Source organism: Malaclemys terrapin, chromosome 13 (assembly GCF_027887155.1).
Source record: "Malaclemys terrapin pileata isolate rMalTer1 chromosome 13, rMalTer1.hap1, whole genome shotgun sequence".
NCBI classification, from domain to species: Eukaryota; Metazoa; Chordata; order Testudines; family Emydidae; genus Malaclemys; species Malaclemys terrapin.
This window is the reverse complement of record NC_071517.1, coordinates 31,636,231-31,764,834: the sequence shown is the minus strand read 5'-3', so window position 1 is coordinate 31,764,834 and position 128,604 is coordinate 31,636,231. Positions and strand designations below refer to the sequence as shown.

The 128,604-nt window shown below is 48.7% G+C and overlaps 1 protein-coding gene across 1 annotated transcript; it reads left to right on the top strand.

Moving 5' to 3' along the window:
• The first annotated feature begins 42,689 nt into the window (after nucleotides 1-42,689).
• Nucleotides 42,690-124,751, top strand: LOC128848361 (butyrophilin subfamily 1 member A1-like). Its single transcript, XM_054048341.1, has 11 exons — nucleotides 42,690-42,801; nucleotides 66,828-67,175; nucleotides 85,447-85,728; nucleotides 91,875-91,991; nucleotides 98,068-98,100; nucleotides 98,406-98,438; nucleotides 98,527-98,559; nucleotides 105,498-105,518; nucleotides 107,752-107,757; nucleotides 107,862-107,888; nucleotides 122,499-124,751. The coding sequence occupies exons 1-11, from the start codon at nucleotides 42,696-42,698 to the stop codon at nucleotides 123,050-123,052; spliced, it is 1,560 nt and encodes a 519-aa protein (XP_053904316.1). The 5' UTR covers nucleotides 42,690-42,695; the 3' UTR covers nucleotides 123,053-124,751.
• Nucleotides 124,752-128,604: the final 3,853 nt, after the last annotated feature.

Here is a 128,604-nt window from a genome sequence, read left to right as displayed (position 1 = left end):
GGTTAATGGTTATTCCAGAATAAATCCATACTTGGACATTCTAATTTCGGAGCAAGAATGCCTTGTTTGTGTGTTAGCCCACTTCTGCAGTGCATTGGGTAAACAGGAACAGCGCAATTGTCTTCTGGAATAAGAGTGTTGGATAAATGTAGCTGTAATATAGGGTGTGTCTACACTTTCTGTTGACCCAGACTCTGAGACTTACTCCTGCGAGTCTTTTATTGCTGTGTGGACGTACCCATAGAGTCCCAAAGAGTCAAAGGTGTTAACATGACCCAGTCACTGTTCAATATTAAACAGTTAAAATGGGCTTGGATTTGGTATACAGAGACCTCAGCCTGCTTAGCACCATGGCAAATGCACCATAACAAATGTTTTCAATCTTTTATTAAAGATATAGAAAAAGAAGGAAAAATAGTTAAAGCATTTGAATATAAAATATTAAATTAGTCTTTCATTTAACAACATCCCTGGTTTCCTTTCCCTTTAGCTGGAGAGAGTTTTTAAAAGGAAAAAGCCTCTTAGGGCTGGTCTACACTACAAGTTTAGGTTGAAGTATTCAGCATTAGGTCAAATTTATAATGAGTGTGTTTACACTGCCGAGTCCCTCCCGTCGATCTAAAGGATTTTAAAATCGACTCCTGTAATCCACCTGAATGAGTGGAGTAAAGCCAGAGGCAACATTCATGCCTCTAATTAAGGGGAGTTTAACCATTGTGTATTGTATTTCGGAGTTACTGGTCTCCAGGTGATGATCCAGAGTGCTCCAGTGAGCACTTTGAACTCCAATGCTCTTCAGCCAGGTGAGCAGGAAAAGCCCTGGGGAACTTTTGAATGTTCATTCCCTGTTGGAGCAGCATGGACTGCGTCCACACAACTAACCCCATTCCGTCGACCTAAAGGGCTCTTAAAATCGACTTCTGTATTCCTCCCCGGCGAGGGGAGTAGCACTAAAATCGACCTTGATGGGTCGAATTTGGGGTAGTGCGGATGCAAATCAATGGTATTGGCCTCCGGGAGCTATCCCATTGTCTACACTACGAAATTAAGTCGATTTTATAGAAGTCGATTTTTAGAAACCGATTTTATACAGTCGATTGCGTATGTCCACACTAAGCACATTAAGTTGGTGGAGTGCGTCCTCCCTACCGTGGCTAGCAACTACTTACAGAGCAGTGCACTGTGGGTAGCTATCCCACAGTTCCTGCAGTCTCCGCTGCCCATTGGAATTCTGGGTTAAGCTCCCAATGCCTGATGGGGCAAAAACATTGTCGCGGGTGGTTTTGGGTACATGTCATCAGGCCCCCCTCCCTCCCTCCATGCAAGCAACGGCAGACAATCATTTCGCACCTTTTTTCCTGGGTTACCCGTGCAGACGCCATGCCACGGCAAGCATGGAGCCCGCTCAGCTCACCATCACCGTGTGTCTCCTGGGTGCTGCTGGCAGATGTGGTATGCATTGCTACACTGCAGCAGCTCCTTGCCTTCGCGGCAGATGGTGCAGTAGGACTGATAGCTGTTGTACATCTCCTGGGTGCTCCTGGCAGATCTCGGTGAGGTCGATCAGGGGCGCCTGGACAGACATGGCTATCCTCCTCTTAGAACACTGAATGGGAGCCGGAGACTCCAGGTCATTCTCTTCTTTAAGTTTTGTCTAATGGAGATTCAGTCCTGCCTGGAATATCATGCAAGCTGGAGGCTTCTGCCTCAGGCTGCTCTCCCAGCCTGCAGCACCACGCGGTCGCACCTACCCCAGCCTACCTCTTGCTCCATGGCTCATGAAGCCTGGACAGTAGTAAGGAGCAGTTCAACTATAGGCTGAGCAAGTGCATAATGGTGGTAGAATGTGCCTTTGGATGTTTAAAAGCTCGCTGGCACTGTTTGCTGACTAGGTCAGACCTCAGTGCAACCCACATTCCCATTGTTATTGCTGCTTGCTGTGTGCTCCATAATATCTGTGAGAGTAAGGGGGAGACATTTATGGCAGGGTGGGAGGTTGAGGCAAATAGCCTGGCATCCGATTTTGAGCAGACAGATACCAGGGCGATTAGAAGAGCACAGCAAGGCGCACTGCGCATCTGAGAAGCTTTGAATACCAGTTTCATGACTGGCCAGGCTTTGGTGTGACAGTTGTTTGTGTTTCTCCTTGATGCAAACCAGCCCCCTTTGTTGATTTTAATTCCCTGTAAGCCAACCACCCTCCCCCCTTCGAAATAAAGTAACTATTGTTTTGAAACCATGCATTCTTTCTTTATTAATTAAAAAAAAAAAAAAAAGAGAGATAACGGATAAGGTAGCCCGGGTGGGGTTGGGGAGGAGGGAAGGACAAGACCACATTGCTTATTGTAACCACACTAAAAATCAAACTGTTTGAATGACAGCCTTCTGTTGCTTGGACCATCCTCTGTAGTGGAGTGGCTGGGTGCCCGGAGCCTCCCCTCCTGGGGAGGAGGGTAGACGGTTGTACAGTGGATGCAGCGGGGGTCTGTGCTCTTGTTGGCTTTCCTGCAGCTCCAACAGACACTTTATCATGTCTGTTTGCTCCCCCAACAGACACTTCATCATGTCTGTTTGCTCCCCCATTAGCCTCAGCATTATGTCCTGCCTCCACTCTTCACGCTCACTTAATTCTTTCCTGGCCTCTGCCACTGAATGTCTCCATGCATTAAGCTGTGCTCTATCAGTGCGGGAGGACTGCATGAGCTCGGAAAACATGTCATCGTGAGGGTGTTTTTTTCACCTTCTAATCTGCGATAACCTCAAGGACAGAGATGATGGGGGAGTGTAGAAACATTCTATGCTCTACGATTCTGGGGGGACTGCATGGTCACCTGTGTTGCTGAGTGCTGCTGAGTTTGCCATGCTGACCAAACAGGAAATGAAATTCAAAAATTCCCGGGACTTTTCCTGTGTACCTGGCTACTGCATCAGAGTTCAAAGTGCTGTCCAGAGTGGTCAAAATGGAACACTCTGGGCCCTGGTCTACACTACGGGGTTAAGTTGAATTTAGCCACGTTAGGTCAATTTAAAAATGACTGCATCCACACAACCAACCCCGTTCCGTCGACCTAAAGGGCTCTTAAAATTGACTTCTGTACTCCTCCCCGACAAGGGGAGTAGCGCTAAAATCGACCTTGCTGGGTCGAATTTGTGGTAGTGTGGACGCAAATCGATGGTATTGGCCTCTGGGAGCTATCCCAGAGTACTCCATTGTTCTCAGGAGATGTGCAGTGACGGTCAGCTGAGCAGGCTCCATGCTTGCTGTGGTATGGCATCTGCATGGGTAACCCAGGAAAAAAGGTGCAAAACGATTGTCTGCTGTTGCTTGCACGGAGGGAGGGAGGGGGCCTGACGACATGTACCCCAAACCACCCACAACACGTTGGCCCACCCGCTTGCCCGCACCACAGGCAGAGCTCCTCGGCTGCTGGCCAGAGCTGGTCCCCTGCAACCTGTGTGGAGAGAGAGCGAGGCCAGGTGAGTGGAGTGAACCCGCTGTGATCATGACTATGCTCCCCTCTCTCTTGGCTCAGCCCAGCTCCTCCACCCACCGCCACCTACCTGCTACCAGCTGATTTGTGCAGGGCCAGCACTACTGACATCCAGCTCAGGCCAGCAGGGAGGAGACAGATGGCTGGCAGCACACACACGGACAGGCCTTCTCCCCCTCCTGCACCCCTAATCCCTGCACCCCTTTACTGCTAACCCCTGCATCTCCCTCCTGTACCTATGTGGGGAAAATGACCTGGATGCACAAAGCAGCTAGCATTGCTGCTCACTCCCCCCGGGACTGCTGCTCCTCTGCCCCGTGCACCCCTAGGGGGCTGTGATGGGAGAAGCGAGGAGCAACATCAGGGCTCCCTGCATCCAGGTCACATTCCTTGCCTGGGCTGCATAAGTGGAGAGCAGAGAGCAGCAGCTCCTGATGCCTCCTAGCATAGCCCAGGTGGGGAAAGTGACCTGGATGCAGGGAGCCCTGGCGTGTGTGTGTGTGTGTGTGTGTGTGTGTGTGTGTGTGTGTGTGAAACCAACTAACAAAGCTGGCCAACACACCAGCCATGTGCTGCCCTCACTAGGAGGGAACCAATCCATTATCTCATCCTCACATTTCTCATCTCATAGGAACTACCAGGGCTTGAAATACATTTTTACATGAAACTGGGGCAAATTTAAAAACTGTTTAAAACATTTTAAAAAATATAAAAAAACCTCCATTACATTGTATTTACAGTATCGTCATTCATATTAGTCTTGCTAGTCCTCCTCTCTTCTGCCCAGGCAGAGAGGCACAGAGATTAGGATCAGGACCAGCGACCAGCTGACCCCCCAAAAGACCAGACCAACCCTCCAAACTGGTCCCAACCCACATCCGTCCCCAGACCAAACTGGACCTGACCCTCCCTAAATCAGGGGTGCTGGTGGAGGGGATGTGGCAGGGTGAACTAGAGGAGGTCCAGTCTCCCCCATGAGTGCTGGTGGGGGGAGGATGGGGCAGGGGGAACTGGGTCTCCCCCAGGGGTGCTGGTGGTGGTGATGGGGCAGGGGGACTGGGGGATGGTGCAGGGGGAACTGGGTCTCCCCCAGGGGTACTGGTGGGGGTGATTCTTGCCAGCAAGTTAAAGAAGTATGAGCTGGATGAATGGACTATAAGGTGGATAGAAAGCTGGCTAGATCGTCGGGCTCAATGGGTAGTGATCAATGGCGTCATGTCTAGTTGGCAGCCGGTATCAAGTGGAGTGCCCCAAGGGTTAGTCCTGGGGCTGGTTTTGTTCAATATCTTCATTAATGATCTGGAGGATGGTGTGGACTGCACCCTCAGAAAGTTTGCAGATGACACTAACTGGGAGGAGTGGTAGATACGTTGGAGGGTAGGGATAGGATACAGAGGGACTTAGACAAATTAGAGGATTGGGCCAAAAGAAATCTGATGAGGTTCAACAAGGACAAGTGCAGAGTCCTGCACTTAGGACGGAAGAATCCCATGCACTGCTACAGACTAGGGACCGAATAGCTAGGCAGCAGTTCTGCAGAAAAGGACCTAGGGGTCACAGTGGACAAGAAGCTGGATATGAGTCAACAGTGTTCCCTTGTTGCCTAGGAGGCTAACAGCATTTTGGGCTGTATAAGTAGGGGCATTGCCAGCAGATCGAAGGACGTGATCATTCCCCTCTATTTGACATTGGTGAGCCCTTATCTGGAGTACTGTGTCCAGTTTTGAGCCCCACACTACAAGAAGGATGTGGAAAAATTGGAAAGAGATCAGTGGAGGGCAACAAAAATGATTAGTGGTCTGGAGCACATGACTTATGAGGAGAGGCTGAGGGAACTGGGATTGTTTACTCTGCAGAAGAGAAGAATGAGGGGGGATTTGATAGCTGCTTTCAACTACCTGAAAGAGGATGGATCTAGACTGTTCTCAGTGGTAGCAGATGACAGAACAAGGAGTAATGGTCTCAAGTTGCTGTGGGGGAGGTTTAGGTTGGATATTAAGGAAAACTTTTTCACTAGGAGGGTGGTGAAACACTGGAATGGGTTACCTAGGGAGGTGGTGGAATCTCCTTCCTTAGAGGTTTTTAAGGACAGGCTTGACAAAGCCCTGGCTGGGATGATCTAGTAGGGGATTGGTCCTACTTTGAGCAGGGGGTTGGACTAGATGACCTCCTGAGGTCCCTTTCAACCCTGATATTCTATGATTCTATGATTCTATGATGGGGGAGGGGGAACTGGGTCTCCCCCGGGGCGCTGGTGGGGGTGATGGGGGAGTGGGAACTGGGTCTCCCCCAGGGACGTTCATGGGCGGGATGGGGGAGGGGGAACAGAGTCTCCTTCAGGGGTGCTGATGGAGGGGATGGGTCAGGGGGAACTGGGTCTCCCCCAGAACTGCTGGTGGGGCTGATGGAGCAGGGGGAACTGTGTCTCTCCCAGGGGCGCTGGCAGAGGCGTAGCGAGCGCCCTCCGTACCCTCTGACTGGAGGGGGCCCCTCAAGGAACGGGGCCCCTAAAAGTGGCAAAATAAATACCGCATTCCAGTTTCTGCATTGTAAGGGGCCCCGCCTGGACATATGTTCAGAGGGGGCCACGTTCTTTGTTGCTATGGCCCTGGGTGCTGGTGGGTGTAGTTGGTAGTTGGGGGCGCTGGTTCCTCTGGGTGGAAGCCAGGCTTTCACCGGGCCCATCCTCGCCTGCCCTGTCTTCTTTGTCTCCCCATTCCAGCAGCGCTCTGTGTCTGCATACCCTGCTCTTCCTAACCTAACCCTGACACCTCTCCTCTTTGCTCTCTAGACACAGCCATGTTGTGCTCCCATGTTCAGCTGCCCCTGCAGCTCAGCGTTAATACTTAGTTACTGTGGGTTCCATTGTCTCTGTAGGGTCGACCATTCCAGTGTGTTGATTCCAGCCCAGAAAGTCCAAGCAGCTCTATGTCTGAGATACCTACCCTCATCTCCCATGTCCCAGGGACAAAATCAATTGTTTCCCTCAATGGATAGCACTGCCAAGGTGATAGGTACAGAGCCGTACAGATAGTTCATAAAAATATTACATACAATTCCCACTTTGTCACATCTCTTTCCCTTTTGACATCAAACTGAGCGAGATCTCTTCAACCAGTGACTTGGGAATGTTCAAATCTCCTGCTACCTTGGGACTCAGATGCCTTCCAAGTTCAGGTAAAATCACGGATGTTTTCCTTACATGCCAAAACCAATTTCCCATCCACTTGGTAGCTTTTCTACCAGGCAATTTCAAGATTCTTACAGCACAGACTTTCATTACTCAAACAGATCGTTTTCATAACACAGTTCAGAGCAGTTTCACACCCTCCCTTGGGTCTTACCTTTTGGATGACACTAGCAGGGTGCACATGGGGAGTTTTCATGGGCCTCCTGCCACCCCAATGCCTTGAGGGTTGAAACCGAGACGGGAACCTGCCACTACCCCCTCCCACTCATCTTCCAGGGAGTGAGGAGGGCCGTGAACTCACCTTCCTTCATATGTCAGCCGACTTGGCTGCAGCCTTGAGGTGTCTTTACCCCTTGGTTGGGGTAGGGAGTGACCCTTCGAGCATTTGGGAGGATTGGAGTAGGGAAAATGCTCAGAGGCAGAAAAATAAGCACCTGTAAACTGTTACTGCAAAAATTTAGGCACTAAGTGATTGTAGGCACTGCAGGGTTTGGCCGCAGGTGAGCAGGGTTTTGTGAATCCCAGTGTGTCCTGGTTCTGGGATTTTTTTGTAGGTACCTAAAGTGACAGGCACCTAAGTCCTCTTATGAATCCATCCAGTGGTAAGGAAGGGGAGCCACACACGGCCAATACCATCACTTAAGGAAGCAATTCACTAACTACAGCTCATATCAGGCAGCAAAACAGCAGGAGCAAATGAGCTCTACTGCAGGGCCCCAGGCTCTGCTAAAGCACAATGAACCAGCAAAGGGAAAAACCTTCTCTCAATCTTCAGGCTAGAAGTTCTGTGGGGTAGAGACTCTGCCTCATTGTGTGACTGGAATGGACTACGCACACGGTGGTGTTACGAAAAGCAAACACTTACTGATCATCATGTCTGTGCGTTTCTGCAGCCAAATTTACACTCGAAGTATGGGAGCAGCAGTTTACCCCTGACAAACCTGGGAGAGGGGCCCTGTGACACTGACAGATCATCTGAGTGTGTGTGTGGACGAGGAAATATCAAACGAGTCTGTAGTTCCAGCGCTGGAAGATCCCTTACCTGCTGAGTCCTGCAGGGACACTTCCTCCAAGCAGCTTCAGGGTCCTTCAAAGCTCTCAGTTTTTCTAGCATCCATGAGTTTGAGCTTCCTGTGAAACATCCCTTTGCTGAGGCAGTTTCATCCATTCAGCACAGGAGACAGAGAGCCAGGGAGTTTCACTCTGTCCTGTTCATTCGTGTCTGTTGTTAATTTACTGCATTTGTAACTGAATGGAATCGCTGCCCGTTTCTGCTGCTCCCACCAGCTACAGAAATGAAAGTAACAAGATAGCTGGGAAGTTATCGTAACTGGAATCCTTGTCACATGCTGAGTAAAGTACAAGGATCAAAGTTCTCTTAAAGAAACATCCCCAGCAGTGCCAGTGAGTGACAAATTTGGAGCCAACCCACTCACTTTGGCAGGTGACACTCAGCTCTGCCCTGTTTTTTCCTGCTCTCTGAGAATCAGTAACATAAAAAGGAAATTGCATGTAAAACTACCGTCCTCCAAGGTTTCCATCTCCTGGGGGTGAGGGAAAGAAAGCCTCACATTTTCCTGATTGTGAGGGGTGTGGCAGAGCCAGGCGCTGCACAGACTCTCAGCTAGATACCTGGAGTAATTGATGAGTTTTCTTGTGCAACCAAAATACAACAGATTGTCCGAGCCCTGGGCTATTGTCCCTTCATGCAGCTGCACAGTCTGGGACATTGCTGGCCTGGCAAGGCCTCTGGGGGTGAGAGTTTTCTCACACTCCATGTCCAGCGGATACCTGGACTGTCTGCTGAGACTTCCAGAAAGCACCTGTACTAGCACTAGTCATGATGGTGGACTTTGTGCTGTGGACACCAGTTCCCTAGGTAGACTAAGCTCCATTGATTAACTGTGCTGAGTCACTGGCCATTTCTAATGAAGGGCTGTGTTATCGCAAGCCAGGGCAACTGAACCCATTCAAACTATCCCAAAGCAAAGGAAAGACAGGAAGAATAGTAAGAAGGTACTTGGCACTCCTCTGCCAAAGGTTTCTTGGGAGGGCTGCTCTGTTTCTTTCCCCATGACAGGAAACTTTGCCATGCCAATTTGCAAATACTTCTGCAGGCACCATAGCAGCACATAGGCAAGCAGCATATGAACCCGGCCTGCAGCCACACGCACAGAGGGGCTTCACCCTTGCATCCTCAGTTACTCTCATGAGTGAAATAAGCTACTGGAAAACAGTGCCAGTATTCAGAACAGTGTCTTGTAGTGATACCTCTCTGAAACTCCCCCCCCCCTTTGTCTTATCTCGCCCTTCCCCCTGGGGCCAAACTCATCATGCCTGGGGCTCCCACTGTGCCGTGTGCCAGCCAAGGGAAAGTGATAAAATTGTGGTTTTAGCTCATTTGGATCTAGGGTGAGAATGCACTCACAATAATGCCTCTGTGTCTTGTTTCTTTAGCATCTGCAGATGTGTCCTTGAGTTCTCCTCCTGCACGCCACCTGAGCGGCTCCATCTGATAAGAATACAAAAGAAGAGGAGTAAGGAAAAGATGTTCTGGGAGGTGCTGCAATCCTCAGGTGCTTCAGATTGTAAGTAGAGAGCATGGGGAGAAGCTATCAGTGAAAAACTGTGAGTGGATAGTCAGGATAGGAAACAGGCAGAAGCACAGAAGGAAAATTCTCCCTCTTAGCATCACAAATGTTATGCAGAGCACACGGGTGCTATGACAATGGGAATATTTTTCTCATGAAGTCTAACCTGCCAAAAAGGCAGCACCAGTGCCTCTTTAAGCGATCAAAGACACATTCAACAGTCATTCTGTGCCTGTTGTTGAAGCACTCATTGCTGCAGACTTTAAAGTTGCCAGTGTAAGGCTTCATGAGCCACAGGAGCAAGGAGTAGGCTGGGTCTCCCAGGTTCACTATTGGCATTTCCATATCACCAATGGGAATCTTCTGGTCTGGAAAGAAAGTCCCTGTTTGCAGCTTTCTGTACTGGCCAGTGTCCCTGAAGATGCATGTTTCATGCACCTTCCCAGACCAGCCTGCATTGATGTTGGTGAAACTGTCACACCCCAAAGGCCCCCTCCCTCAGGAAGTCCCTTGGGGGAGGCAGATCAGCATTGTATATGCATTATATATTGTATATTGCTAACTCTGTTGCAAGCATCGCAGGGCATTTTGGGAAGGGTCGAAGGTGTACGTGTGAAGTGGAAGGTTTCTTTGCAGGCTGCAAGAGGCCAAAGGGGGAAGGAGGAAGAGAGCAGAAAATGGGTTAACTCAACACTGCAGCTAGCAAGCTCAGCCCGAAGATAAGGAGCTGACTCCAGCCCAAGGCCATTGCATACACTCTGCTACCTGCCAAGTCCACCCCCCGACCAGCCGTGAGAAAGGAGAATTGTTGAACAAAATGTAGGGGACGCAAAAGAAAGCAAAACAGCGAAGGCCAGCAAGGGAAAAACACTACTGTCTCGCGGCCCTGAAACTGGTGTGTTTTGGGGAAAGCTGAAAAACCCACAAAAGACTGGTTTAAACTGGTACTCAGAGCAAGGGGAACAAAGGTCTCTAAAGAAGACGCCCCCAAGAGACCCCAGAACTTAAAACCCTCCTGAGAGCTGGAGTAATTCGGAGATCACAGCGAACCCTGAACGACCTGTGCGCACAGAACAAAACTCCTGTCCACCCTTCCCCCTCTTTTTCTTACATTACACCCGGGCCTGGCCAGCCTCGGGTAGTGAGTGTGTGAGTATGAAAGTGGCACTAACGCTCGGGGCACTAACACTCGGGGCACTAACGCTTTCTTTTGTCCTCTGAGTGACGTAAAAAGCACCCATCACTCTCCACTGTTACTTTATTATTTTATCAATAAAGCTTTAAAATTTAAACACTTGGTGTGTTTCATCATCTCCTCCCCAAACAATCCTGTGGCTTCAGTCTGAGCACCTAACGCCTCAGGCAAATTGGTAACAAAAATCTGTCACAGTTTTGATGGAGAATTGCGGAGCGGGGGAGCCCTGTGGAGCGCACCAACTGCTTTGCCCTTGGTATTTCATGTTTGCTCTGTCTGGCACTTTTGGTATTGCATGTTAAGGATTTTATGATTAAAGGTGTGCCCATTCTCAGCCGTCGTTGGTCTGAGAACTGGAGAGAGGTTCAGCATTCCTCTCTTCACCCCAGTTGGTGGGGATAGGGTGCAGGTGGGTATACTCCCAGTTGTAGAAGTCTGGGATAGTAGTAGGAGGACTCAGGGAGTCTCACTCCATGCATATAATCCTCAGTGCATATGCCCTCAGTCGTAGTATGGCTGAGTAGAAGAGAAGAACATAGGGCATCTCGCTCTGCCCAGGAAGGGTTTTGGTGTATGGATCCTGGCTGGTATTGGACCAAGTAATACAGAGGGAGGCTTAGCGTTTCTCCCTCCAGCCCAGGGAAGTGAACATTGTAAGCCTCGGTGCCGATGTGGGCTATGTAAAAACTCAAGTAATTAAAAAATCTTAAGAGTTGTACTAAGGGATTATAACAACATGTTCAAAAAACAGAAGGGTTCAGCTGCGAACAAGGGAGTCCCGCAGTCATGGGCGATGGCATCAACGAGGGATTCAAGGCCGGACGTACGGGCATTAGGGAATGTGGACACGATGGTCCGGCTGCGCAGTCAGCTGGCATCACAGGAGGTAGGTGGACCTGATGCCCGAGGCATGGGAGAGGCAGCAAAGAGGGATGGGACCCTGCTGCCTCTTTCAAAGGGGGATGAGAACTTCTCCAGGCTGGAGAGGGCTCTCACCAAAGTGGGATACAATATCTGGGGTTCTGTGGCAGAGCTTCAGAAAAAAGTGCAGACTTGGTAGCATTGTTAGACCTGTATGTCGAGTATGAAAGGCAAAAGGGCAAAAACCTAGGCGCAGCTGTGGGATTAGTTTGAACTGTAGTGGCCATGTGGTATTAAATGTTGTCAGAACAAAAAGAGAAGTTGGGGAGAAGGGACGAGGTGTGTACCCGATAGTTAGTGGAACTTGAGCAACTAAAAGCACAAATTACTAACCAGGCAGCAACCCAAGCCTATGCCCAGGACAAGTTGCAGGCCTTAAGACAGGACTTTCAGGCGCAAAAAGCGAAACACATCTGCCTGAAAGCACTGGCTAAGCAAGTACCGGTCCTTCAGGAACTTGTTAAAAACTTGACCATCCATGCTCAGCATACACCACAACGGCAGTGTGCTCGCCATAAAAAGAAAATTAAGCGGTTAAAACGTCAGTTGACCGTGCGTTCAGTCCAGGTGCCGAGCCTTACGGGGGGATGATTCGGGTAACCCGTGTGAGGGCTTTAATTTCTCCCTTTGCAAGAATCCTCAATTTTGGGTAGAACCCTGTTGCAACCCTATAGCAGCCCTCATTAAGACCGAGGAGAGGTCCAGCGGGTGAGGGGGGAGAAGGTTGTATGTATGGCACCCCCAACTACAAGAAGAGCACCCCGTGGGATGATTATGAAGAGGAAAGGGACCAGGAGGGGTGGGGGCTAATTAAGGAGCCCACCCTCCTTGCTAAATTGGTAATGGAACAAAGCCTGTGGTGCCCATGGAAAGGGACGGTGCAGCAATAAATAAATAAATAAATAAATAAATAAATGAAAATAAAAATCGGCCCAGACAAGCAGGCAGGCAGCAGATAAAAAATTGAAAAACGGTTTGAAAGTCTTAAGGGCATAGTGGCAAAAGTAAAGAAAGCAGTAAGTACAGGCATAGGATATTCAGATCTCTGAAATAGTACTTGAAAGGTAAAATCTAAGTTAATAAAGGTGTCATTTTAAAAAATAAGCAAGTAATTTTTTTTAAAAAAATAAAAAGTTAACTCTGCAGAGGCTGGAGGGAATTAAGCAGTTAAACGTGGTAACAGTGTTAAAAAGGAAAAGTGTTATAAAAAAAATTCTTGGTTTCTTTGCAGCCATTCTAAAAAAAAAAAGGGCCCTTTTCCAAAAAAAGTCTGTAAATAATCCAAGCAAAGAGACTATCTAATTAAAATCATTTAACTATAAACAATTTAGTCAAATTTGCTAAAAAAAGTATAAGGGGGTTCTATTAAAACATAACTGCCCCAAACGTATATAAAAAATGTAAGCAAAAGTTAAAAGTAAACAGTAATCAAAATTTTGGTGAAAGTTGATTGTGTCCCTTGTAAGACAGAGTCTCTAAACTGCTAATGGCTTTAAATCCAAAAGCAAGCCAAAAAGCGTCTGAGTTAATGCAAATTACCTAACTAATAAAGTTAAAAGCCATTAAAACCTGGCCTGCCTATAAAACAAACACACACACAAAAATGGGGGTAGTTCCTCTGTTTTGCCTGCAATCAGCAAGGGTATATATATATACATATATATATAAAGCAACAATCTGCCACCCCCAAAGGGGTAAAAATATGTTTTTCTTGTCTTTCAAAACAACAAAAAAGCTAATACCAGCTAAAAAGCAACCCCAAAAACCATAAATTTACTGTCACAATAAAAATTGTGTTTTGTTTTCTATGTTTTGTCTTGTATTGTTTGTCTTGTTGCTAGCACTGTTGTGTATCAAATGCTGTAAAAAAACCTCCCCAGGTACCAAACACCATATTAAAAAAAATTGGTTTTAAATCAAAAATCATAAATATTGTAAACCTAAAGGCAATTAAAAATAAATCAAGCTCTCTGTCCCAGCTACAAAACAGCCTAATACAAAAACAAATAAAAATAAAAAACCACACTGCTATAGCTATGGAACATACTAAAATGCAAATACTTGCTTTGTTCACCTTAAAACACAAAATGTTTTGGGTAATATCAGGAAACACTAAAGTTTTAATACACTTGCTAAAGCAAACAAAAAAAATCACTGTTTAATATCTATCAATACAAATGAATGCAGTATGTTTCTAGCGTAGTAAGGCCAGACCTTTTAGTTAAAAAAATTGTTAAAAGCACACACCAACAAGCAAGGATATGGAAAGTTAGCCCACTCCTCATATGGCACATAAAATCTTTCTGGCTACCCCAGACCTCAAGCCAGTGGGCTAAAAAAAAAAAAACTATTAAACACCAAAGGTTGTACCAAGTAAACTCCTCAAAACTGGGTGTGCTTGTCCTTAACTGTTGCTTCAAAGCCCTGTAGTAAAAACATTTACTAAAATCCTACATGTAAAATAAATTAAATAATAAAACCAAAGTATGGTATAATGGGCAATGTGTATGTGTTAATTCCTAAAAAAAAAAAGTGTTTTAAAAAAATAAAAGTGTTAGCAACCTGCTAGTAAATAAATGTAAATGTGATGTAAGTACCGTGTTTACCAATAATCATATTTACTGTTTGCCACAACCAAAAAGTCTCAGCTTTGCCCAGTGGAGGGAGGAGCTATGTAAAAACCCACAAAGCCGTAAAGGCCACTTTAAATAAAAAAAAAGGCCAAGTGTAAAAAAATCGTCGTTAAAAACATCCAAAAATGGTTAATTAAAAACAAGGTAATGTTGCAAAAGCTGGGGAAGGCGACCCACACGCTAAACGCCAAGTGGGTGGGTCCATACTCCATCGTAAACTGCATCTCCCTGGTAGTGTACCAGCTTCAGCTACCCGGTAAACTCAAATGGGCGCAGGCCAATTGGCTCAAAACATATGCTTTCCCTAGGTTTCTGGTCATGGCGTCGTGGGCCTCGGTTGTAAACCAGCCATCTGCCTGGACCATCCGAGTTTCCAGCTGTCCATAAAATTATCTAAATAATCATAATTTAAAAAAGATACCTCCAAAGGCTCTTCCTAGCTCGAGCGGCCAAAGGGGCCCAAGCCACAGTGTGGTGGAAGGCTAAAGGGGGGGTGCCTTAAAAACAGTGCATAGTCCAAATAAGCACAGCAGGGTCACAGCAAAATACCTGGTGGATAGCCCCAAACCTCCCCTAAATCCCATAAAAACAAACCCTGTTCCTCCTGTGGTGGCCTGGAGCGGAAGTAAAATAAAAAGCCCTTTGGCAAGCAACAACAATTACGAATCTCAAAATGTAATATTGTTGTTATATCCTCCTAAACCAGACAAACAACATTCATAACACAAGCCAAAAAGGGCTGTAACAAAACAACTAATAATTTTTAAAGTTTTTCATCCGTGCCTCAGTTTCCCCAATAGGTGCATTTGTGTTGTTCTCTTTTTTACCCTCTTGCGTTGTTAACAAAACAAGGGAGTAATAGCAAAAGCCCAAAAACACCCTAAACAAAAGTGGTAAAACCACTCTTGCTGCTTCAGGCCTGCAAAATGTGTTGGTGTAATACAATGTATGTATGGTGGCACATATCTATAAAAATCCTTGGGTGTCCAACACTTTTGTCCTCCTTTGTTAATTTTACCACTGTTCAAAATTGGCCATGGTAAAAAAAATAACCAATTATCCATTGGCGGGGGGGAGAGTAATTGTAGTTTAGCATCCTAAAATGTGGCATCACATATTGTCTAAAAGTGGGTGGTCCATCGCAATGTGTAAAAGGTGGCTCCCCCCAATAACATGGCTAAGCAGTATGTGCTAACTACATCTTCTATCAGCACATATAAATTTCAAAGGGCAACACTAGGCAGCAAACCCTAAACAACCTAAACAACTCCATCCACCCTTCCCCCTGGCCAGCCTCGGGTAGTAAATGTATAAGTATAACAGTGGGTTAGGGCTCGGGGCACTAACGCTTTCTTCCTTCCTCTAAGTAATGTAAAAAGCACCCATCACTCTCTGCTATTACTTTATTATTTTATCAATAAAGCTTTAAAATGTAAACACTTAATGTGTTTCACCATCTCCTCCCCAAACAATCCTGCGGCTTCAGCCTAATCACCTAATGCCTCAGACAAACTGGTAACAAACATCTGTCACAAAACAACCCTGGTAATCCACCAGTGCTTGCAATACCATAGAAAAGTACCCCTTTGTGTTGATCTAATCCATCGCAAGGTGGTCTGGGGCCAAAATGGGGATATGTGTTCAATCTATCGCCCACTACAATCAAGGAATCCCATTGCTGTAAAACCATCTACTATTTCACATAAATTACCCAGAGTCACAGTCCTTTGTAGCAGGAGGTGATTAATGTTTGGGGGAGGTGATGAACAAGCAGACAAGCAGGAGGTGATTAACTTGCATCATTGCAACCCCACAGTGGACTTCCCAATTCCAAACTGATTTGCGACTGATCGGTAGCAATCTGGAGTTGCCAGCTTCCACACAGTGATCGTCATTCCCTTCTCCACTATTAGGGCATCACCGATTTTGGTGTCCTTTCTCTGGAGGGCAGAGGCAAGCAGAGGTGCTGGAACAATTTGTATACTGGGGATGCTGAGTCATTGAACCAAACTGTAAACCCTGTATATGATGGAAGCCACTTCAAGCCAGGGATTCCTGCCACACCCTCAGCATCCCTGGTACCAGCACCTTTCCAGACGTCAGCTCCAGTCATTGGAATTCATTGAGATTCATCAGACTCCTGCTCTCGGAAATCTCCTTCCATGTAGGTCCCAACAGCCCACAACTTTGAAAACTGCCACAGAGCATTCCCTGGCCATCTACCCTTTGTCTTATCCTCAACAATGGAAAATTGACATTACTAAAACATCAGATTTCAGAGTAGCAGCCGTGTTAGTCTGTATCCGCAAAAAGAAGAATAGGAGTACTTGTGGCACCTTAGAGACTAACAAATTTATTAGAGCATAAGATTTCGTGGACTACAGCCCACTTCTTCGGATGCATATAGAATGGAACATATATTGAGGAGATATATATACACACATACAGAGAGCATAAACAGGTGGGAGTTGTCTTACCAACTCTGAGAGGCCAATTAATTAAGAGAAAAAAAACTTTTGAAGTGATAATCAAGCTAGCCCAGTACAGACAGTTTGATAAGAAGTGTGAGAATACTTACAAGGGGAGATAGATTCAATGTTTGTAATGGCTCAGCCATTCCCAGTCCTTATTCAAACCGGAGTTGATTGTGTCTAGTTTGCATATCAATTCTAGCTCAGCAGTCTCTCTTTGGAGTCTGTTTTTGAAGTTTTTCTGTTGTAATATAGCCACCCGCAGGTCTGTCACTGAATGACCAGACAGGTTAAAGTGTTCTCCCACTGGTTTTTGAGTATTTTGATTCCTGATGTCAGATTTGTGTCCATTAATTCTTTTGCGTAGAGACTGTCCAGTTTGGCCAATGTACATGGCAGAGGGGCATTGTTGGCACATGATGGCATATATCACATTGGTAGATGTGCAGGTGAACGAGCCCCTGATGGTATGGCTGATGTGATTAGGTCCTATGATGATGTCACTTGAATAGATATGTGGACAGAGTTGGCATCGGGGTTTGTTACAAGGATAGGTTCCTGGGTTAGTGGTTTTGTTCAGTGATGTGTGGTTGCTGGTGAGTACACACCACACGATCCATTGTCTACAGCCAAGCTCTAAGATATAACCGCATTTGCTCCAATCCCTCGGATAGAGACAAGCACCTACAAGATCTCTATCAAGCATTCTTAAAACTACAATACCCACCTGCTGAAGTGAAAAAACAGATTGACAGAGCCAGACGAGTACCCAGAAGTCACCTCCTACAAGACAGGCCCAACAAAGAAAATAACAGAACACCACTAGCTGTCACCTTCAGCCCCCAACTAAAACCTCTCCAGCGCATCATCAGAGATCTACAACCTATCCTGAAAGATGATCCTTTATTCTCACAGATCTTGGGAGACAGACCTGTCCTCGCTTACAGACAACCCCCCAACCTAAAGCAAATACTCACCAGCAACCACACATCACTGAACAAAACCACTAACCCAGGAACCTATCCTTGTAACAAACCCCGATGCCAACTCTGTCCACATATCTATTCAAGTGACATCATCATAGGACCTAATCACATCAGCCATACCATCAGGGGCTCGTTCACCTGCACATCTACCAATGTGATATATGCCAACATGTGCCAGCAATGCCCCTCTGCCATGTACATTGGCCAAACCGGACAGTCTCTACGCAAAAGACTTAATGGACACAAATCTGACATCAGGAATCAAAATACTCAAAAACCAGTGGGAGAACACTTTAACCTGTCTGGTCATTCAGTGACAGACCTGCGGGTGGCTATATTACAACAGAAAAACTTCAAAAACAGACTCCAAAGAGAGACTGCTGAGCTAGAATTGATATGCAAACTAGACAAAATCAACTCCGGTTTGAATAAGGACTGGGAATGGCTGAGCCATTACAAACATTGAATCTATCTCCCCTTGTAAGTATTCTCACACTTCTTAACTGTATGTACTGGGCTAGCTTGATTATCACTTCAAAAGTTTTTTTTCTCTTAATTAATTGGCCTCTCAGAGTTGGTAAGACAACTCCCACCTGTTTATGCTCTCTGTATGTGTGTATATATATCTCCTCAATATATGTTCCATTCTATATGCATCTGAAGAAGTGGGCTGTAGTTCACGAAACCTTATGCTCTAATAAATTTGTTAGTCTCTAAGGTGCCACAAGTACGCCTGTTCTTCTTAAAACATCAGAGTCACCTAAGTGAACAAGTAGCAGGCACGTGGGCTTGCACGTTCCAGGCTCTGTGCATGAAGCACATTTGGGTTGTACAGCTAGAGTAACATGCATGCCCTCACACCCGTCATGCAGGTCCTGAATACGCGGGAGCGCCAGGCACGCGGGGCAGGGCAATGGAGCTGACGGGCCAGATGCAGCCTGTAGGCCGTAGTTTGCCCACTCCTGGTCTACACTGACAATTGCGTGCTACACCTCTTGTCAAGGTGGTTTTATTATGTTGGGGTTGCAGGAGAACATAAGAATGGCCATACTGGGTCAGACCAAAGGCCCATCTAGCCCAGTATCCTGTCTGCCAACAGTGTCCAATGCCAGGTGCCCCAGAGGGAATGAACGGAACAGGTGATCATCAAGTGATCCATCTCCTGTCGCTGAATCCCAGCTTCTGGCAACAGAGGCTAAGGACACCATCCCTGCCCATCCTGGCTAATAGCCATTGATGGACCTATCCTCCATGAATTTATCCAGTTCTTTTTTGAATCCTATTATGGTCTTGGCCTTCACCACATCCTCTGGCAAGGAGTTCCACAGGTTGACTGTGCATTGTGTGAAGAAATACTTCCTTTTATTTGCTTTAAACCTGCTGCTTATTAATTTCATTTGGTGACCCTAGTTCTTCTGTTATGAAAAGTAGTAAACAACACTTCCTTATCTACTTTCTCTACACCAGTCATAATTTTATAGACCTCAATCATATCTCCCCTTAGCCGACTCTTTTCCAAGTTGAAAAGTCCCAGTCTTATTAATCTCTCCTCATAAGGAAACTGTTCAATACCCCTAATCATTTTTGTTGCCCTTTTCTGAACCTTTCCCAATTCCAATATATCTTTTTTGAGATGGGGCAACCACATCTGTATTCAAGATGTGGGCGTACCATGGATTTATATAGAGGCAAGATGATAGTTTCTGTCCTATTATCTATCCCTTTCTTAATTATTCCCGGCATTCTGTTTGCTTTTCTTACTGCCACTGCACATTGAGTGGATGTTTTCAGAGAACTATCCACAATGACTCCAAGATCTCTTTCTTGAGTGGTGACAACTAATTTAGACCCCATCATTTTATATGTATAGTTGGGATTATGCTTTCCAATGTGCATTACTTTGTATTTTTCAACATTAAATTTCATCTGCCATTTTGTTGCCCAGTCACCCAGTTTTGTGAGATCCTTTTGTAGCTCTTCACAGTCTGCCTGGGTCTTAACTATGTTTAGTAATTTTGTATAATCTGCAAATTTTGCCACCTCACTGTTTACCCCCTTTTCCAGATCATTCATGAGTATGTTGAATAGGACTGGTCCCAGAACAGACCCCTGGTGGACACCACTATTTACCTCTCTCAATTCTGAAAACTGACCCTTTATACCTAACCTTTGTTTCCTATCTTTTAACCAGTTACCAATCCATGAGAGAACCTTTCCTTTTATCCTGTGGCAGCTTACCTTGCTTAAGAGCCTTTGGTGAGGGACCTTGTCAAAGGCTTTCTGAAAATCTAAGTACACTATATTGACAGGATCCCCTTTGTCCACATGCTTGTTGACCCCCTCAAGAATTCTAGCAAATTGGTGAGGCATAATTTTCCTTTACTAAAACCATGTTGGCTTTTCCTCAATAAATTATGTTCCTCTATACGTCTGACAATATTGTTCTTTATTATAGTTTCAACCAGTTTGCCTAGTACTGAAGTCAGGCTTACAGGCCTGTAATTACCAGGATCACCTCTGGAGCTCTTTTTAAAAATTGGCATCACTTTAGCTAGCCTCCAGTAATCTGGTACATAAGCTGATTTAAATGGTAGGTTACAGAGTACAATCGGTAGTTCTGCAATTTCACATTTGAGTTTTGTCAGAACTCTTGGGTAAATACCATCTGGTCCTGGTGACTTATTACTGTTTAATGTATCTATTTGTCCCAAAATCTCCTTCCATATCTTGGAACTTTTACCACTTCAAATGCTGATAGGACATTAAATCATAGAATGTCAGGGTTGGAAGGGACCTCAGGAGATCATCTAGTCCAACTCGCTGCTCAAAGCAGGACCAATCCCCAGACAGTTTTTCACCCCCAAATCACCCCCTCAAGGATTGAACTCACAACCCGGGGTTTAGCAGGCTAATGCTCAAACCACTGAGCTATCTCCTCTAATGATACCACACTCTGGGACGGGGTCCTCAGATCTGTCACCTAAAAAGAATGGCTCAGTTTTGGGAATCTCCCTCACATCTTCAGCCACGAAGACCAATGCAAAGAATTAATTTAGTTTCTCTGCAATGGCCTTAAATGAGAGTTAAATAAGTGGGAGTAGCATTGCAGTGTGTACACCTTCATAGTTAGGTCAACATAAGCTGCCTTATTTTGACTGAACTTTGTAGTATAGACAAGGCCTTAGACCTGCCTCAAAACAGAGGACTGGACTAGATGACCGATCAAGGATAAGTGGCCTGTTAACACTTTGCCAGTCAAACAGGCATTAGTAGGTTACAGACTGTTGCCTCTTATAACTCCAGGTAAAGGGAGTGGGAAAGAGGACTCAGAGCCTCTCGCTATCCGATTCCACTGAGGTAGTGCAAAAGCCAGGAAAGTTCCCCACAATAGTGGGACCATTCCCCCATTTACATAATTGGCATTGCAAACAGGATCCTATCTGTAGGATTTCCCCATTTGTTTACTGGTTGAATTCTGGTAGTACTGTCCAGGTCTGGGTCAGAAATCTATAAAGGCTGGAATTGAAGAACTACACACACAGTTTTCTGAAATTCAGCACACATTACTGGACAGGCTGAGGCATTAGGACAAGGTAGATCTGAGCAGCGAGAAGTTTTATCATCGGCTAAGGTGGTGACAGACCAGCATACTGATCCAGCTAAGAAGCCTCCTACGATTTATGTTCCATGAGACTGGAAGATATATGAGTTCAATAGCTTGCCAACAAAGCCAGGGGACATCATGATAGAAGACAGGATTAAGTCAGTGAAAGCAGATCTAGGTGTTGAGAATTGAAGATCACATGGATTTTGTGGAAGAGCATGGCAAAAGCCAGACCAGATCCATAGTGAAGTTCAGGGCAACAGCTGACAAGACAGATGTAGAGAAGACATTTCAGCTTCTCTTAGAAGAGTATGGAAACTGTGAATGGTCGGGTCACAGAGATCCCCTTGGGACTTTCACCTGATGTGCTGAAATCACCTCTTAGCCAGTTTTCCCTGCCAGCCTGGGCCCCCCAGAACCCCGTCTTGATGGGCCAGACACACTAGCCTGCCCAACACAGACCCAGGGTCTGGGCTAAGCCCCAAAGCTGCAGACTTTAACTGAAAACAGCTCAGCAAGTTACTCAGCAATCACCCAGACACCCAGCTCCCAATGAGATCCAAACCCCAAATAAATCCCTTTTATTCTTTATAAAGCTTATACAGGGCAAATTTATAAATTGTCCGCTCTCTATAACACAGATAGAAAGATAAGCACAGCTGTTTGCTCCCCCGGATATTAATCACTTACTCTGGGTTTATTAATAAACAAAAGTGATTTTATTAAGTATAAAAAGTAGGATTTAAGTGGTTTCAAGTAGTAACAGACAGTTCAAAGTAAGTTAGGGTATGTCTACACTACGGGATTAATCCGAATTTACAGAATTCGATTTTTGGCAACAGATTGTATAAAGTCAAATGTATGTGGCCACACTAAGCACATTAATTCAGTGGTGTGCGTCCATGTACCGGGGCTAGTGTTGATTTCCAGAGTGTTGCACTGTGGGTAGATATCCCATAGCTATCCCATAGCTCCTGCAGTCTCCTCCGCCCATTGGAATTCTGGGTGGAGATCCCAATGCCTGATGGGGACAAAAACATTGTCGCTGGTGGTTCTGGGTACATCCTCCCCCTCCCTCCGGGAAAGCAACGGCAGACAACTGTTTCGCGCCTTTTTCCTGGGTGAACAGTGCAGACGCCATACCATGGCAAGCATGGAGCCCGCTCAGCTCAAGACAGCAGTCATGAACATTGTTAACACCTCGTGCGTTATCGTACAGTTTATGCTGAACCAGAACCTGTAAAACCAGGCGATGAGGAGTAGGCTACGGAAGCGCGGTCACGAGAGTGATGGGGTCATGGACATGGAATTCTATCAAACCATGGGCCCCGGTGCTTTGGAGATCATGCTGTAAATGGGGCAGGTTATAGCCGTGGAACGCCGATTCTGGGCCCGGGAAACAAGTACAGACTGGTGGGACCGCATAATATTGGAGGTGTGGGATGATTCCCAGTGGCTGCAAAACTTTCGCATGCATAAGGGCACTTTCATGGAACTTTGTGACTTGCTTTCCCCTGCCCTGAAGCACAAGAATACCAAGATGAGAACAGCCCTCACAGTTCACAAGTGAGTGGCGATAGCCCTGTGGAAGCTTGCAACGCCAGACAGCTACCAGTCAGTCGGGAATCAATTTGGAGTGGGCAAATCTACTGTGGGGGCTGCTGTGATGCAAGTAGCCAAAGCAATCACTGAGCTGCCGCTACCTAAGGTAGTGACTCTGGGAAATGTGCAGGTCATAGTGGATGGCTTTGCTGAAATGGGATTCCCTAACTGTGGTGGGGCGATAAATGGAACCCATATCCCTATCTTGGCACCAGAGCACCAGGGCAGCCAGTACATAAACTGCAAGGGGTACTTTTCAATGGCGCTGCAAGCACTGGTGGATCACAAGGGACGTTTCACCAATATCAACGTGGGCTGGCCGGGAAGGATTCATGACGCTCGCGTCTTCAGGAACACTACTCTGTTTAAATGGCTGCAGCAAGGGACTTACTTCCCGGACCAGAAAATAACCGTTGGGGATGTTGAAATGCCTATAGTTATCCTTGGAGACCCAGCCTACCCCTTAATGCCATGGCTCATGAAGCCATACACAGGCAGCCTGGACAGTAGTCAGGAGCTGTTCAACTACAGGCTGAGCAAGTGCAGAATGGTGGTAGAATGTGCATTTGGATGTTTAAAAGATCGCTGGCGCATATTACTGACTCAGTCAGACCTCAGCCAAATCAATATCCCCATTGTTATTGCTGCTTGCTGTGTGCTCCACAATCTCTGTGAGAGTAAGGGGGAGACCTTTATGGTGGGGTGGGAGGCTGAGGCAAATTGCCTGGCTGCTGATTATGCACAGCCAGACACCAGGGTGATTAGAAGATCACACCAGGAAGCGCTGCGCATCAGAGAAGCTTTGAAAACCAGTTTCATGACTGGCCAGGCTACGGTGTGAAAGTTCAGTTTGTTGAAATCCCACCCCCTTGACTGTCTCATTCCCTGTAAGCAAACCACCCGCCCTCTTCGAGCACAGCTTGCTTTCAAAGGAAATAAAGTCACTATCGTTTAAAAATCATGTATTCTTTATTAATTGATTATAAACATAGGGAGAGAACTGACAAGGAAGGTAGCCCGGGTGGGGTTTGGGAGGAGGATAGGAGGGAAGGAAAAGGCCACTAAAAAAAATCAATATAATGACAGCCTTTTGGTTGGGCTGTCCACTGGGGTGGACTGGGAGGGTGCACGGAGCCTCCCTCCCTGAGTTCTTACATGTCTGGGTGAGGAGGCTATGGAACATGGTGAGGAGGGAGGGAGGTTATGCAGTGGCTGCAGCGGCACTCTGTGATCCTGCTGCCGTTCCTGAAGCTCCACCAGACGCCGGAGCATGTCCATTTGATCACGCAGCAGCCCCAGCATTGCAGCCTGCCACCTCTCATCTCAAGTGTCCCTCCTCTCATCTCGAGCGTCCCTCATGGCCTCACATTCACTGGCATCTTTCCTGTACTGTGATACCGTGTCCTTCCACTCATTCAAATGAGCTCTTTCATTGTGGGTGGATTTCATGATTTCCGAGAACATCTCGTCTCGCGTCCTCTTTTTCTGCCACCTTATCTGAGATAGCCTTCGGACGGAGGAGGGAGGCTTGAAAAATTTGCAGCTGCTGGAGGGAGGGAAAAAAGGAGAGAAGTTTTTAAAAAGATACATTTTACAGAACAATGCTCATACTCTTTCACGGTGAACAACACTATTCACATTACATAGCACATGTGATTTCAGTGCAAGGTCACATTTTGCATCTTAATATTGAGTGCCTGTGGCTTTGGTGTTAGAGATCACAGATGCAGGTCCAGGCAAAAGAATTCAGCTTGCATGCGGCCATGGTAAGCCATTATCTTTCGGCTTCTGCGCCCTCCTTTCCCACATACCAAGCAAAGCCCATTGACTGCTGCGGTTTTCCTGTTTTGCAGCAGCAGAAAACAAACTAACCTCCCTCCATCCAATTCTCTGGGCTGATCGCTTTATCCCTCCCCCCACCACGTGGCTGGTATCAGGGAAGATCCCTGCTAGCCAAACGCAAAAAGCTCAGCACCAATTCTCCTCTCCCCCCCCCCCGCTTGGCTAACTACAGGGAAGGATTTCTTTTCAGCCACAGGCAAACAGCCCAGTAGGAATGGCCACCTCTGTCCCCTTAATTAAATTCCCGTATTTCAACCAGGTTACCATGAGCGATATCACTCTGCTGAGGATTATACAGCGAGATAAAGAACGGATGTTGCTTGAATGTCAGCAAACACCGGGACCATACACTGCCAGGCTTTGTCATGCAATGATACCAGATTACTTGCTACTAGCATGGCGTGGTCAAGTGTCCTACCATGGAGGACGGAATAAGGCTGCACTGCCCAGAAACCTTCTGCAAAGGCTTTTGGAGTACCTCCAGGAGAGCTTCATGGAGATGTCCCTGGAGGATTTCCGCTCCATCCCCAGACACGTTAACAGACTTTTCCAGTAGCTGTACTGGCCGCAAATGCATCCCAAGTCCTCAGGACAAAGTAATCATTAAAAAACGCTTGCTTTTAAACCATGTTTTATATTTTAAAAGGTAAACTCACCTGAGGTCCCTTCCATGGGGTCATGGTCTGGGATACTGCCTTGGGAGGGTTGGGAGGGTACTTCACTCAGGCTGAGAAAAAGTTCCTGGCTGTTGGGGAGAACGGAGTGCTGTGTACTCTCCACAAGCTCGTCCTCCTCCTCCTCCTCTTCCCCGTCCGCAGAATCCTCAGGTGTGGCTGGTTTAAAGAAGAGACCATTAAGAAGTTCCATGAACTCATGCCAGCTGCTGTTACATGGTCCAAAGATGAGGAAGTTCCTGTGGAAGAGATGGACAAGCCCAATACCTGTACACAAAGAGCAGGCCTTGTGAATGCAGCTACCAGGGAAAAGGCCCTGCCCCAAACACAGTTAACACTGGAGAGTTTAAATGAAGCTGGCCAGAACCTGGCTGAAGGTGGCTGAAGGTGATGACCGAGGTGATGAAAGCTAAAATTTCCCCAGTACACCGAAGTATCCGAGGGCACTGATATGCTGAAAATCTCCACTGAAGGATGAGCAGGGAAGGTACATTTGCTACGCTTGTGAAGGGCCAGGGCATAGTAGCCGAGAATGTCCACTGAGAAGGAGACCAGAGTGCCAGGCACTCAAAACCAAAACTCATTCCTGGTGCCCCATCTACAGTATAAGGCCAAGCAGTGGCAGAAGGATTCCTAGGCCTGTCCTTGGTGGAAAATCACTCTGCAGACAGTGCTGGAAGAAACATGAACAGCACCAGGATATCTAGTGACTTCTGTGAGCGAGCATTTGGAGACTGTTTAACTGATGAAGTACTTACAGCGGGGGTGAAGACTAGATGTTTGTTAGATACTGGCTCAGAAGTCACCACCATTACTGAGTCGCATTTTAAAAAATATTTGAAGGACAAGGAGCTGACCATGCACAGCACACGGTTTGTACATCTAACAGCAGCTAATGGAATGGCAATCCCAGTGGTAGGGTGCCTTGAAACAGACATAGAGTACATGGATCAGACACTGCCAGGAAAATGCATCTTCATCCGGAAAGACAAGGTCTCTGAAGGAAATCATGTGGGAGATGGAGTCCCAGGGATTCTAGAGATGCACATCATTAGTGAGCTGAAGGAGCTACTGTTGTCAGGAGAAGGAACGAGGAGGATGAACGGTCAGAGGCACTCTAAGAAGAATGCTGCGCAGAGTAGGGTACTGGCTTGAGCAGAGAGACAGCCATTCCCTGGACCCTTGGGGCAAATTGGAAATGTGAAAGTGTCTGGAAGACAGAAGGTGGCTATTCCTCCCTGGAGAGGGAAGATCCTTGATGAATGCTGCTGGGTACCAGGAAATACTGGTGGATATCAAGTGCTTGTAGATCCTGCATCTTGGGCAAGCCTACCTAATGGGTTCCGGCCAGCCAATGTACTGACAAATGCCATGAAAGGAAGAATACCAGTGAGTCTTCTAAACTCAAGTGCAAAGGCTGAGGGGTTGTATCCTCGAATTAGAGTTGCTGAGGTACACCAGCCTGAGGAAGTGGTTCCTCAGGTGGAGATGACCTTTGAAGAGAATGAAGATGAGCTGCGAGTGACAAGAAGAGAGAATGAAGAACAAATAGCCAGTTGCAGTTCAAGCAGAGCTCCAAGAGTTGATTCCTGTCACAGATGGTTAACTTAGGGCTTGTCTACACTACCACTTACTTTGGTATAATTTATGTCGCTCAGGGGAGTAAATAAGCCTTCCCCCTGACTGATGTAAGTTACTTCGATCTAAGCACCAGTGTGGACAGCACTATATTGGTGGGAGAATTTTTCTCACCGACACAGCTACAGCCTCTCATAGAGGTGGAGTGTTATGCCTATGTGAGAACTCTGTCCCATCGGCATAGTGTCTTTACTAGACGTAGAGCTTCTAGTGTAGACTAGCCCTTAAACATGTTGCTAGAGAAGCATCAAAAAATCTTTTCTAAGGATGAGCTGACCAATTTGGAGCACTGGGTCAAAGGTCACCATGACAGGCTGAAGACAACCTGCGAAGTTGCTCCCAGCACAACTCAAGACACAGCCCAAAGTAGGAAGAGGACTTCTGATCACAAGACCAGTGGGGCTCTCATCAGACCTGCTGACCATGTCCTAGTTCATAACCATAGACACTGGGGATGTAATAAAATACAGGACAAGTGGGAGTCAAATCTCCACATTGTACTTTCTCACAATTCCGAGTTGCCAGTTTACATCATCCGGCCTGGATGAGGAGGTCCTGAGAGAGTAGTGCCTAGGGACCAGCTAAAACATTGCACCCTTAGTGTGATTAGGGACTATAGGTGGCACAGATCAGCATGCCCCAAGGAGACTGATAAAAGTGTGAGTGTAGTTTTAATCACATAAACTGAGTCCTAAGGGGAGCAGAGTAGAGCAAACCCAAACCCTGATGAAAATGGCCAGGTTCCTCAAATTGACTTGGTGTTACTCAGGGATGGGGAATAGAAAATATGGGTAATAAACCACTAGTGTTAAGATGGTTCCAGGGAACTAAGAAAGGTGAACCACCCATTAAATTTACAGATGATTATGTTATTGGTTTTGTGCATTGTATTAGCGAATGTTATAATGTATAAGATAAAGAAGTGGACATAGAATGTTAAATATGTTAAATGTTTATATATATAAAATGCTTGTAAATGTTGTTAATGTGGGACCTGGATGCGCTGGTATGGACATTCTGCATTTGGCAGAATTTTAGAAAGGGGGAATGTAGGGGCTGTTGGCCCTGTACTGAAACTTAGTGGAGGTTTGGCACTCTCCCAAAAGAAAGGGGAAAGGCTGAAGAGAAATTAAGATCCTAAGACTGGCGGTCCCCAGGACCAATGGGGAGAGGCCAAGGCTCCAGGTCAACCTGATTGACAAGGCAGGCAGGCCAATGAAGGAGTCAGGAGCCCAGAGGACCATCCTCCATGTGAACTGGAGCTGCCTGACCTAATCTGTCACAATTAGCTACCACTGGACCAGAGGATGGCAGAGATGAGAGGTAGCAAATTTGTGACAGATGGTTGCTGCCCTGTCATAATTTGCTACTATGGGTCCAGAGGATGGGAACGCAAAAAATTGTGAGAGGTGTACCCCCATTTGTTATAATTTACTATCCTTAGAGCAATTAGAAAGGAGGGAGATGTAGCAAATTGTGACAGGACATCATGGAAGTCAGTAACTGCTACTGGTAGCAAAATCTGCTTGACTTTGCCAATATGGAATTTAGTATCAGTTGTGCAAGTCCGTCTGTATTGCTGGTCTTCAGAGTCCCTTCACTGCACGCAAGGACAGTTCAGGGACTAAATGTTCTCCACTTTACACTGTCTAAAGGCCAGAAGAACGTGGCCAATGCTTGCCCTAGAAAGCAAAGGGAGGTTTGAAATGGGAGGGGCTTTGAATCTTTAGTGTTCTGTAGCATTTATATTTGCAGAAATTTCCAAAACTTCCATAACCCTGACTGCCTACATCAGCTTTATGATATTCCCGCCTCTCCTGAAAACTTCTCAGTGCACTTTTAACTCACTGGTGAATGTGAGCTATGCATCCACCTCTGTTCCGGAGCCACAGAGTATATTCAGCTTTTACACCTCTTTACTCATTGTCCGCCCTCCTTCCTTCGCCACCTGCTCTGCTCTCCTGCTGTTAAACAGGATCACAGATTGTAATCGGGTCACAAATGACACAGGCTGAGGAGAAAGTTCAGTTACAGTGTTTCTTTGCACTGGGTGGGGAGACTGGGTGGGGTCAGATCAGTCAGGCAAATTATTTACCAGGCACTGGGAGAAATAGCAGCCGGTGAAGATCTCGTGTCCTCCTGCTTGGCAATCAGGGTATTTCCACACCTGGGAGTAACCTGCATGTCACTGAGCTGCTGACATGGTGTAAACACGGTGTGGAGTGGACATCGTCATGTAATCACCAGGTTTAAAAGCCTGGTTCTGCCCTTATAGAGGGAGGAGAGCAGGCTAAGGTGACTGGATTTGGGGGGCAAACAGGTTAAGGTGACTGGATTTGGGGGGCAAACAGGTTAAGGTGACTGGATTTGGGGGGCAAACAGGCTGAAGTGACTGGATTTTGCCCCGACATCTCTCTGGTGCCATGTGTGATACTGAGCCACTGGCAATCGCCCAGTTGCAGCCCCTATTGACATCAGTGGGGATTTTAACCATTCACCCAATGGGAGTGGGATGGGGGCTCACAGGTTTGAAGCATTGAGCTGAGGAGTGTTTATTCCCCCTCCCAGCCTCAGGAACAGACAGACCATGTGGGGGGATCCTGAGGCTGGATCTGCCAAGGACAGAAGGGAACAGGCTAAGATAAGAGAAGGGTGGGACACTGGGGAGGGGGCACAAGGGACAGGTGGATGGCAGCAGGAGAGGGGGTGATTAGGACAGAGTGAGAGCTTGCCCCATGAGGGATTCTGTACCCTTATCCCTGTCCCCCCTGTGAGCCAGTATCTGCTGCTATTGTTACATTGCTCAATGTTAGATGAAATTTTCTAACTTTTCTTTCTTCTCTTCTTAAGAATGAAACTTCCCAAGAGCCAGACAGTTAATATCTCCCTGGCCCTCAAGCAACCGTTAACCTGATAAGGAAACATTTTATGGTGCTATCTGTATTATTTATTGCTGTAAAGTCTGAAGGTTACAACAATTCCTGCCTCCAGAGACAAGGAGCCTTTCAACACAAACTGGTGTGAAGAAAAGTTACCAAATACGGAGGTGACTCATGTCCCCCTGCCCAGATCTGCTCTCACAGGAAACCTCTGCACCAGGGTCCCCTATTCCCATGTGAATGGGGCTCAGAGGTCTCTGTGACACTGACCCCCCACGCAGAGTGTGCTCCATGGATCCTACAGCAGATGGTGAGGGGAATGGATGGGCCAGAGCTGGGGATACCCATCATCCCTCCCTCAGCCTAGTGGAGATTCACTGGAAAAGGCAATATCACCTGGGGCTGTATCAGAGCTGGCCTTACCATGAGGCGAACTGAGGTGGCCACCTCAGGTGCCAGACTGGGGGGGGGGGGGGCACCACTAGGACCCAGAGCTTCAAAGTTTTGGCCCAAGCAAGGGGGCATAGGGGTGTCATTTGAGCTCCCCGGTTCAGGTGCCAAAATGTTGTGAGCCGGCCCTGGGCTGTATGATATTTTCTGCACCTTCCCATTCATGGTGGGGACTTCCTGCTAGTGCTGCTCCCTACACGCTGTGTTTCCCAAGGATGGCCATGAGCACTGCCTGGGGCTTAGAGCCTCCTGACTTCCTGCTGGTCCCTTAGCACCAGCAAGTTTTGGGACAAGTCTCTGGCTCAGTCTGTAGGAGAGCAGCCCCCCCCCCCACCGACAGAGCTATGTGAAGGGTATTCCTGTATAGGAGCCCCATGGAGACATCCTGCAGCTGCAACCCCTCCGGCAGGTGTTATCACAGCAGGGGTATGATCCCTCCTGCTCTAGTCAGGTTCTTATACTGCACCCATCCCTGTGTGCTCTGTGACCTTATAATTTATATATTTAGTCTTTCATTAATTTTGGAAGAATTTAATAAAGAAAAAGAAATCAACCTTATAGAAAAGCAGAATACAAATGTTCCCAGCAATAATTCGTACAAAAGATTCTAGGGAAATGCAGGGGAGATATTGAGGTATCAAACCCATAAATCAAAGCAGCTAGAAGGACAAATATAATCCAATGATCCTTTGAAAAGGTTTCTGTTACAGAGAAGTGGCTGGGCATTGACCCACACCTGGCTTTCACTGCTGGGGCACTGGTACAATTGGTCAGTAATAGCACAGGACAATACGTGGATGATGTCTGGTGACCTGTGCAAAGTGAGCTGCTGGGTCTTAGTCTATTTCATAGGGAACTGGCCCCACATCGCCTGATCCACCCTCACAATCGGCACCAACACAGATGCTGTTCAGAGTCTCAGCAGAGAGGTGAAACAACCACTGGACAGGGAGAGACCTACGAAATTAGGTCGAATTTATAGAAGTCGGTTTTTCAGAAATCATTTTTATACAGTCGATTGTGTGTGTCCCCACAAAAAATACTCTAAGTGCATTAAGGCGGCGGACTGCGTCCACAGTACCGAGGCTAGCGTTGACTTCCGGAGCATTGCACTGTGGGTAGCTATCCAACAGTTCCTGCAGTCTCCGCCGCCCGTTGGAATTCTGAGCTGAGATCCCAATGCCTGATGGGGCAAAAACAGTGTCACAGGTGATTCTCGATACATGTCGTCAGCCCCCCCTTCCCCCATGAAATCAACAGCAGACAATCGTTTCGCGCCTTTTTTCCTGGGTTACCTGTGCAGATGCCATACCACGGCAAGCATGGAGCCCGCACAGCTCACCATCACCGTAAGTCTCCTGGGTGCTGGCAGACGTGGTACTGCATTGCTACACAGCAGCAGCTCATTGCCTTTTGGCAGCAGACGGTGCATTATGACTGGTAGCCATTGTCGTATTCCTGGGTGCTCTTTTAACTGACCTCGGTGAGGTCAGTCAGGGGCGCGTGGGCAGACATGGGAGTGACTCAGCCAGGTCATTCCCATCTTCTGCTGAGCACCCAGGAGATGACGATGGCTAGCAGTCCTACTGCACCGTCTGCTGCCAGCCTAAGATGTAAAAGGTAGATGCAGTGGATCAAAACAAGAAATAGACCTGATTTGTTTTGTATTCATTTGCTTCCTCTCTCCCTCCGTGAAATCAATGGCCTGCTAAACCCAGGTGTTAATGGGGCAGGTTCATGCTGTGGAACGCCGATTCTGGGCCCAGGAAACAAGCACAGACTGGTGGAAACCGCATAGTGTTGCAGGTGTGGAACGATTCCCAGTGGCTGCAAAACTTTCGCATGCATAAGGGCACTGTCATGGAACTTTGTTACTTGCTTTCCTCTACCCTGAAGCATGAGAATAACAAGATGATAGCAGCCCTCACAGTTCACAAGCGAGTGGCGATAGCCCTGTGGAAGCTTGCAACGCCAGACAGCTACCAGTCAGTCGGGAATCAATTTGGAGTGAGCAAATCTACTGTGGGGGCTGCTGTGATGCAAGTAGCCAAAGCAATCACTGCTTTGCTGCTACCAAAGGTAGTGACTCTGGGAAATGTGCAGGTCATAGTGGATGGCTTTGTTGAAATGGGATTCCCTAACTGTGGTGGGGCGATAGATGGAACCCATATCCCTATCTTGGCACCGGAGCACCAAGGCAGCGAGTACATAAACCAAAAGGGGTACTTTTCAATGCTGCTGCAAGCACTGGTGGATCACAAGGGATGGCCGGGAAAGGTACATGACGCTCGCTTCTTCAGGAACTCTGGTCTGTTTCAAAAGCTGCAGGAAGGGACTTTCTTCCCAGACCAGAAAATAACCATTGGGGATGTTGAAATGCCTATGTTATCCTTGGGGACCCAGCCTACCCCTTAAAGCCATACAAAGGCAGCCTGGACAGTAGTCAGGAGCTGTTCAACTATAGGCTGAGCAAGTGCAGAATGGTGGTAGAATGTGCATTTGGACGTTTAAAAGTGTGCTGGCGCAGTTTACTGACTCGGATAGACCTCAGCGAAACCAATATTCCCATTGTTATTACTGCTTGCTGTGCGCTCCACAATATCTGTGAGAGTAAGGGGGAGACATTTATGGGGGGGTGGGAGGTTGAGGCAAATTGCCTGGCCGCTGATTACGCGCAGCCAGACACAAGGGCGGTTAGAAGAGTACAGGAGGGCACGGTGCACATAAGAAAAGCTTTGAAAACCAGTTTCATGACTGGCCAGGCAACGGTGTGACAGTTCTCTTTGTTTCTCCTTGATGAACACCTCCCCCCCTTGGTTCACTCTACTTCCCTGTAAGCTAGCCACCCTCCCCTCCCGCCTTCGATCACCACTTGCAGAGGCAATAAAGTCATTGTTGCTTCACATTCATGCATTCTTTATTAATTCATCATACAAATAGGGGGATAACTGCCAAGGTAGCACAGGAGGGGTGGGGGAAGAGGGAAGGACAAGGCCACACTGCACTTTAAAACTTTAAAACTTAAAAACTTATTGAAGGCCAACCTTCTGTTGCTTGGGCAATCCTCTGGGGTGGAGTGGCTGGGTGGCTGGAGGCCCTCCCACCACGTTCTTGGGCGTCTGGGTGAGGAGGCTATGGAACTTGGGGAGGAGGGCTATTGGTTACACAGGGGCTGTAGCGGCGGTCTGTGCTCCTGCTGCCTTTCCTGCAGTTCAACCATATGCTGGAGCATATGAGTTTGATCTTCCAGCAGCCTGAGCATCGATTCTTGCCTTCTGTCAGCAAGCTGACGTCACCTATCATCTTCAGCCCACCACTTACTCTCTTCAGCCCACCACCTCTCCTTGCATTCATATTGTGCTTTCCTGCACTCTGACATTGTCTGCCTCCATGCATTCTCCTGTGCTCTGTCAGTGTGGGAGGACAGCAGGAGCTCAGAGAACATTTCATCCCAAGTGCGTTTTTTTCGCCTTCTAATCTTCGCTAGCCTCTGCGAAGGAGAAACATTTGCAGCTGGTGGAGGAAAAGGGAGAGTAATAGTTAAAAAAGACACATTTTAGAGAACAATGGGTACACTCTTTCATGTTAAACCTTGCTGTTCACATTACACAGCACATGTGCTTTCATTACAAGGTCTCATTTTGCCTCTTGTATTGAGGGCCTGCTGGTTTGGTGTGAGAGATCACTCACACTTCACCCCTCCCCCCACCGTGTGGCTAACAACGGGGAACATTTCTGTTCAGCCACAGCCAAACAGCCGAGCAGGAACGGGCACCTCTGAATGTCCCCTTAATAAAAGCACCCTATTTCAACCAGGTGACCATGAATTATATCACTCTCCTGAGGATAACACAGTGAGATAAAGAATGGATGTTGTTTGAATGCCAGAAAACACCAGGACCATACGCTGCCATGCTTTGTTATGCAATGATTCCCAACTACGTGCTACTGGCCTGACATGGTAAAGTGTCCTACCATGGCGGACGGAATAAGGCCGCCCTCCCCAGAAACCTTTTGCAAAGGCTTTGGGAGTACATCCAGGAGAGCTTTATGGAGATGTCCCTGGAGGATTTCCGCTCCATCCCCATACGCGTTAACAGACTTTTCCAGTAGGTGTACTGGCCACGAATGCCAGGGCAAACAAATCATTAAACACGCTTGCTTTTAAACCATGTGTAATATTTAGAAAGGTACACTCACCAGAGGTCCCTTCTCTGCCTTCAGGGTCCGGGAGCACGCCTTGGGTGGGTTCAGGGGTTACTGGCTCCAGGTCCAGGGTGAGAAAGATATCTTGGCTTCCTTGCTGTGAGCTATCTTCAATCTCTTCATCATCATCTTCCTCGTCCCCAAAACCCGCTTCCGTGTTGCGTGATTCTCCATTGATAGAGTCAAAGCACAGGGTTGGGGTAGTGGTGGATGCACGCCCTAGCATGGCATGCAGCTCATCATAGAAGCGGCATGTTCGGGGCTCTGATCCGGAGCAGTCGTTTGCCTCTCTGTTTTTTTGGTAGGCTTGCCTGAGCTCCTTAATTTTCACGCGGCACTGCTTTGCGTCCCTGTTATGGCCTCTGTCCTTCATGCCCTTTGAGACTTTTTATAATGTTTTGGCATTTCGTTTACTGGAACTGAGTTCAGCTAGCATGGATTCATCTCCCCATATGGCGAGCAGATCCCATACCTCCCGTCCAGTCCATGTTGGAGCTCTTTTGCGATCCTGGGACTCCATCATGGTCACCTCTGCTGATGAGATCTGCACTCACCTGCACCTTGCCACGCTGGCCAAACAGGAAATCAGATTCAAAAGTTCGCAGGCCTTTTCCTGTCTACCTGGCCAGTGCATCTGAGTTGAGAGCGCTGTTCAGAGCAGTCACAATGGAGCACTCTGGGATAGCTCCCAGAGGCCAGTACCATTGAATTGTGTCCATACTACCCCAAATTCAACACGGCAAGCCCGATTTCAATGCTAATCCCCTCGTCGGAGGTGGAGTAAAGAAATCAATTTAAAGAGCCCTTTAAATAAAAAAAAAAGGCTTCGTCATGTGGACGGGTCCAGGCTTAAATTGAGGTAACGCTGCTAAATTCGACCTAAAATCGTAGTGTAGACCAGGCCTGACTCAGATCCCTAGAGGTGGCCCTGCCCATGTGGTCTGAGCCTGTGCAGCTCCATGAAGGGAACATGGACACAGACTCTGCTAAATTGTTTTATTTAATTGCACCAGGAAAACTAGGAATTAAACTGACACTGTGGAGAGGGTTTTGTCTGATTATCTTGGGCGGCTGCTGAGCTCTTGCCAGGCCTTCTCATACTCCTCACAACCAGACCTGTGTCGGGGTTTCTCTCTAGTGCAGCAGGAAGCCTGTGCAGGTGGGTGTTACATAAACATTATTTCCTTAATTACACCTGGGCGCAGTGAATTCCTCATTTCTCAGGGTGCAGAATTCACCTCTTGCTGCAGAACTGGGCTCCAGAGTCTCCATCTGCATCTCTAATAATCACGGGTGGGATTTTCAAAGCCCCACAGAAGATTTGGAGGCCCAGCTCCCATTTGAAATTAATGGGGATTGGGGACCCAGTTCATTTACTCATCGACTTCAAGGGCAGACGGGAGCATTGTGATCATCTAGTCTGATCTTCTGAATACCACAGGCTACAGAACCTCTCCCACCCCCTCCTATAGACCCATAGCTCCTGGCTGAGTTACTGAAGTTCTCAAGTCATGATTTAAAGACTTTTAAGCAATAACCTTGAAAATGTGAACAGGCAAAGACTGCCTTAGTCTGCAGACAGCCTGAAACAGTAGCTCTGAGAGGAGTGAACTGCCTCAGACATCCAAGTCAAGATCCCATGGAGAGGAGTGAAAAGTACAGCAGAGAGAAAAAATGCAGCTTCTGTCTGGGGGTTTGACTTGCAGCCTTGCTGCTGGAGAATCACAGCACATGGTTTGATCAGCCACTCCAAGGACAGAGCAAATTTGTACCAGCATCCAGCTGTTTAAGTCATTGCTTTTAGTGCCTCCACTGCAAAATATACAGAAGGCAAAAGGAGAGGGACTGGACAGAATAAAAATAAGGTAGGGAAGGTGTCAGGGTTCCCTCCCCACTCTGAACTCTGGGGTACAGATGTGGGGACCCGCATGAAAGACCCCCTAAGCTTATTTCTACCAGCTTAAGTTAAAAACTTCTCCAAGGTACAAATCCTTTCCTTGTCCTTGGACGGTATTGCTGCCACCACCAAATGATTTAGACAAAGATTCAAGAAAAGGACCACTTGGAATTCCTATTTCCCCAAAATATCCCCTCAAGCCCCTTCCCCCCCTTTCCTGGTGAGGCTTGAGAATAATATACTAACCAATTGCCTTTAATAAAAGTACAGACCAGACCCTTACTTTTAGGACACTAAAATAATCAAGTTCTTAAAAGAAGAACTTTATTATAAAGAAAAAAGTAAAAGAAGCACCTCTGTAAAATCAGGATGGAGGGTAATTTGACAGGGTGATATAAAGATTTAAAACACAGAAGATTCCCCTCTAGGCTCAAAACACGAATAAACTTCCCTCTTAGCATAGGGAAAATTCACAAGCTAAAACAAAAGATAATCTAACGCATTTCCTTGCTTTACTTACATTTTTTGTAATCTTAGATGCTTATTTCAGATAGGGGTTTAGGAGATGATTTTTTCCTGCCTGGTCTCTCTCTCTGTCCCCAGAGAGAACAACAAAGAGAGCACAAACAAAACCTCCTCCCCCCCAAGATTTGAAAGTATCTTCTTTCCCCATTGGTCCTTTTGTATTTGAGCTTCTCAACCCCTTACAGGTAAAGGAGAGATTTTATGCTACCCTTAGCTGTATGCTTATGATAGAAGGAAAAGGACACACAGAGGTTTTGTGTGTGTGTATGTGTGTGTAAGTCTCTTATCCCAAGTCGGTGGAGATGGTGATGTTACCTGGGACCTTCCCTGGCTCAGTCTGGTCAGCACATTCCACTGGATCAGGGCTATGAAGGCCCAACTGCGTAATGGTGGATTCTGAGGTCCAAACACACGGTGAGGGTGGCAGCCATGATGGTGAAGCTCACTCTTTCCGGCCCACCCGGCTCCCAGTCAGCCAGTGTCAGCTTATTTCCCCCCCCAGGTTCTCTACTAGAGGTCCCCAAGGGGATTGGTGGGTGGAATAGCCCATCCCCCCATTATTTTGTTCACCAGGTAGGCCTAATTTCAGACACACCCATTGTGCTCCATTGATTTCTCCTTTGGGGAAATCAATGGAGCACAATGGGTATGTCTGAAATGTGGCCTTTACCCACCCTCCTCATGTTTATCAGACACGATCTAAACACAGTCCTGAAGTTAAACCAGGAGTCTGTCTGTGGGGATTGATTCAGTCGGCCTCTCTCCCACTAGAGCCGGCACACTCGGCATAAGCTGACTAAGCAGTTGCTTAGGGGCCCGGGCAGCTCGGGGGGCCCTGATTTTTGGAAATAATGCAGTTAGTATTCTCAGGGGTGGGTAAAGGCCACCTCCCCCCCCCCCACACACACACTGTTCTCTCTTAGGACCCTCAACGGGGTAGCATCGGCTCTGTTTGCAGCTTTTCCTATCAGCATTTATTGCTAGCGGCTATTATGATATTTTATCAACTTTCTCTCACTTTTCACAGCTCAGCTCACAATTCGGGTAGATGTGTGGCCCAATTATCACAACATTCCACAGTGAGGGAATTCAGCATTTTCCAAGATCCCACAGAATTCAGGAGGTTTCTTGCACTCAGCCAGGCACCATTTTACATTATGTCTCCCTGTCCTGCTGGGACTTGTTTCTAAGGGAAGAGCAGAGCAGCCAGGGCCCAGGAAAGAGGATCTGGGCCAGGCTGTCTGAATAACACTGCAGGAGTGGAGGCCCAGGGAGTAGGGCTGGCCCACTGGAGAGCATAGAGCAAAACCCTGTCCCCCAAATCATCACTGGTTAATGTTACATCAGGGAACTGGAATGAATTAACATGGCCACTGAGTCTAGGGGCTGCTGCAGCAGGATTTGGTTCCATTCTTTACACAGGGCTGAAGTAATTATAGAGATTCGTAGAGCAGGGGACAAACAGCCTGCAGAACTGGCCGTCACTAGGCAACCTGCAGAGCTGAGGCTGCTGGCACCGAAGCTGCCCTCTCACTGCCCTGTGGGTGTGTCAGAGGAATTTGATCTTTGTGCCATAACCATCCTGTGAGGCGGATCCAGTCACAGTCACGTTCCAGCCTCGATCCTTCTTTCACTTTTGAAGCTGGTGGATGTGCCAAGAGAGAACGAGGCTTCCATCCAATATAAAATGCATTAACTGAATGAAAAGCTCAGGGACAGGCTGGAGTTAAACCCTGTGGCTCCCTGACCCCTCCGGCGGGATGGATGTTACAGCCTGGGAAAGGGAACCAGTCACTGGGAGCAGGAGCTCTGCCTAGAGGGAATGGCTCTGGGTGCTAGCGAAGCTGGGAGCCCTGTAGAGAGACTGGAACAGCTCAGAAACGACTCCACAGGACACCACAGGTAGGGGGTCACTCACTGCAACCCCATCTGAACTGCTCCCCTGGATAGTTTCAGGCTGATTAGTCAGACGAGCTGCTGCTATCAACGGGCCTCATTCCTGGGATTTGGGGGATAAACTGTCACTTTCCTACTGGGAACGCAGCTGTGGCTGTAGAAATGTCCACACAGATTCAGAGACCTGCCCAGTCCCTTCTTCACTGCCAGGTTTGCATTTTTTTGCTGTTCTGCTCCATTTACTGACAGCCAGAGGTAGGAACCCATCGCCAGTGTAATGTTCCCATGGGGCGCTGTTGGGAGTGTGCAGGTGTTTTCATCTTCAGCTCACTAACAGGACGCTCCAGAGTGAGAGGGTGAAAGATGGAAGGGAAACACTTGGGGCCAGACTGGGTGCAACTGATGCAGGGAGGGGGAGATTTTATAAGCTCCTAAGGGATTTAGGAGCACAAGGCCCATTGATCCTAACTCTCCTGTGTTTGTAAATATCTCCCCCTCCGAGTGTAAATTGCAGCTGTCTGTGCCCACCAGGCCCTTTGTATCCCGAGGGGCCCTCAGCCCAGGGGAGACAGGGGAGGCTGCTGCTGCCCTCAGGGGGTTTCTGGCAGGGCAGGGGCAGCTTTACCTCCCACTGGCTCTCTATCAGCAGCTGCCACCGAATACAGGTGTTCAGTGAGTGACTCCCACACCAGCCCTGCTCTCACCTACTTCCTCCCTCGTGTGGCTGCTCATTGGGCCGTGCCAGACCCTGCAGCCATCCTGGCCCAAGGCAGGTTACAGCCATTTTCCCTTGTCACAGTCCAGACCCAGCCAGAGCTTCCATCAGCGCTATGTGGTGTGAGCCCCGAGTGAAGTCAGCCCGTGTCGGAAGCCCACTGCCCTTTACAGCAACTCAGCCTCTTGCAGGTGCTGGGGGCCAGAGAGGCCTAGGGCCACATTTCCAAAACAGCTCAGCTCTGAACTGCTCCCTGTGTGACAGGGCAGGTTTCCGGGGCTCTGAGCAGTCGCAGTTGGGAGGGCAGGGCAGGCAGTGACACAACCCCTTACTGGTCTGGATTGCACCCAAAATATCACAGACACTGCAGAAACAGGTTACAAAAAATTATTTATGGTAGGAGACTGGAGGAGATCAATCTGTTCACTTTAGCAAAGAGAAGATTGAGAGGTGACTTTCTGTCATGGATTCACAAGGTCTGATCTATGCTCTGGCCTTCAGCCAGTCCCTTGGGAGTGACCTTCTATTGTGGTGGACCCCATGATCCACACAATTCCACATTACTATGCGGAGGACCAATGCTAACGAGGTCAATTTGATCAGGGTGGATGTGGTCCACTCCCAACAGTTGATGAGAAGATGAGAATACTAAAAGAGGGAAAATGACTTCTTGTAGTGAGCCAGCCACTCCCAGTCTCTATTCAGACCCAGTCTGATAGTGCATATGAATTCCAGCTTAGCAGTTTCACGCTGAAGTCTGGTTTTGAACGTTTTTTGCTGAAGTATGGCAACTTTCAAGTCTGTTACTGAGTGTCCAGGGAGATTGAAGTGCTCTCCAACAGGTTTTTGAATGTTACCATTCTTGATGTCTGATTTGTGTCCATTTATTCTTTTGCATACAGACTGTCTGGTTTGGCCAATGTACATGGCAGAGGGGCATTGCTGGCACATGATGGCATCTATCACATTAGTAGATATGCAGGTGAATGAGCTCCTGATGGTGTGGCTGATGTGATTATGTCCTATGATGGTGTCACTTGAGTATATATGCGGACAGAGTTGGCAATGGGATTTGTTGCAGGGATTGGTTCCTGAGTTAGTGTTTCTGTTGTGTGGTGTGTAGTTGCTGGTGAGTATTTGTTTCAGGTTGGGGGGCTGTCTGTAAGCGAGAACTGGCCTGCCTCCCAAGGTCTGTGAAAGTGAGGGATTATCTTCCAAGATAGGTTGTAGATTGTTGATGATGTGCTGGAGAGGCTTTAGCTGGGGGCTGTAGGTGATGGCCAGTGACGCTCTGTTACTTTCCTTGTTGGGCCTGTCCTGTAGTAGGTGACTTCTGGATACCCATCTGGCTCTGTCAATCTGTTTCTTCACTTCCTCTGGTGGTATTGTAGTTTTAAGAACGCTTGATAGGGATACTGTAGGTGTTTGTCTCTGTCTGAGGCATTGGAGCAAATGCGGTTGTATCTTAGGGTTTGGCTGTGGACAATGGATCGTGTGATGTGTTCTGGATGAAAGCTGGAGGCATGTAGGTAAGTACAGCAGTCACTAGTTTTCCGGTATAGGGTGGTGTTTATGTGACCATTTGCACTGTAGTGTCCAGGAAGTGGATATCTGGTGTGGACTGGTTCAGGCTGAGGTTGATGGTGGGGTGGAAACTGTTGAAGTCCCGATCGAATTCTTCAAGGGCCTCCTTCCCGTGGGTCCAGATGATGAAGATGTCATCAGTGTAGCACAAGTAGAGGAGGGGCACTTGGGGATGAGAGCTGAGGAAGCGTTGTTCTAAGTCAGCCATAAAAATGTTGGCATACTGTGGGGTCATGCGGATACCCATAGCAGTGACGCTGACTTGAAGGTATAAATCATCCCCAAATCTGAAATGGTAGTGGGTGAGGACACAGTCACAAAGCTCGGCCACCGGGTGTGCCATGACATCATCGGGGATACTTTTCTTGATGGCTTGTAGTCCATCTTTGTGTGGAATGTTGGTGTAGAGAGCTTCTACATCTATAGTGACCAGGATGGTGTTTTCTGGAAGACCACCAATGGACTGTAGTTTCCTCAGGACGTCAGTGGTGTCTCGAAGATAGCTAGGAGTGCTGGTAGCATAGGGCCTGAGGAGAGAGTTAGGGAGTGATATGTGTTGATTCCAGCCCAGACTCTCTGAGTGGCTCTACATCTCAGATATCTAGCCTGTTCAGCCTAGTCCCAGCGAGAGAAGCAATTCTTTCCCCCAAAGCAGTAGCGATGCCAAAGGGATTGGTAGAGAGTCCTACTGATAGTTCATTAAAATATTTCAGTAAAGTTCCCCATCTGTCACACCTTCTGTGATGGAACAGGGAGTGGGGAGTATTGACCTGGGAATGTTGTGTGGGAGTTTTACTGGTACTGTCTGCATTGATGCTGGATGGTGGTGGGATATCAGGATGTGACTTCACTTGGGGGATGATATGTGAGCAAGTAACCTGAGCCCTGGAGGGGGTTGGGGCCAGGTGACACCTTCTGCCCAGGAAACTGGACAAAGGCTGGAGAAGGATCCGGGGAGGGGGGGTGGTTGGATGAGATGGCTGGAAGGGGTCTCAGTTTGGAGCTGGCTGGGGAAATGGAGGGAGGCCCAGGACCAGGGTCTGGGCTCCCAGGCCCCCAAGATGGACCTGACTGAGGGGGTCCTGTTGTCTGTACCTACAAGCCCTCTTTTGGACTCTGTTCCTGTCGTCTAATAAACCTTCTGTTTTACTGGCTGGCTGAGAGTCACGGTGAATCACAGGAAGTGGGGAGTGTAGGGCCCGGACTCCCCCACACTCCGTGAGACCTTCATAGAGAAAATACAGGGTACTAAAGTTCTCTTTAATATAGGGTAGAAAGGCATAACAAGACCCAATGGCTGGAAGTTAAAACTGGACAAATTCAAATTAGAAATAAGGCACAGAATTGTAACACTGAGGGTGATTAATCATTGGAACAAACTACCCAGGGAAGTGGTGAATTGCCCAACTCTTGCTGTCTTCAGATCAAGGATTAGTGACTTTCTGGAAGATGCTTTAGTCAAACGCAAGTTTGGGCTGAGTACAGGGGTAAATGGGTGAGAGTGTTTGGCCCATGGCACAGATCAGACTAGATGATCTAATGGCCCCTCTGACCTTAGTCTATGAATACTGGGAAGTGCGTTAATGTAAACGTAACTGATCCATGGACCATGGCTCTGAAAGTCTGACAACCGTGGCACTGTCATTGTATCCCACTCACTCACCGTCTGGTTTGTTATTTCTCCTGTTCCCCAGACCAAGCTACGATGACGGGGAAGGTTCCCTCGTTCTCCTCCGGCTCCACAGTGAGCTCCGCTCTGCCTGGCTACGTCGCTCTCTGCCTCACTCTACAGGTTCACAGGCTGGTGTCAGGTAGGAGCTCCGGCCTCCTCGCTGGGGTTTGCTGATGTTGGTATTGCTGGTCATCAGCGCCCATCTCACATCACTGATGTCTCTTACAAACCACATCTGCTCAGCCTGCCAACAACCAGTAACATGGAGAAAGCACAGGGCACTGCTGGGTCCCCAGTAATCATGGTTACGATCTATACACCATCATGTCTGGCCTTGTGGTTTTCAAACATTTGTACTGGTGACACCTTTCACATAGCAAACCACTAAGTGCGACTAAGTGCGACTCCCCTTATAAATTAAAAACACTTTTTTATATATTTAACACCATTATAAATGCTGGAGGCAAAGCGGGGTTTGGGATGGAGGCTGACAGCTCGCTAACCCCCATATAATAACCTCACGACCCCCCGAGGGGTCACGACCCCCAGTTTGAGAACCCCTGTGCTACATCCATCCTACTGTTCTGGCTGATTTCTGGCAGCTTCAAAACCACAGCACACAGTGAGCACTACTACAGGGCTTGCAAACTATTTAAAAGACACTACCAGTTACTAGACACTGCACTGCCAGACTGTATACGTCACAAATCAGACTCTTCAGCCATGAAGGAGCCCTGAATCCTAGACTCTCCAGTTTAGAAGTAACAACCCACATGTCATTCATGCTGCACTAGACACATCTGACTAGGACTCAGAGCTAGAGCTTCTCTCACAGTGTGGATGTTTGTTGGCTTTTTCATTCTGTGCCTTCCGTGAAGCCAATATAGTGACCCACTTCACCCCCGGGGATGCCTCCACAGTTTCATAGATTCATAGATTCATAGATTATAGGACTGGAAGGGACCTCGAGAGGTCATCGAGTCCAGTCCCCTGCCCGCATGGCAGGACCAAATACTGCCTAGACCATCCCTAATAGACATTTATCTAACCTACTCTTAAATATCTCCAGAGACGGAGATTCCACAACCTCCCTAGGCAATTTGTTCCAGTGTTTAACCACCCTGACAGTTAGGAACTTTTTCCTAATGTCCAACCTAGACCTCCCTTGCTGCAGTTTAAACCCATTGTTTCTGGTTCTATCCTTAGAGGCTAAGGTGAACAAGTTCTCTCCCTCCTCCTTATGACACCCTTTTAGATACCTGAAAACTGCTATCATGTCCCCTCTCAGTCTTCTCTTTTCCAAACTAAACAAACCCAGTTCTTTCAGCCTTCCTTCATAGGTCATGTTCTCAAGACCTTTAATCATTCTTGTTGCTCTTCTTTGGACCCTTTCCAATTTCTCCACATCTTTTTTAAAATGCGGCGCCCAGAACTGGACACAATACTCCAGCTGAGGCCTAACCAGAGCAGAGTACAGCGGAAGAATGACTTCTCGTGTCTTGCTCACAACACACCTGTTAATGCATCCCAGAATCATGTTTGCTTTTTTTGCAACAGCATCACACTGTTGACTCATATTTAGCTTGTGGTCCACTATAACCCCTAGATCTCTTTCTGCCGTACTCCTTCCTAGACAGTCTTTTCCCATTCTGTATGTGTGAAATTGATTTTTCCTTCCTAAGTGGAGCACTTTGCATTTGTCTTTGTTAAACTTCATCCTGTTTAACTCAGACCATTTCTCCAATTTGTCCAGATTGTTTTGAATTATGACCCTGTCCTCCAAAGTAGTTGCAATCCCTCCCAGTTTGGTATCATCCGCAAACTTAATAAGCGTACTTTCTATGCCAATATCTAAGTCGTTGATGAAGATATTGAACAGAGCCGGTCCCAAAACAGACCCCTGCGGAACCCCACTCGTTACGCCTTTCCAGCAGGATTGGGAACCATTAATAACAACTCTCTGAGTACGGTTATCCAGCCAGTTATGCACCCACTTTATAGTAGCCCCATCTAATTTGTATTTGCCTAGTTTATCGATAAGAATATCATGCGAGACCGTATCAAATGCCTTACTAAAGTCTAGGTATACCACATCCACCGCTTCACCCTTATCCACAAGGCTCGTTATCCTATCAAAGAAAGCTATCAGATTGGTTTGACATGATTTGTTCTTCACAAATCCATGCTGGCTATTCCCTATCACCTTACCACCTTCCAAGTGTTGGCAGATGATTTCCTTAATTACTTGCTCCATTATCTTCCCTGGCACAGAAGTTAAACTAACTGGTCTGTAGTTACCTGGGTTGTTTTTATTTCCCTTTTTATAGATGGGCACTATATTTGCCCTTTTCCAGTCTTCTGGAATCTCTCCCGTCTCCCATGACTTTCCAAAGATAATAGCTAGAGGCTCAGATACCTCCTCTATTAGCTCCTTGAGTATTCTAGGATGCATTTCATCAGGCCCGGGTGACTTGCAGGCATCTAACTTTTCTAAGTGATTTTTAACTTGTTCTTTTTTTATTTTATCCGCTAAACCTACCCCCTTCCCATTAGTATTCACTATGTTAGGCATTCCTTCAGACTTCTCGGTGAAGACCGAAACAAAGAAGTCATTAAGCATCTCTGCCATTTCCAAGTTTCCTGTTACTGTTTCTCCCTCTTCACTAAGCAGTGGGCCTACCCTGTCTTTGGTCTTCCTCTTGCTTCTAATGTATTGATAAAAAGTCTTCTTGTTTCCTTTTATTCCCGTAGCTAGTTTGAGCTCATTTTGTGCCTTTGCCTTTCTAATCTTGCCCCTGCATTCCTGTGTTGTTTGCCTATATTCATCCTTTGTAATCTGTCCTAGTTTCCATTTTTTATATGACTCCTTTTTATTTTTTAGATCGTGCAAGATCTCGTGGTTAAGCCAAGGTGGTCTTTTGCCACATTTTCTATCTTTCCTAACCAGCGGAATAGCTTGCTTTTGGGCCCTTAATAGTGTCCCTTTGAAAAACTGCCAACTCTCCTCAGTTGTTTTTCCCCTCAGTCTTGATTCCCATGGGACCTTACCTATCAGCTCTCTGAGCTTCCCAAAATCTGCCTTCCTGAAATCCATTGTCTCTATTTTGCTGTTCTCCCTTCTACCCTTCCTTAGAATTGCAAACTCTATGATTTCATGATCACTTTCACCCAGGCTGCCTTCTACTTTCACATTCTCAACGAGTTCCTCCCTATTTGTTAAAATCAAGTCTAAAACAGCTTCCCCCCTAGTAGCTTTTTCAACCTTCTGAAATAAAAAGTTGTCTCCAATGCAGTCCAAGAATTTGTTGGATAGTCTGTTCCCCGCTGTGTTATTTTCCCAACATATATCCGGATAGTTGAAGTCCCCCATCACCACCAAATCTTGGGCTTTGGATGATTTTGTTAGTTGCTTGAAAAAAGCCTCATCCACCTCTTCCACCTGGTTAGGTGGCCTGTAGTAGACGCCTAGCATGACATCTCCCTTGTTTTTTGCCCCTTTAAGCCTAACCCAGAGACTCTCAACACTTCCATCTCCTATGTCCATCTCTACCTCAGTCCAAGTGTGTACATTTTTAATATATAAGGCAACACCTCCTCCCTTTTTCCCCTGTCTATCCTTCCTGAGCAAGCTGTACCCATCCACACCAACATTCCAATCATGTGTATTATCCCACCAAGTTTCAGTGATGCCAACAATGTCATAGTTGTATTTATTTATTAGCACTTCCAGTTCTTCCTGCTTATTCCCCATACTTCTCGCATTTGTATATAGGCATCTAAGATACTGGTTTGATCTTTCCTCCCAGTTTTGTCCTGACTCTCCTTTCTCTCTGCCAATATAGCCCACACTCCCTCTTGTTTCCGACTCATTTCCCCGGTCTCCATGTTCCCCACTTACCTGTGGGCTTTGCTCACCTGTCCCCGTCGAACCTAGTTTAAAGCCCTCCTCACTAGGTTAGCCAGTCTGTGTCCGAATAGAGTCTTTCCTCTCCTCAAAAGGTGAACGCCATCTCTGCCTAGCAGTCCTTCCTCGAATAGCATCCCGTGGTCTAGGAAGCCAAAGCCCTCCTGGCGACACCATCTTCGCAGCCAGGCATTCACCTCCATGATGCATCTGTCTCTGCCCGGGCCCCTACCTTTGACAGGAAGAATTGAAGAGAATACCACCTGCGCTCCAAACTCCTTCACCCGTACTCCCAGAGTCCTGTAGTCACTCTTGATCCGCTCAGTGTCACACCGCGCAGTATCATTTGTGCCCACATGGATGAGTAGCATGGGGTAGTAGTCAGAGGGCCAGATAATCCTCGACAATGCCTCCGTAACGTCTCGGATACGGGCCCCCGGCAGGCAGCATACCTCCCGAGATGAAATGGCAGGGCGACAGATGGGCACCTCCGTCCCCCTCAGCAGAGAGTCTCCGACCACCACTACCCTACGTTTCCTATTCGCAGTGGTGGCAGCAGACTTTCCAGCCTTAGGGGTACGAGGCTTCTCCTCCTTTACTGTAGGGAGTGATTCCTTCTTTCCTGTATCAAGAAGAGCATAATGGTTACCTATAACCACGGCAGGAGGGTTCGGAGCAAGGGTGGAGCACTGCCTGCTGCCAGAAGTTACTCGGTCATTTTGGTTCCCTCCTCCTGTGGTTTCCATCCTGCTAATTTAACCGACTCTCTCTGAATGCTGAGTCTCTGCACTGAGACACCCCCTCCCGCCCACATACTGTGCAGTTCCACAGTGACTAGTTCTCTGTTTCCTTCACTTTTTTATCTGCCTCCTTCTCCCCTCCATTATCTGACTTCTGACTTTACCTTTAAAGCCATTGCCAGTGTAGTGATGATCTGTTTTCATCTCTTTACACCTTGCTGTAGGGTGACCAGATAGCAAATGTGAAAAATCAGGACGGGAGGTGGGGGGTAATAGGCACCCATATAAGAAAAAGCCCTGAATATCGGGACTGTCCCTATAAAATCAGGACATCTGGTCACTCTACCTTGCTGGCTTTTACAGCACCCCTCCTGCAGATGAAGAGGCCCCAGTGCTGGAGCAGCATGATTGGGGCACCATTTCAGATTTTGGGTGGGGTGGCTTTAACCATGATTTCCAGAGCTATTTTTTACTGTGTCAATAGTCCACAGTCACTTCAAAAGTAGCCCAATATATTTATTTAAACATTATTTTTATTAACACTACGGTCTATATCTTTAAAAAGAATCACTATCTAGAATATAATTAAATGATGGATGTTAGCAGCATATAGATCTATAACAAATTTTGGGAGCCAAATCATACAAATTGTTCAAATTAGCTTAGGTTTATGTTCACTGAAGGGTTTATACAAATAGTTATAATAAATACAAAGGGTTACATTAGAAGGAAGTTTCTGGTGTGTTGCTGTAAGGATTTGAGAGAGTAAATATCACCTCTACGAAATTCACCGATTGCACTCAAGTTTGTGAGACTCTGTCACCCTCACAGATGTTAAACAGTAAATACATCAGGAGATATGAATATTTACCAGCTGGAAGAGAAGATACAGCAGAAAGCTGCAAAATGGCTACTTGAGGGTAGCAGCTCCTCAAAAGATATCTGGGGAAAAGGTCCTAGAATAGAAAAGTGCAACCCCACTTTGGGGAGATTTGGTAAAATCCAGACATTCCCAGGGGAATCGGTGTTTCTGTGTCACAGCCGATGGACCTGACCCAAAGCCCATTGTTCGCAAATGAAAGACTCCCACAGCCAAGTGGGACCAAATGGTAGAATAATGGCAGTGCCCAGTGTGGACATTTCACTACAAAATGAGAGAGGTGGAAAAAATGGGAAAGTTTTAGTGTAATTAAGGAACATCTGTGGTGTGACACCTCATGTTTGTTTCTTGCCAGCAGGGGAAGATCTCAGGTGCTCATTCTTTAGCTCTGCTGCTCTAGCAGTGAAGCACTGACATCCAAAGTTGGGCTTCTGACCTCATTGTGCAGCAGCCACCCGCACCACCTCCCGCCTGGGCAGCCCTGTCTACTGGTGTCACAAGGAGGGGGTTTGCTCTTCTGACATAAGCACACTCACTCCCTGAGCTGGCTTGCTTTGAATTTGAAAAAAAGTGCTGAAGAAGCTCCCAGCCCTGAGTAGGATCAGTGAATGTCATGGAGGTGATGTTTCATCCTTACAGGGGTTTGCATGGGCTCAGCCTTTAATTGTTCTGCCTGATGAGCCGGACATCCCTCACTCCAGGCTGGGGAGGGGAGTAAAGCAAAGATACAAGCTGCCTGCATTCCTCTCACCCTTGGCTAGTGAGGGGAGAGGCAGGAGACAGTGTCCTGGTACGAAACTTGGGGGGGCTCCAGCCCCCCCTTGCCCCTCCCAAATGGTGCCCTTGAGCACAAAAAGGCCTGGATGCAGGGCCGGCTTTAGGCCAATTCAACCAATTCCCCTGAATCGGGCCCCGCCCCTAAGAAGGCCCCGCGCCCAAGCCCTGGTACTGGGGTAGCCCGGCTTCCCCAGGGGGCAATTTAAAGGGCCTGGGGCTCCCAGCAGGGGCTGGAGCCCCAGGCCCTTTAAATTGCCACCAGAGCCCCACTGCTGGAGCCCTGGGGTAGGGCTGCGGGGCTCTGGGGGCTATTTCAAAAGTCCAGGGCTCCGGCTGCTTCTACCGCCCCGGCCCTTTAAATAGCCGCCGGAGCCCCGCCGCTTCCCCAGGGCTCCCTCGGCTATTTACAGGGCCGGGGCAGTGGAAGCAGGGGAGCCCCGGGCCCTTTAAATAGCCCCCGAACCCCAGGCTGCTGCTGCTGCTGCTACCCTGGTGGGGGAGGGAGAAGGGGGCACTTACCATACAGGGTGGGCTGTACCCGCACCCCCTGCCCTGTCCGCAGCCAGCCCCTGTCTCCAGCCAGCCCCATACCCCCTGCCCCGCCTGCAGCCAGCCCCACACTCCCTGCCCGCAGCCAGCCCATCTCCAGCCAGCCCCGCACCCCTGCTTTGCCCGCAGCCAGCCCATCTCCAGCCAGCCCCTGCCGCACCCCCTGCCCACAACCAGCCCCTGCCACACCCCCTGCCCTGCCCGCACCAGCCCTACCCCCCCACCCTGCCGCTGCCTACAGCCTGCCCCGCACCCCCTGCCCACAGCTAGCCCCTGCCACACCCCCTGCCCTGTCTCCAGCCAACCCCTGCCGCACCCCCCTGCAGCCCTGCCCAAAGCCAGCCAGCCCCACACACCCCTGCCCACACGAGCCCTGCACCCCCTGCCCTGCCTGTAGCCAGCCCCGCACCCCCCGCCCTGCCTGTAGCCAGCCCCTGCCGCACCTCCCTGCCTGTAGCCAGCCAGTCCCGCACTCCTCTGTCTCCAGCCCTGCCAACCCATGCCGCACCCCCCTGCGGCCCTGCCTGAAGCCAGCCAGCCCACCCCACACACCCCTGTCTCCAGCCAGCCCCACACCCCTTGCCCTGCCTGCAGCCAGACCCTACCTCCAGTCAGCCCCTGCCCTGCCTCCAGCCAGCCCCATGTCCAGTGGTGCCCTGCAGTTCCCAGGGCAGTAACCCTGCACACCTGCTTCAATGAGGAGGGCAGGGAGCAGCTGGGACCCACACATGTGCACACACCCCCAGGGAGTGGCGGGGACCCACACATGTGAAACAGAGCTCATTTCTAGTTCAGGCCCATCTTTTTAAAAAGGAACTTTAGGTAGGGTTAGCAAACATCCGTATTTTCCCGGACATGTCAGGCTTTTGGGCTTTTAAATCGCCTTCCGGGAGGAATTTTTAAAATTTAAAATTTTAATTTTAATATAGGGAAAATATGGACGTATGTTAACCCTATTGGTACAAAAATACATACTGTGGCACATCCCTTAAATCAGAACTTTTTATAGGGAACTGGTTGCTAAGAAATGAAAGGCTTTTTTTTTTACGTTTTTTTTTTTTAAGTCATCCCTGCCAGGGCCATGCCGAAAATGTTCGAATTGGGCCCTGCACTTCCTAAAGCCGGCCCTGCCTGGATGTATGAGAGAGCCAGGCTCCCAGCACCATTATCTCCAGGGTGCCCATGAGACATGTTGAGCCCCATTCAGAGATAATAGGGACAGTGTCTAACACTCACATGTGAACTCTGCGTGGCAGATGTTGCAACCACATGTGACATTTTGGGGACTGTCAAATTCACTTTATGAATGTTCTGTGTATTTTTGTGTCCCTTTTATCTATGGCCTCTATACATATTGTATGTACCTTTGTGGGCTCGGGATTGTAATCTACGCCATGGGGGAGGGTTACCCCACCTCCTTCAGGAGCTACAAACCATGGGGGGGGGGAGTAATTACTTGTGGACAGGTAGCAGCTCCAGAGAAGTACCACTCCTAGGGAGAGTTACATAAACTGGGTTAGACGAGGCAGGGCTGGCCTTAGGGGTGGGCGAGCTGGGTGACCATCCAAGGCATCTTGCTGAGGGGGCGTCTCTGGAGCAGGGGTGTCCTATCTCTCCTCCCACCGCTGCTCTGCATCCATCTGCAGCTGCTGCTGCTCCTTGTTGGAGGTGTCCCTGGCCAAGTTGTCCCTGAGAGCCTCTTGTCTGCTGTGCAGGGGTGGGGGGCTGATGTGTTGGGGCATCCCCATCCCCCTGGCCTTGTAACCAGTCTTCACTGAGCTGGGGTAGGCGGACAAGAGTCCGTGCTGGTCACAAGTGGGAGCTGCTGGCTGCTGCTGCTGTCTGAACAAGGTCTTCAGATTAAATAGTGCTGTGCTTAAAGAGACAGCGCGCTTTCTCACACTCCCCCAACATACACTCTATCTCTCACATCACATTCCCCCAACACATACTTGTACTACTGGTGTTATTAAGTCTTGGTACTTCCTGTCGAAATGCACAATGCATATATATTGCCTGTAATTTTATACTTTCAAAGTTTGTTAAGGATTAGAGGGCAGTATTTTGATTTTATTTTTTTGACTGGTCTGTGCATTTCATAATCTCATTTCTCTCTTATGCTTAAATTTAATTCTTTGAGTAGTGAGTTCTAAAATGCCCAACCTGTCCTGGCTGGAGTAATTCTCATTAGTACTTTTATTACCATATTGTGCTTTGCCATTCATTATTTAAAGTGGTACAATCAAATAATAGTATCCTTCTAAAACGTAAATTTAGCTTGTAGTCACCTTAGCAGTGCCAGTTTAACAACAACAAATGCTAAACATGTAACTTTAGCCATCGTGCAGATGAAGGTCACTTATTTTCAAATGGCATTTTTAGTTATATTGGTAAAATAACTTAAAATTCATATGAAAATAAATGCGGTTCCAAGGCTGATACTAATAGTAATGATGGGGTCAAATGTTAATGATTGTGGTGGGTAAACACAACTGCCAAAGTAATTAGAAAAATAAAATCCCGTTCATAATAAAAGAGAAAAAAAAACTTTTTAAAATTAAGTAAATACATTTTTAATGGAGTGAAAAACAATTGACTAGAATAGAGTAGACAATGGCAGTAAAAGAGAGTGTGTCTGTTAGTGAAAGTAAGCAGATTTTATTTATCTCTACTAAAGATGGAGTACAAAGTATCACACTTGTGTTTCTTATCCCTGTGTTAAAGCTCCAGAACTGATAGCTCAAGGCTTGGGATTGAGAATATCTTGCTCTATTATATCCTGATTGTTCTAAATTTACATATAAACTTAAAATGCAGCTTTAATTGGAGTTTGTATATATTTGTTCTTTCTTTTTATATGTAACCTTTCTGCCAGGTGGAGTCAGCAGCAACCAGGGCCGGGTTCAATATCTAGGGTGTAACAAGGTGCAGACTTCCTGGCACAGCGCCTCCTGCTGGTCACTTTGGAAATTAGCTCTCCAGCCTCAGAGTGCCCCCCACTGGCCTGTGTCCCTCCTGCCTCAGGCCCCCATTTCCCTCCCAGACCCTGGTGTCCCTTGCCTTGGAGTTCTGCCCCACAGCAGTGCCCCCACACTCTGGGTCTCCCCTCCCAGGGGAACCCCACCCCCCTATACCCACCTTGCCTCAGTAGCTACTGCCAGTTGTCATCTAACACCCCCTCACTGGGGCAAACTGCAGTCTGTAATGGCCACTCATCATTGTCAAGGGGGTTGGACCTGCTGCCTTTCTAGTCCCCAGCTGCCTCCCTGCAGCCCCAGTACCTCCTTGGCCTTTTAGCAATGCCTCAGCCTGGGGTTTTGCCTGGCCAGAGCTCCCCATCTCTGCCTGCCCTTCCCCAGCACTGCTCTGTTTAAGGTCCCCTGTGCTCCCGGGCAGCTAAGCCCTTCTCACTCCAGGTTCTGCCTGCCTAGCTCTCAGCCCTTATATCAGGGCCAGCTATGGCTGCCTCCTCAATAAGCCTACCTCAGCTGCTTTTCACCTTCTAATCCCAGGAGTGGGGTAACTGCCCTGATACATAGGGGTTCCTCTTCAACAAACCAGAATTGGCTCCAGTCCCCACTCAGTAACCTGGGCAAATTACACACCACCCCTGGGCACCTCTGAGAGACAACATTTCCCCACTCACAAGCACAGAATCTGAGTGTAGAAAAGAAACTTAGTGAACGGAGGGGGGAAGTCAACTGACATTAATTAGGAAAAATGCCACAAGCAGGATTCCTAATCATAAAACTGTGAGCAGGACACTCACCCCAGAGTGTGTAGGGCAGTGTCTTCTGCCTCATGCTCTTGAGTTCTACAACCAAAAGATGCTTTTCTGGCCCCTCTCTGCTCCCTCACCACACCTCACTCACAGTGGTTGTCCTTGGTCAGTGAGGACCCAGGGATCAGAGGTGCATCTGTGTGAGTTCACCTTCCTCCCGGGGAAGAAGGCACCTAGCTTGATCTACCCTCTGTGCACTTGCACTGGCTCGTTACCACACCAGCCCCTGTTCCTCCTGCCGATCACCTTCTGCCACTTGTGTCTGCCGTGACCTCAGCAGGTCAGTCTCTTGAGGGTCTATCCGGCTCTTAGGGCATGGCTACACTTGCAGATGTAGAGCGCTGTGAGTTAAACCCACCTTTGTATAGCGCAGTAGGGAAAGCGCTGCAGTCTGTCCACACTGACAGCTGCAAGCACAATGGCGTGTCCACATTTGCGGTACTTGCAGAGGCATTGGGAGCGGTGCATTGTAGGCAGCTATCCCACAGAGCACCTCTTCCCATTCTGGCACTGTGGCTTGTGGGGAAGGGGGTGGGGCATTCTGGATCCTGTCCCAACACCCCATGATGCATCAGTTTGCATCCCAGCAATCCCTCTGCTTCCGTTCACAATTGGCAGCATCTTTCAACGTTTTTTGTACTGCACGCTCTGTCTTCCCTTTCGGTCTGTGGGAATGGAGCCCAAACTGCTGAGGAATATGCTGACGAGTTTTGCCAGCACGTCACGTTTGGCAGTCGAGTTACTCCAAAGTGACAGTGAGGACTCCGACAATGATATCCAGTCGAGTAATGCAAATGACATGACTTTGCTTGTGGCATTCACGGACATATTCACCACTGTGGAACGCTGCTTTTGGGCTTGGGAAACAAGCACTGAGTGGTGGGATCACATCATCATGCAAGTCTGAGATGACGAGTAGCAGCTGCAGAACTTTTGGATGAGAAAAGCCACTTTCATGGGACTGTGTGAGGAGCTCGTCCTCACCCTGCGGCACAAGGACACGAGATTGAGAGCTACCCTGATGGTGGATTGCACTCTGGAAGCTGGCAACTCCAGACAGCTACCGACCGGTTGCTAACCAGTTTGGAGTGGGGAAGTCGACCGTTGGAATTGTGTTGATGCAAGTTTGCAGGGCCATTAATCGCATCCTGCGCAGAAGAACGGTGACTCTGGGTAACGTGCATGACATTGTGGCTGGCTTTGCACAAATGGGTTTCCCTAACTGCGGAGGGACGATAGATGGGGCATATATTCCAATTCTTGCACCAGCCCACCTAGCCTCTGAGTACGTTAATTGGAAGGGCTATTTCTCTATGGTTCTCCAGGCGCTTGTGGATCACCGTGGGCGTTTCATTGACATTAATGCAGGCTGGTCTGGAAAGGTGCATGACACACGCATCTTTCGGAACACCGGCCTGTTCAGGAAGCTGCAAGCCGGGACTTTTTTCCCAGACCACAAGATCACCGTAGGAGAAGTCAAAATGCCCATTGTGATCCTTGGAGACCCCACTTACCCTTTAATGCCGTGGCTCATGAAACCCTACACAGGGAGCCTTGACAGCAGCAAGGAGCGGTTCAACAACAGACTGAGCCAGTGCAGAATGACTGTGGAGTGTGCTTTTGGCCATTTAAAGGGCCGCTGGCTCTCACTCTATCGGAAGCTGGACCTGGCCCATAACAGCATCCCCGCGGTTATATCCACGTGCTGTGCCCTCCATAACATTTGTGAAGGGAAGGGTGAAAGATTCATTCAGGCATGGAACTCGGAGGTTCAACACCTGGAGGCTGAATTTGAACAGCCAGAGAGCAGGGCTATTACAGGGGCTCAGCATGGGGCTGCAAAGATTAGGGATGCCTTGAGGGAGCAATTTGAGGCTGAAAACCACCAGTAATTGTGCAGTGGTTCCAATGTTAGTAGGAATCTGTGTTTGCTACATATGATACAGGTCTGTCGCATCTTATGCTGGGGTTACGTTCCGCACTCAGCACGTAAAGTGAAAATCGCATATAGTCAAAATTACATTGAGTGTAATGGCGGGCAGAATCGCCCACACTACAGGTACAGTATTAAAATTGTTATTTTTCTCTTTTTTTTTTGCTGACTGCATAAAACTGAAATCGCACATGTTAACTGCGCGTAAGATGCGACAGACCTGTACACTGACTTGCAGTGCCTGTTGCTTTCCTGGGCTAAGGTTTCTTTTACGTTATGCAATAATAAAGAATGTTTTCAAAGCAAAAAAATCCATTTATTGAAAAGAAACACAACACAACTGCTTGGGAAACACAAAGGGCCAGGGGGTGGGGTGGGGAATGGTACAATCACAGATTTGCGTATGTCCTGTTATCATACTCAGCCTTCCTGTCTGGAGTGCTGTGCAATGAGTGCTGCACTTCAGGCTGGCTATACTGCATGGTGATGGGGGTTGAGTGCAGTGGGTAAAAGGGACGTAGTTTTGAGGCCTGGATGGTGAAGCTATAGGTGTTGGAGGCATCTGGTGGCGATAAGAACCCGAATGGGGGAAAGTGGGTTGGAGGTGACATGGGGGCACAAGGGAAAAAGTTTTGGGACAAGAGCTGCAGGAGGGAGCGGGCATGGTAGTGCTCCGCCTGCATGGCTAGGGGCGCCTGGATAGAGTCCACTTGGCGCTCCATTATGCTTATCAGTCGATCCGTGCTTTGCTAGCGGAGCTCCGCACTTATGTGCCGGTGCTCCCCATTTTGCTGGCGGATCCTCCTTTCACTTTCCCGCCACTCCTGCACTTTTTTATTTTCATTACTTGAATGCTGCATGACTTCATATAGCATGTCCTCTTTGCTTCTACGTGGTCTCTTCCTGATTCTTTGCAGCCTCTCAACCAGTGATAACATGGATGGCTGAGATCTCAAGGTTGCATCTGTAAAGGCAAAATGCAACACTTAACAGAGGCAGCATTGTTCACACCAGACAGAGCAATGATTCCCCCGTACTTAAGGGCAAGCACAGTCTACACAATAGCATAATTTGCCCATCCCAAAGCGAGCACACAACCCACGGGAACCCCCAAATGATGAGTAAGCACAGGGGCAAGGGGGACTGATTGTTTCACTGCTGTACTGCCCTCTGGATTTCTATGCTTTGGGGAGAGCCAACAGCGGCAGGGGGCCCCTATATTGAACACTGTCCCCACATTTCCCACAGGAGTTCGTCCTGGAAAACATCTTGCTGCTGAGGGTGACCTGGGAAGCAAGGGAGGGTCTTCTACTGCAATGCGGCTTCAGCCCTGGCCCATATGCAGCTTGCCTGTGTGCAGCAATGATCCCCCCGCCTGTCATGGCACAGTGGCGTGGACATCTTAGTCTGACTGGGACAAGGATCACAGTGGCTCTCCCGAGAAACCTGCGCAAGTGCATTGCCCAAGTTCTGTATGAGACCTTTGAAGAGATCACTGAGGCTGATTACTGCAATGTGAGAGAGCACATCAACGCCCTATTCCGCATCTAGGCATGCATGCAGCCCTAATCCTCCTCACCCCAAGAGCCCTCACCAAATAACTTCCTTCCCAAAATAAAAGCCGCTTACCAGGCACCTCCTCTGGTGTTTGTCCTTCCCCAAGTACCAGCCGCCGCGACTGGCTACCTTCCTCCTGGCTTGAGAACAGCTCCTGGCTGCATGCATCTAGGGATTCTGGGGTGTCTTCCTCCGCATCAGTACCTTCGCTCCCGCTTTGCTGCTCCTCCTCCTCCCGCCTCGTTGCACTGGGCTCTGAGGTGTCCATGGTGGTACTCGGAACGGAGATGGGGTTGTCCCCATGTATTGCGTTCAGCTCTTTGTAAAAACGGCAGGTCGCGGGGGCAGCACCAGAGTGGCTGTTTGCTTCACGGGCTTTGCTGTAGGCATTCCGCAGCTCCTTCACTTTAACCCTGCACTGCAGTGCAGCCTGGTCATGGCCCCTTTCCATCATGTCCCTTGATATCTGCCCAAAGGTATCGTAATTCCTACGGCTGGAGCGCAGCTAGGACTGGACAGCTTCCTCCCCCCTAACACTGATGAGGTCCAGCACCTCGCCATTGCTCCATGCTGGGGATCGCCTGGCGCGTGGAGGCATGGTCACCTGGAAAGATTCGCTGACAGTGCTCCACGCCTGGCTGAGCAAACAGGAAGGGGATTTTCAAAATTCCCAGAGAATGTAAAGGGCAGGTCTGACGGTTGGTCACCTGAGGGCAGAGCAGTAGAGTTCAAAGTGATGACCAGAGTGACTAGAACAGGTATTGTGGGATACTTCTGGAGGCCAATCACAGCGCACTAACAGACCAGGACGTCCACATTGGCGCCATGGCGATCCAGCGGGGGCACAGCAAATGTTATTCCACTCGCTGAGGTGGAGTACCAGCAGTGCTGTAGCCGCGGAGACAGAGAGCTCTACGTGCCTTGCCAGTGTGGATGGGGAGTGAGCTAGGGCACCCAGGGCTCCTTTATTGCACAGTAACTCGCAAGTGTAGCCAAGCTGTCCCACCAGAAGTGATTGTCAGCACTTTTAAGCACTTAAAATAACAAAAGGCTCCTAATGGAGCCGAGGGCCAGATTAACCTTTTGTGGGCCCTGGTGCCAAACATATTTGTGGGCCCCCATGTAGTCATTGTGGGCTCCTAGTGTGGGCCTGGTGTGGCAGAGCCATTGGTGCCATAGTATTCCCGGTACTGCATCTCAGAGACATTTTTCATTTTGATCACACACCTCTACATGACTATATGAATTGCCATATACAGCTCCCTCATTAAGTTTTTCTCATTAAGCCGTATATCCATGTGGGTTTACCAGTATACACAGTGAGTAGAACTTTCATAGTGATCAGGGAAACTCCCCACAGATTTATCTCCTTCCTCATTCAGACCTTCTATAGCTATGTCTCCAGTATCACCCTATGTCACCAGTCACGGTATGTGGTTCTGGTCTCAACTGAATAAAGTTTCACAGCCAGCAGATACCTGATCAATTCTGACAAATCCCTCTCTCAGCACCATCCTGCCATTTGAGCAAGCCTCTTGCAAACACCATTTCCCCAAAGTGAGGACTTAGCCCCTGGGAACCCGAAGTCACCAGCCTTTCTCCCTCTGCTCCCATCTACATGCAGTCTACTACCTGGTCTCCACTACCTCTCCCCATGCTTCTTTCTCTTCTACCTTGGACATGCTCCCTAGCTAGCTGGGGCTATTCTCCCCTGCAAGCCTGATCTGCTTCCTCTTTCCCTGTTCCCCTTGACATTCCTTTCCTACAGGTGACCTCTGTTCCTTGAGGTTAACTCCAGTTTCTTTATCTGCTCTTAGCTTAATGGCCCCCAGTAGTCACAGAGCCACCTGCAGCTTCTCTGGCTACAGCCAATTGTCAGAGGCCAGCCTTAGATTGCTGCAGCTGCTAGCAAGGGAGGGGTGGCAATTCCAAGGCTGAGTATGCTTGAACCTTGCAACAGCAGCACTATGCACTCTAAATCCTCAGCGCTGGCCCTAGGCAGCTGCATACTCTGGAGTTAGGTGCTTCCCTCCTCTAGGCCATGGCTTTAAGTACCTGAGATGCCCAACACCTGCAGCAGAAGCCACCAACTCCCACGTACCCCTCAGCTAGCACATAGTCGTGCAGAAAGTGCAGCCTGAATGATTTTGGAGGCTGGGGTGCCAGGGGGTTCCCATCCCTAAGCAGCAGCTCTGCAACAAGCTCACATGGCCCCCCTCCACTGTGGGATCAGGACCCTGTGAAGACAGTGGAGTTACCCTGTGTATAACCAGTTCTGTCCAAAGCCCATTGAAGTGAGTGGGAGTCTTTTCATTTTCTTTAATGGGCTGTGTATAGAAGCAAAGGACCCCATTCTAGACTCTAGGAGCAAAGTGCATTCTATGCTGCACTGGTTTACTATTGTAACAGGAAGGTCTCACATTACCTAGTGAATAAGCAACACCTCCTACAGCACCTAACTTTTTCTGAGAGGCCTCCTGCCCAATTACTAAATGTAAACCTACATTGCTTACAAGGGCTGAAAATAGCAGGTAGTACGGTTACAAAAGCAAGGCACTTCTGAATTCAGCAGGAATTTTGGATGTGCACAGAACACAGACAGGATTGGTTCCCGCATGGTTACAGAACTGCAGTCAAGTGGAACAATTTTCAGCTTGTGTGATTAGAGGATATATGATCCATATTGTAAGACTGTCCTACATAAATGAGGAAAAGTTGAGATGCCTTTATTATTCTTTTGTTCCATTCTTTGTTTCTATGGGGAATTTGCCAACGCAATATCACAGTCTTCCTTATAAACAAATAAAACTAAAAAAAAAAAAATGGCAATGGCTGTTGAAAATAGCAATTCCAGTCCTAGTTAGCACTAGGAAGACCCAAGCATTTGTTGCTCAATTTTATCCTACTTTTTCTACAGCAAGTTACAGTGGATCAGTATATTTGATTTGGGAGAAATGAAGTAACAGCTGCCCAAATTGAGCTTGAGCACTCCTCAATTTTGAGGGTGTTCAAATCTGGAAGGCAGGTGCTGGATTCCCTTTCTGAATATTAGCTAAATCTGGAAAGGAAAAGCCCATTTCTGCTTCCATGGCTCAGAAGTGGAAATACTTCTACGTGCCTGGTACTGTATCTAAAGCTGCCCAGGTCCTCTAGTAGAGCCTCCCCTTCCTTACTTTTCATTTTAACTTCTAGTGGGATCCACATACCTCCCTTACTAGGCTTCAGATAGAGGGGTGCACTGTCCATTTAGTCCACCCTGTTCCTTCTTTGGGGGCTGCCAGGCGAGGTCACACCAGCATCCCTAATCCAGTCTGGGGAAGTCTTCTGAGGGTGATATCTGGGCCAAAGCCTTCTACTCCTTGAGCATACTTGTTCCCCATTCACAGTACCACCCCCTTCTAGCAGCCAGCTCTCCATTCATAGCAAGCTGCAGCGCATGGGGTCTCTGCTTCCTTACTCCTCCCCCTCCCTTTCCTGTTGATAGCTGCTAAGAGAATGCTGAGAAATGTAGTTCCTTCCCTGCTCCAGGGCCAGCTCTGTAGGCAGAGAGCTGGCCAAGGAACTACAGCTTCCAGGGCCCCATGGGTTCTCAGCTCCCATGCTGGATCCCTGCTGCTCCGAGGCTCCGCTTCTGCACCGCTGTGAGAGGGAAGGAAGTGACTGTTATAGGGCCCATTCTGAGCTTAGGCCCGGCGCTATGGTGGAGCCATGGTAAATCTGATACTGATGGAGCCTATTTAGCTCTACCTTTGAACCATGGGGAGGAACAAGTTAAACCAGCCCAGGGCCCCTTGGGAGCATCCACACCTCCTCACTAAAACACTTGTCCCCACCCCCTCTTTGCTTTCTCAGGGGGGGTCTGGCCTTCGAGCCCCTGACTTAGCAAGGTGACCTCTCATTTGGGACAGGTTAAGCACAGTTCTGCTCCCTTCTACTCAGACAATAAAGACAACAACACTGATAACAGCATTTCACTACCCCTGCATTCAGTGATTTGTAACCCAGCACCAGCCAAAGTAGATCACTTGGAGCTACACAGCTCCTGTCTGCTAGATATTTATGCAGAGTAGGTGTGTTCATGTAAATACAGTTTGCTCCTGAAGTCTCTCCCCCTCTCAGGTAGCTGTCAGGGAGAGCTCATTCAGACCCTGCTTACATCTAGGAAATAGATACAGTGCTCCTGTCGGCTAATTACAAAGTTATATATAAAAAAACACCCTAGAGTTTTCAGGTACCTAAGTATCATAGAATCATAGAATATCAGGGTTGGAAGGGACCTCAAGAGGTCATCTAGTCCAACCCCCTGCTCAAAGCAGGACCAATTTCCAACTAAATCATCCCAGCCAGGGCTTTGTCAAGCCGGGCCTTAAAAACCTCCAAGGAAGGAGACTCCACCACCTCCCTAGGTAACGCATTCCAGTGCTTCACCACCCTCCTAGTGAAATAGTGTTTCCTAATATCCAACCTAGACCTCGCCCACTGCAACTTGAGACCATTGCTCCTTGTTCTGTCATCTGCCACCACTGAGAACAGCCGAGCTCCATCCTCTTTGGAACCCCCCTTCAGGTAGTTGAAGGCTGCTATCAAATCCCCCCTCATTCTTCTCTTCTGGAGACTAAACAATCCCAGTTCCCTCAGCCTCTCCTCATAAGTCATGTGCTCCAGACCCCTAATCATTTTTGTTGCCCTCCGCTGGACTCTTTCCAATTTTTCCACATCCTTCTTTTAGTGAGGGGCCCAAAACTGGACACAGTATTCTAGATGAGGCCTCACCAATGTCGAATAAAGGGGAACGATCACATTCCTCGATCTGCTGGCAATGCCCCTACTTATACAGCCCAAAATGCCATTAGCCTTCTTGGCAACAAGAGCACACTGTTGACTCTCATCCAGCTTCTCGTCCACTGTGACCCCTAGGTCCTTTTCTGCAGAACTGCTACCTAGCCATTCGGTCCCTAGTCTGTAGCAGTGCATGGGATTCTTCCGTCCTAAGTGCAGGACTCTGCACTTGTCCTTGTTGAACCTCATCAGGTTTTTTTGGCCCAATCCTCTAATTTGTCTAGGTCCCTCTGTATCCGATCCCTACCCTCTAGTGTATCTACCACGCCTCCTAGTTTAGTGTCATCTGCAAACTTGCTGAGAGTGCAGTCCACACCATCCTCCAGATCATTAATAAAGATATTAAACAAAACCAGCCCCAGGACTGACCCTTGGGGCACTCCGCTTGAAACCGGCTGCCAACTAGACATGGAGCCATTGATCACTACCCGTTGAGCCCGATGATCCAGCCAGCTTTCTATCCACCTTACAGTCCATTCATCCAGCCCATACTTCTTTAACTTGGCGGCAAGAATACTTTGGGAGACCGTATCAAAAGCTTTGCTAAAGTCAAGGAATAACACATCCACTGCTTTCCCCTCATCCACAGAGCCAGTTATCTCATCATAAAAGGCAATTAGGTTAGTCAGGCATGATTTCCCCTTGGTGAATCCATGCTGACTGTTCCTGATCACTTTCCTCTCCTCTAAGTGTTTCATAATTGATTCCTTGAGGACCCGCTCCATTATTTTTCCAGGGACTGAGGTGAGGCTGACTGGCCTGTAGCTCCCCGGATCCTCCTTCTTCCCTTTTTTAAAGAAGGGCACTACATTAGCCTTTTTCCAGTCATCCGGGACCTCCCCCTATCGCCACGAGTTTTCAAAAATAATGGCTAATGGCTCTGCAATCTGATCCGCCAATTCCTTTAGCACCCTCGGATGCAGCGCATCCGGCCCCATGGACTTGTGCACGTCCAGTTTTTTTAAATAGTCCCGAACCACTTCTTTCTCCACAGAGGGCTGGTCACCTTCTCCCCATATTGTGCTGCCCAGTGCAGCAGTCTGGGAGCTGACCTTGTTCGTAAAGACAGAGGCAAAAAAAGCATTGAGTACATTAGCTTTTTCCACATCTCGGTCACTAGGTTGCCTCCCTCATTCAGTAAGGGGCCCACACGTTCTTTGACTTTCTTCTTGTTGCTAACATACCTGAAGAAACCCTTCTTGTTACTCTTAACATCTCTTGCTAGCTGCAACTTCAAGTGTGATTTGGCCTTCCTGATTTCACTCTTGCATGCCTGAGCAATATTTTTATACTCCTCCCTGGTCATTTGTCCAATCTTCCACTTCTTGTAAGCTTCTTTTTTGCATTTAAGATCAGCAAGGATTTCACTGTTTAGCCAAGCTGGTCGCCTGCCATATTTACTATTCTTTCTACACATCGGGATGGTTTGTTCCTGCAACCGCAATAAGGATTCTTTAAAATACAGCCAGCTCTCCTGGACCCCTTTGCCCTTCATGTTATTCTCCCAGGGGATCCTGCCCATCTGTTCCCTGAGGGAGTCAAAGTCTGCTTTTCTGAAGTCCAGGGTCCGTATTCGGCTGCTCTCCTTTCTTCCTTGTGTCAGGATCCTGAACTCGATCATCTCATGGTCACTGCCTCCCAGGTTCCCATCCACTTTTGCTTCCCCTACTAATTCTTCCCTGTTTGTGAGCAGCAGGTCAAGAAAAGCTCTGTCCCTAGTTGGTTCCTCCAGCACTTGCACCAGAAAATTGTCCCCTACACTTTCCAAAAACTTCCTGGATTGTCTGTGCACTGCTGTATTGCTCTCCCAGCAGATATCAGGGTGATTAAAGTCTCCCATGAGAACCAGGGCCTGCGATCTAGCAACTTCTGCTAGTTGCCAGAAGAAAGCCTCGTCCACCTCATCCCCCTGGTCTGGTGGTCTATAGCAGACTCCAACCATGACATCACCCTTGTTGCTCACACTTCTCAACTTTATCCAGAGACTCTCAGGTTTTTCTGCAGTTTCATACCGGAGCTCTGAGCAGTCATACTCCTCTCTTACATACAATGCAACTCCCCCACCTTTTCTGCACTGCCTGTCCTTCCTGAACAGTTTATATCCATCCATGACAGTACTCCAGTCATGTGAGTTATCCCACCAAGTCTCTGTTATTCCAATCACATCATAGTTCCCTGACTGTGCCAGGACTTCCAGTTCTCCCTGCTTGTTTCCCAGGCTTCTTGCATTTGTGTATAGGCACTTAAGAGAACTCATTGATCATCCCTCTCTCTCAGTATGAGACAGGAGTCCTCCCCTCTTGTGCTCTCCTGCTTGTGCTTCCTCCCAGGATCCCATTTCCCCAATTACCTCAGGGCTTTGGTCTCCTTCCCCCGGTGAACCTAGTTTAAAGCCCTCCTCACTAGGTTAGCCAGCCTGCTGGCGAAGATGCTCTCCCCTCTCTTCGTTAGGTGGAGCCCGTCTCTGCCTAGCACTCTTCCTTCTTGGAACAACACCCCATGGTCGAAGAATCCAAAGCCTTCTCTCCGACACCACCTGCGTAGCCATTCGTTGACTTCCATGATTCGACAGTCTCTACCCAGGCCTTTTCCTTGCACAGGAAGGATGGACGAGAACACCACTTGTGCCTCAAACTCCTTTATCCTTCTTCCCAGAGCCACGTAGTCTGCAGTGATCCGCTCAAGGTCATTCTTGGCAGTATCGATGGTGCCCACGTGGAGAAGCAGGAAGGGGTAGCGATCCGAGGGCTTGATGAGTCTAGACAGTCTCTGCGTCACATCATGTATCCTAGCTCCTGGCAAACAGCAGACCTCTCGGTTTTCCCGGTCGGGGCGGCAGATAGATGACTTAGTCCCCCTGAGGAGGGAGTCCCCGACCACCACCACCCTCCTCCTTCTCTTGGGAATGGTGGTCGTGGAACCCCCATCCCTAGGACAGTGCATCTTTTGCCTTCCAATCGGTGGAGTCTCCTTCTGCTCCCTTCCCTCAGATGAGTCATCTAGTCCACTCTCCACATTAGTACCTGTAGAGAGAACATGGAAACGATTGCTCACCTGTATCTCCATTGCTGGTACATGGACGCTCCTCTTTCTTCTGCTGCCAAACCTCTTCACAATCCTTCTGTCCCTGGTGCGCCTGCTCTGAATCTTCAGAACATTGTGGCCGTAGAAGCATCTCCTGACGTCTGTCCAGGAAATCTTCATTTTCCCTTATGCAACGCAGAGTCAATACTCGTTTCTCCAGCCCTCGAACCTTCTCTTCCAATATGGAGACCAGCTTGCACTTTGTACAGTAGGCCCTGGAATCACAGTTAAAGTTGCCTCCACTCCCCAAAATCAGGAATGGCACCCAGTGAGCCAGGAGTGGCCCAAGGGGCTGCGGGCTCTGTCAAGATGCAGCCCCTGTGTGATAGTGTAAAGCCTGCCTTGAGCTGCAGGCTGAGTGCCAGGCACCACGAGTCATAGCAGCAGTCAGGGTAGCATTATACCATATATTACGCCACCCTTACTTCTGCACTGCTGCTGGCGGCGATGTTGCCTTCAGAACTGGGTGCCCAACCAGCAGCCACCACTATCAGACCACCCAGCCAGTGCTTAATTTGTGCCGGGACTGAGCTCTAGCACCTCTTTCAATATAAATTAAGCAGTGCGGGGAGGCAGTGAGGCAAGGAGGTGATGGGGAAGTGGGAATACTGTGGGTGCCAAGGGTGATGGGGAGGCACCAAAATACGAGTTTGCCCAGGGCACCATTTTTCCTAAGGCTAGCCCTGAGACCAGGTCCAGAAGTCTAAGAGAACAACAATTTTTGGTTTAAAAGCTGGATTTTAACTTACCAGAAGCCCAAGATCTTGGGCTACAAAGTGACATGACCTGTTAACCAAGGATGCAACCTTTAGAGAAAGGTTTGAAAGAGTTTGAACCCTACGAGGGAGTCCCATGTGCCAGATGAGAATCCTTTGGGACAAGTGTAACATGTGTTCAGACCTTTGATGGGTTTATGGTAACTTTTCTCTGTCAGGCTTTTGTGGTTAAATGTTCTCTGCTTTGGAAGAGCTCATAGAATCATAGAAGATTAGGGTTGGAAGAGACCTCAGGAGGTCATCTAGTCCAAGCCCCTGCTCAAAGCAGGACCAATACCAACTAAATCATCCCAGCCAGGGCTTTGTCAAGCCAGGCCTTAAAAACCTCTAAGGATGGAGATTCCACCACCTACCTAGGTAACCCATTCCAGTGATCCACCACCCTCTTAGTGAAATAGTGTTTCCTAATATCCAACCTAGACCTTCCCCACTGCAACTTGAGACCATTGCTCCTTGTTCTGTCATCTGCCATCACTGAGAGCAGTCTAGCTCCATCCTCTTTGGAACCCCCCTTCACGTAGTTGAAGGCTGCTATCAAATCCCCCCTCACTCTTCTCTTCTGCAGACTAAATAAACTCAGTTCCCTCAGTCTCTCCTCGTAAGTCATGTGCCCCAGCCTCCTAATCATTTTCTTTGCCCTCCGCTGGACTCTCTCCAATTTGTCCACATCCCTTCTGTAGTGAGGGGGACCAAAACTGGATTCAATACTCCAGGTGTGCCCTCACCAGTGCCAAATAGAGGGGAATAATCACTTCCCTCGATCTGCTGGCAATGCTCCTACTAATGCAGCCCAATATGCCATTGGTCTTCTTGGCAACAAGGACACACTGCTGACTCATATCCAGCTTCTTGTCTACTGTAATCCCCAGATCCTTTTCTGCAGAACTGCTGCTTAGCCGGTCGGTCCCCAGCCTGTAGTGGTGCATGGGATTCTTCCGTCCTAAGTGCAAGAGCTGTTTGGTTACTGCCATTCACTGTTCATAGCTCTGACACAGAAAGCAAAGCACAGGTGCTGGTCTTTGGTCAGGCCTGCTGGGAAAACCACAGTGAATTGCAGGGCCTGAAACCCCAGTGTGAGGGAGAGGGATGTGGGTCCCTGCCCAGAGAGAGATGACAGCTGGAAGGCTGAGACCTAAGGGGCCATTCCTTGAGCAGATCACAGAGGGGTGAGAGGTGCAGTTATCCCAAGCCTATGACTCTCTGCACTCATAGACTTGTCTAGGGCACTGCATGGGGACATGATGTTCACTTCTAACTCAGGGTGCACTCTCACTGTGGGTCTTCCTGCTGAATTAATGCCGCCTCTCGCCAATTTAATTTCCATTTTTCATTGTACATTTCACAGCACAGTTCACAGTGACTGGACCTGACCATCCAGTCACTGCCTCCCTAGGGGGTGAAGCCATCTTGCCCTGCCACCTCTCCCCCAGGATGAGCGCTGAGAACATGGAGGTGAGATGGTTCCGATCCATGTACTCTGAAGTCGTGCATCTGTACCATGATGGGCAGGACCAGTATGGAGAGGAGATGCTGGAATATCGAAGAAGAACTGTGCTCTTGAAAGACGATATCACCAATGGGAGAGTTTTCCTGAGAATACGCAATGTCCGACCCTCCGATGATGGGCAGTACACGTGTTTTTTTCAGTCCGGTGTCGCTTATGAAGAAGCTTTATTGGAACTGCAGGTGGCAGGTCAGTGACTTGTGGTACTTTGATGTCTTCAACACAGTAATAAGTGGAGTCAGAGGGGTCATTGTGAGATGCCAGCTGATTTTTCTCATTATAGTGGGTCAGTAGCTCTGCTCTGGTTAAGGTTTGTTCTAGTTTACTGTTTAACAACAATTTTCCCCCCTAAGGGCTCTAAAATTCACACTCATACTCAGATTGTCTTGAAAATTGTTGTGACTCATTGGTGTTTGGGATAGGGTTAGTAGGTTAAATTTGAGGTCATTAGAGCAATGGTTCTCAACTGGGGTACATGTATCCCTGGGGTATACAGAGAGCTCCCGGGGGTACATCAACTCATCTAGATATTTGCCTAGTTTTACAACAAACTACATAAAAAGCACCAGTGAAGTCAGTACAAACTAAAATTTCATACAGACAATGACTTGTTTATATTGCTCTATATGCTATACACTGAAATGCAAGTTCAATATTTATATTCCAATTGATTTATTTTATAATTATGTGGTAAAAATGAGAAGTCAGCAATTCTTCAGGAATAGTGTGGCTGTGACACTTTTGTATTTTTATGTCTGATTTTGTAAGCAAGTAGATTTTAAGGGAGGTAAAACTTTGGGGGTATGCAAGACAAATCAGACTCCTGAAAGGGGTACAGTAATCTAGAAAGGTTAAGAGACACTGCATTAAGCAAGGGGTTAAGAAGATACACAAACACAAATAAAAAGTCATGTGATATTAGCATGTTGTGGTTATTACACACCTGGGGCAAACAATGGCACTCCTGGGGCAAACAATGGCTGATCCTCTCCAGACGGATGTCACCAGTTGGGATCGATTCTCGGCTTGTGTCTGGTGCCCCCAAGGTAACAGTGGTTGATAGACCAGACTCTGGGTAATGGGACCCTGTATAAGCATGGGAGAACTGAGGAATTCCCCCCACCCCACAGGACAGGTGAAGGCCGGAGGCCTGACCGCTGAAGGTGCTGCCAGACAGACCAGCCAGGGCACAGATGTAGCTAGTTCTGTAACCATGACATGAGGCTTAGGGCAGGTGTAGCAAACACCAGACTGCTGACAAGCCCCATGGCTGAAAGACTCAGACTCAGACTTTAAGTTCAGAAGGGGCCATTATGATCTTCTAGTCTGACCTCCTGCACAACGCAGGCCACATAATCTCACCCACCCACTCCTGTAACAACCCCCTGACCTGTGTGTGAGCTATTGAAGTCCTCAACTTGTGGTTTAAAGACTTCAAGGTGCAGAGAATCCTCCAGCAAGTGACCCATGCCCCATGCTGCAGAGGAAGGCAAAAAAACCCCAGGGCCTCTGCCAATCTGCCCTGGAGAAAAATTCCTTCCTGACCCCAAATATGGCGATCAGCTAAACCCTGAGCATGTGGGCAAGATTCACCAGCCAGACACCCAGGAAAGAATTCTCTGTAGTAACTCAGATCCCAACCTCTCTAGTGTCCCATCACTGGCCATTGGGCATATTTACCGCTAATAGTCAAAGATCAATTAATTGCCAAAATTAGGCTATCCCATCATACCATCCCTTCCATAAACTTATCAAGCTTAGTCTTGAAGGCACGTATGTCTTTTGCCTCTACTGCTTCCCTTGGAAGGCTATTCCAGAACTTCACTCCTCGGATGGTTAGAAACCTTTGTCTAATTTCAAGTCTAAACTTCCTGATGGCCAGTTTATATCCATTTGTTCTTGTGTCCACATTGATACTGAGCTTAAATAATTCCTCTCCCTCCCTGGTATTTATCCCTCTGATATATTTATAGAGAGCAGTCATATCTCCCCTCAGCCTTCTTTTGGTTAGGCTAAACAAGCCAAGCTCTTTGAGTCTCCTTTCATACGACAGGTTTTCCATTCCTCGGATCATCCTAGTAGCCCTTCTCTGTACCTGTTCCAGTTTGAATTCATCCTTCTTAAACATGGGAGACCGGAACTGCACACAGTATTCCAGATGAGGTCTCACCAGTACCTTGTATAACGGTACTAACACCTCCTTATCTCTACTGGAAATACCTCGCCTGATGCATCCCAAGACCGCATTAGCTTTTTTCACGGCCATATCACATTGGCGGCTCATAGTCATCCTGTGATCAACCAATATTCCAAGGTCCTTCTCCTCCTCTGTTACTTCCACATGATGCATCCCCAGTTTATAACAAAAATTCTTGTTATTAATCCCTAAATACATGACCTTGCACTTTTCACTATTAAATTTCATCCTATTGCTATTACTCCAGTTTACAAGGTCATCCAGATCTTCCTGTAGGATATCCCGGTCCCTCTCTGTATTGGCAATACCTCCCAGCTTCGTGTCATCTGCAAACTTTATTAATATATTCCCACTTTTTGTGCCAAGTTCAGTAATAAAAAAATTAAATAAGATTGGTCCCAAAACCGATCCCTGAGGAACTCCACTAGTAACCTCCTTCCAGCCTGACAGTTCACCTTTCAGTATGACCCGCTGTAGTCTCCCCTTTAACCAGTTCCTTATCCACCTTTCAATTTTCATATTCATCCCCATCTTTTCCAATTTAGCTAATAATTCCTCATGTGGAACCATATCAAATGCCTTACTGAAATCGAGGTAAATTAGATTCACTGTGTTTCCTTTGTCTAAAAAAATCTGTTACCTTCTCAAAGAAGGAGATCAGGTTGGTTTGGCATGATCTACCTTTTGTAAAACCATGTTGTATTTTGTCCCAATTACCATTCACCTCAATGTCCTTTACTTTCTCCTTCAAAAATTTTCCCAAGTCCTTGCATACTACAGATGTCAAACTAACAGGGCTGTAGTTATCCAGATCACGTTTTTTCCCTTTCTTAAAAATAGGAACTATGTTAGCAATTCTCCTGTCTTTCGGTACAACCTCTGAGTTTACAGATTCATTAAAAGTTCTTGCTAATGGGCTTGCAATTTCATGTGTCAGTTCCTTTAATATTCTTGGATGAAGATTATCTGGGCCCCCCAATTTAGTCCCATTAAGCTGTTTGAGTTTGGCTTCTACCTCGGATGCGGTAATATCTACCTCCATATTCTCATTCCCATTTGTCATCCTACCATTATCCCTAAGCTCCTCTTTAGCCTCATTAAAGACTGGGGCAAAGTATTTGTTTAGATATTAGGCCATGCCTAAATTATACTTAACCTCCACTCCATCCTCAGTGTTTAGCAGTCCTACTTCTTTCTTTGTTTTCTTCTTATTTATATGGCTATAGAACCTTTTATTATTGGTTTTAATTCCCTTTGCAAGATCCAACTCTACATGGCTTTTGGCCTTTCTCACTTTATCCCTACATGTTCTGACCTCAATAAGGTAGCTTTCCTTGCTGATCCCTCCCATCTTCCACTCCTTGTAGGCTTTCTGCTTTTTCTTAATCACCTCTCGGAGATGCTTGCTTATCCATCTTGGTCTACAACTCCTGCCTATGAGTTTTTTTCCCCTTTCTTGGGATGAAGGCTTCTGATAGTTTCTGTAACCTTGACTTGAACTAAATCCAGGCCTCCTCCACCTTTAGATCCACAAGTTCTTCAGTCCAATCCACTTCCCTAACTAATTTCCTTAATTTTTTAAAGTTAGCCCTTTTGAAATCAAAAACCCTAGTCACAGATCTATTTTTGTTTATCCTTCCATTTACTTTGAACTGAATTAGCTCATGATCGCTCGTACCAAGGTTGTCCCCTACAATCATTTCTTCTATGAGGTCCTCACTACTCACCAAAACCAAATCTAAAATGGCATCCCCTCTGGTTTGTTCAGCAACTACTTGGTGAAGGAATCCATCAGCTATCGCATCCAGGAAAATCTGAGCCCTATTATTATTACTTGCACTTGTCCTCCAGTCTATATCTGGGAAGTTAAAGTCTCCCATGATCACACAATTCCCATTAGTATTTATGTCATTAAAAACATTAAAGAGGTCTCTATCCATATCCAAATCGGGTCCCGGCGGTCTGTAGCACACCCCAAGCACTATCCCAGCCACTTCCCCAATCAGCCCAGCTTCTTGCCCCAGCCACAGCCTTCTTCAGGGCTGTTTTAAACCCCTCAGGGCAGGACCGGTGTCACCACCCCACTACACCATGTCTGTATCCTTTCTTACTTCGTTTTCTTCCCTCTCAATGTTAAAATCCGGCATGGAGATTACCTGGACATCTACCAACCATCTCCCCCAAATTCCTAGTTTAAAACTCTCTTAATGAGTTGTGCCAGCCTCCCTCCTAGAAGTCGATTTCCCCCCCTACTCAGGTGAAGTCCATCCGAGAGAACAGTCTTCTATCCATGAATGCTTCCCAGTGGCCATACATCCCAAAGCCCTCCTTATAGTACCACTGACTGAGCCATCTTGTCACACCTTTGTTGCCCTTCTCTAGGAACAGGCAGAATCCCACTGAAGATCACCTGAGCCTCGATTTCCTTAAATGTCTTCCCCAGCCTGGCATAGTCTCCCTTGATACGTTCCAGCGAGAATCTAGCCATATCATTTGTTCCCACATGAAGGACAATCAGTGGATTCTTTCCCGCTCCCGTTAGGATCCTCTTCAGCCTCAGGTCCACATCCAGTATCTTAGCACCCAGCAGACAGCACACTCTTCTGTTCTCTGGATCAGCTCTGGTTACAGGCCTGTCTATTCTTCTCAGTAAGGAGTTCCCAATCACGTAGGCCTGCCTTTTCCTGGTGATGGTGCGATTCTCCGGTCTATCCCCTGTTCCCTCTGGCTGCAAGTCCTCTCGATTACTATTGTCCCTTGCAATCCTCTGCAACCCCTCCTGTATCCTCCTGGGGCTCATATTTGGTGTTGTTATGTCCATTGACTCTTCCTATAGGACTAGCTGCTCTTCTCTTCTTCCTTGCCCTCTCACCTTCAGCGACCACCTGCTATGCCCCTTCTTCATTTTCCAACTCCGCAAACCTGTTCCTGAGCTCTATTTCTCCTTCACTAGCCTGTCTTTTCCTCTGCCTGGTTCTCTTAGTCACATGCTTCCACTGTCCACTTTCCCCACCCAGCAGTCTCCCCTCAGAGTTCTTTGGTCCTGCTTCCATCTGCAAGTCTGAGCTTTTCCCTTCAGCCTCCTCACGTCTTTGCTCCATCATCCGCTCCAACCCCCTTCTAAACTCAACCAGAGTTTCCACCTGCATCTCCAATCCTCGGATCTTTTCTTCCATTAGCTCTATCAGGCAGAACGTCATGCAGACAAATCTCTTTTCAGGTACCCCCTCCAGGATCATGTACATGCCACAGCTTCCACATCCAGTCATCTTCATTGTGTCTTCCACTGCTTGGGTCACTACCACTCCTGCCTCTGTATTTGTCATAGCCTTCTCACCTAAGTCCTGTTAGTCTGGGAACCACAAAGCAAACAAAAACACCACCACCCACAGCCACACAAACCCCCAACGAGCACCAAAACACTGCCAGACCACCACACATTCCCTTCACTAGCCTGGCTCTCTTAGTCTTCCCCTCAAACTCCCCTGTTTACAGCTCTGTTTGCTGGCTCCTGTGCCACTGCAGCTGTCTATGCTGCTGACTAACAGGCTGGCTACATTTATAGGACCCCTACTCAGAGAAGCTCCGCCCCTAATCAGGGCTCAGCTTCTCTCCCAGCACACTGCCCCTAACAGCCTCTACAAATACAAATACAAACACAAATATATGTAACCCTTCTGCCCATCAGAGTTGGCAGCAACAAGGGCTGGGCTCAGTATCTAGGTGTTCCGTTTAAATAACACAATGCAAAACCGGCTCGAGCCCCCACCCAGTGACCTGGGACAACTACATACAACCCCCGGGCAATACTTCCCCTCTCGCAAGCACAGAGTCTGAGTGTAGCAAAATCCTTTTAATAAAGGAGGGAAACAATGTGCCATTATATTGGGGAAACAGCACAAACAGGATTCATGACACAAACCATGAGCAAATGACACCCCCCCAAATAAGTTTGGCAGTGTCCTTTTCCCCTCAAGGTCTTAAGTCCAGCAACCCAACAGACACCCCACCCACAGTTTCTGACGTTGGTCAGTGCAGCCCCCAGAGTTCAGAAGTTCATCTGCAGAGTTTACCTCCCAGACTGGGTGGAAGTGGAGGGAGGTATGGGGGGGGGGGCATCTTACATGCTCCACTGCTCAGGTCAATGGCCAAATGCCATGCCTCCCCATGGGGTTCTGCTGCAATCTTCACCGCCTGCTGTGCCTCTTCACCAGCTGTCCACTCCTCTCTGTCAGCCACCCTGCAATCCACTCCACTCTCCACCCAGCTATCCGTTCCACTCCATGCCTCTCACCAACTTGCCTTCAGGCCCCCCCTCTACTTAACACAACTCTCAATAACTTCAGCACTCAGACTCACAGACTCACAGACTTTAAGGTCAGAAGGGACCATTATGATCATCTAGTCTGACCTCCCGCATGATGCAGGCCACAAAGCCGTCCCAACCCTTTCCCTTGACTCTGCTGTTGAAGTCCCCAAATCCTGTGATTTAGAGACTTCAAGTAGCAGAGAATCCTCCAGCTAGCGATCCCTGCCCCATGCTGCGGAGGAAGGCGAAAAACCTCCAGGGCCTCTGCCAACCTACCCTGGAGGAAAATTCCTTCCCGACCCCAAATATGGCAATCAGTAGAACCCCGAGCATGTAGGCAAGATTCTCCAGCCAGACCCTCATTGGTCATTATACTATTTACCAGCGATGGCACACTGTTCCTTTGACTAAAATCATGTTATCCCATTAAACCATTCCCTCCATAAACTTATCTAGCTTAATCTTAAAACCAGACAGGTCCTTCGCCCCCACCGTTTCCCTCGGAAGGCTGTTCCAATATTTCACCCCTCTGACGGTCAGAAACCTTCGTCTAATTTCAAGCCTAAACTTCCCCACGGCCAGTTTATATCCATTCGTTCTTGTGTCCACATTAGTACTGAGCTGGAATAATTCCTCTCCCTCCCTGGTATTTATTCCTCTGATATATTTAAAGAGAGCAATCATATCCCAGTGAGCTTAGCTGGTAGTAGGGGAGCCTTACTGCTGGTGAACTACTAGCCCAAAGTAGATCTAATACTTAAACATAGATATCAGAGATTTCAGCTCTTCAGCATGTAACACAACTCCTAATAGAGTCAAAATTAGCTCAGTTACTACACAGTGGGTAGAGGTAGGGTCAAAGTAGTGTTCAGGCCCCTCAGAGAAGAACCACACTATCAAGTACACATACCTCTCTCAATTCACTGTGTTTTGGAACCCATGTCCCTTTCCTAGCAAGTGCCACTTAGTTGAGGGAGATTCCCTCCATCATAAAATGCCAAGTACAGTTCTGCTGTCCTTGATTCACATAACCAGGATAACAAAGAGACTGGGGATCCCACAGCAGCCAAAGTGATCATTTGGGCAAGCAGTCCCTCATATTAGGCAGGGTGGGTGTGCCCATGCAAACAAGATCCGCACCTGAAGTCCTTTTCCCACAGCTCGCCACCAGATGTCAGGGTAGAGCTCATCCTGACTCTTCTTACATAGCAATACCTCGGTGCACTTCTATTGACACAGCCTACAGACCTAGGGTGATCAGATGTCCCGATTTTAGAGCTCTCCTAGCCAAAATGGAGTCTGCTCTGCAGAGCGGCTCTGTCCAAGAACAGGTGCACACTGGAGCGGGGTAACTCCCTTCCACCCCAGAGGCACCCGTTCCAAACCCCACTGGTGTAAATACACATACACCAGAATAGATCAGTGAATGTAGGAAAGGGAAATATTTATTTACTGAGGGATGAAGATAGAAAAACAACCGGGGTGAAATATGGGAGCGCCAGTAAAAGAGGTTACAGTCAACCCAAGGTACCACAGGCCCAGTGATACCACAATTAAAAATGGGAGACGCCAAGCACTGCGTCTACACTCACAGTTCAGGAGTACTGGGTGAAGTTCTCAGGCAGCAGTGAGTCTTGGGTGCTCCTGGTTGTCTTTGACACCAATGAATTTTCCACAGCAAACCCCTCCGGTGCCCTCTTCTGCCGCTCTCTGCAAACCCACACAAAGTGAGAACCTCCCCACTTACCTGGCTAACAGCCTCCCTCCTTATTCCCAATGCAGTCACCAACCCAAGTACTCACAGCCCCATGCAGCTCTGGGTGACAGAGAAACTGGGTCTGGCTCTGGTTTGTCCTTCTCAGGTGATTCCTCCCTGGCACAGTGCTCTTCCTGGCTCCCGTCCTGGGATGTCCCCAGGCAGCCGCTTTGTCACTCCTGGGCTTTGGGCAGGTTCTTGGCTCCTGTCACTGTGTGAGGGTTTTCGCTGTAGCCCTCTTGTTGGGAGCTACAGACACATTCACCCTGTCTCTCTCCCTGTCTCCACCTTCCTCCCCCTGGAACACCCAGCACTTCCTTTGTCCCAGGACAGGTTTGAAGGGGCCGTGCTCTCTAAGCCCCCAGGGGGTCACAAATGTTTGTAAAATTATCTTTGTAACTAAGTGAAAGTAGTGGAAGACTTTAGCCCCCCTGTCCATCAATTAAGCAGTGCACAGCTCCTTCCAGTGGTTCTTCTGATTCAACCCTTTGTCCCTGCTGAGAGGCATTGTCTGTGTTCATAAAAGGGAGAGCCAGTCTCTTGTTCCTGCTCAAGAAACTGCAGGATTATGTAGCAGTGCCAGCTCCCCACTATTGGTAGAGAATATGAAGCATGTGCACATAAGCTAGAACAGCACAGTAGACTGAGTGTCAAAGGACAGGGCTTTTAGTCCTGCCTTTACCACTGAGCTGTGCATGAACTTGAGCAAGTCTCCATGCCTCTGTTTCCTCTCTCACCCTTTGTCCATCTTGCCTGTTTAGACTGTAAACTCTTCAGGGCACAGGCTGTCTCCTGCCCTGCCCCTGTGCCCGCACTCCACCCAAGCCCTGTCCCCGAGCGACGCAGCCCAGGGGATTAGCAGGGGGCCTGAAGCTGGCAGCAGCAGGGGTTGGGCCCACCCCCCCACTCACCAGTGCGGCAACACTGCCGGACCCTACCAGCAGGCCCACCAACAAGGGGGAGCAAAAAGCCTGCTGTGTGCAGGCCGGAGTGGCAGCCAGCTCTTGCCAGAGTGCTGCTCTGGCACGCACCAGCCCACTTTCACCTCTGATCATAGCCACAATTGAGTTCACTTTATAACCACAACAAGGTAATTCCCTTCTGTAATGTACATGTAACCCACCAAACCTTGGTTACACAAGTACCCACTATAATTCCATGTTACTGCAGGGAGAGTGAGCGCGTTCAATCTGGTTGGACAGCAGAACTCCCACCCATGGATAACAACACGGGATAAATATGCGCATTTGGACAGTCGTGGATGCTCAAAGCCTGAATTTATTCCAAACTGGAGCAAGGGCTTGTCTACATTACTGCACAGGATCGATCTAAGTTTCGCAACTTCAGCTACGTGAATAGCGTAGCTGAAGTCGATGCACTTAGATCTCCTTACCATAGTGTCTTCACAGCAGTTATTCGACAGCTGACGCTCTCCTGTCAACTCCACCTGCGCTTCTCATTCTGGTTGAGTACCAGAGTCGATGGGAGAGCGCTCAGCAGTCAATTTATCGCGTCTACACTAGACGTGATAAATCGACCTCTGGGGGATCGATCGCCATGCATCGATTCGGCCCCTAGCGTAGAACATTATCTTTGAAAACTCATGGCGATCAGGGGAGGTCCCAGATGACTGGAAAAAGGCTAATGTAGTGCCCATCTTTAAAAAAGGGAAGAAGGAGGATTCAGGGAACTACAGGCCAGTCAGCCTCACCTCAGTCCCTGGAAAAATCATGGAGCAGGTCCTCAAGGAATCAATTCTGAAGCACTTAGAGGAGAGGAAAGTGATCAGGAACAGTCAGCATGGATTCACCAAGGGCAAGTCATGCCTGACTAACCTAATTGCCTTCTATGAGGAGATAACTGGGTCTGTGGATGAGGGGAAAGCAGTGGATGTGTTATTCCTTGACTTTAGCAAAGCTTTTGATACAGTCTCCCACAGTATTCTTGCCAGCAAGTTAAAGAAGTATGGATGGACTATAAGGTGGATAGAAAGCTGGCTAGATCGTCGGGTAGTTATCAACAGCTACATGTCTAGTTGGCAGCCGGTTTCAAGTGGAGTGCCCCAGGTCGGTCCTGGGGCCGGTTTTGTTCAATATCTTCATTAATGATCTGGAGGATGGCGTGGACTGCACTCTCAGCAAGTTTGCAGATGACACTAAACTGGGAGGAGTGGTAGATACGCTGGAGGGTAGGGACAGGATACAGAGGGACCTAGACAAATTAGAGGATTGGGCCAAAAGAAACCTGATGAGGTTCAGCAAGGACAAGTGCAGAGTCCTGCACTTAGGACGGAAGAATCCCATGCACTGTTACAGACTAGGGACCAAATGGCTAGGAAGCAGTTCTGCAGAAAAGGGCCTAGGGGTTACAGTGGATGAGAAGCTGGATATGAGTCAACTGTGTGCCCTTGTTGCCAAGAAGGCTAACGGCATTCTGGGCTGTATAAGTAGGGGCATTGCCAGCAGATCGAGGGACGTGATCGTTCCCCTCTATTTGACATTGGTGAGGCCTCATCTGGAGTACTGTGTCCAGTTTTGGGCCCCACACTACAAGAAGGATGTGGAAAAATTGGAAAGAGTCCAGCAGAGGGCAACAAAAATGATTAGGGGGCTGGAGCACATGACTTATGAGGAGAGGCTGAGGGAACTGGGATTGTTTAGTCTGCATCCTGGCTGGGATGATTTAGTTGGGAATTGGTCCTGCTTTGAGCAGGGGGTTGGACTAGATGACCTCTTGAGGTCCCTTCCAACCCTGATATTCTATGATTCTATGATTCTATGAACATGCCCCAAGACACCACAATGGAATAAAGCTGCTCAAACTAAAACAGTCATAAGGCTCATAAGAGGACAAGCTGAGAGTTAACTGAGACTCCTCATAAATCTAGACACAATCTTATCTTGACATCCATACAGCAAATAGTTTGCAAACAACAACAATAAAATTAGCATCAAACATACAGATTTCTTCAGTACCAAATGGTTCACAGGCCACAAATCCTGTGCATTTAAAACATACATTACTGATGTGGCATTAATGTCACCACACTGCCATGAGCTGAACAAGCAACAAGTATCCAGTTCTTCGAATAGTCTGGTAACCTTCTCCTTGTGGCTATCTTCTTGCTGCAATGAGTAAAACAGGCCTGTGACTATCATTGATGTGCTCAGGGTGGAGAGCTGATGTGGCTGTCTCCCTCTGGGTCTGGCTGAAATAACTTAAGATTTTGGCAATTTTTTTCTTTATACAGTGTAAGTTGTTTTATCCAGCACTTCTTCAACCAGAAAGCTTTATAAACCGGCATTTCTAATCAGTATTGAAATTCCGGTTTATGGTCCACTTGGCGCGGGGCTGGCAGGGGGTTGGAGCACAGGAGGGGTTGTGGAGTGCATGTTCTGGAAGGGAGTTTGGGTATGGGAGGGGGTATGGGGGTTGGGGTGCAGGGCTGGGGCGCAGGCTCTGGGAGGGAGTTTGGGTGCAGGAGGGGGCTTGGGGCAGGAGGTTGCAGGTCAGGAGGGGATGCGGAGTGCCAGATTTGGGGGGCACTACCCTTGGGTGGCTTCCCTTAAGCAGTGACATGTCCCTGCTGCTCCTAGGCAGAGCAGTGGCCAGGAGGATCTGCATACTACCTCCGCCCACAGGTGCTGCTCCCGCAGCTCCCATTGGCTGCAGTTCCCTCAGGGTGGGGTGGGGGCAGCACGCAGAGCCACCTGCCATGCCTCTATCTAGGAGCAGCCAGGACAGGTCGCTGCTTGCAGGGAGCGGCCTGAGGTGAGCACCCAAGGATCTGGCACCCCGCCCCCCTTTCTGCTCCCCAACCACCTGCCCCAAGCCCCCTCCAGCACCCAAACTCCCTTCCAGAGCCTGCGCTCCACACCCCCTCCTGTGCCCCAAACCCCAACTCTGCACCCAAACTCCCTCCCTCTCAGTTTACCAGCATTTTTCACTCACTGGTACCCCCCCATTGCCCCAACATGCCAGATAAAACAGCTTTTACTGTATTTGGGAGTGGAATTGGCCCCCACCCTTGGAGATGCCCTACTGAGCACGCTGCAGGGGTTCATGAACTTTTTCCTTTGTTTACCTGCTAGTCCCCAGCTAGCTGCAGTCAGTGGGCTGTTTAAAAGGAACAGCAACAGGAGCACGGGGGGGGGGGGGTTACATAGAATTTTCACCTTAGGCACTTTAACCTCAGTCCTTGTCTGTGGCTCTTGGGCATTTCCTATAAGCCTGTCAGACCAAAGCCTTGTGAGTCACACCCCTGCTGGGCGACCACTCCGCAGCTGTGCAAGAATCCCATATGGGGAAGGCTCCAGACACCCGTAGCTTCTTTGTCTCTCTTTGTAGGTCATTTCCCTCTCTAGGATGGTCTGTGTGAAATTTGCAAACAACCTAAGGGCCTCTCTGCACATACACACTGACCCCAATATAATGAAATCAGTTTGAATTCACACCTTTGATTAAGGTACAAAACTCTTGTTTCAGATTAAGATAATTTTATTTCAGTTTAGCTCATCAATAATAAAAAAACCTCCAAGTTTTGATCAGGTGTGGGAGATGTTACCTTAAATCCTACATTTCCTTGTTGAGTGTTTGTCTTTCTGGTTTGCTGAGGCTATGTCTGCACTAAGGTATGTCTACATTTATAAATTCAAAGTGCTGCCTCAGCAGCGCTTTGATGTGCGAGTGTGGATGTACTGTGAGAGAGCTCTCCCAGAGCTCCTGGTAATCCACTCCACAAGGGGATTAGCGCCGAGCGCTAGGAGTGCAGCTCCCAGTGCTTGGAGCGGGTCTATACTAGTACTTTAAAGCGCTCAAACTTGTTGCACTCGACGGGGTGATTTTTCACCTCCCTGAGCCAGCAAATTGGAGCGCTTTAATTTGCCAGTGCAGACATGGGCTAGAAACCTCAAAGCGCTGCTGTGGCAGCACTGTCACGGCAGCACTTTGTTCTGACAGTGTGGTCATCCGTGAGCGCTTGGGAGAGAGCTCTCCCAGCACTCTGTGTAATCCACCTCCACGAGGGGAATAGCTCCGGGTGCCTCTCAATGCTTGGAGTCTGTCTTCACTGGTGCTTTACAGCACCCAAAACTTGCTGTGCTTGGCGGGGTTTGATTTTTCACACCCCTGAGCGAGCAAGTTACTGCGCTGTAACTTGCAGTATAGACATGGCCTGAGTGTATTTCCTGGCTTTCAGTTTTACCAGTTTTATGCTATTCACATCTTTATTCTGGAAGGGTACATGGCACTGCCAAGAAACCTGAAATCCCCTATAACAAGTTTTTTTATTTGTGAATTAATGTAATGCTTGTCTACACATACATGTGCACTGGTTTTGATGAACTAGTGCAAAGCTCTGTGTGGACAATCCTAAATAAGAACAGAAGAACGGCCATACTGGGTCAGACCAAAGGTTCATCAAGCCCAGTATCCTGTCCTCTGACAGTGGCCAATGGCAGGTGCCCCAAAGGGAATGAACAGACAGGTTATTATCAAGTGATCCATGCCCTGTCACACAATCCCAGCTTCTGGCAAACAGAGGCTAGGAACACCATTCCTGCCCATCCTGGCTAATAGCCATTAATGGACGTATCTTCCATGAATATATCTAGCTCCCTTTTGAACCTCGTTATAGCATTGGCCTTCACAACACCCACTGGCAAGGAGTTCCAGAGGTTGACAGTGCGTTGCGTGAAAAAAATACTTTGTTTTGTTTGTTTTAAACCTGCTACCTATTAATTTCATTTGGTAGCCTCTTGTTCTTGTATTATGAGAAGGAGTAAATAACACTTCCTTATTTACTTTCTCTACACCACTCATGATTTTATAGACCTCTATCATATCCCCCCTTAGTCGCCTCTTTTCCAAGTTGAAAAGTCACAGTCTTATTAATTTCTCCTCATAAGGAAGTCATTCTATGCCCCTAATCATTTTTGTTGCCCTTTTCTGAACCTTTTCCAATATATCTTTTTTGAGACGGGGCAACCACATCTGCATGCAGTATTCAAGGTGTGGGCGTACCATGGATTTATATAGAAGCAATATGGTATTTTCTGTCTTATTATCTATCCCTTTCTTGATGATTCCCAACATTCTGTTCACTTTTTTGACTGCCGCTGCACGTTGAGTAGATGTATTCAGAGAACTATCCACAATGACTCCAAGACCTCTTTCTTGAGTGATAACAGCTAATTTAGAACCCATCATTGAATATGTATAGTTAGGATTATGTTTTCCAATGTGCATTACTTTGCATTTATCAAGATTAAATTTCATCTGCCACTTTGTTGCCCAGTCACCCAGTTTTGTGAGATCCTTTTGTAGCTCTTCGCAGTCTGCCTGGGACTTAACTATTTTGAATAGTTTTGTATCATCTGCAAATTTTGCTACCTCACTGTTTACTCCCTTTTCCAGATCGTTTATGAATATGTTAAATAGGACTGGGCCCAGTACAGATCCCTGGGGGATACCACTCTTTACCTCTCTCCATTCCGAACACTGATCATTTATTCCTACCCTTTGTTTCCTATCTTTTAACCAGTTACCAATCCATGAAAGAACCTTCCCTCTTATCCCATGACTGCTTATTTTGCTTAAGAGCCTTTGGTGAGGGACCTTATCAAAGGCTTTCTGGAAATCTAAATACACTATATCCACTGGATCTCCTTTGTCCGCATGCTTGTTGACCCCCTCAAAGAATTCTAGTAGATTGGTGAGGCATGATTTCCCTTTACAAAAACCATGTTGACTATTTCCCAACAATTTATGTTCATCTATGTGTCTGACAATTTTGTTCTTTAAGATAGTTTCAACCAATTTGCCCGGTACAGAAGTGAGGCCTACTGGCCTGTAGTTGCCAGGGTCACCTCTGGAGCCCTTTTAAAAAATTGGCGTCACATTAGCTATCCTCTTGTCATTTGGTACAGAAGCTGATTTAAATGATAGGTTACAGATGACAGTTAGTAGTCCTGCAATTTCACATTTCAGTTCCTTCAGAACTCTTGGGTGAATACCATCAGGTCCTGGAGACTTCTTGCTGTTTAGTTTATCAATTTGTTCCAAAACCTCCTCTAATGACACTTCAATTTGGGACAGTTCCTCAGATCTGTCACCCAAAAAGAATGGCTCAGGTTTGGGAATCTCAACAGTGAAGACCGATGCAAAGAATTCATTTCGTTTCTCCGCAATGACTTTATTGTCTTTGAGTGCTCCTTTAGCATCTCGATCGTCCAGTGGCCCCCATTGGTTGTTTAGCAGGCTTTCTGCTTCTGATGTATTTGAAAAAATGTTTGCTATTACTTTTGGAGTCTTTGGCTAGCTGTTCTTCAAATTCTTTTAGGTCTTTCTAATTATATTTTTACACTTCATTTTCCAGAGTTTATGCTCTTTTCTATTTTCCTCATTAGGATTTATCTTCTACTTTTTAAAGAATGCCTTTTTGCCTCTCACTGCTTGTTTTACTTTGTTGTTTAACCATGGTGGCTCTTTTTTGGTTTTCTTATGTTTTTTTAATTTGGGGTATACATTTAAGTTGAGCCTCTATTATGGTGTCTTTAAAAAGTTTCCACACAGCTTGCAGGGATTTTACTTTTGGTACTGTCCCTTTTAATTTCTGTTTCACTAACATCCTCATTTTTGTGTAATTCCCCTTTCTGAAATTAAATGCTACAGTGTTGGGCCACTGTGGGCTTTTCCCCAGCACAGGGATGTTAAATTTAATTATATTATGGTCACTGTTACCAAGCAGTCCAGCTATATTCACCTCCTGGACCTGATCCTGTGCTCCACTTAGGACTAAATCAAGGATTGCCCCTCCTCTTGTGGGTTCCAGGACTAGCTGCTCCAAGAAGCAGTCATTTAAGGTGTCAAGAAACTTTATCTCAGCATCCCTTCCTGAGGTGATGTGTATCCAGTCAAAATCGGGATAGTTGAAATCCCCCATCATTATTATTGAGTTTTTTATTTTAATAGCCTCTCTAATCTCCCTGAGCATTTCAGAGTCACTAACACCATCCTGGTCAGGTGGTCTGTAATATAGTCCTACTGCTATATTCTTATTTTTTCAAGCATGGAATTACTATCCATAGAGATTCTATATTACAATTTAGTTCATTTAAGATTTTTACTTCATTGAATTCTACACTTTCTTTCACATATAGTGCCACTCCCCTACCAGCACAACCTGTTCTGTCCTTCCGATATTTTTGTACCCTGGTATTACTGTGTCCCATTGATTATCCTCATTCCACCAGGTTTCTGTGATGCCTATTATATCAGCATCCTCATTTAATATGAGGCACTCTAGTTCACCCATCTTATTATTTAGACTTCTAGCATTGGTATATAAGCATTTTAAAAGCTTGTCACTTTTTGGCTGTCCCCTATTGCATGACATAATTTAATGGGACTTTTTTTCATTTGACTGTTTCTCATCAGATCCTACCTGTATTTTATCATTTTCCATTCTCTCCTCCTTATTAGAACATAGGGAATCTCCATTTATAGATCATCCCCTAAGGGATGTCCAAACCACATGCTCCTCTGCACCTGTCAGCTTTCCCCCAGCCCTTAGTTTAAGAACTATACTACGACCTTTTTAATTTTAAGCACCAGCAATCTGGTTCTGTTTTGGTTTAGGTGGAGCCCATCCTTCCTGTATAGGCTCCCCCTCTCCCAAAAGATTCCCCAGTTCTTAATAAATCTAAACCCCTCCTCCCTACACCATCATCTCATCCACACATTGAGACCCTGCAGTTCTGCCTGTCTAACTGGCCCTGCCCGTGGAACTGGAAACATTTCAGAGAATGCTATCATGGAGGTCCTGGACTTCAATCTCTTACCTAGCAGCCTAAATTTGACCTCCAGGACCTCTCTCCTAACCTTCCCCATGTCATTGGTACCTACAGGTACCATGACCCGTGGCTCCTCCCCAGCCCTACACATAAGCCTATCTAGATGTCTTGAGAGAGCTGCAACAGTCGCACCAGGCAGGCAAGTCACCATGCAGTTCTCCTGATCATTGCAAACCCAGATATTTATGTTTCTAATGATCAAATCGCCCATTACTAATACCTGTCTCTTCCTAATAACTGGAGTTCCCTCCCCCGGAGAAGTATCCTCAGTGTGAGAGGATACCATAACATCATCTGGGAGGAGGGTCCCAACTATGGGATCATTTCCCTCTGCTCCAGTTGGATGTTCTCCTTCCCTGAGGCTTTCATCCTCCTCAACAGCACAGAGACTGTCAGACGGGGGGTGGGACCGTTCTGCTGTGTCCTGGAAAGTCTCATCTGTGTACCTCTCTGTCTCTCATAGCTCCTCCAGCTCAGCCACCCTGGTCTCCAAAGTCCGTACACGGTCTCTGAGGGCCAGGAGCTCCTTGCACCAAATGCACATATATGCCACCTGCTCATAGGGCAGGTAATCATACATGCTGCATTGGGTGTAATAAACTGGGTAGCTCCCACTCTGTTGCTGGACTTCTGCCTGCATTATCTTTTTACTTCCGAAGCTTGTTCCCTTCTGGTGCTTTGTTTATATCAAGCGATATTTTGACCTTTAAGTGCAAAGAATGTTAGGCGTATCTAGCCCCTGCTCACAGTCCAACTGTAAACTCCCTCGCCAAACTCCCCTGTTTGCTAGCTCCTCTGATCACTTAGGAGCGGGCTTTTTAAAGCCCTGCTCTGCCTCAGTAGCCCCACCTGGTAGTTAAGGGTTGATTGGATGCCTCATCAAGAAGCTCCTAGCTCTCAGCCTCGCCTAGCAGGCCACTAAGCTCAGCACACACACGGTCAGCACATGGTCCCCCAAACAAACAGACCACACAGTATATTTCAGTCAAGCAGCAAGCACACCACAAACACAAACACTACAGACAACAAACTTACCCCAAGGGATATTGATTTATCTTGAGTCAATTCCTTTTTGATTTAAGAGTGTCCACACAGGAATTTGCACTTGATTAACTAAACCAGTTTAACTAAACTGGAGCAAATTTGTACATATAGAAAAGCCCTATTATAATATTAATTTTACTGTATATCAAATATTAATCTGGCCAGATGAACTGACCAACCACACTCGTGAACTCACATCTAATTATTAGTGTAATAAGAAATGGTTTTTGATAGTGTAATAAAGCTTTTGGCTCATTACTGGGCACTGTAGATTATTACAAGTTTATTTATTTCTTCTGTAGATATGGGCTCTGCTCCTGTCATCTCTGTGGTGGGACATCAGGACGGAGGGATCCGGGTTGTGTGTCAATCATCCGGATGGTACCCACAGCCCAAGGCTCAGTGGAAAGATCACCAGGGGCAGCTCTTACCATCGGCCTCTGAAGAAATAATCCCAGAGGCCAATGGCCTGTTTCAAACAGAAATTTCCATTGTTCTAACAGAAGAGTCCAACCAGAAAGTGTCCTGCTGTGTCAGGAACCCCCGACTCAATCAGGAGAGAGAATCAGTGATTTCAATAGCAGGTCAGTGCCCGTCCATGCCACACATGGATAGACCAAGATGCTGCAGACATGACCAGAGAGTATTTATCATTGTGTCTCCTATTTATTGGCCTGAAACTTCAAGGTGCGGAGCACATCTTGTAAAGTCCTGAACAACCTCAGTTCTCTTTGGATATGTCTACACTGCAGTTAGACACCTGCTGGTGGCCTGTGCCAGCTGGCTTGGGCTAAGGGGCTTGGGCTAAGGGGCTGTTAAATGGCAGTGTAGACATTCAGGCTTGGTCTAGAGACCAGGCTCTAGGACAGGGGTCTCAAACATGAGGCCCACGGGGCTCTTGCTTGTGGCCCACCAAGCTCCCCGTGCCCCCCCCCCTCTGCCTACCCGCGGGATTGCTCCCTGTGGTGCTGCGAGCCCCGCACTGCTCCCTGAAGCAGCTGGCAGTATGCCCCTTCGGGCTGGGAGGAAGGGGGAAGGAGGCAGAGGGCTCCTGCATTGCCTCCTTCCAGACACCGCCCCCTGCAGCTCCCATTGGCCGGGAACAGGGAACCGCGGCCAATGGGAGCTTCACGGGAGGTACCTGGAGGAGCGGCAAGAGCAGCACACGCACAGAACCCTGAGCCCCCCTCCCCTCCAGGGGCTTCAGGGACACGGTTCCAGCTGCTTCCTGGAACGGAGTGGCACGGGGCCAGGGGCCAAGGCAGGCAGGGAGCCTGGCTCGGCTCCCCCTCTTGTCGTCTCGTCTGTGTTTTCAGACTTTGCAGCCCTGGGCTTTGTTTTCTTTTTCATTAGCTTGGCTGTTCTGCAGGTGCAAGTCTGTGTAGTTGGGGGTTTTTTTTACAGCCGCTTGGGCAGCTTTTAAGCCCCTGTCTTTCTCGGCTCACAGCCAGGGCCAGCTGTGAGCTATGGCCTATTGTCATATTGTCCTATTTTCATCTGTCCTATTTTCAATCTAAGGATAAGCAAGCTAAAGTGGTAAGTTAACCCGTTTCCTGCTCTTCTCCTGCCTCCCCTCTCAGCCTCTCATACCTACAAAGGAAACTTCCAGTCTCCAGTCATGCATTTTTAACCCTCCCCAAAATGCTTTGCAATGCTAGCAACAGCGTTAGCAATATACCATGCTAATTTTCCTTCCCAGGGGACTCCCTGAGGGAGGGGACCTTGGAGTGTGACAGTGGGGAGGAAGAGGAGACATGAACTGAAGACCTTGATTGTTTCCATCCCCCACCTTATATAGGATTTTGATAAGGCAGGAATCCTTTGTTTGATTTCCCACCCCCCAGTGGAAAAGTTCAGCAGTCCAAAATGGAGGTTAGTATCAGGTGACCAGGCCATCTGACTCTGTAGCATCACAGCGTCCATCAGTGACAGTATGGAGCATCTGCAGGAAGGCCAAGACTTTTCACAGTCCATTGTCCTCACTGATGGGCCATTGGCCCTGTCTGGCTTCTCCATTGTTGTACCTGAAGTGTTAGTAGTGGCCTTCACCCAAAGTAGCATAGTTGGAATACAGATACATAGTCAATATTCCTAACTTCAGTTACAAAAATGATACATGGATACAAATGGGATTATCATATTCAGTAAATCATAACCTTTCCAATGATACCTCAAAGGGACTGTCTTGCATAAAGTACAACTCAGTTATGTCATATCCATACCATAAGCATATTTTCATTAAGAATATGGAGTGTAATGTCACACCAGCAATCATCATTCTTCTCAGTAGAGGTGGGGGAGGGAATTCTCCTTTGTTCTTGTGGTGTAGTGTGGACTATGTTGGAATTTCAAGCTATCACTTTAAGAGAGGGGTGTTTGCCAGGTCCTGTTCGCAGACCGGAGGGCTCTGTAGAAAATCCTGTGAGTCTACAGAAACAGTTAGTTTGTGGCAAGCTGGGGTGTAAATCTGCCTCTCACTAGCCTGCCACATACTAACTGTCCATGTGGACCCTGCTAGGTACACTAGTAATTCTGCAGTGTGCTTTGTTCTACCCTGTTCTGAAATGGGAACAGATCAAAATGCACCAGGGAACTTGTAATGCACAGTCGCACGGTGCACACAGCCAGTTAGTGCACAGCAGGCTAGTGCAAGGTGCATTTACATCCCAGCCTGACGCACACTAACTGTTCCTATAGACAAGCCAATGTAAAGCAAGGTGCCCACTGCCTTAGGGAGCAGCCTCCCCTCTCTGGTTTGGGTTCTTGTGTGTTATGGTTCTGGATTCTAAGAAGTAAAGTCCTGTTTGTGACATGCCCTAGGGTACAGTCTGGACTGTTGAACTGCTGTGTCCCTTTAACTCTCCAGCCCAGGGTGCCTGTTACACAGCTTTGCTAGTGAAAAGCAGCCTCTCTGGGCTCTGCTCACACACAGCTATTAGCAAGTAAAGTCACTCCCAGCAAAGTGACATGAATGCTTCCCCAGCCACTTATGAAGTACATATAGGGTGACACTCACAAATTCCCCAGCCTTGTACACAGAAATGTGCATCCTGTAGTGTCCAGCTGTCAAGGCTGTATTCCCACTTTGAACTTTAGGGTACAAATGTAGGGGCCTGCATGAAAACTTCTAAGCTTAACTACCAGCTTAGCTCTGGTCCGCTGCCACCATCCCAATGGATTCCCTCCCTGGGAAGCCTTGAGAAACCTTTCACCAATTCCCTGGTGAATACAGATCCAAACCCCTCGGATCTTAAAACAAGGAGAAATTAACCATCCCCCCTTCTTTCTCCCACCAACTCATGGTGAATACAGATCCAACCCCCTTGGATCTAAAACAAGGAAAAAATCAATCCGGTTCTTAAAAAGAAGGTTTTTAATTAAAGAAAAAGGTAAAAATCATGTCTGTAAAATCAGTATGGAAAATAACTTTACAGGGTAATCAAACTTAAAGAGCTCAGAGGACTCCCCTCTAGTCTTAGGTTCAAAGTACAGCAAACAAAGATAAACACTCTAGTAAAAGGTACATTTACAAGTTGAGAAAACAAAGGAAAACTAACACGCCTTGCCTGGCTATTTACTTACAAGTTTAAAATAGGAGAGACTTGTTTAGAAAGATGTGGAGAACCTGGATTGATGTCTGGTCCCTCTCAGTCCCAAGAGCGAACGCAACCCCAAACAAAGAGCACAAACAAAAGCCTTCCCCCCCCCCAAGATTTGAAAGTATCTTGTCCCCTTATTGGTCCTTTGGGTCAGATGCCAGCCAGGTTACCTGAGCTTCTTAACCCTTTACAGGGAAAAGGATTTTGGAGTCTCTGGCCAGGAGGGATTTTATAGTACTGTACACAGGACAGCTATTACCCTTCCCTTTATAGTTATAACACCAGCACACTACTGAACAATGCCAGCTCATTAATAGTCAGTCATTTCATCAAAGGAAATGATTCTGCTGGTGCCTTTGTTAACCTGAGTAGAGATTTCCCAAACACTTTACCAAAACACGCTGGTTTAGGTAAAACAATAAAACAAGTTTATTAACTAGAGAAATATAGAGTTTATGTGATAATAAGGGATAAGGCATAAAGGTCAGAATTAGTTACAAAAGAAATAAAAAATAAAACCAAAAACTAATTCCTAAATTTTACCAATCTAAGTAAGATTTGAAAGCAAAAAGGTTTCTCACACCCAAAAACTTACTGCAGTCCAAACTAACTGGAAAGCCTTCCAGCTAGGACCAACTCTTCCCTGCCCTCCACACACACAGTTCAATGATGCTCCTACTGACTTTCAAGCAATCTTATTGCTGTGAGTAGAGATGGGGGAGGAGAGGTAATGTGAAGATCACTGTCTATTATTTTATACCCTCCTCCTCTCTTCAAGGATTACTCCCCACTGGGGTGTAGACAAAACAGTCCCCTGTGTATGTGAGAGTCAAAGAGTCTATCAGGAGAACTGTACATTTCTTGTACTCACCATCTGTGTACGTGACGTTTGAGATGTCACTAGGGATGATATGCACATCTTTTGTTTACAGTCCCCCTGATGGCGAATGGTTGCCTCAGCTGTTAATAGCTTGCCATCACCTGTCGTCAGTTCTTTGTTGTTTCTGAGGAGCTAGTCTGTGGGCATTTCCCAGAATTACAACATATTTCACTAACAAACATAGTAAAATCTCATAGCTCCACATACAATGTTAACGTACACATTTTAACAGAACAATGATATTCAGTAAATTATGAATTTCAAATGATACTTCACAAGGCATACTTTGTACAAAATATATCATAACCATATAATAGTGGTGAACATGGGGGTTCAGGGTTTTATATGGGGTGCGGTGTGTCACAGTGTTACGTAAAGCAAGGTTGGATGAACTGTGCCCACTGCCTTAGAGACTCCATTGTGGGATTCTTGTGGGTTAAGATTCTGGATTCTAAGGAATAAAGTCATGTGACACTGCAACCTTCCAGCAAGAGTATTGATGTCTGTGTCTAACTTCTCTGTGTGTGCTGTGACCATTGCAGTTCTCAGTGGGGGTGGGGGAGGGAATTCTCCTTTCTTCTCAGTGAAAGCTGCTGGGTGAGGAGGGATAGCTCAGTGGTTTGAGCATTGGCCTGTTAAACCTAGGGTTGTAAGTTCAATTCTTGAGAGGGCCATTTAGGAATCTGGGGCAAAAATCTGTCTGGGGATTGATCCCCCTTTGAGCAGGGGATTGGACTAGATGACCTCCTGAGGTCCCTTCCAACCCTGACATTCTGTGGTGCTGAGTATTTATGAAAATCTGGCTAATGAAGTCATTTTTCCTGACTCAGACCCCCTCCCACTGGATATGGTCTGAGCATCGCTACTTAGATGACATCTGAAACTCCCACATCAATGTGAGAGCTGCACTATGGGCCCCGTCCTGCAGTTCAGACTCTGGCAAAATCCCAGCGTTTTGCCCAAGTCATAACTGAGGATCAGGTTGTAACTTGTACTTAATTGCTCAAAAGGTAGTAATCAGAGAGTTCCACAGCCAGCATCGGCCATGCATGTACATTGTGGTTTTTTATTCCACGGTCACACAATGGGACGGGTCCTACCTTCCCTGCATAACTAGGCTGATGAGAGTTTTTGGCAGTGCTAACACTAAAGGATGAGGCCCAAAACATGCAGAAACAAACTTTTAGCTAAAAAGCATCTTGATTTCTAGAAAAAAGGTTCGTATTTTTCTGTATTATTATCTACCAAATAACTTTGTTAATACAGAATGAGTAGTTCATCACTCTAATAATAACAATGTTGCATTTGTTAATCACTATTCATCTGAGATCTCATAGTACTGCACTGCTGATAAGCGTATGGTGTGCCCGGTATCACATGATTGTTGTGTTCACAGCATACCCACAGAGAGTGAGAAACAAAACAAATACTTTTCCTGGAAGGGTGCAATGTAACGCTGCTTTATTCCCAGGAATCCAGAACTCTAACACACAACAGCCAAATACAGAGAGAGACAAAGCAGGCTGCTCCCTGAGGCACAGAGGCAGAACACAGCCCACCTGGCTCTGTGCAGAGTGACTGCAGAGGCCCACATTGCATGCTCCTTACAGAGCCCCCTAGCCTGCAAGCAGCACCAGAAAACCCCCCAGGATTCAGAGTGACAATTTGTGATTTCTACACAGTTTTCAATACACCGCACTAATCACATAGCAAGAACCCTGTCACCAGCATCACGCCAGGGCCCAGGGAAGAGGAATCTGGAGGAATTTTTAATCTGACTCTCCAGGCTCAAGTTTTGTTTGTATTAAAATCCTGCAATAACATGTTTTGGGCCAGACTCTCATGTGGCTGAGCCCCTCTGAGCACAGGGGAGGTGGGGGTGTCGGAGCTGGTCACAACTCTCTGATTCAGGGGGCCATTCTGCACTGGCTGCAGCTTGGGGATCAGTTAGAGCAGCCTAGGGAATACCTGAGTTTATGCCAGTGGGGGATTGATGTAACACAGCAGAGCTCCACCCTGTCCCTACCCCCTCCCACCTCCAACACCCCCCCTCCCACTAATGAACTTTGATCAGTAAGAAGAATAAAGCCTGGACTTTCATTGACTCAATAATAAAGCACAAAGAAGCCACATCTCACGGTGTATTTCCCTGTGAGAGTCTTTTAACTAATCACAGTGTTACCACTGTCACAGCGTCCTGCCTTCATTCTGCGCGTGTTTGCTCCCAAGTCAATGGCACTTTCTCTTGCAGAGCCATTTTTCCCCAGGGTCAATCCCTCAAAAGTGGCTCTGTGGGTGATCCTGTCTCTCCTGGCTGTTCTCATGGCCCTGGCCGGTTACTGCTTCTGGAGGCGACACCGAGCAACAGGTGAAGTAACGAGAGGGGGGAATTTGGGATGGAGGGAGAGAGAAAAATGAAAATCAAAAGTAAAGATACTGGTATTAAGGGGCTTTGATTCCATGTTCAGAAGAGATTCAGGCAATGGGTGGCGGGAGGAGGGTGAACGATGACTTCACATTTGAGCTGAGAAATGTCAAATGGCTTCACGCCTTCAATGCTCACTAAAGGATCCCAATCGAATGGGATTCTGAACCATTCTACGGGGATCAGCTCTGCTTACATTGAAACACCCGGGTGGGGTTCAGTGAGCTGGGCTTGGAGCGCTGACATGTGTAACTTAGCAAGAAAACACTAAGAAAGTAGGAGAGAGGGGATTTCTTCAGTTCCAGTTCTGCTCCCCCAGTCTGTGCATGCCCCTCCCCCGCCCCATCTAGATGAGTAGGAGCTGCAAATGGGAAAGTAGTGGTAATGGAGAGGTTAGCAATTACCTTATCTACAGTGTGGTCACGCGCCAGCGCTCAGTGAGAGCTCTCCCTGCGCTCTAGGAAAACCACTCCACAAGGGGCGTAGCTCCCAGTGCTGGGAGCCTGTCTACACTGGCAAGTTACTGCGCTGAAACTTGCTGTGCTCAGCCTGAGGGTGGATCTACACTGCACGCTTCTGTCAGTAGAACTACATTCCTCGCTCGGGGGTGTGGGCAATCCTCACCCGTGAGCAACTCAATGATACCGACCTAGCTCTTGGGGAGGTGGAGTACCTACCCCAATGGGAGAGGCTCCCCTGTCGGAGTAGGTAGCGTCTCCACTAAGCACTCCAGCGGCGCATCTGCACTGGTGCAGCTGCAGTGCTGTAGGTGTAGATAAGCCCTGAGATCCTGCTACAGGGACAGGGCAATAAACTCTCTATTGTAGTACAAGTGCTCAGCTGTAGGTTTTCCTCTGATCACAAGGGGCAGAAATTGGCCTTTAGTGATCTGGCCATTTCTAGCAATGCTGGGGTTTTCAAAGCTGCCTAAGGGATCTGAATACTCAATTTTTGTTTAAATTGATGGGCACCAAGTGTGCAAACCCCCAAGGCAGCTGTGAAAGTCCCAGCCAGGGCTTTCTCGCCGGAAGTGCTATGTGGGAATTTACAAGTATCTGAAGAATTGGGAAGGGGAAATGTCTGTTCCAACAATTTCCCAGTGAGGACGGAAGCAGGTAATTCAGAGAAGCAGAAAGGAGCTGTGCTTTGTACTTGTGAAAGCTGGAACTGGGTGTTGTACCTTTAGAACTGTCACCTGTAAACCTTCTGCCTGTTGGAACTGGCAGCAACAAGGGCCAAGTGCAATATCTAGGGGTTTCTCTTCAACAATGCAACACAAAACCAGCTTGAGCCCCCACCCAGTAACCTGGGACAATTATATACCACCCTCTGGCTGTCTCTCAGAGGCAATACTTTCCCTCTTGTAAGCACAAAGTCTCTGTGTAGAAAGAAACTTTTAATGAAAGGAGGGAAATAACCCAGCATTAATTTGGGAAAACACCACAAACAGGGTTCATAAACATAAACAATGAGCCAAAGACTCAGGCAGTGTCCTTTTCCCCTCAGGTTCTTAAGTCCAGCAACCAAATGTCCCTGTAACATGCCCATCCCTTCTCTGCACCCCACTCACAGTTGTTGTTCTGGGTCAGTGCAGACACAGAGTCCAGAGGTGCATCTGCAGAGTTCACCTCCCACCCTGGGTCCAGAGGGGGTAAGCAGGCACATTAGTAGCTCTGCTGCCCAGGCAAAAGCTTGCCACTCCTCTTCCCCAGCCACCGTGCTGGCCAATCACTGTGCCTCTTCACCAGCTACCCGGCCAGACAATTGGCACTCTGCTTCTCTTCCCCAGCCACCCTGTTGGCCAATTGCTACCTCAATCCACAGGATGTTATCAGGTCCCCACCACTTAACACAGCTGTCATGATTTCAGCGTTAGAGTGTGGGAGCCTCACTGGCTGGTGCACACTAGGAAGTCTCTTATATCAGAGACACTGTCCCAAAGCAGATCTAACACTTAGAGCTAGATATCAGTGATTTCAGCTCTGGGGTGTATAACAAAACTCTCAATTGAGTCCAAATTAACTTTGTTATTACACAGCAGGGCTAGAGGATCAAATAGCTGGCTGGCTGGCTGGCCAACCTCACTAGGCTTTGGAGCCCATGTCCCCTGCCTAGCTAGTGCCATTTAGTTGAAGTATCAGAGGGGTAGCCGTGTTAGTCTGAATCTGTAAAAAGCAACAGAGGGTCCTGTGGCACCTTTGAGACTAACAGAAGTATTGGGAGCATAAGCTTTCGTGGGTAAGAACCTCACTTCTTCAGATGCAAGGCTTGCTATTTAGTTGAAGGTGAGTCCTTTAATCAGTTATGCCAAGTACAGTTCTGCTGCCCTTGATTCACACACCAAGGATAGTATCAGAGGGGTAGCCGTGTTAGTCTGAATCTGTAAAAAGCAACAGAGCTGTGGCACCTTTAAGACTAACAGAAGTATTGGAGCATAAGCTTTCGTGGGTGAATGCCCACTTCATCAGACGCAAGTCTGATGAAGTGGGCATTCACCCACGACACCAAGGATAACAACCCTTTGTTCCTCCTGCCCCAATAACAAGAAGATGGGGGATCCCACATAGAATAATAGAATATCAGGGTTGGAAGGGACCTCAGGAGGTCATCTAGTCCAACCCCCTGCTCAAAGCAGGACCAATCCCCAACTAAATCAGTCAGCCAAAAGTGATAATTTGGGCAAGCAATCCCATCATAGTGAGCACCTAGGCAGGGTGGGTGTGGAGGGCAGAGAGGCCCTGTGACCAGAATATATGGGGCTGTCCTTGCCCTCACCCTCGGAGGCCCAATGGCCAGAGTCAATATGGCTGCCCCTATCCTCAGGGCAGCAAGGCCTAGCAGTGAAAGTCAATCAACCAGGGGCTTTAACAACCAGTGGCTCTAGCCTCCAGTAGCAGTGCCCAATAGTCACCATCTCAGGCATAATCACCCAATCCCTGGGGTGGCCCCTGCACCCAGTGGTAGGTGCAGGAAGGGATAGGGGGACCCAGACCCACCCTGATCCACTGGGTCCCAACCCAGGGCCCTATGAAACCAGTAGCCCTGGTTTCAGATTCAGGTTCCAACCTCAACAAATAATCTTCCTGGGCTGCTTCCCACCCATGATTCCAGTGATGGCATTTCCTCCACCAGCAACAGCCATCTGTCTTCCTCTGTCTCTGTGGTCAACCGGGGTCCTGCCGTGGACTTGGTATGTTCAGCTACCACAATCTGCAGCTCTAGCAGCTTCCTGGCAGGAGCTCAGAGTGTGCGTATGCTCTCTTCCTCTGTCAGCCCAGACTGGGCTGAACTGCTCCCTTGTATATCCAGCATCCAGTTGGAGCGTGTCCAGGAGGGGTGAGGAAGCATGGCCTCTTGTACCCAGAGACTGTGTTCAACCCTTGTTGGACCAGTGCAGGGTTGATACGCCCCACCACACAGAGATTCACTCATTTTTAGTCATATGTAAAATTTGTCTATGTCTCCAGAGAGAGCTATGTTGGGCTCATCTGCACCCTCAGCAAGTTTGCAGATGACACTAAACTGGGAGGAGTGCTAGATATGCTGGAGGGTAGGGATAGGATACAGAGGGACCTAGACAAATTAGAGGATTGGGCCAAAAGGAATCTGATGAAGTTCAACAAAGACAAGGTCCTCAAGGAATCAATTATGAAACATTTAGAGGAGAGGAAAGTGATCAGGAACAGTCAGCATGGATTCATGAAGGGGAAGTCATGCCTGACTAACCTAATTGCCTTCTATGATGAGATAACTGGCTCTGTGGATGAGGGGAAAGCAGTGGATGTGTTATTCCTTGAATTTAGCAAAGCTTTTGATACGGTCTCCCACAGTATTCTTGCCGCCAAGTTAAAGAAGTATGGGCTGGATGAATGGACTGTAAGGTGGATAGAAAGCTGGCTAGATCGTCAGGCTCAATGGGTAGTGATCAATGGCTCCATGTCTAGTTGGCAGCCGGTTTCAAGCGGAGTGCCCCAAGGGTCAGTCCTGGGGCCGGTTTTGTTTAGTATTTTTATTAATGATCTGGAGGATGGTGTGGACTGCACTCTCAGCAAGTTTGCAGATGACGCTAAACTAGGAGGCGTGGTAGATACACTAGAGGGTAGGGATCGGATACAGAGGGACCTAGACAAATTAGAGGATTGGGCCAAAAAAAACCTGATGAGGTTCAACAAGGAGAAGTGCAGAGTCCTGCACTTAGGACGGAAGAATCCCATGCACTGCTACAGACTAGGGACCGAATGGCTAGGTAGCAGTTCTGCAGAAAAGGACCTAGGGGTCACAGTGGACGAGAAGCTGGATATGAGCTCTTGTTGCCAAGAAGGCTAACGGCATTTTGGGCTGTATAAGTAGGGGCATTGCCAGCAGATCGAGGGACGTGATCATTCCCCTCTATTTGACATTGGTGAGGCCTCATCTGGAGTACTGTGTCCAGTTTTGGGCCCCACACTACAAGAAGGATGTGGACAAATTGGAAAGCATCCAGAGGAGGGCAACAAAAATTATTAGGGGACTGGTTTCAGAGAATGCATCCGAAGAAGTGGGCTGTAGTCCACGAAAGCTTATGCTCTAATAAATTTGTTAGTCTCTAAGGTGCCACAAGTACTCCTGTTCTTCTTTTTATTAGGGGACTGGAACACATGAATTATGAGGAGAGGCTGAGAGAACTGGGATTGTTTAGTCTGCAGAAGAAAAGAATGAGGGGGGATTTGATAGCTGCTTTCAACTACCTGAAAGGGGGTTCCAAAGAGGATGGATCTAGACTGTTCTCAGTGGTACCAGATGACAGAACAAGGAGTAATGGTCTCAAGTTGCAGTGGGCGAGGTTTAGATTGGATATTAGGAAAAACTTTTTCACTAGGAGGGTGGTGAAGCACTGGAATGGGTTACCTAGGGAGGTGGTGGAATCTCCTTCCTTTGAGGTTTTTAAGGTCAGACTTGACAAAGCCCTGGCTGGGATGATTTAGTTGGGGATTGGTCCTCCTTTGAGCAGGAGTTGGACTAGATGACCTCCTGAGCTCCCTTCTAACCCTGATATTCTATGATTCTTTGATTTATTTCCAAGCACTAAAAAAATCAGAAAAATTAACTGTCTCTGTCTTGTTCCCTGGGCCTTTCAGAGAATTCTCCACACTAGCTGCACTGGTGAGCTGTGTAGCTAGAATGCTGTAATAACACAAACACACTCAGGACTTGAACAGCTGTTCTGAGATGCTGCTCACACTGGGTCACAAGATGGTCTCACTCAGTCTGTGCTCAGCAGTGACTGCCAGATATGATGCTTCCTCCATTTCCAGCTATGTTGGTACCTCAGGGTTGATGCACCAAGTGGATGAGCTCCAAGTAGGAAAGAGCTGATCTTAGAGGCGATGCCTGTAGGGGCCCATCCACACACCACTCCCTGGCTCATGCTGACCCAAGCATCCAGCTAAAGAAAGACCCCTCCTCCCCATTCTTAGCTGGGGCACCCCATCTACCCAGGCCCTAGAAGGAGCTGTTCCCAGATATCACTAGGATCAGGGAATGGGCATGACCCTAATGATACATGGCCAGGAGTTGACCTATGATGGAGCCAATCAGACACTGTCCCTTATCCAGCTCAGGTCAATGCCCCATTCCCATCCTTCACTTCCCTTCCCCATCCCCACAGTCAGGAGCTGGGGAGACCTGGAGCTTTTCAGGGGATGGGCACAGGGGGGGAGCAGACAGGGAACTGGATACAAAAAAGAGACCTTCTCTCCTCTCCCCTGCAACAGCCAGAACAGACAGGAGTGTGACGGGTCCCAGAAAGCGGTGATGACTCCTGGGGGAGACATTTAGAGCAGCTCCTAGAAGTGATGGTTGGTGGGGGAGGGAAGTGAGAGATGGTCAGTGCAGGGATGTTGAGACAGATCTGTCTGTGTGTCCTGTTTGTCAGTCTGTCTGCCTCACTTTCATAGTTACAGCACAATTATATTAATATCTGGAACTGCACCATAAACACGACAGTGAAATCTCCCTTCTCGCCCTTTTCTCCCTCTAGAGATTCTGCGATCTGAGATGGAGAGTGAGAAAGGTCAGTGTTTGGATCCCATTACACTAGCTGACAGTAGAGTGATCCCCATAAATAAAATAGGGTGAAATCTTGCCATTATTAATTAATGATTGGAACAATTTCCCAAGGGCCATGGTGGATTCTCCAGCACTGGCAATTTGTAAATCAAGATTGGGTGTTTTTCTAAATGAACTGCTGTAGGAATTATTGTGGGGAAGTCCCCTGGCTTGTGTTATACAGGGGTCAGACTAGGTGATCACAATGGTCCCTTCTGGCCTTGGAATCTATGAATTAATGCATCACCTCTCGCTCTGTTCTCTCTCTAGAGACCCTGCTGTCTGAACGGGAACGAGAGAAAGGTCAGTGTCTGGGCCAGTTACAAAATTAACATTATCCCCATAAACCTGACAGGGGGAAGTCTCACCTCTCCCTCTTTTCTCCCCCTAGAGACCCTGCAAGCTGCGATGAAGAGGCAGAAAGGTCAGTGTCTGGGACCAATGGGATGCGTTGAAGATTTCGTGTCAAGTCAGTCAAGTCAGCTCAGTCAAGCCAACTTAACTCAATTGAAAGCCACATTTACTGCCAGTGGAGTCACTGTTTAACATATTTAGCTCAATTTTAGCAAGTGGAGTTACATGTTTGAATGAGTGACAAGGAATGTCTCCGTATTGGCACCAGAGCCCCAAGCAGGGAGCTCAGGGCTGCTCACACTGACACAGACGGGCTCTGAAGGGTGAAGGGCCCATTTGTCCTAATAAACCCCATGGGAATTACAGAAATGGCACCTTGAGCCCAGGGCCCTGAATACACCAGCCCAGCTTGGTTAGTCTCATTGCTGGAGACGTGGGTACGTGTACAGTGCAAAAACACACCTGTGGCTGCGAGTCTCAGAGCCTGGGTCAACTGACTGGGGTTCGTGCTGCAAGGCTAAATCTAGCAGTATAGCCGTTCCCATTCGGGCTGGAGCCCAGACTCTGAGACCCTCCCCCATCGCTGGGTTTCAGAACTCAGGTGCCAGCCCGAGCAGAAACTTCTATACTGCTATTTTTAGCCCTGTAGTGTGAGCTCTGCAAGCCTGAGTCAGTTGCCCCAGGCTCAGACCCACTGACACAAGGTTTTTTGCAATGAAGATGAACCCGGACAGACTTGTCCAGTGTTTGACAGGATCCTTCACCTGGGAACCTCCTGTTTTCTGACCCTTCTGTGCCCATGTAATATGGGGGGGAGGGATTTCACCCTCAGTGACCACGCACACCCACAACCTCAGCTCCACCCTGCAGTGACTCCATACAATAACCATACAGGTCTGATCAGTGCAGAGCAGTGTGTGTAGTTCTACATTAAATGAAACTGATTTGTAAAGGCACACCATTTTTTTTCAGTTTTCCCCTCATGATCTTACTACAGGGCAGAGTTAAGGTTGTTTAGGTGCCTTAGCTGCATTTCTAGACCATAGATTTATTTTATAATTTAATCATAATTTGTATTTCCTGGGTGTATAACACTTGGTTTGGGAATAATTAAAAGATTCCTCCTGTAATGTGTTTTACCCTTAAGTTACAAGTACGTCCCCTCAGCCTTAACTCCACATTAATGTAGTTTTTATCTGGGAATTGCATTGTGCATTATGGCCTGGATCTACAAAGAAACCCCAGAAATAAGCCTCTCAATCCCAGTTTTAGGCACCATGGTCCACAAAACCCCACTTGGTTGAAACCCAACCCTGTAGGCACCTAAACTCACTCGGGGCATTAATCTCTGGTGTAAAAGTTCTCTCAATATCTAAGTTTCTGCCTCTGGGCACGTGAAGCACACGGCTGCCTTGCTATAGACATCTGGGCACCTATCTCCCACCTGTGCCCCAGGAGACACATAAACTGAGGGAGGAGCATCTAGCTCACTTGTGGGGCCTGATCCAGTAAATGTGCTCAGAGGCCACCCAACAGCACACAGAATGAGGTGGGAGATGGAGAAGCAAGGAGCCTCCCTTGTAACATTTAACTCAGGGATTAGGGTACCCACCTGGGCTGTGGCAGACTCTGGTTCAAGTCCCCCATCTCTGCCAGATGAGGAGAAGGCATTTAAACAAGGATCTTCTACCTCTCAGGACAATGCTCTAACCACTGGGCTATGGGACATTCTGATGTGAGGCTCCCTCTGTCTCTTTTGTTCAAGTTGTTACACTTCAATTAAATATTAACTCAGAATCACTCTATAACACCCCTCTGCCCTTCGGCCATCTTGTGTGGAGCATGGCCAGTGCCTTCCTCTGTCTCACAGACACACTGCCTGGCTCCAGAAGAGGGGCTCCTGGCTGTGGATTGCTAGCAGAGAGAGGCACCAACGTCAGGAGAGGGGCGGGGCTTAGCACAAACCCCTCTTGTCAGCCTCTCCTATTGGCTGGCTTACATGGCTCCTCGCACACTGGGTTCTGTGGATCCCATTCTAAGGCCCCCATTCATTGTATCGGGAGCTCTGAGGTGCCTTTGGGGTTACATGAATTCTCCAGGGTAAATCGCTGCAACCTGCTCACAGTGTGAGAGCCTTGTCTGTGCTCACTGGGGGAAACTCTCCCAAAGCTACTGGCTAAAGGCAACATGAAACGCTGTGCTCCGGGCTCCAGGAGCCCCACTGTGTCTCTCTGCAGGCTACAATTCACACCCCAGCTTTGTTACACTTGAGTGCCCAGTCCCCGTCTCCTCCTGGACACCAGCAATGCACAATCTGCTGCCTCAGTGGAAGCAGTGCACCCCCGCTTAGTGGCTTCACCTTGGTTCAACACACGCCTTTGCACCAGGCACTTAGATACGTCTACAGTAAAACCAAACTGAAGTTTAATTAATGGAGCCTGAGACAGAGACTCAAATAAAAGCAAGTGTAGATTTGGAAACGACATTACAGGTATAAGAAACACAATCTATAGCCTATTCTTGTTAGCAGGGCACTATCCTGTCTGACAAGGTATTTCTCACCCACTGGTCAGTTCTACTCACAGTGGCTGCGAGAAGACTGGTGCAGGGAATGGAGTTACGAATTTCCAGCCTTTCACACAATGAGGCTGAGGTTTTCGAAGCTGCCTCAGAGATTTGGATGCCCGTCCAAATTCCTGTTTGAAACCTTGTTAAAACTTTGTTTTCATGTTTTTGTTACAATCAGACATGCACAGGGCTCTTTTCCCTGTCCTAGGGTGTCCTGCAGGTGTATTCCTGCTCCCCGAAGCTCTCCTTAGCTGAGGGACTTCCTGGCCAGGCTTTTATGAGGACAAGCAGATCTTTAAGCTGTCACCTGATCCCTAGCCTCAACATCAGCTGATTAGTCACAGGGCGGGGCTGGACCCAACTCCCCTTAAAAGACCAGATACCCTGTGACACGTAGTCTCACTCATCTTCACACTTTCCATCCCTGACCCCAGTTCCCTGTCTACTTATTGCCCCTTCTGCCTTCCATCTCTAAGCTCAGCGAACGCTCTGTCTACAATTGCTATCTGGAGTTCCTCTCCTCCAATTCCATCCAAACCCGCTCCAATCCAGCTTCTGTCCCCTGCACTCCCCTGAAACCACTCTCGCCAAAGTCTCTAATGACCTTCCTGGACAGATCCTATGGCTTCTGTGTGATCCTCATTCTCCTTGCTCTAGCTTCATGCTCCTCCTTCTGACACCATTGACCAGACCACTCGTCTCCATTAAATCCTTGGCTTTCACATCTCCCTCCTCTCCCAGTTCTCCTCCTGCCTTTCTAATCACTTCTTTGGTGTCTGTTTTGTTGAGTTGGTCTCTTCCTGTCTCTTTCAGAGAACACCCCTGAGAGCCAGTGCTTGGCCCCCTGCTCTCCTCTCTCCACACCCTGCCTCTAGTAGCTCTTACCTACACGCGTGGCATCAGATACCACCTCTACGCCAATGTTTCTCAAACTCTTTCTCCACTAAAGACTGTTCCCACATCTCAGCCAGTCTGACGTCTCCTCATCAATGTCCAGAGGGCAACTTAGGTTCAACAGCTGAGTGTTTAATCTCTTCTGCACCCCTCAGAGCCCTCCTCACTTCCTAGTTTCTTCATCTCTTTGGATAATACCATGAGCCCTCCCAGAGGCAGGGGGCTGTGGCTGCTCTCCCTCCTCCCAGCCTCCCATCCTGAACAGTGGGCTGCCCCTGAACTAGGTACCAGGATCTCTGCCCCTCCTGTGGTCCAGACATTGTATCCCTGAGCTGGGGTGTGAGGCCTGAGCTGACAGCAGGGAGCCCAGAGCAGAATGGGAAGCCTGGGGTCTGAGCCTGCTCGAGGTGGCTCCTTATGGGAGGGGACCAAGGCTATTTCCCCTGCCCTGGCTGGGAGAATCACTCTATGATGTTGGTCTGGGTTGGGAGTTGGGTGGGACAGAAAAAACTGTCCTGTATTTTTGAAATACAGTGTTGGCCACTCTAACAACACCTCCATCCGCCCAGTCACTCAGGCCAGAAATCTGGGCATCGTCTCTGACTCAGCCTCTCGCTGGGCCCGCACGTCCTGACCTCACCGCAGTCTCCCTGCTCCTGCCTGTGTAACACGTCACAGATACAGCCTCTTGTGTCTGTCCTGACAGCCCAGGCTCTCGTTCACCCCATCATCTCACACCTCCAATGCTGTGATCTCCTCCTGCCCAGCCTTGACGCCAGCCGCTTTGGCCCCTCAGCTCCATCCAAAGCATGGCTGCTAGGCTCAGCCCTCAGGCTCGTCTCTCCTGCCACATCCACCACTTAGTTCCACTGAGGCCCCCTCCAGCACCGCTCCAGCACAAGCTCCTTGTCATTGCCTTTAGGTCCCTCACCAGTTACTCCCACCCTGTCTGAGCGATTGGCGCCACCGTCCCTCTGCCAGCGATGGCAGCCTGCAGAGCCAGTTCTAGGGGTGGGTGCACAGGGTTGTCACCCTCAGCACCGTATTGCTGCTGGGCTTTTTATTTATTTATTTATTTTTTATTATTATTATTTTTTTTTTTTTGCGGTAGGGTGTATAGTTGCATATATAAGACAAAGTCCCTAATATTGGGGTGTCTGGTCACCCTCAGCTTGGGTCACCCACCTGTCTATATCTCCCTTAAACACCTCAGTGTTTTCTCCCCTTCCCTCTCCGTGTACAGAAAAATACCCCCTCAGTATTTGTGAAGCTGCCTCCTTCTCTCTTCAATCACTTCTCCAAACCCAGCTGTGCTGTGGCCCCTGGAATCTCTCTCGTCTGGCATTGGGCACCTGCTGAGCTGGGCTTTTGTTTGTTTTTATCGTTACCTCCCCCTCCCAACCCCTTCACCCCAGTTGTCTATTTCATCCCCCGTTGTACCCGGTCTGCCATGCAGAGGGTGAGCTCCCTGGGCCAGGGACTGTCACTTTGTTAGATGCGGCTTCTGTGGACAGAAGGGGGACAGTGGGTGCATATGGGAGCCATAGAAGAGGATGTTGCATTAATAGTGGCAGGATATAATGAGGACCTGAGAGAGGGATTGTGCTGCAAGGATGGAGAGAAAAGGGCAGATACTGGAGATAACACTCAAGAAGCAGCAGCAGTGTTTGGAAATGGCCTGGGTGTGCAGAGGGAGGAACCAAAAATAACCATAAGGTTGTGGGCACTGAGATTTGTCCAGAGTGATCACTAGGGACCCCAGTGAAAGCGGTCTGAGTGGAGTGGGAAGTCAGACTGGAAGGGATCTAGGACAGCTGGAGACACAAGCATTGTTTGCAGACTGGGTTCACTGAGTTCAGAGACAAAAGGGAGGAGGGAGATGGGGCAGCAGTTAGAGGGGTGGGTCGGGAAAGGAGGAGATTTGTGGGTAAAGTTAGACCGGGGCATAAATATTTTCAGGGTCAGGCCCCAAGTTTGTAAACTCTTTGGAATAGGGATTGTGTCTCACAGTCTGGAGTGTGTGTGTACAGGTCCTAGTGCTGTGGGCAGAGCTGGATTAAGAAAGGGACTTTAGGGGCTGTAGCCCAGGGCCCCGGGCTAAGCGTGGGGGCCCGGGCTGCAGCCACTAAAGCCCCTCCGTGATGCATTCTTTGCCAGATCTGCCTGGCAGAGGGCGGGGGGGAAGCGGGCTGGAGTCGCGTCACCGCTAGTGCAGGGAAGCTCTCTCTCTCCCAGTACTTCGCTCGCTCCGCCCCCGCCGCTCCCATTGGCTGGGAATTGGGGCCGATGGGAGCTGTGGGGGGCAGTGCCCGCAGGTGTCCCTCCCCCACACCAAGTGGGAACGCCAGGTAAGTGCCCCGCACGCCAGCCCCCTCCTACACCCTCCCAGACCCCACATTCCCACCCCCAGCCTGCTCCCGCACCCTCCCTCCCAGACCCCGCCCCCCCACCCCTGGCCTACTCCTACACCCTCCCAGACCCCCCACCCCCACCCCCTCCTACCGCCTCCCTCCCAGCCCCCCCAGCCTACTCCTGCACCCTCCCTCAGACCCCGTACTCCCACCCCCAGCCCCCGCCTGAACCCTCCCTCCCAGACCCCCCCCAGCCTGCTCCTGCACCCTCCCAGACCCTGCACTCCCACCCCCCAGCCTGCTCCAGCACCCTACATTCCTTTCTCCTTCCCAGACCCCGCACCCCCACCCTGTTCCTGCACTCTCCCTCCCTTCCAGACCCCCCAGCCCCAGCTTTCTCCTGCACCCTACCTCCCGCCCAGACCTCTGCCCCAGCCCGCTCCCCGGAGCCCCCTCCCACACAATGAACCACTCATTTTTGGCCCAACCCAGAGCATAGGGGGCCCCACAAAATCAACTAGCCCCAGGCCCCCAAGAGAGTTAATCCAGCCCTGGCTGTGGGGTCCAGCCCTGAGTGTGTGCATGCAGGACCTTGCACAGTGAGGCCCAGCTCTGAGTGTGACCTCTAGATGCAACTGGAATGCAAATAACAATGTGGAGAGGGGCAGGAGACTGGCCATGGGATATGCAGGTATGACATCGGGTGGGGCTTAAAGGTAGGGTTGCCAACCCTCCAGGATTGGCCTGGAGTCTCCAGGAATTAAAGATTAATCTTCAATTAAAGATTATGTCATATGATGACATCTCCAGGAATACATCCAACCAAAATTGGTAACCCTACTTAAAGGTGTGCGTGTCCGTGCAGAGGACAGGGGATGAAGAGGAGCGGGTGGGGAGAGTTTCAGGGATCAATATGGGAGGGACAGAGAGTAGTGATGTGGAGCCAGGAAGCCCTGCTCTTTGGCCCAGGTTTACCTGTGCAGTGTCTGAGGTGTATAACAAGTATATGTAACAGCTGGGGCAGGACACGTTGGGTCCCTGCCTCCATAAGAAGCCGGCTCCTGTGCTGTGCTCTGCTTAGCATCTTATGGACAAATCTTGCAAAACATTCGTATCACCAGTGAGGGAGATGTTTGACTATTTCCCATTACGTTTTGAGACTCAACATTAACTCAGAATGTCTTTTACTTTCCAGGGGAATACGAGGCAGTGAAAGGTAAGTGTGTTTTTACTAGTTTTGATTATGCGTTAAATTGGAAAAGGAACGCTCAGAGCTGTGTGTGCAAAGAAATGTTAGTGTAAAAAATGAATGTGTTACTGTTACAGGTAACATACATGACAATGGGAAATCCAGATATTACCCAGAAATAATGAATGAAAAATTTGTGGTATTGAAATATGAATATTAACTACAGTTGCCAATGGCACAATACCATACACTCTTGCCCCACCCTCTGCCCCACCTCTACCCCCTAGGCCCTGCGCCTTCTCTGAGGCCCCGCACTCACTCACTCCATCTCCCCTCCCTCCGTCGCTCGCTCTCCCACACTGTCACTCATTTTCACGGGGCTGGGGCAAGGGTTTGGGGTGCAGGAGGGGGTGATGGCTCTGGCTGTGGGTGCGGGCTTTGGGATGGGACCAGAAATGAGGGGTTCAGGACATGGGAGGGGGCTCTGGGCTGGGGCAAGGGTGCAGGAGGGGATGAAGGCTCCAGCTGAGGGTGCAGACTCTGGGATGGGGCCAGGGATGAGGCGTTTGGGGTTAAGGAGGGGGTCGGGGTTGGAGCCGAGGGGTTTGAAGTGTGGAAGCGGGCTCAAGGCTGGAGCAGGGGGTTGGGATGCGGGAGGGGGTATGGGCACCAGGAGGGAGTGTGGGTGCCGGTAGGAGCTCAGGTCTGGGGCAGGGGTTTGGGGTGTGGGCTCTGGGAGGGAGTTAGGGTGCAGGAGAGGGTTCTGACCTGGGGCCGGGGGTTGGGGTGCTGGAGAGGGTTTGGGGTACGGGCTCCAACCTGGCGGCATTTACCTCAGGCATTTCCCAGTCAGCGGGGCTCCCTGCCTATCCTGGCTCTGCATAGCTCCTGGAACAGCCAGCATGTCCGGCTCCTAGGCGCAGGGTTGGCCAGGTGCCTCAGCGCCCGCAGACACTGCCCCCGCAGCTCAAATTGGCCCTGGTTCCCAGCCAATGGGAGCTATGGAGCCGCCACTCAGGGTAGGGGCAGTGCGCAGAGCTTCCCTGATCGCCCCTGTGCCTAGGGGCCGCAGGGACATGCTGGCTGCTTCCAGGAGTCACACGGAGCCAGGACAGGCAGGGAGCCTGCCTTAGCCCCGCTGCACCGCCAACTGGACTTTTAACGGCGCAGTCAGCAGTGCTGACCAGAGGCGCCAGGGTCCCTTTTCGACCAGGTGTTCCAGTCAAAAACCAGACACCTGGCAACCCTAATATTAATAGTTTTATTTTTCACATTGACCCTTGGAAATACAGTCTTAAACACAAACAAACACACTTCACTTACTGACACCAGAGACACCCTGTAACGAGAACAATAATTAGTTTACATGAAAAGGGCCCGCCCTGAGAACTCGCCATGGATGTTCTCCCGCACACATAGGTTTCCTTGGAGCAGGATCGGGCCCTCTGAGCCCTATTGATTTCCACACACCACACACAGCAGCTGTAGGATCAGGCACATGGGTCTTATCACACTGAAGCTGGCAGGAATTGTAGGAGCTCAGCACCCCTTGGGTCGCCAGCATCACCCAGATGATGGAGACACTTCTGAAGGAAGAGTTCTTTGAGCTGCAGGCCCAGGTTCTCTGCAGGGCCAGGACTTGCTTGAGGTGGGGGGCGGGGGCAGGGCGGGAGCTGGTTATGGCTCCCTGGTTCTCAGGCTGTCCCAGGGGCTGCTCTGATTCACTCCAGCTGTCTGTGGTCCCTGAGAATTGGTGATGTGCCCTGCCCTGCCCCAGCACATCTCCTCCCAGCCCCTCAGTCCCAGCCCTGACATGCCCCCTACACCAGGATGAGGGGGGCAATTGGCACAGGAGCCAGTTACTCTGTTTTAGCCCAGCTGGGCTCTCCCTACACCAGGGGAATTCTCTGGTGTCCAGGGACTGGTCCCAGCCAGTCTGCACCATCCCAGCACACAGTGACTGGAGCAGGGAGAGAACCGGGCCCTTTATCTGCCCCCCTGACTCACAGGAGTGATCCCCACAGGTGCAGCCCCATTGATTTCTGGGGGGAGGTTTTGTGGGATCAGGTGCAATAAAGGAGAAGCCCTAACTACTGATTAGGAGCCCAATCCTGCTGTCCTTACTCAGGAAAAATTTCCACTGAGGCTAATGTAATGTGGGTTTAGAACGGGGCACTTCGGTTACTGAGAATCTCTCCTATTGATTCATTTATGTTCTTTTTTCCCTTCTCTCCTCTCATTCCCATGGACCCTCTGGCAGAACTGGGTAAGCTCCGTGTCGTTTGTTTTTCACAGTGTGTGACTTGTTGAGTCTGTGACTTGCTGAGGCTGCATTTCGTTTGTGTAAATTCTCATGTCTGATTATTTCAGGACTCGCCAGAGCCCGAGGATACGCAGGTAACTAACGCTGATACTGCCGCAGTCACTCTCAGACCCATTCCCCTGGGATACTCAATCCCTGCGCAGTCCTCTCACAGCTCTCACAGTAACTAAGGGGTGGGGCAAAATTTTCATTGTCCAGGTGAAAATTAGAGAGAGAGAGAACACACACCCACACCCTGCTGTGAGGGGGAAGCTGGTGCCACAGGCAATTGTTGAACTACTCTCTGTTGCTATATTATAGCCTCTAGTCAATTAATTATTTATTTCACTGCTCACCATTTTTTGTCAGAAACATCCAGCCGATGAGCTTTTCCAACCCTGCTGGATGCAGTGGCAGAGGGTGGGTGGAGGGCAGAGGGGTGGCTGGTGGCTCTAGAAGGGTTGCTGGGGTGGGGAACAAGGAATTTAAACCTCCTCTCCCCACACTGAGGGCTTGTGGCGTGGGGAATTCACAGGGAAGAGCCCAGCATGGCTAGTGTGGAATCGCTGTTCTGCACCATAATAGTGAGGGTGTGAATTTAAACCTATTCCGCACTAACTCCCCGTGTGGACACTATTATTCTGCACTCAGTCTGCAGCAGGGGGTGAGGGCACTCAGTTCCAATGTGGATTAACCCAAAGCAGACAAGGGCACTCTTAGCGTGGAATCAGAGTGTCCGCACAGGCAGGCAGTGCTGATTAGCTGTTCTGCACTAGCCACTCACGGCTTTTCCCTGTGTAGACAAACCCTTCAAGTTACTTCCAAGGGAAAGAGGAGAAGCATCCCCTCCCCTCCTCTCCCCTGGACCACAAGCCCTGATGTCCCTTGCTCGGCTGTCCACACTCCAGCTTCCCCGTGAGAACTCCACACCCCAGGTGCAGGCTTCAACAGGAACATCTGCAGCACCTGGGAAATCTGAGGGCAGCATAAAACAAATAGAATTTCTTATTGAGTTAAGGCTGGATTCTGCCACCCTGGCGCGATGGAACTCGAGGGGCTGCCCAGCGTGAGTCAGTGTGGCACAATCTGACCCTAAACACACTGATATTATTTGCAGTGCAGGACGGCCTGGAGTTTCCAGCCACGCTCAGGGCTCTGGTGCTGGGAGCTGTAAAACACAGAACAGACCATCCCTGCCCCAAAGAGCTTCCAGTCTGAATAGACCAGACGGACACAGGGTGGGGGAAGGGAGGATGATTATCATGGGTAGCATGTGAGCCCCCCCTTTGGGGAAGCTAGCCACACAGCCCAGCCCCTTCTGCCCAGGGCCCCATCCACCCCAACCCCAATCTGCTGGAGCCCCAAATGTCCACTCCCCCCAGTCAACCAGTGCCCTGAATGTGCCTGCCCCCCGCCCCCAGCGGCCAGAGGAACCCTGGTCAAACTATCCTGAGCCACTGGTCAACACCAGCACCGTACCGTCCCCAGTGCCGGCCCCCAGAGCCCAATTGCTGGCTGGCCTCAGCACCGCCCCCAGTGCCAGGTTGTTAGTCTCTGGCCAGCAGCAAAGCTGAGCTCCAGCCGGCTTGGGCAATGGCTTGGGGAAGAGTGTGGTACATGGGCAGGGCCAGAGCCTGGCTTATTTTACCCACCGCCCATGACGATTATCCCCATTTCACAGCTGGGGAACTGAAACACAGAGAGACTCAGTGACTTGTCCAAGGTGACACAGGCAGCCTGTGGTGAACCTGGGCCTAGATCTGCTGGTTCCTAGGACAGCACTTTAACCATGAAAGGAGTTTGTTCGGGATGTAGGGGGAGCTGGTGGGAGAAGGGAACAAAGTGAGCATGAGGGTGAGTGGGGCTAGTAGTGGGGGAGCAGCAGGGGGTGAGGGGTGAGCAGGGCAGAGCCTGGGAGGGGAGGACAAGGAGTGGAGCCAGCGAAGGGGATGGCAGTGAGTGTGAGGCATCCAGGGTGGTGAGGAGAAGGAGTTGGGTGGCAACGATCAGAACAGAATCGCAGGGCAAGGCAAGAGTCAGGAAGGCCAGATGCTCTTTCCAGGCACCAACCTAGGCTCTGGTTCATTTCATCCCTGCTCCCCTCCCCATCTCTGCTCCTCTCCCCCCTCACTGCCCCCAGTCCAGTGCAGTCTGTGTCCACTGGGCCTGGTCACAGATGGGCCTGGGCCATCTCATGTCCCTGAGCCTGTAGGGATCCTGAGCCTCCCATCATCACCCCCTTCTCACATCCCTCTTCCACACTCCCTCAGCTGGCTCAGGGTGGCCCTGCAAACACCCTGCCTCAGTTTACCCTCTTCATTACTCCTTACATTACTCCACATAGTCCAAAAGGTCTGAGACAAAAGTCCCCTGCTGAGGTCTGTTTTCAGTCCACATAAACCCCAAAATAAAATCTTTTCCTTTGCTCTGCTCCAGCCCTGAAGTCCTCGAGTCAGGAGTCCCTCAGCCCCCCCATTCCCAGAGCTGGGCTTGGTTCAATCTCCCTTGTGGAATCAGGAGCCCCCAGAGCTGGGTTCAGGTCAGGCTGCACCTTTATTCCCTGCAGCTCTCAGCTTTAGGGCTCTGTCCTGCTGTAGCTGCTGTGGGCTGTCGTTGTCACCTCTGGGTGCTTTTCTCCCTCAGGTGAGCCCCTCTCTCTGGGGGTATCCCCTCCAGGCTCCTTGCTCTGTGAGCTCTCCTGGGATCCCTTCTCCTCAGCACCTTCCTGTCTCTAGTGAAATTAATGACAGCCAACAACTGATGTAAGTAAGGCAGTGCCTGAACTAACACTGCATCACCCTAACTACACCGACATTAGTCCTATGCCTCTTGTGCAGGTGGAGTTATGATGTCAGTGTAGTACAACACTTACATCTGTGGGAGCAAGGCTGTTGTGTGTACACTGACATAATTAGGTCAATGTAAGCTATCTTACGTCCGACTGACTCTGTAGTGTAGACCAACCCTAAGTCAGGCTCTCTGGCCATCGCAGAGGTAGTCAATAGCACTGACCTTTCACCACTGGTGTCATGCTCCTGTGCCAGATATGGACTGGCCACACCACAGCGCTTTCCTCCGAGCCAGATACACACCAGCAGTTAATGCTCTGCCAGGTCTGACTGAGGAGTGTTTAAAAATGTATTTAGCTCACAGCAGCACCTAGTGGCTGAACAGCATAATACAGTTTAGCATTCCAGTACATCTCCCCCTTTAAATCCTACATTCCTACCATTTACAGTATTTACACTGTCACACTGTATTTGGAGTGCTGTACGGGTCAGTCTGTCAGGTGTCTCTCAATGTACTGGTCTTCTAATTACATGACCCAAATATGTAACAGATTGGTTCTCTGGGTGTTCATTAGTTGCAATGACTGACTGTGGTCCATCTGGAATCCTTGAGTCGTCTTCTTGCTCTGCATCCACCTTCTGTAGAGTTTGCTCTGTCGATTGTTCTTTCTGAGAAACAAACTGTAGATACTGACAATTTCTGCTGAGCTCTCGTCTGTCAGTCTTGACCACATACAACCTGGGCGCTGAATTATTTTTTACGACAGCTGGAGTATTCCATTCTTTTTCTCCATCCAGTTTGACACAAACACCATCACCAGGTTCTAGACCTGGTAAGTCTTTGAGTGATGTTTGTTGTAAAAGTGTTCATAAGCTCTTTTTGCCTTTTTATCGGATTTGGCTACTCCCTACGTTGGGAGGGTAGTTCTGAGTTGTCTTCCCATCAGGAGTTGTGCTGCACTGTATCCAGGAGCTGCTATTGGTGTTAATCTGTAACTCAGAAGAGCAAAGAATGGATCTTTCTGCTGTAGGATATTCTTGGCTGTCTGTACAGCTCTTTCAGCTTCTCCATTCACTTGTGAGTAATATGGGCTGCTAGTAATATGAGGAAGGCCATATTTTATTTGGCTAAATTAAATTCTGCTGCAGTGAATTGTGGTCCATGCTCTGTCACAAGTTCTTCTGGAACCCTGAAATGACCAAAAGTGCACTTCAGTTGCTCTATAACACTCTGGTGTGTTACGTCTTTCAAGTACACTATTTCTACATACCTGGAAAAATCATCCACAACTACCAAGTAATGATGTCCCCTGAATTCACATAAATCTGCAGCGAGTCTCTTCCAAGGTCTCTTTCATTCAGACTAGCTCCTTCTTTGCATCATTAATTACTACTGGCCATATCTTTTTTCCTGCAGCCTTCAGCAAAGGAGCTCTGGGAGCCCATTTCGGATCCTCCTCTGCCCACATGACTGTGTTTAATGTTATCAGCTGGAAAAGCACCTTCCTGCTCCTCCCTGGGGGGGGCGTCTTTTCCTTTCGGATGGACTTCTTTATAGTCCAGCTCCGGTTCAGGCTTTGTGTTGCTCTTCGAGGCCTCTGCGGGGGAGAGGTCCCTTGTCTCTTCCCTTCTTATTTCAGCTTCCTCTGGGATGTAGGGTGACCAGATGTCCTGATTTTATAGGGACAGTCCCAATATTTGGGGCCTTTTCTTATATAGATGCCTATTGCCCCCCACCCTCTGTCCCAATTTTTTACATTTGCTATCTGGTCACCCTACTTGGATATGTGTTTTTATGTTATTAACATGGTTGCTTTTCCCTTTAGCAACCGGAATCCCCACCTCAGACAGCCCATCTTCCACCCGATGCACCCATCACAGCGCTGACCTTGTCTCCAGCTGGCTGGCATAGCTCGCTGCCCGGCTGCTCTGTTTTCTGGAGAGGACTTGTCTTCTCTCTCTGGCATAATTTTATCTCTTTCCACAAGGCCTCTGGGCTCTCCTGCTTCATATGTGTCTCAGAACTGGGCTTCATTCCACACTCGATCTTAAGCTGATTCTGGAGCTTCGTCATCTCCTTCTGCAGCAACAAATACTGCTGTTCCCTGGTTGCCTTCCAGTGCTGAGACTGGCTCCTTCCAGAGCTCCTGCTCCCGCTGGATGGCTTGGGCTGAGATCCAGTCCCTTGTCAGCGCATCTCCTCTAGCTCCTCCTCAGCCTTTGGGCCTGGAGGGTGTTCAGATGTGCAAGGCCTTCGGCCCTGCTCCCCTCAGCTGCAGCAACCTTTTCTTCTAGTTCTTCTCGGTCCATTAGTGGGTGGGTGTGCTGGGTCACTGTAGAGGACACGGCCACTAGTGCAGCTTCCTTTGTAGCCAGCACCTCCGTATCTGTGCCCATCGACATCCAGCTCTTCAGTGGGTGATCATCTTGTTCCCCTAAAAATCTCCAAGGACACCTGTCAAGGCTGTATCCCCACTTTGAACTTTAGTGTACAACTGTGGGGGCCTGCATGAAGACTTCTAAGCTTAATTACCAGCTTAGATTTGGTCCGCTGCCACCATTCCCAAAGACTAATTCCCTTCCCTGGGAAGCCTTGAGAAACCTTTCACCAATTCCCTGGTGAATACAGATCCAAACCCCTTGGATCTTAAAACAAGGAGAAATTGACCATCCCCCTCCTTTCTCCCACCAACTCCTGGTGAATACAGATCCAACCCCCTTGGATCTAAAACAAGGAAAGATCAATCAGGTTCTTAAAAAGAAGGCTTTTAATTAAAGAAAAAGGTAAAAATCATTTCTGTAAAATCAGTATGGAAAATAACTTTACAGGGTAATCAAACATAAAGAGCTCAGAGGACTCCCCTCTAGTCTTAGGTTCAAAGTACAGCAAACAAAGATAAACACTCTAGTAAAAGGTACATTTACAAGTTGAGAAAACAAAGTAAAACTAAGACGCCTTGCCTGGCTTTTTACTTACAAGTTTGAAATAGGAGAGACTTGTTTAGAAAGATGGGGAGAACCTGGATTGATGTCTGGTCCCTCTCAGTCCCAAGAGCGAACAACCCCCTAAACAAAGAGCACAAACAAAAGCCTTCCCCCCCCCCCCAAGATTTGAAAGTATCTTGTCCCCTTATTGGTCCTTTGGGTCAGGTGTCAGCCAGGTTACCCGAGCTTCTTAACCCTTTACAGGTAAAAGGATTTTGGAGTCTCTTGCCAGGAGGGATTTTATAGTACTGTACACAGGAGAGCTGTTACCCTTCCCTTTATAGTTATGACAACACCCACGGCATCACTGCACTCCCCTGCGTAAATTCAGCCTCCTGGTGATTTATTGCTGGGCTCTCCCTTATCGCACACACCAGAGCCCTCAGCCTGCACCTCTGTCCTCTCTTGAGGCCTCAGCTTTAGTCTGTCTAGTTCTTTAACAAGCAACAGAGGGTCCTGTGGCACCTTTAAGACTCACAGAAGTATTGGGAGCATAAGCTCTCTGTCTGAGGGGTTGGAGCAGATGCGGTTGTACCTCAGCGCTTGGCTGTAGACGATGGATCGTGTGGTGTGTCCGGGGTGGAAGCTGGAGGCATGAAGGTAGGCGTTGCGGTCAGTGGGTTTTCGGTATAGGGTGGTGTTAACGTGGCCATCGCTTATTTGTACTGTGGTGTCTAGGAAGTGGACCTCCCGCGTAGATTGGTCCAGGCTGAGGTTGATGGTGGGGTGGAAGCTGTTGAAATCATGGTGGAATTCTTCCAGGGTCTCCTTCCCATGGGTCCAGATGATGAAGATGTCATCAATGTAGCGTAGGTAGAGAAGGGGCATGAGTGGATGAGAGCTGAGGAAGCGTTGTTCCAGGTCAGCCATAAAAATGTTGGCATATTGTGGGGCCATGCAGGTGCCCATAGCGGTGCCACTGGTCTGGAAGTATATATTGTCACCAAATTTGAAATAATTGTGCGTGAGGATAAAGTCACAGAGCTCAGCAACAAGTTGTGCTGTGTCATCATCAGGGATACTGTTCCTGACAGCTTGTATTCCATCTGTGTGTGGGATGTTTGTGTAGAGAGCCTCTACATCCATGGTGGCTAGGATGGTGCTTTCTGGGAGGTCAGCAATGCATTGTAGTTTTCTCAGGAAATCTGTGGTGTCACAGAGATAGCTGGGAGTGCTGGTGGCGTAGGGTCTGAGCAGGGAGTCCACATATCCAGACAGTCCTTCAGTGAGAGTGCCAATGCCCGAGATGATGGGGCGTCCAGGATTTCCAGGTTTGTGGATCTTGGGTAGTAGATAGAATACCCCCGGTCGGGGCTTTAAGGGTATGTTGATTTGTTCCTGTGTTAGTGTAGGGAGTGTCCTGAGTAGATGGTGCAGTTTCTTAGTGTATTCCTCAGTGGGATCTGAGGAAAGTAGCCTGTAGAATTTAGTATTGGAGAGTTGTCTGGCAGCTTCCTTCTGGTAGACAGACCTGTTCATGATGACAACAGCACCTCCTTTATCAGCCTCTACAGCCAAGCACTGAGGTACAATCGCATCTGCTCCAACCCCTCAGACAGGGACCAACACCTACAAGATCTTCACCAAGCATTCTCAAAACTACGATACCCACACAAGGAAATAAAGAAACAAATCAACAGAGCCAGACGTGTACCCAGAAACCTCCTGCTACAAGACAGGCCCAAAAAAAAAACCAACAGAACTCCATTGGCCATCACCTACAGTCCTCAGCTTAAACCTCTCCAATGCATCATCAGTGATCTACAACCCATCCTGGACAATGATCCCTCACTTTCACAGACCTTGGGAGGCAGGCCAGTCCTCGCCCACAGACAACCCACCAACCTTAAGCATATTCTCACCAGCAACCACACACCGCACCATAACAACTCTAACTCAGGAACCAACCCATGCAACAAACCTCGATGCCAACTCTGCCCACATATCTACACCAGCAACACCATCACAGGACCTAACCAGATCAGCTACAACATCACCGGCTCATTCACCTGCATGTCCACCAACGTTATATATGCCATCATGTGCCAGCAATGCCCCTCTGCTATGTACATTGGCCAAACTGGACAGTCACTACGCAAGAAGATAAATGGACACAAGTCAGATATCAGGAATGGCAATATACAAAAACCCATAGGAGAACTCTTCAACCTCCCTGGCCACACAATAGCAGATGTAAAGGTAGCCATCTTACAGCAAAAAAACTTCAGGACCAGACTCCAAAGAGAAACTGCTGAGCTCCAGTTCATTTGCAAATTTGACACCATCAGATCAGGATTAAACCAAGACTGTGAATGGCTATCCAACTACAGAAGCAGTTTCTCCTCCCTTGGTGTTCACACCTCAACTGCTAGCAGAGCACCTCACCCCCCTGATTGAACTAACCTCATTATCTCCATACTGATTTATACCTGCCTCTGGAAATTTCCATTACTTGCATCTGAAGAAGTGAGGTTTTTACCCACAAAAGCTTATGCGCCCAATACTTCTGTTAGTCTTAAAGGTGACACAGGACCCTCTGTTGCTTTTTACAGATTCAGACTAACATGGCTACCCCTCGGATACTAGTTCTTTAACTTCTTTCATAATCTGTTCCTTCTCCTCTAGTAGGAAACATCTATATTGGAGCTAAGAGGTATGATTCCCAGCTCATGTAGACGTAGCTGAATTAGTACTCCAATAGCCATGTGGCCAGGGTAGCACAGGTGGCAGCTTCAGCTACCTCCCTGAGTACAAACCCGCCCAGCCCCCTTGGTGCATACTCAGGCAGCTGGCCTGAGCTGCCCATCCTTGCCGGACTACACAACTACCTTCAACGTGCTAGCTTGAGCAGAGTTAGTGCAGGTACGTCTACATGAGCTGGGAATCTCACCTCCCAGCTCAGTTGCAGACACCCTCTGTTTCACCTTCTCCAAATTTCTTCCTTCTAACCGGTGTGGCAGGCTCCTGTGTCCCAGCAAACCGTCCTCTAGTTTCCCAGCCACACCACTCACATCCTGTAGCCCTTTCTGGGCCCCTCCTTCGCAAGGCCTAGGGCTTGTTCAATCCCTTCCTGTTTTGGCTCCTGGGTAACTTTCCTCCTGCATGGCTCATTTTCTACCTTGGCTGCCTGCAGCTTGGCTGTCTTGAGATTGTTGTTCTCCATCTCCCTGTTGCTTTGCACCTCCCTTAGATGAACTATTCTGGTCTCCAGGTGCTGCTTCTCCTCTAGGGCCTGGGCTCCTTGACCAGGGGTATTGGCAATTCCAACTGCCACTTCCTCCCTGTGGGGTGGTGCCTGGTGCTTGGTACATTCAGCAGCTGTGAGTTTCTCCTGAATATCAATAATCACACCAGTCCTTGGCTAACATGGGTGCTGGAGCTTTATCTTCAATGGCTGGGCTTCTTGGGAGCTAGAGCAGAATTTCTTCTGCCGAACGCCCTGTTCCTTTTTCAGTGCATTGACCCATTTGCTCTCTGTAGCCACAGTCTGGTGGCTTCTCTCCTGCTCTGCGAGTAGCTCCTTCTGCCTGTCCTCTGGTCACTGGGTTTGCTCCTGTTGCTTGGTCAATTTCAGTAAGAAAACCCCCACCTGGGCCTGCAAATTACAGAGCTGTTCAATATCCCTGTCAGAGCTCTTGTCACACCCCTCTCTTGGGACCACCGGAAATGCTGAATCACATTTAGCTTCTGACTCAGCTCCCCTGGCCCAGAGAGCCGGCTGTCCACTAGAGCTGCTGGTTGGATCATTTTCCAAGGGAGTCAGTTCAGGTTCTTGGGGGAAGCTGCTCAAATGCCCCCAATTCCCAAGCTTTGAATCTGGGAGTGAGGCTAAGGTATCCCTGGTAAGCAGAGGGATGTCTGAAACCCATGGCCAGCCTCTCCCTCTGAAGCTTATACCCCAGGACCTGCTTTCTTAGCTACCCATTTTACCCAGTACTAGAAACTCTTCCTGCCCGATAGCGACATCCCCTCTGCACAAAGTCCAAAGTTCTTGTAGGGCACCATCTTTTTACGTGTCCCTTTTCCCTGCAGTCAAAACAAATTAACTCTGGGGGGAGGGAGGGTCACTTTTCCCAGGCCAAAATGGGATTTCCCACAGTCCTGGGCCTGCTCTCCCCATGGCAGGGTGTCTTTAATAACCTGGGACTCCCCTGTTCCCCAAGTGTTCTGGGAAACCAGGCCAGTTTCCCCGTCCTTGCTCCTGGAGGCAGCCCCATCTTATGTGCCCATCCTGCCCACAGTCAGTGCACAGCATTGGACCAGCCCTGTCTGTGGTGGGTCAGGGTGACACTTTTGAGTCACTGTCCCTCCTCAGTGCGTCACTGTGGGTGCCTGGGCACTTCCAGCAATGGGAGCTGGAACACCCATGGCTGTTGCTGGCCCTCCAGACACCAGCTTGGGAGAGTAAATGTCCCACCAACATGGAAGGTGTCTGTGCCATGCTGCTCTGTCAGCCCTCCTGGGCGAGTCTCAGAGTCGGGGTGACAGATTTTGGCTGGTGCAGTTTGTGCTACAGCATTAAACACAGCTGTGTAGATGTTGTGTCTGGGGCTGGAGCTTGAGTTTGAAGCCCCCTCTGCTCCCTGGGCTTAAGGGCCCGAAATTCAGACTGAGCCAGAAGGTCTGTATGGCTCTTTTTAGCTCCATAGCAGGAGCCCCACAAACCTCAGTCTGTGGACTGAGCTCCAGGACTCGCTGCTGTGGGCTGTGTAGATGAACCCAAAGTGTCTCCAGAGTCTGGGTGTGAAAGTTCCCAGCGTGTCTGGCCCAGGGCCGATTAATGAGAGCGAGCAGGGTGGCTGGCGCAGTTATTAGATGGAGATACCTGAGCTCCTGAGGATCTGAGATGGTCTCTGTGACCATTATCCACTCTGGGAGACACCTAGGTGCAGCTGCAGAGGGTCTGTGCCACTTGCAGAGTCCATGGGACAAATCTCTCTGGGCAGAGAGTTCAGTCTGGAGCCGAGTCTCCAGTTTCAGCCTGATGTGGGGGTGAGATCAGGGTCTGGAGGGGGGAATTTTTCTACCTAGGGCAAATTTAACAGCAGCTGTGGAATGTTTCATAGCTGATGCCCTGAGCACGGCCTGCCCGTAACTGTGTGTTTCCGGGGATGTTGACAGTCACTCACTGCACATCTCTGGAGTTTGGACTCCTAAGTTGCTCAGACAGGTTTGAAGTGGGGCTGGGAGAAATGTTTTGGAGAAATAGTTTATATTTTTGGTTCGATTGAAACTATTCCCGAATCCATGTTGAGTTTGCTGACTAGTTTAAATGAACAGAAAAAGGTGCCCCCTGTGTGATGTGGGGTGGGAATTGGAATGTGGGTCTCCCCCCTCAGGTGAGGGCTGGACCCGCTGGGCTCCGAGTGTCTGACGTGGGGCTCCCTCAATCTCTCCTGCTGAAGACGCCCCCTGTGTCTAAACACTGCCATGGGCCTGGGCCAGAGCGTGGGAGTGAGAATGACTCTGCAGCCCAGTGGGTCGGGCCATATCTTGGAGCCCAGAGTCCAGCTCCCCTGCTCCAGTGACCCTGTAATTACTAAGCCATAACCTCAGTGAGGGGAGAGGTTATGGCCCCTGGCACAGCAGTGTCTCAGGCCGTGTCTGCCGGGGTTTCCTTGCGCCGACGTAGCTGCCCCGGTGCAAACCCCTAGTGCAGATGCGCTGCGCAGGTATGGGCTGGGACTGGCACCCAATGCACCTTCTCCCAGATGGAGGGGGCAGGAAGTGAGGAAATCCCCCCTCCAAAGCAACAGAGATTCCCTGGGGTCTGCCCCGTCCCTCATATTCCTCTGCCTCCCAGGTGCCTGCGACTCCACAGTACCACTTGGCCCTTGCCTCTAGTCATCCATAACCCCAGTGAGGGGAGGGGTTACGCCAGGGGATGGCCACCGACATAACCCAGCCAGCCCCCTCTGACTTTAGTGCAGGCAGGAAGGGGTTAAGCCCTAAGGATGCATTGTGCACCAGGGCCCAGGGAACCTGATTGCAGGGGCTTCAGGGAACCAGGCCAGAGAGGTGGCTCAGCAGGGAGGATGCCTAGGGGATGGAGAAGCTCCGCACTCCCTGGGGGCAGGACCCTACCCCAGGGGCTGCTGTGGAGCCTGCAGGTTTGGGGCGTGAACAGGCTGGAAATCGCTTTCCTGGCCCCACTCCAGAGCTTACTGAGGAGAGGAGAGGCTTCCATGTGCCACTGCTGGGGGGGGGGGGGGAGGGTGAGGTTGGCACATGCAGAGCTCGGCTCCTCTTGGCCAGTGCCCCGGGCTGGAGGGTCTTGGGCTTTCCCAGAGTGCTGGCCTAGCCAGAGGCAGTGGGGGAAGGAAAGAGCCTGCCGGCGAGGCTGCTGGGGAGCTGCTGAGCACTCGGATCAGGGGCTGTTTCTTCACATAGTGCTGGGAGCAGGATGTGCCCTGCTGGGGGGAAGCAGATATGGAGGAGCAGTGGGGCTGGGGGTGGGAAGGAGCAAAGCAGGGAGAGGACAGCAAGAGGGGGAGCACGTAAAGGGCTGAGGGGTGGGCAGCAGGGGCAACATGTAACTGGCTGCTGCCTGGTACCTGCCTGCACTCCCCAGCTACCGCAGCTCGCAGGACGCAGCCAGCACTGGCCGGAAATGGGACAGGGGTCAGGGTCCTGCTGGCTGAGAGCTGGCACGCAGTGAGGGCTGCACTGATGGACCAGCAGGGGGAGAGTCTGGCCCTGCGTTCTGCATCTTCGCCCCACACCAGCCTTGCAAACCCACCCCCATCGTCAGCCACTGGCCATCTCCTCCTCACTGCTGGTGGGTGGGCGTCTGGTGAGCAGGGATCTGGCCAGCAGCAGGACCCACCACTACTGATGGGGCAGAGACAGAAAATACAGGACAATTTGCCCATTTTTAAGAAAAAACTGGAACACCGGCAGGAGAGTTTAATATGGGACTGTCCTTTTAAAAAAGGGATGTCTGGCCACCCTACCCCTGAGGGGAGTCTGGCCCCTCTGCCTGTGAGGAGACAATGAGCCGGGAAAGGGCAGGGGGAGCGGAGGTGGGGGTGGGAAGGTGTCAATGGGGGATGGGGGAAGGGGACAGATGATGCTGGGAGAGGAAAGGGGAGGGACAGGTGACAGGAGCAGAAGGGGGCAGGGGAAGAGGGGAGAGTCAGGCACAAAGGCAATGGGGGGCCAAGAGGAGTGGGCACCAGGAGGTGGAAGGGATGAGGGGTGTGGCAGGTGCCAGGACCATGGGGTGGGGGAGCGAATGGGCAGGCACCAGGAACAAGGACCTGGGGATTACAGTGGATGAAAAGCTGGATATGTGTCAGCAGTGTGCCCTCGTTGCCAAGAAGGCTAACGGCATATTGGGCTGCATTAGTAGGAGCATTGCCAGACGATCGAGGGAAGTGATTATTCCCCTCTATTCGGCACTGGTAAGGCCACACCTGGAGTATTGCGTCCAGTTTTGATCCCCCCACTACAGAAAGGATGTGGACAAATTGGAGAGAGTCCAGCAGAGGGCAACAAAAATGATTAGGGGGCTGGGGCACATGATTTACGAGGAGAGGCTGAGGGAACTGGGGTTATTTAGTCTGCACAAGAGAAGAGTGAGGGGGGATTTGATAGCAGCCTTCAACTGCCTTAAGGGGGTTTCCAAAGAGGATGGAGCTAGGCTGTTCTCAGTGGTGGCAGATGACAGAACAAGGAGCAATGGTCTCAAGTTGCAGTGGGGGAGGTCTAGGTTGGATATTAGGAAACACTATTTCACTAGGAGGGTGGTGAAGCACTGGAATGGGTTAACTAGGGAAGTGGTGGAATCTCCATCCTTAGAGGTTTTTAAGGCCCGCTTGATGAAGCGCTGGCTGGGATGATTTAGTTGGGATTGGTCCTGCTTTGAGCAGGGGGTTGGACTAGATGACCTCCTGAGGTCTCTTCCAACCCTAATCTTCTATAATTCTATGACACAGAGTGAGGCAGGAGCCTGGGGGCAGAGGGGCTGGCTGGGGCAAGGGCAGTCACCAGTGGGCGGAGGAAGGCGTGAGGAGGGGAAGGTGCCAGGGGGAAGAATGGAGTAATGGGAAGAGTGGGCACTGGGGGTTGGGGGATAAGGGGGAAAAGGAGAGGCAGGAATTAGGGCCATAGAGTATGCATGAGGGGTAGTACTGGAGATAAGGGGAGGGGTGGGCACAAGGGGACAAAGGGGGCAGGAGAAGGGGCAGGCACTGGGGCTCAGAGTGGGGGAGAGGGACAGGGCTCGCACCAGGGGACAAAAGGGGTGAACAGACAGGCAGGCACTGGGAAGGCAGAGGGTGGGTAGAAGGAGGGGCTGGCACCAGGGGAAAGGAGTGGGTGGGGGAAGGTGTAGGTGACAAGGGGATAAAGAGGGGTGAGGGGTAGGGCGGGTGCCAGAGGGCCATGGGGGGTGAGGAGTGGGGCAGACCCCAGGGGGCAACAGGGGAGCAAAGGAAAGGGGCAGTCATAAAAGTGGAGAAGGGCATGAGGGGTAGGTGCCAGAAAGACTGACGGGGGCGAGGAAAGGCCAGGCACCAGGAGGGATGTGGGACTGAGCAGATGGGCAGATGCGAGGAGCGGTGGGAGCACCAGTGGGGTAGAGATAGGGTGAGGGAAAGGGCTTACACCAGGGGTCCAAAGAGGGGAAGGGAAGGACAGGTACCATGGAGGCAGATGGGGGCAATGGTAGAGATGTGACTCGGGGGGCAGAGGAAGAGTGAAGGGAGGGGCTGGCACCAGGGCATTAGAGGGGGGGTGAGGGGTGCTGGTGTCAGGGGGGCAGAGGGTGAGGGGAGGGGCAGGGGGAGAACTAAGGGGAAGTTGCCGGGGGGGGTGGGTGCGAGGGAAGGGACAGGCACTGTGGGGAGTGACGGGAATGCAGGTTAATTTCTCTTTGATGCCAGTGACCAGCCCCTGCCCCCGGCACTGACTTTGTGACTCTCTCCCTAGTGGACGTGACTCTGGATCCAGACACGGCTCATCCCAACCTCGTCCTGTCTGAGGATCGGAAACATGTGAGCCACGGAGCCTGGGATCTGTCCAACAAGTCTGAGGGATTTGAGCATGATATCTGGGTCCTGGGTGCTGAGGGGTTCATGGGTGGGAGGCGTTACTGGGAGGTGGAGGTGGGAGGCAAGATAGGCTGGTACCTGGGGGTTTGTAGGGAATCTGTGAGCAGGAAGGGGAAGGTCACACTCACACCTGAGGATGGATACTGGGTTGTGTGGCTGAAGGGTGGGGTATACCAGGCCCTCACCTCCCCCTCGACCTCCCTCGCCGTGAGCATCAGGCCCAGTCGGGTGGGGATTTTCCTGGACTATGAGGCAGGCGAGGTCTCGTTTTACAATGTGACTGACAGGTCCCGTCTCTTCACTTTCACTGACACCTTCTCCGGGACGCTCCGCCCTTATTTCAGTCCTGGTTACTATGATTGGGGTACAAACGCGGATCCTCTGAAAATCTGCCCAGTCCCAGCTCAGGCCGGAGGGAATCTCTCTCCCTGACAGTGACCCCTGCGGCACAGACTGGCCCCTCCAAGCACTGCTGCTCTTCCCGCCCCCAGTGGTGGGGGGCAGTTACTGCAGATAACTGGACTTTTCGTGCTGATCGGACGCTGCCAGTTTCCCTTTTCAACTGGAGGTTCTAGTTGAGAACTGAACACCTGGCAACCCCACCCCAGGCTGGGTGAATGGGTCCCACTTGCTGGAAGGAGCAAGACAGATTTTCACCCCTCCCTCTGTGTTTGCTCCATCCCTGGCACAGGGCAATGCTGGTAAGAAATACTGCCAGACAGCTGGTGGTTTTTGCTGTCCTCACCTTTCCCCGTCCTCTGTCCCAGGGGTAGCAGATGGTGGTGGACGGGGATCATTCACTCCTGTCAGAATATTCTACCCCTGTGAAATCTCAATGTAAAATATGAAAGAAAAAATTTAATTTAGAAAATATTATTGTCACAAGGTGTAAATGCAAGAACATTTTCATTTACATTTCAACAGCATTTCAAAAACAAGCATCTAAACATATTTTTAGAAATGGAATTATTTACATTTTTTTTTAATTTTTCCCTCAAATCTATATTGAAGTTTAACTTCTCTAAATAGTATAATTTGTATTTCAGCTGTGGAATTTCAAGAAATCCAAAATATTTATCTTAACAAAAACAATTATTAAATTGTCAGACTGGGTTGCTCAGTTACAATGTACATGTGTCATAAACATCACAACTACACACGTATGCAGCTGCTCTCACTCTCTTTTCCTCTCTTTATTGTCTTGATTGGTTCTCTCTGGCAGGCCAGTCACATACACCCAACCCCTTCACTACACCTTTGACAATTAATTGGTGAAAAAATTATACAATGAATTAAGCAATATATTTAAGTTAACTCACACAAGACTATAAAATAGTCTTTGAACTTCTGTTAGTATTAATTCATGTGATTTTTAACTTTCTAGCTTCATATAATCAGTAATCAAGATATGACACTTCCTTTCTTGTTCTCACATCAATTAAGAAAACACGGTCCGGAACCTCAAACGCTATCTGCCTATATATAGAAATCTCTTTTACAATTTCCTTTTCTTAGTTTATTTTTCTTTAGAAATATTATTTGCAGGCAATGTACTGTCAGTGTCCACTGTTGATTTCAATGTACTGCTGGGCTCTTTATGTTCTTGGTTCTAAGGATGAAACAAATATATTTTGGTAAAGAAACAGAGACAGGGTTGTATTCCTTTACCGAATCATCATACATTAAGTTCATTGTATTAAAGATGCTGGCACTTGATGACACATAACATGGAATTTGGTGATGCTTTATTAGGAAACCTTTCTTCTTGGCCATAAATCAGTCGAAAGGGTGATATTTTGTTGTCATGTGAGGTTTAGAGCACAAAGAAAATAAAGTTGCTCCAGGAAATTCATCTCAGTTCCTCTGGGTTCTGTCCACCACTTTCAGGAATGCGCTGTAAAAATAGTGACTGATTGATCTAATTCCTTCAAATTAGCAATTGAACTAATTTCTTGAAGAGCTAGCTGAGCAGAGTATGAGGGGAGGCACATCACATGGCATTGCTAGGACTACTTTTTGTTTTAAATGTGATGTGTTATGAACACTTTCAATGTAATAATTCAGTTTTGAAAATTTATTCACAATATGCCATTCATGTCAGAGTGCCCTAAACTTACTTTGATTATTTGAAAATAAATACCCTAAAGTTATCTTTTGATGGATTCATTTGTGCTTTTATCCAGTCTGCTGGTGTCTAGGTGGCATGGGCTGCTGAAGCTATGTGTTTTTCCTAGTTTTTAACACAGGGAAATTTTAATCTAAAAATAGATAATTTTTCCCTAAAATTTCCTTCAGAAATATCTGCGATCCTTTCCCTATTTCTCACTGAATTATGTGTAATTACTGTGGTTTCTTATCCAATCTTATTGTGTTATTACATGGGCAAATATGTTGGCAAATAGTAAAAAACATGTTGTATATTAACCTATCTGACAAGACATAAAAATGTGTTGTCACTCACAATTTACAGCATGAGGTGTCATGAAGAGATTGCAGGCAATGTTCATTTTTAAATGTCTAACTATGAATGGGCTCCCCCTCAGATCCAGCAACCCTGGGCTGGCAAACCTCTGTGTGAGGTAAGCAGCCTCCAGTCTGCCAGGGCACCTCCACCAAGTGTCTTTATTACCTTTCATGGTGCATCACAGAATAGCAGCAGTTATGAGGAGCCCTCTTCCTGCTCCCTGGTTCAGCCTTTTATACTGCTGCTTTCTTCTCAATGCTGAGCTAGTGACCTCATCAGGCTCCCTACGGGGTGCAAGTGATCCCCTCTGCCCTTCTGTAACAAGGGGTGCTCTCATGGGACACCTACTGAGAGTACCAATTCAGGGCAATTTGCTGAGAAACAGGGCAATCACAGCCTCAGGCTGGTGGTTCTTCACCTCTAAGGCCTGGTCCCCACTAAGTCCCCAAATCGGACTAAGGTACGCAAATTCAGCTACGTTAATAACGTAGCTGAATTCGAAGTACCTTAGTCCGAACTTACCGCGGTCCAGACGCGGCCGGAAGTCTCCCCCCGTCGATGCCGCGTACTCCTCTCGGCGAGCTGGAGTACTGGCGCCGACTGTGAGCACTTCCGGGATCGATCCGGGATCGATTTATCGCGTCTTAACCAGACGCGATAAATCGATCCCAGAACATCGATGGCGTGCCGCCGGACCAGCCGGTAAGTGAAGACTAGGCCTAAGGCACACCAAACCAGCCAAACAGAGAGGACTTCAGTTTCACCCCACTGGCTAACCAGAAGTCATACAATCAATTCCCTCAGGTACCCCAGTTCCCTTCTACCACCAGTAGCACTCCTTATAGGAATGACTGATTATGAAAACCAGTGTCCCCAATTAAAGGTTCTCCTGATCCCAAAGGACCAGCCACAAAACCCAAGTCAATATAAAAATCAAATCTTACCCAAAAATCACGATTTCGCCAATCTTTTGGGATGTAAAATCTAACGGTTTATTCATAAAAAGAAAGAAATATAGATGAGAGTTAAAATCAGTTAAAGGAATCAAATACATACAACAATTGAAAAGTTCTTGGTTCAGGCTTATAGCAGTGATGGAATAAACTGCTGCCTCAAATCAAGTCTCTGGAGTACACCCACAGATTTGGATGGGTCCTTCAGTCCTTTGTTTAGAGCTTCAGTATGTAGCAAAGTTCCTCCAGAGATCAGAAGCAGGTTTGAAGACAAAATGGGGGGACTTCCAGGGCCTTTTTATCAGGGCCGGCTCCAGGCACCAGGCACCCAAGCACATGTTTGGGGCGGCACCTGGTAAGGGGCGGCGGGGGGAGCGCGGCGCAGCATTCCTGGGGAGGGGGGGGCGTTCCGGCGGCTCTCGGCAGGGGGCAGGGGCCGGCTCTGGCGGCGCAGGGGGGGGCGTTCCGGCGGCTCTCGGTGGGGGGCGGGGGCGGGCTCCGGCGGCGCTGGGGGGAGTTCCGACGGCTCTCAGCGGGGAGCGGGCTCTGGTGGCGCGGGGGGGAGTTCCAACGGCTCTCGGCGGGGGGCGGGCTCTGGCGGCGTGGGGGGGGGCGTTCCGGCGGCTCTTGGCGGGCTCCGGCGGCGCTGGGCGGCGTTCCAGCGGCTCTCGGCGGGGGGCGGGCTCCGGCAGCGCTGCGCTGCACGGTGCTCGGCGGGGGGAGGGCAGCACGGGGCTGGGGGGGCGGTTCTGGCGGCGCTCGGCACGGGGGGCAGGCTCCGGCATGCGGCACTCGTCGGGGGGGCGGCACGGCGCTGGATAGGGGTTCCGGCGGCACTCGGCGGGGGGGGCGGCGCTCTGGGGGGGGTCTGGCGGCGCTCGGCTGGGGGGCTCGGGGGGCGGCGCTTTTTTTTGCTGCTTGGGGCAGCAAAAAAGCTAGAGCCGGCCCTGCTTTTTATATCCTCTATCATGTGGAAGATCCCCATTGATCTTACTGTGGAAAATCACAGCAGAAGATGGAGTTTGAAGTCACATGGGCAAGTCACATGTCTATGCATGATTCAGTTCTTTGCAGGTGGCAGCCATTGCTCACATGCTACTTTGAACATTCCCAGGAAGGCTCCTCAGATGTGGATTGGAGTCTCACAGGGTCCATTGTCAGTTAAGTGTTTCTTGATGGGGCACTTAATCGGAGTAGTCCCTTCTCAATGAGCTGGCCAAATGCTTCACTGGTGCTACTTAGAATCAAACACATTGAAATACAGATACATAGCCAATACTCATAACTTCAAATACATAAATGCTACACACATACAAGTAGTTTAATCACAATCAGCAAACTACAACCTTTTCATAGATATCTTACTTGACCATCTTTGTACAAGATTTGTTGCAACTATATGACAGTGGTTGCAATAATGATATATATGGTCATAGTTCAATCTGCTCCCAGCAATTTCCAGGGTTTAACAACCTATGTACAAGAACACAGGCTGGAGTTATCATTTGGATCTTTCCTATGACATTTTTTATTATAATCCCATATGTAGTAAGCAAAGTAAACATTATAATGTGATTGTACAATAGTTGATGTCTCCACACAGTCAGAATCTAACTTTCCGTGTTTTTCACAAGTAAATAAATACAGGCCAAACTTCTGCAACTGAAAACTTGCATAAATACACTGTTCCAGCACAATGGGCAATAGAAGTCTTTGCTGCCCTGTGTCATCCATTAGTCACATGTGCACTTGTTATAGCTGATTAGAAGCTTTATTGTGCAGCAATAATAAATACAGAGAGTGATAAACAATTAGCTTGGCTAACGTTTAAAAACACTTCAGATGTATTTAACATGGGGAAAGATGCAAAGTGTTTGATTTACCGGGGAGCTGTCCACCCAGTCCACTTCATTGTAAAGTTAAGTCCAATCCGAGAAGGACATTTGCTTTGCATGATATCCTGTATCAACTCCTGCAATGCCGGGAGTTACAGCACTCCTCAGAGAGCGCCACAGGAAAATGCCGCTGTGTGTTCACACTGTCAGCTGCCAGTTATTAGTCATTTTAATTCTAGTGATCACTTCACACAATAAAGACTCCCAACTGAGTCCAACCAGCTTTGTCTTTAAACAGAAGAGTTAAATAATGTCTAGAAGAGTTCTTCAGGCAGACCCTACCTACAGCCATTCTTTTCTGTTACACTAGCAGTTGGCCTCCCTACCCCTGCTTAGCAAGTGAGGTAGCTGAGGGTGACCCCCTCATTCAGGCAGGCTAAGCACAATTCCACTGCCCATTACTCATACAATAAAGATAACATTTCACTACCCCTGCATTCAATAATAAAGTGATTTGGAATCCAAACCCAGCCAAAATTGATCACTTTGTCAAAGCAGTTCCCTCTGGTGCGCACCTACGCAGAGTAGGTGTGTTTATACAAATGCAGTCGGTTCCTGAAATCTTCCCGCCCAGCTCAGCACTAGATGTCGGGGGGAGGGCTCATTGAGACCTGCCTACATATCACTGAACCCAACACAGTGTACGAGTCTCACAGCTACTGCAATTGTCAA

What these genes read in the sequence shown, in the direction of transcription:
- LOC128848361 (XM_054048341.1), top strand. Translation starts at nt 42,696, where the DNA reads ATGACGGGGAAGGTTCCCTCGTTCTCCTCCGGCTCCACAGTGAGCTCC. An exon ending in TGAGATGGAGAGTGAGAAAG is followed by an intron (nt 98,101 to 98,405) that starts GTCAGTGTTTGG and finishes TTCTCTCTCTAG; the next exon opens with AGACCCTGCTGTCTGAACGG. An exon ending in TGCGATGAAGAGGCAGAAAG is followed by an intron (nt 98,560 to 105,497) that starts GTCAGTGTCTGG and finishes TTTACTTTCCAG; the next exon opens with GGGAATACGAGGCAGTGAAA.